The 144179-nt window shown below is 45.6% G+C and overlaps 3 protein-coding genes and 3 long non-coding RNA genes across 10 annotated transcripts; 2 read left to right on the forward strand and 4 right to left on the reverse strand.

The window, feature by feature from the left end:
- Positions 1-5590: 5590 nt before the first annotated feature.
- LOC115897000 lies at positions 5591-43611 on the reverse strand. The gene is made up of 3 exons (XR_004056962.1): positions 43252-43611; positions 41354-41463; positions 5591-6261 (listed from the first exon to the last, which is right to left on the reverse strand). It is a non-coding gene; the product is annotated as an uncharacterized LOC115897000 (long non-coding RNA).
- LOC115896999 lies at positions 43611-56690 on the forward strand. Of its 2 annotated transcripts, XR_004056959.1 has the most exons (6): positions 43611-44473; positions 44996-45559; positions 48586-48609; positions 49242-50564; positions 52054-52258; positions 56092-56690. It is a non-coding gene; the product is annotated as an uncharacterized LOC115896999 (long non-coding RNA). The 2 variants fall into 2 exon arrangements; XR_004056960.1 differs by lacking the exon at positions 48586-48609.
- Positions 50443-59326, reverse strand: LOC104670734. Its single transcript, XR_004056961.1, has 3 exons — positions 59237-59326; positions 57429-57566; positions 50443-50542 (listed from the first exon to the last, which is right to left on the reverse strand). It is a non-coding gene; the product is annotated as an uncharacterized LOC104670734 (long non-coding RNA).
- Positions 59327-63172: 3846 nt separating this feature from the next.
- Positions 63173-71451, reverse strand: LOC115896998 (T-complex protein 10A homolog). The gene is made up of 5 exons (XM_030929479.1): positions 71267-71451; positions 68514-68658; positions 66993-67208; positions 63812-63949; positions 63173-63403 (listed from the first exon to the last, which is right to left on the reverse strand). Exons 2-5 carry the CDS (start codon positions 68655-68657, stop codon positions 63185-63187), a joined length of 717 nt encoding a protein of 238 aa, XP_030785339.1. The 5' UTR covers position 68658; positions 71267-71451; the 3' UTR covers positions 63173-63184.
- An 18129-nt stretch (positions 71452-89580) lies between these two features.
- GPR31 (G protein-coupled receptor 31) lies at positions 89581-90540 on the forward strand. The gene has a single exon (XM_010356572.1). It carries the CDS (start codon positions 89581-89583, stop codon positions 90538-90540), a length of 960 nt encoding a protein of 319 aa, XP_010354874.1.
- Positions 90541-109568: 19028 nt separating this feature from the next.
- On the reverse strand, positions 109569-135876 carry CCR6 (C-C motif chemokine receptor 6). Of its 4 annotated transcripts, none has more exons than XM_030928594.1 (4): positions 135614-135876; positions 124026-124110; positions 111089-111193; positions 109569-110992 (listed from the first exon to the last, which is right to left on the reverse strand). In XM_030928594.1, the coding sequence occupies exons 3-4, from the start codon at positions 111095-111097 to the stop codon at positions 109877-109879; spliced, it is 1125 nt and encodes a 374-aa protein (XP_030784454.1). In that variant the 5' UTR covers positions 111098-111193; positions 124026-124110; positions 135614-135876; the 3' UTR covers positions 109569-109876. The 4 variants fall into 4 exon arrangements, with proteins under 4 accessions (XP_030784454.1, XP_030784455.1, XP_010354877.2 ...); XM_030928595.1 differs by having other exon boundaries at positions 124026-124130; XM_010356575.2 differs by lacking the exon at positions 124026-124110.
- Positions 135877-144179: the final 8303 nt, after the last annotated feature.

The raw sequence follows: 144179 nt of genomic DNA on the forward strand, positions 1-144179 counted from the left end.
GTGTGAGCAGGCTGGATTTGATGGGAATATTGAATATGGGCCTGAGCAAAGAAAGAGACCCTCTCATATTCTTTTATATTGTTTTATACTCGACACCTGTTTTAAGAAAAAACCAAGGAAGTAAAACCAAAGACAGGCAGCCCCGCGCCAGGCCCAAAACCAGGCCTGGGCCTGCCTGGCCTAAACCCAGCAGTTAAAAATCAACTCATAACTTAGAAACCCATGTTATTCATAGTTTCCAGACATTGTGTAGAAGAACACTGTGAAACTCCCTGCCCTGTTCTGTTTCTCTCTGACCACCGGTGCATGCAGCCCCTGTCACATACCCCCTGCTTGCTCAAATCAATCATGACACTTTCATGTGAAATCTTTAGTGTCGTGAGCCCTTAAAAGGGACAGAAACTGTGCACTTGGGGAGCTCGGATTTTAAGGCAGCAGCCTGCTGCTGCTCCCAGCTGAACAAAGCCCTTCCTTCTACAACTCGGTGTCTGAGAGGTTTTGTCTGCGGCTCGTCCTGCTACAGGCCCATGATGGAGAACTCACAATTACAAGAAAAACTCTTTTTGTAATGTAAATTTGCTCTGTGCCAAAGTTATACTGCAAGTAAATTGACATTATGTTTTCAGAGTTCAAAAATATAAACCAAACCGGACTCAGTCATCTCTCTCACCAGTATGTGAATGATAAACAAAGAAAGAACTGGTGTAACAAACAGTGACTCCACAGAAATCCAACGGTACTGTTTCCCAGGAAGTCTAAACCAAAAAGTGCCCGAGGCTGGTCCCAATCAGTGTAGAGGTTTATTTTGTCAAGTATCAGGATGTGCCTGGGAAAAAGGAACACAAAACTTCAGGAACATCTGAGATCTGTGCTTTTTCCTAAGAGCATTTTGGGGCTTCATTATTTAAAGAGGAAAAGTGGGCAGGAAGGGAAAGAGGGAGGGTAGGTCACGTTCTTGTGAGGCTTCGATTAGACTGACTGAATCCACATGTTGTGTGTGAAAAGGTGGGGATGGGGAACACTCAGTTATGTATTCATGCTCAGGAAGTCAGCACTTTACCTAAGGTGACCACAGAGCAGCTGCCTGTGCAGACACCTGGCCTTCTATCTGAGGCTTTCTGCTTAGGAACAAAAGGAAAAGCAGTTTCTTGCATGACTCAGCTTCCAGCCTTGCCTTTTCCTTTTGGCGTAGTGAACGGGTGCCTGAGATTTTGTTTTCCTTTCACAGAAGGAAGCTGATCCCTGCTGGTCTCACACAGAAAGGAGAAGAGCTACAGGGCTCAGGGTGGAATTTTCACCAAGTCCATTTGCAGAGGGTGTCCCTGCGGTGGGTCCAAGACAATGCCCCTGTGTTCTGCACACTGTCCCTACCCCGTCCAAAAAGGTGGGCCTTATGGCCATGTTGGTGGCCTCTGAGCACATCCTACGCCAGGTGAATTAGCCTGGGGAGATAGACAGCTCAAACTGACTACAATTCGATGTTAATTAACAGCTGATGAGCAGATAAGTCAAGATACTCAGCTCCTAAAAAATAAGAGACACAGCGCGAAGGCAGTGGGGAAACAGTGGTTTAGAAACAACTTCCGAACATCCGGGCTGGGGAGGGGTGGGGGACAGAGGAGAGGAGGACTAGAGAGCGAAGGCCAGGCATGCCCACCCTCTCCGCTAAGCCCTTTTCATGAGGTTTCTCTACACAGAGCTCATGCTGCCCCCTTGAGTAGATACTGATCATGGCTTTTGTGCCACTGGAAATACACAGCTCAATATCATTCATTAACTGAACACACCGGGTAAGAAAAACACAGGATATTGGGGATTCCTTGGGAAAACACAGTTTGCCTGTAGTGCCCACACACAGCCCCTTTCTGAGAAGGGCCATGGTCCAGTGTCCGGGGTGCAGACCCCAGTCTGGGACTCTGAGGGCGGTTGCCACAGGTGGGTGTGTTGACAAATCATGGCTGCTTGAGAACACTGGGAGATCTTGCTACAGAAGTCCGTGGGTCCTTGCCTTGGGAACACTGGACACAGCACACACAGCCCACCAACCCCAGACCCCTGGTGGTATCACGCTATAAGCACAGAACTCTTACTCGCCTTGTCATCCTTTCCATAATCCTCTCCAGTTCTCAGAACACATCATCAGCTTGATTTTCTCCTCCACTGAGCCAGCGTAAGCCAACCTGTTTCTTCCCACGCCATCTGGGCCTTTGGGCCCTGCCAGGTGGCAGCACTGCAGAGGGGCAGCACTGAGTGGGACACGTAGGTGTGTGGTTACCTGCCCGAGGGAGGGCGGCTGACCACCTGGGACACCATGCCCAGGCGCACTCCCTGCCACGCAGGCCGGCCCTGAACCATGGCGTTTAGGTCAAGGGGAGGGGCCGTGGCTGGCATTTGTCACACGTCTCCCTGTGTCTAATGTGCAGAATTCGGGAAATACTTCTGAAGGCAGGATTGCCATGAGCCCAGCTGTCCGCCAGTGTTCATCCCAGGGCCCAACCCCACCATGTGCTTCTTTACAGCTCATCATAAACCGGTCAGGACAAAAGGAGTTGCCCAGCCAAGGGGGGATGCGAGCCAGGGCCTAATGACTGGTGGCAAGCCGGGAATCACACTGGACTGCAGCCTGATTAGGCTTGTGGGACCGGAGGGGATGAGAGTTAGCCGGGGCGGTGGAAGCGGCTTCCCTGCCTCTGCTGTTGTCTCAGGTGGCAGTGTCTGGTGCTTGAGCTCCCATTCATGATTTTTTTTACAACCACTGTGGTGAGTTCTGGAGGGCCGCCTGGGGAAGCAGTTCAACCACGAGAACGGGCAGTCCAGAGGGCAGGTGGGACTTAGCTTACCTGATAAAGTTCTTCGTAGAAAATTCCTTTATAGAAGTATAGTTTTCCTTAAAAATTTTGTTCTTCTTAAATTAGATGTTCTTCTTAAAAATATAGAAATAGGCCAGGCGTGGTGGCTCAGGCCTGTAATTCCAGCACTTTGGGAGGCTGAGGCGGGTGGATCACAAGGTCAGGAGTTCAAGACCAGCCTGGCCAACATAGTGAAACCCTGACTCTACTAAAAATATAGAAAGCTTAGCCAAGCGTGGTGGGGCACTGTAGTCCAAGCTACTTGGGAGGCTGAGGCAGGAGAATCGCTTGAAGCCTGGAGGCAGAGGCTGTGGTGAGCTGAGATCGTGCCACTGCACTCCAGCCTGGGAGACAATGGGAGACTCCATCTCCAAAATAAAACAAAATACAGAAATAGTATATAGGTGCATCCAATAAAAAAAGGATACACGCCCCTTTCCTCCCAGAAATTTAATTATCTAGAGAAGAGTTTGATGTCTCTCTCTCTCTCCCTAGATATATATATATACACACACACACAGTGAGCCTATATTATATATATATATGCATGTCCATATATACATGTTTCTATTTATATTCATTTATACATATGCATATGTATACGATTTTTCATACATGCTATTTTTATTCAAAACTTAAGCAATAACCTTCAAAGCTTGTCTTTACAAGATGTTCTCAAGTACCTTTCCAGTCTGTCTTTCTACAGCTTTCCAGCAAATTCTTTCCAAAGACAGTGGAGAAGTTTCCAGCAGGAGCAACTGCTGAGAGACCCACACTGCACACACAGGCCTTGCCGCCCGCTGAGAGGGAAGAAGCGGCAGGATGCCTTCTCAAGGGACCACTGAAAAGATGCGTCATTGCACTGTAGCGGAAACAAACCAGGAAAATGCCTCAGTCTCACCTGCTGACACTCGCTGCGATTTTGGATAGCCCCTGGAGTGAAGGGACTACAAATACGTCACATCACCCAGGGTGGCATTATCTCGCTTGAGGACAAAGTTAAAATTGTATGGATGTTTGTGGTTGTGGGAGCAAAGGCACAAAATGATCTTTGGAGACTTTTGGACATAATTTCCTATCACTGTGTCTTTGTCTGTAGAGACAAAAATAATTGATAGAAAAGAATGCCTAGAAAATTTCAGTAGCATCAGCACTTTCTGCCCCTCATCCAGGCACAGGCGACAAAGAGGTACTTGGCGCTCAGCTGTCCAATCACAGCCCATCACAGCCCAGCTTCCTTGGCTCTCCAATCACAGCCGTACTTGGCCCTCAGCTGTCCAATCACAGGCTGGCTTCCCTGGCTCTCCAATCACAGTCGTACTTGGCTCTCAGCTGTCCAATCACAGCCCAGCTTCCTTGCCTGATCTCTGCACTTCGCTGGATCTTTTCCACCCAAAGAGCCACCTGCTCCAGTTTGCAGGGCTGGAGGAAACGGCTGCTGAGCTGCAGACCTGGATAGCGTGTCTACCTGCCTCATGCTCCCTCTCATCCCATCTGCTGCTCTAATTTTGGGATCGCACTTCTCTCCATGGGAATTTGAATTCTCTGTTTTGCTTAGTTGTTCACTGTCTGTTTCCTCCACTAGAACTAGGCTTCTGTGAGAATGGAGACCCCTGGCCCTTTTAACAGTGTGATACCCCAGTACCTTAGGAAGGATACCTGGCCCAGGGTAGACGGTCAACAAATAGTGTGATGACTTTAGAAGTGGATGCTGTATCCTAGGCTACAGAGGGCTCATGGGAAAGGAAAATGAACTTGGAAAATAAAAAGGATGTGTGTGTGTGTGTGTGCATGCTTGTGTGCATGTGTGTGTGTGCATGAGTGTGTGCATGTGTGAGTGTGTACCATGCACACGAGTGGTTCTGAACCAGGACCTCCATGATCTGCCTGACTGTGAGAGTGGGACAGGCCAGATTCTCTGCACTCGGGCTCACCTAGCATTACCGCCCTGACAGGGAGACTGGAAGGTGATCAATCACAGCGCTTCCACTCTCCTTCACTCTGGTGCAAAATGAGGGTGCCTTAGCCCAATCAGATGCTGTTGGTCAGGGGCCCTGCAGACCCTCGACGGTCTTGGCTGGCCAGTCAGGCCACTCAAATGTCCCAGGTGGAGACATGGCCTGAGAGAAAGACGCAGAATCCCAGGACATCACCAGTAGCTTCAACCGTGCCGTGGAGGCTGGGAGGATTCACAAATGGTGTGAGGATGGGAGTATTTCCTCCAGACTTGCTTTCCAGACCCCTCAGTGGGTCTGCCCTCTCTGATAAGTAATGGAAATCAGCTAAGGGTCTTGGCTGAGGACCTGACACAACCAACTTGCCCCAAAGCCTTTTCTCTGATTGGCTCTCTGGGTTCGCCTTGGGGAAGGAAGAAGCTGGAGTCCGGAATGCCCTGCTCAGCTCAGGAGGTGGCCTGTCTAGCCAGGGGAAGGCGGAGTGGTCAGCCCCTGCCAAGATTTTAGATGCTTTGGAACACTGGCTAAGAGAAAACACCTTCTGAAGCCATGGTTGTGCTAATACAAATTGTTCTTCTTTCTCCCATACACACACAGAGCTTGAGTACATTTATTTCCAAAGTGTGAAATTCCCTAGACAAGAACTCGTTCTACTCCCTATAGATACATTCTTCATCTTTATGCAGATAAAAAGGTATAAGATACATTTGAATTTATTTGGTATTGCTTTTATTAACAAATATTTCAGACGTAAATGTCAAGAAAATTGACATTAATTTGCTTACACGAGTAGGTTCCTTAAAAAAACAAACCATTGATTAGACTTCCCTTAATCTTTGACCTTTTAACCGGAAGTTTGCTGATTTAAAACGTGATTCTACAGCACGAAGACCGCATGGAGTCTGTGGTGAATTCAGCGGTAGCGAAACAGTGCCATCTAGTGGCTGGTGAAGTCTCGGTCCTCCAGAACGCGCGCGCTCTGAGCTTTGTATCACCCGGGGTATCTGTCATTTTAATGTCCAACGAATGACCTGCAGATTCGAGCAGATCTACAGAATCACCTCTTTTCTCAAGCTGATAGAGTCCAGATGTTAATTTTGAGGATTGAAATGGCTATTGACACCTTTTAAATCCTTTACACGTACACGTCTTTGGCCTTTGGCAGGTCAACCCTGGGCCAGGTCATGGCTCCAGTACACACACAGAGCTCATCATGCCAAAACCAGCTCTGAGAGCCAAGCCAGCTCTGGGTTTCTAGAGATTGCATTCTCTTACCTCAGGCAACTCCATGTCTGCAGGAATGTGTAGGCTGCGGGAAGGCAGGCTCAGGGGTCGGGTAAGATAAGAGCCTCGCTTTGCTTATGATGAGACCACTGGGCGATCACGTCTAAGACCTGCTCTGGTCACAGGAACACTGAGGGGTGCTGGGAGCTATCTCCTCTAAGAAGCATTTTATTCTGTTGCAGAGAAAAGGCAGAGAGTGAAATATTACTGGTCATTAAAAAAATCCCTTTGAACATAGATTAAAAGGAGGAACTGGGAGAAAAGGGGAGAAAAAGCAGATGAAGGCATGGTTTCAGAAATTCAATCCCAGCAGAAGTGCTGGAGGGACAGGGAGGGTGTGGCTCGGAAGGATGGAAACAGACTAGGGTTATTTGTGCACAATGGGAAGCTCCTCAGGAGACACAGGCTGTGGAGGGGGAGGGGAAGAGCAGCTTTTGGAAACAGCCCCCAGAGCCAGAGAGCGAGTCCTAGAGGATGGGGCTGGTGAGTTGAAGCAACCAAGGGAGAAAGACCAGCAGACAATGCAATAAAACATCATGAAGTTCTTCTAATATCAAAACACAGGTCATTCGTGGAAATTACAGACAGGCCAGAATTGAAGTAAAGTGTTGCCAAAAAATAAAAATAAGGTCCAAGTTGATTCATTGAAAACAAGGTTAGTGTGAAGAAGTCCACATTATCCTAATGTCTTTACATATTGCTCCAACTTGTATTTTCTCTGAAAGAATTTCTCTGAAATCTTAGTCTATTAACATTTTTTGGTATTAACATTTATTGGTGATAACATTTATTGGTGAAGCTCAACTGTGTATCTTGAAGTTCACATTTCTGCAATGTATCAGGGGCTATTCCAAGGGCTTTCAAAATTATCCAGGTCTTGAACTTTTGCAACCTTCCTTTTTAAAGAGGAAACAGGTTCAGTGAGTCATTGATCCACCTGAGATCACCTAGCCAAGAAATTACAGGATTAGGATGTGAACCCATGGAGCTCATCTGTTTCCATGCTCAGAATCCCTTTGCAAGACTGTGTGGCTCTTGTGTCTATGTAAGCATGATAGTCCATGTTTAGTCAATGTAAAAAGTTATTGTTTTCATAAAACTTCCATTTTCACTGGAATACTTTAAGTAATAAGAACTTTACCCCATTTATCATTGGCCATAATCTTCAGATGGTCTAGCAAGCTTCCCTGAGCAGTGTTGCCAGGACATTAGATTTACCTGTGAGATTTGCTTTGTAGATCCAAACTGGACAGAAATGGCTGACTTCACAGAACTTTGGAAACAATCTGCAAACATCAAGTTTACTTTCAATTGACTAAAAAAGTGATTTTTCTTGCTTATTAGCTATGATGTTTGGGGTAAGTTGCTTAAAGCTCTAGATTTGCTCTGATACAGTAGTCTCTAACCACACTGGCTATTTAAATTTAAATTTTAATTAACTAAAAGACAATGCATTTATGAACTCATTTCATCAGTTGCACTTGCCACATTTCAGAAACTCAATAGTCATGTGTGGTGAGTGGCTACCATACTGGACAACACTGCCCCAGACCAAAATACTAAATCATTTAACTTTTCTGAAGCTCAGTTTCCTGTTTTATAATGGGGCTAAGATTTATAATGATCATTATCCTAGCACTGTTGTTGGTAACATGAAATAATGCATGAAATACTTTGCAAATGGTAAAGAACTATCCTCATGTAAGTAGTTTTTTAATTATTGCAGTGTTGTGAAAACGTAGAGTCTTTGCAATACAAAGACTTTGGCCCCAGGATCCTGTATTCACATTAGTATTTTTTCAGAAGTTGAACTATGTATCTTGAAGTTGACATTTTTGCTTTGTTCTTTAAGACTGAAGGCCACATTCTGCACCACTGACAATTTCTGACAGTTTCTCGTACTGTGGAAGGTTCTATTCTATACACATATAAAAAGTGAAATTTATCACTTCACCATTTTGGACCATGTCTGTTAGAATTTAATAGGAAAAAAGCACAATTACCTAGAGGCTGGTAAGAGTCATGATCTTTTGCCCCATAGAAAGTGGATGTTGCGGATCACAGAGAAGGTGAATGAGTAGCAGCGCTCCCTTGTGCTTCATGGGGTCAGTGATAACCGAGTTCATTAACGAGTGACAGGTTTAATGACTAACACACCTCTAACATTTCACCTCTAGCTCAGATGAAAGAGAGAATGGGACTTCTTGGTCCTGACTGTTTTCCTGTGCCTCAATTGGTTTCTTTTAGGGAGCTACAAATGTACGTGTCCACTGATGACTGATGTTTTCAGACAGCACAATGGACAGAAGTCGAAAGAACATCCAGGCCAGGCGCAGTGGCTCACGCCTATAATCCCAGCACTTTGGGAGGCCAAGGCGGGCCAATCATGAGGTCAGAAGATTGAGACCATCCTGGCTAACATGGTGAAATCCTGTGTCTACTAAAAATACAAAAAATTAGCCAGGCGTGGTGCTGCGTCACTGTAGTCCCGCTACTTGGGAGTCTGAGGCAGGAGAATCGGTTGAACCCAAGAGGTGGAGATTGCAGTGAGCCGAGATCGAACCACTGCACTCCAGCCTAGGTGACAGAACAAGACACTGTCTCAAAAAAAAAAAAAAAATTTCCAGCTGTCCCTCCACTAACTGTCACATGGCAGGGTTACTTCCTAGCTGTACGAATGTGCCGTGGCTGTGTGAGATGCTCAGTGTTTGGGGAAGCAGGCACAGGCCTATGGGGTAAATGCGTTGAGTCTATAGGTTGGTACCTTTCAAGGGGACTCTCTATACTACATTTGCAACTTTTCTGTAAATCTAAAACTATTTCAAAATAAAAAGTGTATTTAAAAAGACAAAGCATTGCTCTCAGCCTGGCCTGTCTGCCTCCTCTTCCCAGGTGGCCCAGGGTTAAAGAGACCAGGTTGTGGCTCCTGTCCTCAAACACTGGGATGTGGATGAGAAGTCTAGCAATGTTGTTTGGTCAAAGAAGACCTTTTAGTGAGTGGGACATTGAAGAGAAGTCAGATTTTCTGAGTTTATCGGCCTGAAAACAGCCAAAAGGGCAAACGAGTATATTTATTTATTTATTTATTTTGAGACGGAGTTTCGCTCTGTCGCCCAGGCTGGAGTGCAGTGACGCGATCTCCGCTCACTGCAAGCTCCGCCTGCCGGGTTCACGCCATTCTCCTGCCCAGCACTTTGGGAGGCCGAGGCAGGCATATCACCTGAGGTCGGGAGTTTAAGACCAGCCTGACCAACATGGAGAAACTCCGTCTCTACTAAAAATACAAAATTAGCCAGATGTGGTGACAGCATGCTTGGAATCCCAGTGCTCAGGAGGCTGAGGCAGGAGAATCACTTGAACCCCAGAAGCAGAGGTTGCAGTAAGCTGAGATCGCGCCATTGTACTCCAGCCTGGGCAACAAGAGTGAAACTCTGTCTCAAAAAAAAAAAAAGAAAGAAAAAGAAAACATGTGGGACACGTACTTTCCTAATTAACGCCACTGAATAAAACCCAATGCAGTTTGCCTTCACCTTTCAGCCACCACTGCTTAATTTAAAGACTGATCATTACAGTCTCCCGCTTAGAAGTAAGTCAGAGGACTTTACCATTCAAGCCCCTCCTTCCTGGGGCAGAACTGAGGCTCTGTGGCTCACTGTCCCACTGGGCTCCAGTGATTCCCCCGGCCTCTGCAAAGGGAGCTCTGTGCCAGGCACTCCTCTCTGCTAATTCCCTCTGACAGCTAATGAAACATGGGTGCGGTTGCCACGGCAACGCTTCCTCACCAATGCACTGCTGTGAAGATGCATTCTGAAGATACAGAATATCTAGTCTAAAAATACTCTTTTGCGGCCAGGCACGGTGGCTCATGCCTGTAGTCCCAGCACTTTGGGAGGCCGAGGTGGGTGGATCACCAGGTCAGGAGATCGAGACCATCCTGGCTAACACAGCGAAACCCTGTCTCTACTAAAAATACAAGAAATTAGCCGAGAATGGTGGTGGGCGCCTGTAGTCCCAGCTACTCAGGAGGCTGAGGCAGGAGAATGGCGTGAACCTGGCAGGCGGAGCTTGCAGTGAGCGGAGATCACGTCACTGCACTCCAGCCTGGGCGACAGAGCGAGACTCCGTCTCAAAATAAATAAATAAATAAATAAATAAATAAATAAATAAACTCGTTTGCCCTTTTGGCTGTTTTCAGGCCGATAAACTCAGAAAATCTGACTTCTCTTCAATGTCCCACTCACTTAAAGGTCTTCTTTGACCAAACAACATTGCTAGACTTCTCATCCACATCCCAGTGTTTGAGGACAGGAGCCACAACCTGGTCTCTTTAACCCTGGGCCACCTGGGAAGAGGAGGCAGACAGGCCAGGCTGAGAGCAATGCTTTGTCATTTTAAATACACTTTATTTTGAAATAGTTTTAGATTCACAGAAAAGTTGCAAATGTAGTATAGAGAGTCCCCTTGAAAGGTACCAACCTATAGACCCAATGCATTTACCCCATAGGCCCTGTGCCTGCTTCCCCAAACACTGAGCATCTCACACAGCCACGGCACATTCGTACAGCTAGGAAGTAACCCTGCCATGTGACAGTTAGTGGAGGGACAGCCTTTACTCGGGTTCCTCCAGGTTTCCCACGAGTGTTCTTTTTTCTGTGCCAGGATCCTGTCGTGGACTCCCTGTTGGACTCAGTCATCGTGTCTTCTGGCTGCTGTGTGGCAGCTTTTCATTTTCCTTGTTTTTCATGACCTGGACCCTTTTGAAGAGCACGGTAGTTTGTAGGCTGTCCCTTAACTTTGGTTTGTTTGCTGTTTTCTCATGATTAGGCTGGGGCTGAGGGTTTGGGGAGGACCAATCCCCTGGTGAGGTGCTTCCCTGTCCCATCATATGGGGGACACAGAAGAGGGACAGGCCTCCTCACCAGCAATGTTAACCTTGATCCCGCGGGCACCGTGGTGCCAGCCACATCTCGCCACTGCAAACTCACTGCCTTCCCTTTCCACTTGCAGTTCTGTGGGAGCGAGTGCCCAGGGAGCCAGCAGTCAAGGAGACAGCAGCTAATCTCCACCCTGAGGAACGTCTGTGTGTACACTGTAATTCTTCCACAAAAAATACCTATCCCTTCTCCCCGATGTATTTACTTACTCAATCATTGAGCTACATCAGCATGGGCTTGTATATTTACTTTGCACTTTGGGTCACCATCCAACGCCACATTATTTCTTCTGTGGCCACTTCAAGCTCTTTCCCATTGGCTCTTGTGTCCTTCTGATGGGCCATAAACAGATAAAGACATGTGTATATGGATTTTCTTTCCAGTGTGTTCTTACTTTCTAGTACTAGAATGTATTCCACGCTTATCTTTTGTATTTTTCCCTTCCTAAGGGCAAGAATCAGCATTTCTCAGAGGAACCCACATTCGTTTTTTTGGAAAATTATATTAGAAGCCAAGATTTGATTGCGGGCTGTGCTCGTGGCTGCTGAGGTGCCATAGTCTCCAGGCCCTCAGGGATGGAGGGAGGAGACACCTGCCTGTGTTCTGCCTGTGTACACACATCTGTGTTCATGTCTTTCTCCAGCTGCTTTAGCATTGCAGTGCACATGAGTTCATACGGATGCCTGGCCCCATCCAGCACCACGGGGCTTATTCTGGCCCTCACTGCATAGCTGTTACTCCTTTCTCCGGCAGCCAGAAGCCTGGTTCCCACTAGGTATGACCACTTCCTTATGGGTTCAATCTTGTACACGAGTACAGTTATTTCAGGATTGTTGAAATACCGTTTTCGGTCTGCTTTCCTTTTTAAAAAATGTCTTTCCCTACTATGTCCTTAGCTGTGGGTAGTTTCATGCAATTCGAAACAATAATAAATGCATTGCTTTCTTTATGTTTGGATTAAAATAGGAACCAAATCTTGAGTAATTCTCTGAAAAACCCGACTTTAGTTATGACTGGCATTGGCCTCTCCTCCCCTAGACTGGGCTGATGTCATTCACACATGTGGCTTCCCCTTTCCTGAGTGGGGCGAATGGCTTCCCCCATTCCTCCTCCTCGTTTTCTCAAAGGCAGATCCAGTAGCATCGTTCCGGTCCTTGGTGTCTCCCTCTGTAGGCATGGACCCTGCTTCTGTGGGTAGAGCCATGTTAGGAGACAGGCAGGAGTGAGGGTGTCACCTCTGTGTGGGGTCACACCCGTCTTATTCGGCCTTCTCTGTGCTGTTGTGTGGCCGGCGGACAGCCCACTTTCCAGTCACCTTCTGGGTCCCAAGTCCTCCATGCTGGGGACCCTACTGTCTCCCAAACACATCTAGACAATTTTGAACACAAGTATGTGAGCTAGCAGACAGTCCAGCTCTTTCTCTCTTTGCTGTGGATCTCCCCTTTAGGGCCAGATTTTGGAACCAGACTCCAACAATGTAAAGTTCTTCATGTGACACATATGAGGCATTGAGGGCTCAGGAAGTTTAAGTTCATAAGCTCAGAGGGCTGAGCAGCATCTGTCTGCTTAGGAAGAAGCTGAGCTGGCCTTGAACCAACCAGAACTTGATGAAGGGAGATGAGTCCCTTTCTTGGAGGACAGCGATTTCTAATCATGGCAGCACAGTCTAAATTTCGTCTTTAAATCTTTGAAAGATACCAACCCATACTCCCAAAAAGTTAGCTTAAAATTAGAGTTGCCTGTATTACTAGCATATTTATAATCTGGATCCACTGGCTCTGGTTCTCTGACCTGCCTGGGGTGCAGCCGGGAGATTTTAGCCACAGAACGTGGCGTCATCTACCACTTGTACCACTTGTAGAAATACGATGGTGCACCCAGAGAAAAGAGGGCGGTGAACTCAGACAAAGTAGGACGGTGATCCCAGAGAAAATATGACAGTGAATTCAGAGCAAAGACAATGGTGCACACAGAGACAAGATGAGAGTGAATGCAGAAAAAAGAAAAAGAAAAAAAAAAAAAAAAACAGTGAACCAAGAGAAAAAAAAGAGAGAACCCAGAGAAAAGACAATGATGCACCCAGAGAAAAGATGACAGTGAATCCAGAGAAAAGGTGACAATGAACCCAGAGAAAAGATGACAGTGAAACTGATGACAGTGAACACTCAAAAAAGATGACAGTAAACCAAGAGAAAATACGATGGTGAACCCAGGGAAAAGACGACAGTGAACCAAGAGAAAAGATGATGGTGCACCCAAAGAAAATAAAACAGTAAACCCAGAGAAATGATGGTGCACCCAGAGAAAGATAACAGTGCACCCAGAGAAAATAAAACAGAGAACCGAGAGAAAATATGACATTGAATTCAGAGAAAAGATGATGCTGCACCCAGAGAAAAGACGACAGTGAATCCAGAAAAATAAACAAAAAAACTGTGAACAAAGAGAAAAGATGACAGTGAACCCAGAGAAAAGATGACGATGAACCCAGAGAAAAGACGACAGTGAAACTAAAGAAAAGATGACCCAAAGAAAATGTGATGGTGAACAGAGAGAAAAGATGACAATGACCCCAAAAAAAGATGACAGTGAATTACAAGAAACCATGACAGTGAACATGTAGAAAAGACAACAGTGAATCCAGAGAAAATAAAACAGTGACCCCAGAAAAAAAGGCGACAGAGAAACCAGAGAAAAGAGGATGGTGCACCCAGAGAAGTGACAACAACAAACCCAGAAAAAAATACAACAGAGAAACGTAGAGAAAGATGACAGTGCACCCAGAGAAAAGATGATGGTGAACCCAAAGAATATAAGACCGTGAACCCTGAGAAGGGACGATGGAGAAATCAGAGAAAAGATGACAGTGAACCCAAAGAAAAGACAACCGTGCACCCAGAGGAAATACGACAGTGAACTTAGAGAAAAGATAACAGGGCACCCAGAGAGAAGATGATGGTGAAAACAGAAAAAGACGACAGTGAAATCAGAGAAAAGACTACAATGAACCCAGAGAAAAGACGACAGTGAACCCAGAGAAAATATGACAGTGAACCCAGAGAAAAGACAACAGGGCATCGGGAGAAAAGATGATGGTGAAACCAGAGAAAAGACGACAATGAACCGAGGAAGAATATGACTTGAAAACAAAAGACAAGATAGTGAACCCACAGAAATAGTAAACACAGAGAACAGACAAGCGTGAACCCTGAGGAAAGAGGACAATGCACCCAGAGAAAAGACAATGGTGAAACCAGAGATAAGATGATGATTGACCCAGAGAAAAGACAATAGTGATCCTCCCACCCCAAAACAACAGAGAAATGCAGAGAAAGATGAAGGTGAACCGAGAGAAAAGATGACAGTGATGCCAGAGAAAAGACGACAGTGAACCCAGAGAACATACGACAGTGAACCAAAAGAAAAGATGATGGTGAATGCAGAGAAAAGGTGACAGTGAACTCAGAGAAAAGACAACGGTGCATCCAGAGAAAAAAAGGTACTGTACCCAGAAACAAGATGACACTTAAACCAGACAAAAGATGACAGTGAACCCAGAGAAAAGATGATGACGAACCCAGAGAAAAGACAATAGTGAACAAAGAGAAAAAACGACAGTGAACACAGGGAAAGATGGTAGTACACGAAGAGAAAATACAACAATGAACCCAGAGAAAAGACAATGGTGCACACACACACACAAAAACAAAAAACACACAAAAAACAATGAATCTAGGCAAAAGACAATGGCGCATGCAGAGAAAAGATGAGAGTGCACCCAGAAAAGAGATAACAGTGAACCCAGAGAAAAGATGACAGTGCACCCAGAAAGAGATGACAGTGAACATAGATAAAAGGTGATGGTGAATCCAAGGAAAATAAAACAATAAACCCAGAGTAAATATGACAGTGAATTCAGAGCAAAGATGATGTTGCACCCAAAGACGTGAGTGAATCCAGAAAAAAAAAAAAACAAAGGGACAGTGAGTGAAAAGACAACAGTGAACCCAGAGAAATGACGACAGTGAAACAAGAGAAAAGATGACGGTGAACCAAGAGAAAAGATGATGGTACACCCAAAGAAAATAAAATGTGAACCCAGAGAAAAGATGATAGTGAACCCAAAGATATGACAACAGTGAACCCACAAAAAAGATGACAGTTTACCCAAAGAAAAGACAACAATAACCCAGAAAAAGATGATAGTGGCCGGGCGCGGTGGCTCAAGCCTGTAATCCCAGCACTTTGGGAGGCCGAGGCGGGCGGATCACGAGGTCAGGAGATCGAGACCATCCTGGCTAACGCCCGGTGAAACCCCGTCTCTACTAAAAAAAATTAAAAAAAAAAATAAAAAAAGATGATAGTGATCACAGAGAAAAGAAGACAGTGAACCCAGAGAAAATAAAACAGAGATCCCATAGAAAATATTACATTGAATTCAGAGAAAAGATAATGGTGCACCTAGAGAAAAGATGACAGTGATATCAGAAGAAAAGAATAAAAAAGGTGAACAAAAGACAAAAGAAGACAGTGAACCCAGAGAAAAGAAAATGGTGCACCCAGAGAAAAAGATGACAGTGAATCCAGAGAAAAGATGACAATTAACCCAGAGAAAAGATGACAGTAAAAGTAAAGGAAAGATGACAGTGAACCTCCAACAAAGGTGTCAGTGACCCCAGAGAACATATGACAGTGAAACAAGAGAAAAGATGATGGTGAGTCCAAAGAAAAGATGATGGTGAACACAGTGAAAAGACAACAGTGCACCCAGAAAATAGATGACAATGAACCCAGAGAAATAGCAACAGTGATCCCAGAGAAAAGACGTCAGTGCATGCAGAGAAAAGATGATGGTGAACCCAAAAAAAAATACAGCAGTGAAACCAGAGAAAAGGTAACTGAGAACCCAGAGAAAAGATGATGTGCAACTTAAGACAACACAACGGTGAACAAAGAGAAAAGGTGACAGTAAACACAGATAAAAGACAATGTTGCAATCAGAGAAAAGACAACAGTGAACCCAGAGAAAAGACAACAGTGAACCCAGAGAAAAGACAACAGTGAATTACAAGAAAAGATGACAGTGAACATGTAGAAAAGACAACAGTGAATTACAAGAAAAGATGACAGTGAACATGTAGAAAAGACAACAGTGAATCCAGGGCGGGGGGGCGGGGAAGAAAACAGTGACCCCAGGAAAAAGACGACAGAAACCCCAGAGAGAAGAGGATGGTGCACCCAGGGAAATGATGGCAGTAAACCCAGAAAAAATACAACAAAGAAATGCAGAGAAAGATAACAGCGCACTCAGAGTAAAGATGATGGTGAACCCAGAGAATTATATAAGACAATGAACCCTGAGAAGGGACGATGGAGAAACCAGAGAAAAGAGTACAGTGAACTCAAAGAAAAGACAATGGTGCATCAGAGGAAATACAACAGTGAACCCAGAGAAAAGGCGACAGTGAACGCAGAGAAAGTACAACAGTGAACCTAGAGAAAAGATGACAAGGCACTCAAAAAACCATGATGGTGATACCAGAAAAAGACGACAGTGAAACCAGATAAAAGATGATGGTGTACACAGAGAAAACACGACAGTGAACCCAGAGAAAATAGGACAGTGAACCCAAAGAAAAGATGACAGGGGAACCAGAGAAAAGACGACAGTGAACCAAGAAAGAATATGACATGGAAACAAAAGAAAAGATAGTGAACCCACAGAAATAGTGAAACCAGAGAAAGACAAGAGTGAACCCTAAGAAAAGAGGAAAATGTACCCAGAGAAAAGAGAATGGTGAAACCAGAGGAAACATGATGGTTAACCCAGAAAAAAGATGACAGTGAAACCCCTGAAAAAATAACAGAGAAATGAAGAGAAAGATGATGGTGAACCGAGAAAAAAGATGGCAGTGATGCCAGAGAAAAGACAGCAGTGAACCCAGGGAAAAGATGACAGTGAACCCAGAGAAAATACGACAGTGAACCAAAAGAAAAGACAATGGTGAATGCAGAGAAAATATGACAGTGAATTCAGAGAAAAGACGACGGTGCATCCAGAGAAAAGAAGATAATGCACCCAGAAAAAAGATGACAGTTAAACCAGAAAAAAGACGACAGTGAACCCAGAGAAAAGACGATGGTGAACAGAGAGAAAAAACAACAGTGAACCCAGAAAAAGATGAGGGTACACGAAGAGAAAATACAACAGTGAACCCAGAGAAAAGTCGATGGTGAACCCAGAGATATGACGACACTGAACCCAGAGAAATGACGACAGTGAAGCCAGAGAAAAGACAACGGTGCACTCAGAGAAAAGACCACACAGTTCACCAAGAGAAAAAACGATAGTGAACCCACCAAAATGACGATAGTGAACCCAGAGAAAAGATGACAGTTTGCCCAGAGAAAAGACAATGGTGCACCCAAAGAAATAGAGAAAAGAACATGGTGCACCCAGTGAAAAGGCGACACTGCACACAGAGAAAAGACAACAGTGAACCCAGAGAAAAGATGACAATGCACCCAGAAACAGACGACAGTGAATGCAGAGAAAAGACAACAGTGATCCCAGAGAAAATAAAACTGTGAACCAAGAGTAAATATGACAGTGAATTCAGAGCAAAGACAATGATGCACCCAGAGAAAAGATGAGAGAGAATCCAGAAAAAAAAAAGTGAACAAAGAGAAAAGACGACAGTGAACCCAGAGAAAAGACGACGGTGCACACAGAGAAAAGATGACAGTGAATCCAGAGAAACGATGACAATGAAGCCAGAGAAAAGACAACAGTGAAACTATAATTGACAGTGAATCCCCACAAAAGACAACAGTGAACACAGAAAATGCAACAGTGAACCTAGTCAAAAGATGACAGTGAAACAAGAGAAAGGATGACAGTGAACCAAGAGAAAAGATGATGATACACCCAAAGAAAATATAACAGTGAACTCAGAGAAAAGAACATAGTGAACTGAGAGAAATGACAACAGTGAACCCAGAAAAAAGATGACAGTTTACCCAGAGAGAAGACAATGGTACACCCAAAGAAAAGATATCAGTGAACCCAGAGAAAAGACGATGGTGCATCCAGAGAAAAGATGACAATGAAACTAGAGAAAAGATAACAGTGAACCCAGAAAAAGACAACAGTAATCACAGAGAAAACATGACGGTGAACCCAGAGAAAATAAAACAGAGAAGCCAGAGAAAATATGACATTGAATTCAGAGAAAACACAATGGTACACCAAAAGAAGAGATGACAGTGAATCCAGAAACAACAACAACAAAAACAATGAACAAAGAGAAAAGATGACAGTGAACCCAGAGAAAAAAAGACAGTGCATCCAGAGAAAAGACGACTGTGAATCCAAAGAAAAGATGACGATGAACCCAAAGAAAAAACGACAGTTAACGCAAGAAAAAGACAGCAGTGAACCCAGAGAAAATATGATGGTGAAACCAGAGAAAAGATGACAGTGAACCCAAAGAAAAGATGACAGTGAATTACTAGAAAACATGACAGTGAGCACATAAAAAACAGTGAATCCAGAGAAAACAAAACAGTGACCCCAGAAAAAAGACGATAGAGAACCCAAAGAGGATGGTGAACCCAGAGAAATGACGACAGTAAACCAAGAAAAAACACAACACAAATGCAGAGAAAGATGAGAGTGCACTCAGAGAAAAGATGACGGTGAACCCTGAGAATGTAAGACCATGAACCCTGAGAAGGGATGATGGGGAAACCAGAAAAAAGATGACAGTGAACCAAAACAAAAGACAAGGGTGCACCCAAAGGAAATACAACAGTGAACCCAGAGAAAGTACAAGAGTGAACCTAGAGAAAAGATGATAGGGCAGCCAGAGAAAAGATGATGGTGAAACCAGGAAAAGATGACAGTTAAATCAGAGAAAAGAATACAATGAACTCAGAGAAAAGAGTTAAATCAGAAAAAAGAATACAGTGAACTCAGAGAAAAGACGATGGTGTACCCAGAGAAAAGATGACAGTGAACCTAGAGAAAAGATGACAGTGAACCTAGAGAAAATATGACAGTGAACCCAAAGAAAAGACGATGGGGCACCCAGAGAAAAGATGATGGTGAAACCAGAGAAAAGACGACAGTGAACCAAGAAAGAATATGACATGGAAAGAAAAGAAAAGATAGTGAACCCACAGAAATAGTGAACCCAGAGAAAAGACAAGAGTGAACTCTAAGAAAAGAGGACAATGCACACAGAGAAAAGACAATGGTGAAACCAGAGAAAAGATGAGGTTAACTCAGAGAAAAGACAATAGTGACTCCCCCACCCCAGAAAACAACAGAGAAATGCAGAGAAAGATGACGGTGAACCAAGAGAAAAGACAACAGTGATGCCAGAGAAAAGATGGCAGTGAATCCAGAGAAAAGATGACCGTGAACCTAGAGAAAAAACGACCGTGAACCCAGAGAACATATGACAGTGAACCCAGAGAATATACGACAGTGAGCCAAAAGAAAAGAAAAAGGTGAACGCAGAGAAAAGATGACAGTTAACTCAGAGAAAAGACGATGGTACATCTCGGGAAAAGAAGGCAGTGCACCCAGAAAAAAGATGACAGTTAAACCAGAGAAGAGATGGTGAACCTAGAGAAAAGATGACAGTGATGTAACATGACAGGGAACACGTAGAAAAGACAACAGTGAATCCAGAGAAAGTGAACAGTGACCCCAGAAAACAGATGATGGTAAACTCAGAGAAAAGAGGATGGTGCATCCAGACAAATGACGACAGTAAACCCAGAAAAAATACAACATAAGATGACAGTGAACCCTGAGAATATAAGACCATGAACCCTGAGAAGGGATGGTGGAGAAACCAGAGAAAAGATGACAATGAAACCAAAGAAAAGATGAAGGTGACCCAGAGGAAATACAACAGTGAACCCAGAGAAAATACAAGAGTGAACCTAGAGAAAAGATGACAGGGCACCCAGAGAAAACATGATGGTGAAACCAGAAAAAGACAACAGTGAACACAGAGAAAAGACGACAGTGAAACTAAAATTGACAGTGAACCCCCCAAAAAAGACGACAGAGAACCAGAGAAAATACGACGGTGAACCCAGAGGAAAGATGACAGTGAAACAAGAGAAAGGATGACAGTGAACCCAGAAAGAAAATGATGGTGCACCCAAAGAAAATACAACACTGAACCCAGAGAAAAGACGATGGTGCACCCAGAGAAAAGATGACAGTGAATCCAGAGAAAAGACAACAATAACCCAGAGAAAAGATGACAGTGCACCCAGAAAAACACGACAGTGATCACAGAGAAAAGACTACAGTGAACCCAGAGAAAGTAAAACAGAGAATACAGAGGAAATATGACATTCAATTCAGAGAAAAGACAATGGTGCACCCAGAGAAAACACACAATGAACACAGAGAAAAGACAACAATGAACTTACAGAAAAGAAAATGGTGAACCCAGAGAAAAGACGAGGGTAAAACCAGAGAAAATACAACAGAGAATCCAGAGAAAATATCACAGTGAACCCAGAGAAAATACAATGGTGAACCAAGAAAAAAAGATGAGAGTGAACCCAGACAAAATACTAAAATGAACCTGGGAAAATACTGCCGCGAACCGAGAGAAAAGATGAGAGTGAACACAGAGAAAAGACGACGGAGCACCCAGAGAAAAGACAATGGTGAACCCTGAGAAAAGATGACAGTAAACGCCCAAAAAACACAACAATGAACCCAGGGAAAATACGAAAGTAAACCAAGAAAAATACAACAGTGAACCCAGAGAAAAGACAACCGTGCACCCAAAGAAAAGATGATGGTGAACTCCCAGAAAAGAAGAAAGTGCACCCAGAGTAAAGACAACAGTAAAGCCAGAGAATAGTGAACTTAAAGAAAAGACGACAGTGAACCAGTGAAAAAAAAATCAGTGAATACAGGGAAAAGATGATGGTGAAATCAGAGGAAAGATGATAGTGCACCCAAAGAAAACATGACGGTTAACCCAGAGAAAAGACAATGGTGAACCCAGAGAAAAGACAACAGGGAAACCAGAGGAAAGACGACAGTGAACCCAGAGAAAAGACAACGGGGAACCCAGAGAAAAGATGACCGTGAACTTAGAGATAAAACAGTGGTGAAACGAGAGAAAAAAAGACGATGAACCCAGAGAAAATTCGAGAGTAACCCAGAAAGATGATGACAGTGAACACAGAGAAAAGATGACGGTGCACCCAAAGAAAAGATGACGGTGCACCCAAAGAAAAGATGATGGTGTGCCCAAAGAAAAGATGACGGTGCAGCCAAGGAAAGGATGAGAGTGAATCTAGAGAAAAGATGACGATGAAACCGAGGAGAAGACGACTGTAAACCAAAAGAAAAAAAAGCAGTGAACCCAGAGAAAAGACGATGGTGAACCCAGAGAAATGACGACTGTGAACCCAGAGAAAACAAGACAGTTTACCCAGAGAAAAGACAACAGTGTACCCAAAGAAAAAATGACACTGCTCCCAGAGAAAAGACGATGGTACACTCAGAGAAAAGACAACAGTGACTCCAGAGAAAAGATGACAGTGAATCCAGAGAAAAGAGGACAGGGCACCCAAAGAAAGACCACAGTGAACCCACAGGAAAGATGACGGTTAACCCACAGAAAATAAAACAGTGAACCCAGAGTAAATATGACAGAGAATTCAGAGAAAAGATGATGATGCACCCACAGAAAAGATGGCAGTGAACCCAGAGAAAATAGGACAATGAACCAAGAGAAATAACGACAGTTATGTAAGAGAAAAGACGCAAGTGAACCCAAAAAAAGGATGAGAGTGACCCCAGAGAAAAGATGGCAGTGACCCCAAAGAAAGGACAACAGCGCACGCAGAGAAAAGATGATGGTGAACCCAGAAAAAATACAACAGTGAAACCAGAGAAAAGATAACAGAGAAGCCAGAGAAAAGATGACAGTGCACCCAGAGATAATACAACAGTGAACAAAGAGAAAAGACGACAGTGAACCCAGAGAAAAGACAACATTGGACCCAGAGAAAAGATGATGGTGAACCCAGAAAATAATACAACAGAGAAACGCAGAGAAAGATGACAGTGCACTCAGAGAAAAGATGATGGTGAACCAAGAGAAAATAAGGTAGTGAACCCAGAGAAGGGATGATGGAGAAACCAGAGAAAAGATGACAGTGAACCCAAAGAAAGGATGACTGAACCCAGAGGAAAGACGATAGTGTAACCAGAGGAAATACATAAGTGAACCCAGAGAAAAGGCAACAGTGAACCTAGAGAAAATACAACAGTGAACCTAGAGAAAAGATGAGAGTATACCCAGAGAAAAGATAGTGAAATCAGAGAAAAGACTACAGTGAACCCACAGAAAAGATGATGTTCAACCCAGAGAAAAGATGACAGTGAACCCAGAGATAATACAATGGTGAACAAAGAGAAAAGATGACATTGACCCAGAAAAAAGACAACATTGGATCCAGAGAAAAGATGATGGTGGACCCAGAAAATAATACAACAGAGAAACGCAGAGAAAGATGACAGTGCACTCAGAGAAAAGACGATGGTGAACTAAGAGAAAATAAGGTAGTGAACCCAGAGAAGGGATGATGGAGAAACCAAAGAAAAGATGACAGTGAACCCAATGAAAGGATGACAGTGAATCCAACGAAAGGATGACAGTGAACCCAGAGGAAACACATAAGTGAACCCAGAGAAAAGGCATCAGTGAACCTAGAGAAAATACAACAGTGAACCTAGAGAAAAGATAAGAGTGTACCCAGAGAAAAGATAGTGAAATCAGAGAAAAGACTACAGTGAACCCACAGAAAAGATGATGTTCAACCCAGAGAAAAGATGACAGTGAACCCAGAGAAAATACAACATGGAATCAAAAGATGACAGTGCACCCAAAGAAAATACAACAGAGAACCCAGAGAAAAGACGATGGTGAAACCAGAGAAAACATGACAGTGAACCCAGAGAAAAGATGAAAATGAACCCAGAGAAAAGATGATAGTGAACCCCAAGAAAAGATGACAATGAACCCAGAGAAAATATGACAGGGAAAGAAGAAAAAAGATAGAGAACCCAGAGAAATAGTGAACCTAGAGAAAAGACAAGAGTGAACCCAAAGAAGAGGACAATGCACCCAAGAAAAGACAATGATCAAACTAGAGAAAAGATGATGGTGAACCCAGAGAAAAAATGACAGTGAACCCAGAGAAAATACAACATGGAATCAAGAAAAATGATGACAGTGCACCCAAAGAAAAGACAACAGGGAACCCAGAGAAAAGACGATGGTGTAACCAGAGAAAACATGACAGTGAACCCAGAGAAAAGATGAAAATGAACCCAGAGAAAAGATGATAGTGAACCCAGAGAAAAGATGAAAATGAACCCAGAGAAAATATGACAGGGAAAGAAGAAAAAAGATAGAGAACCCAGAGAAATAGTGAACCTAGAGAAAAGACAAGAGTGAACCCAGAGAAGAGGACAATGCGCCCAGAGAAAAGACAATGATCAAACTAGGGAAGGATGACGGTGAACCCAGAGAAAAAATGACAGTGAACCCAGAGAAAATACAGCAGTGAGCCCATAAAAACAAGATGATGAACGCAGAGAAAATACAATGAACCCAGAGAAAAAACGAGAGAACCCAGAGAAAAGATGAGAGTGAAGCCAGAAAAGAGATGACAGTGAACCCTGAGGAAAGACGTCAAAACAATACAATGATGAGCCCAGGGAAAATATAAAAGTAAATCCAGAAAAATATGACAGTGAACCCAGAGAGAAGATGACCGTACACTCAAAGAAGAGACGATGGCGAACTCAGAGAAAAGAAAAACGTGCACCCACAGAAAAGACAACAGTGAAGGAGAGAACAGTGAACTTAGAGAAAAGACAACAGTAAACCCGTTGAAAAAAATGATGGTGAAAAGACAACAGTGATCCCAGAGAAAAGATGACAGTGAACCCAGAGAAAAGACAATGGGGCATCCAGAGAAAATTCGAGAATGACCCAGAAAAAAGACGACAGTGAACCCAGAGAAAAGACGACCATGCACCCAGAGAAAATACAACAGAAGAAGCCACAGAAAAAACGATGGTGAACCCAGAGAAAATATGACAGTGAATCTATAGAAAAGAAGACGCTGCACCCAGAGAAAAGACATTGCACCCAGAGAAAAGATGACAGTGAACCCAGAGAAAAGATGACAGTGAACCCAGAGAAAAGACGACAGTGAACATAGAGAAAAGATGACGATGAACCCCAAGAAAAGACGACAGTGCACCCAGAAAAAGGATACCAGTGAACCCAGAAAAGACAACGTTGAACCGAAAGAAAAGATGATGATACTGCACCCAGAGAAAAGATGGTGCTGAACCCAGAGAAAATACTAAGGTGAACCCAGAGAATATATGAAAGTGAACCCAGAGAATAGAGGATGGTCCATTCAGAGAAAATATAAAAGTGAACCCAAAGAATTGACAACAATGAACCCAAAGAAAAGACAAGGGTGAACCCAGAGAAAAGATGACAGTGCACCCAGAGAAAAGATGACAGTGAACCCAGAGAAAAGATGATGGTGAACCCAGAGGAAAGACAATGGTGAACCCAGAGAAAATACGATGGTGACCCAGAGAAAAGATGACAGTGAACACAGAGAAAAAACGACGGCGCACCCAGAGAAAACACAACAGTGAATCCAGAGAAAAGGCAACAGAGAACATAGAGAAAAGACATCAGTGTACCAGAGAAAAGAGCATTGTGCACCCACAGAAAAGTCAACAGTGAATGCAGAGAAAAGATGACGGTGAATCCAGAGAAAAGAGGATGGTGAACCCAGAGAAAAGACGATGGTGAACCCAGAGAAATGATGAAGGTGAACTAAGAGAAAATTCTACAGTGAACCCAGAGAAAAGATGAAACTGAACCCAGAAAATAGAAGATGGTACACCCAGAGAATATATGACAGTGAACCCTGAGAATCGACAACGGTGAACCCAGAGAAAATACTACAGTGAATCCAGAGAAGAGATGACATTGAACCCAGAGAAAAGACGATGGTGAACCCAGAGAAGAAATGATAGTGCACCCAGACAAAAGACGATGGTCCACCCAGAGAAAAGATGACAGTGAACCCTGAGAAAAGAGGACGGTAAACTCAGAGAAAAAACGACGATGAAGCCAGAGAAGAGATGATAGTGCACCAAGACAAAAGATGATCATCCACCCAGAAAACAGATGACAGTGAACCCAAAGAAAATGCAAAGTGAACCCAGAGAAAAGAGAAGGTTAAACCCAAAGAAAATATAACAGTGAACCCAGAAAAAAGACGATGATAAACCCGGAAAAGAGATGACAGTGCACCCAGACGAAAGACAACTGTCAACCCAGAGAAAAGATGACAGGGAACCCAGAGAAAAGATGATGGTGAACCAAGGAAACAGATGACAGTGAACTCGGAGAATAGATGACAGTGAACCTAGACAAAATACAATAGGAAACTCAGAGAAAAGATGACAAGGAACCTGGGAAAAATACCACAGTGCAGCCGGAGAAAACATGACAGTGCACACACAGAAAAGACAACAGTGAACCAGCAAAAAAGACCTCCAGGAATCCAGAGGAAATACAACAGTGATCCCTGAGAAAAGACAAAAGTAATTCCAGAGAATAGAAGATGGTGCATACAGAGATAAGACGGCAGTGAACCCAGAGAAAATACAACAGTGAACCCAGAGAAAGGACAAAGGTGCAGCCAAAGACGATGGTGAACCCAGAGAAAAGATGACAGTGAACCCAGAGAAAATTCTACAGTAAATCCGGAGAAAAGATGAAAATGCACCCAGAGAATACAGCACGGTGCACCCAGAGAAAATATGACAGTGAACCCAGAGAATCGACAAAGGTGAACCCAGAGAAAAGACGACTGTGAACCCAGAGAAAAGACAATGGTGAACACAGAGAAAATATGACACTGACCCAGAGAAAACATGACAGTGAACCCAGAGAAAAGATGACTGTGTATCCAGAGAAAATAGAAGAGTGAACCCAGAGAAAAGACATCAGGGTACCCAGAGAAAATATCTTAGTGCATCCAGAGAAAAGATGGCACTGAACCCAGAGAAAAGACAACAGGAAACCCTGAGAAAAGATGACGGTGAACCCAGAGAAAAGATGACAGTGAACCCAGAGAAAAGATAAAACAGAACCCAGAGAAAAAATGATGGTGAACCCAGAGAAAAATCTACAGTGAACCGAGAGAAAAGATAAAACAGAACCCAGAGAATAGAGGACGGTGCATCCAGAGAAAATATGAGAGTGAAGCCAGAGAATCAACAACAGTGAACCCAGAGAAAACACTACAGTGAACCCAGTGAAAAGATGACAGTGAACCCAGAGAAAATAAAAGTGAATCCACAGAAAAGACGATGATGAACCCACAGAGACAACAACGGTGTATCCAGAGTAAATACGACAGTGAACTCAGTGAAAAGACTACAATGAACCCAGAGAAAAAACAACAGTGAACACAGAGAAAAGACGACAATTAACCTAGAGAAAAGACGACAGTGAATTCAGAGAAAAGATGACAGTGAATATAGAGAAAAGATGACAGTGCCCCCAGAAATGATGGGACAGTGCACCTAGAGAAAATATAACAGTGAACTCAGAGAAAAGACAACAGTGAACCCAGAGAAAAGACAACAGTGAACCTAGAGAAAAGATGACAGTGAACCCAGAGGAAAGATGACAGTGTACCTAGAAGAAAGATGACAGTGAACCCAGAAAAAATACAACAGAGAAATGCAGAGAAAGATAACAGTGTACCCAGAGAGAAGATGACTGTAAACTCAGAAAAAGTATTACAGTGAAACCAAAGAAGAGATGACAGTGAACCCACAGAAAAGACAATGTTGAATCCAGAGAAAATGACAGTGAACCCACAGAAAATACAGTGAACCCAGAGAAAAGACAACAGTGACGCCAGAAAAAGATAACGGCACACCCAGAGAAAAGATGACAGTGCACCTAAAGAGAAAACAACAGTAAACTTAGGAAAAAGACAACAGTAAACCCAAAGAAAATGCAACATTGAACCCAGAGAAAAGACAACAGTGAACTTAGAGAAAAGATGGGATGGTGAACCCAGAAGAAAGAAGATGGTGAACCCAGAGAAAACACAAGCGTGACACCAGAGAAAATATGACAGTGAACCAAGAAAAAAACAGTGAATCAAGAAAAAATACAACAGCAAACACAGGGAAAATACAACAGAGAAATGCAGAGAAAGATGAAAGTACACCCAGACAAAAGATGACAGTGAACCCACAGAAAAGATGAAGATGAACTTAGGGAAAATGTGAAAGTCAACAAAGAAAAAAGATGAGGGTAAACCAAGGAAAAAGACAACAGTGAACCCAGAAAAAAGATCACGGTGCACCGAGAGAAAAGACAACAGTAAACAAAGAAAATATACAACAGTGAACCCGGAGAAAAGACAATGGTGGACCAAGAGAAAACACGAAGGTGCATCCAGACAGAAGATGACATGAACCCAGAGAAATAATGACAGTGAAGCCAGAGAAGAAATGACAATGAATGAAGAGAAAATACAACAGTGAACCTAGAGAATAGAGAACAAAGAACCCAGAGATGAGAGGATGATGCACCCACAGAAAAGACGAAAATGAACCAAGAGAAAAGACAATGGTGAACACCAAGAAAATACAACAGTGCAACCAAAAAAAAGACAACGGTGCACAAAGAAACAAGACAACAGTGAAGAAAGAGAAAAGATGACAGTGAAGCCAGAGAACAGACAGTGAACCCAAAGAAATGACGATGGTGAACCTGAAGAAAAGATAACGGTGAACGCAGAGAAGAGAGGAGAGTGAACCTAGAGAAAATACAATAGTGAACTCACAGAAAAGATGACAGTGAACCCAGAGAAGAGAGTGCATCCAGAGAAAATACAACAGTGACCCCAGAAAAAAGATGATAGTGAACACAGAAGAAAGACGAAGGCGTACCCAAGAAAAAGACGACAGTGAACCCAGAAAAAAATACAACAGAGAGGCCGGGCGCGGTGGCTCAAGCCTGTAATCCCAGCACTTTGGGAGGCCGAGACGGGCGGATCACGAGGTCAGGAGATCGAGACCATCCTGGCTAACACGGTGAAACCCCGTCTCTACTAAAAATACAAAAACTAGCCGGGCGAAGTGGCGGGCGCCTGTAGTCCCAGCTACTCGGGAGGCTGAGGCAGGAGAATGGCGTAAACTCGGGAGGCGGAGCTTGCAGTGAGCTGAGATCTGGCCACTGCACTCCAGTCCGGGCGACAGAGCGAGACTCCGCCTCAAAAAAAAAAAAAAAAAAAAAAATACAACAGAGAAACACAAGAGAAAAGAAAACGGTGAACTCAGAGAAACTATGACAGTGTACCCAGAGAAAAGATGACAGTGAACCCAGAGAATAGACCATGTTAAAGCCAGAGAAAATACAACAGTGAACCCACAGAAAATACAGTGAACCCAGAGAAAAGATGACAGAGACCCCAGAGAACAGATGATGGTGCACCCAGAGAAAAGATGACAGTGCACCCAAAGAAAAAACAATAGTGAACCCAGAGAAAAGACAACAGTGAACACAGAAAAAATACAACAGTGAACCCAGAGAAAAGATAACAATGAAACCAAAAAAACACACAACAGTAAACCTGGAGAAAAGATGATAATGAACCGAGACATAAGACAAAAGTGCACCCAGAAGAAATACAACAGTGAACCCAGAAAAACAATGACAGTAAACCCATGGAAAATAAAACAGTGAACCAAGAGAAAAGATGATGGTGCACCCAGAGAAAAGATGACAGTGCGCCCATAGAAAAGATGATGATGAACCCAGATAAAAGATGATGGTGAACCCAGAGAAAAGACAACACTGACCCCAGTGAAAAGATGACTGCGCACACAGAGAAAAGACGACAGTGAACCCAGAAAAAATATGACAGTGAATCAAGAAATAAGATGATAATGAACCCAGAGAAACGATGACAGTACACCCAGAGTAAAGATGACTGTGAACTAAGAGAAAAGATGACACTGCACCCAGAGAAAAGATGACAGTGAATTCACAGAATATACGAAAGTGAACCCAGCAAAAAAGATGATGGTGAACACAGAGAAAAGACGATGGTACACCCAGAGTAAAGATGACAGTGAACACACAGAAAAGCTGACAGTGCACCGAGAGAAAAGATGACAGTGAACTGACAGAAAAGGTGACAATGAACTGAAAGAAAAGATGATGGTGAACCCGAGAAAAGATGACTGTGAACACCAAGAAAAGACAACAGTGAACCTAGAGAAAAGACGACAGTGAACCCAGAGAAAACACGATAGTGAACCCAGAGAAAAGACGACAGTGAACCCAGAGGAAAGATGACAGTGAACTCAGAGAAAAGACGACAGTGAACCCAGAAAAAATACAACAGAGAAATGCAGAAAAAGATGGCGGCACACCCAGAGAAAAGACAACAGTGAACTCAGAGAAAGTACGACAGTGACCAGAGAGAAAAGACAACGGTGAACCCAGAAAAAATACAACAGTGAACCCACAGAAAACAGAGTGAACCCAGAGAAAAGACAACAGTGATCCCAGAGAAAAGTTAACGGTGCACCCAGAAAAAAGATGACAGTGCACCCAAAGAGAAAACAATAGTGAACTTAGAAAAAAGAAGACCGTGAACCCAAAGAAAATACAACAGTGAACCCAGAGAAAAGACAACAGTGAACTTAGAGAAAAGACAATGGCGAACCCAGAGGAAAGATGGTGAACCCAGAGAAAACATGACAGAGAAACCAGAGAAATTATGACAGTGAATCAAGAAAAGACAACAGTGAATCAAGAGAAAATACAACAATGAACACAGAGAAAATAAACCGAGAAATGCCGAGAAAGATGACAGTGCACCCAAAGAAAAGAAGACAGTGAACCCAGAGAAAAGACAATGGTTAACTTAGAGAAAATGTAACAGTGAATGTAGCAAAAAGACGATGCTAAACCCAGGAAAAAGATGACAGTGAACCCAGAAAAAAGATGACGGTACACCGAGAGAAAACGTGATAGTGAACCCAGAAAATATACAACAGTGAACTCAGAGAAAAGATGATAGTGAATCAAGAGAAAACACGAAGATGCACGCAGAGAAAAGGCAACAGCAAACCCAGAGAAATGATGACAGTGCCACCAGAGATAAAATGACAATGAATGAAGAGAAAATATAACAATGAATCTAAAGAATAGAGAAAAAAGAACCCAGAGATGAGAGGATGGTGCACCCACAGAAAAGAAGAAAGTGAACCAAGAGAAAAGATGATGGTGAACCCAAAGAAAATACAACAGTGAACCCAAAGAAAAGACATGGTGCACAAAGAAAAAGATGACAGTGAAACCAGAGAAAAGATGACAGTGAAGCCAGAGAACAGACAGTGAACCCAGAGAAATGACAATGGTGAACCTGAAGAAAAGATAACGGTGAACGCAGAGAAGAGATGAGAGTGAACCTAGAGAAAATACTACAGTGAACTCACAGAAAAGATGACAGTGAACCCAGAGAAAAGACAACAGTGAACCCAGAGAAAAGAATACAGTGAATCCAAAAATTAAAGAGTGACCCCAGAGAAAAGATAACAGTGAACACAGAAAAAAGATGAAAGTACACCCAGAGAAAAGATGACAGTGAACCCAGAAAAAATACAAGAGAGAAACGCAGTGAAACATGATGATGCACCCAGAGAAAAGATGGCAGTGAACTCAGAGAAAGTAGGACAGTGATCCCAGAGAAAAGATGACAGTGAACCCAGAGAATAGACGATGGTGAAGCCAAAGAAAATATGACAGTGAATCCACAGAAAATACAGTGAACCCAGAGAAAAGACGATGGTGACCCCAGAGAAATCATGATGGTGCACCCAGAGAAAAGATGACAGTGTACTCGAGGAAAAAACAACAGTGAAACCAGAGAAAAGATGACAGTGAACAAATAGAAACTACAACAGTGAACCCAGTGAAAAGACAACAATGAATCCAAAGAAAATTCAACAGTGAACCCAGATAAAAGATAGTGAACCCAGACAAGAGACAAAAGTGCACACAAAGAATATACAACAGTGAACCCAGAAAAAAGACAACGTGAAGCCAGAGAGAAGATGATAGTGTACCAAGAGAAAAGATAATAGTGCACCGAGAGAAAAGAAAATGAACCTAGAAAAAAGATGAACGTGAACTCAAAGAAAAGATGATGATGAACCTAGAGAATAGACAACTGAGAACACAGAGAAAAGATGACAGTGAACCTAGAAAAAAGACGACAGTGAATATAGAAAAAACACAACAGTGCACCCAGAAAAAATACGACGGTGCGCCTAGAGAAAATACAACAGTGAACCCAGAGAAAAGATGACAGTGCCCCCAGAGAAAAGACAACAACAAACACAGAGAAAAGATGACAATGAATCCAGAGAAAAGATGACAGTAAACCAAGGGAAAAGATGACAGTAAACCAAGGGAAAAGATGACAGTAAACCAAGGGAAAAGATGACAGTAAACCAAGGGAAAAGATGACAGTAAACCAAGGGAAAAGAAGACAGTGAACCCAGAGAAGACAAGGCAGTGAATCCAGAGCAAATACAACAGTGACCCCAGAAAAAGGTGACAGTGAACCCAGAGGAAAGATGAGAGTGCTTTCAGAGAAAAACACAGTAAATTCAGAAAAAATACAACAGAGAAAGGCAGAGAAATATGACTGTGCCCCCAGAGAAAAGATGGCGGTGAACTCAGAGAAAGTATGACAGTGAACCCAGAGAAGAGGTGACAGTGAACCCAGAGAAAAGACAATGATGAACCCAGAGAAAATAAGACAGTGAACCCAGAGAAAAGACAACAGGACCCAGAGAAAAGAGGAGCATGTACCCAAAGAAAAGACAATGACCCCAGAGAAAAGATGACAGTGAACCCAGACAAAAGACAACGGTGAACCCAGAAAAAAGATGACAGTAACTCAAGAAAAAAGATGACAGTGAATCACTGAAAATACAAAAGTGACCCCAGATAAAAAACAACAGTGCACCCAGAGAAAAGATGATGGTGAACACAGAGAAAAGACAACAGTGAACCCACAAAAAAAGATGACAGTGACCCAATAAAAAAGATGACAGTGAATCCAGTGAAAATACAGAAGTGACCCCAGAGAAAAGATGAGAGTGCACCCAGAGAAAAGGTGATGGTGTATCCACAGAAAAGACAAAAAAGAACACAGAGAAAATACAACGTGAACCCAGAGAAAATATGACACTGAATTGAGAGAAAATACGACAGTGAACCCAGAGGAAACAGATGGTGAACCCAGAAAAAAGAAGACGTTGCTTTCAGAGAAAAGACAATGAGTGCGCTCAAAGAAAAGATGACAGTGAACCCAGAGAATATAAAACAGTGAACCCAGCGAAAAGACAATGGTAGACGAAGAGAAAACGTGAAGGTTCACCCAGAGAAAAGACAGCAGTGAACTAAGAGAAATCATGACAGTGAACTCAGAAAAAAGACAACAGTGAACCCAGAGAAAAGATGACAGTAAACCTAGAGAAAAGAAAACAGTGAGGCCAGAGAAAAGAAGAAGGTGAACCCAGAGAAAAGACAACAGTGAACCCAGAGAAAAGACGACAGTGAATGCAGAGAAAAGATGACAGCACATCTAGAAAAAATACGATGGCAGACCTAAAGAAAATACAACAGCAAACTCAGAAAAAAGATGACAGTGAACCTACAGAAAAGATGACAGTGAACTCAGAGATAAGATAACAGTGAACCCAGAGGAAAGATGACAGCAAACCCAGAGAAAAGACAACAAAGCACCCAGAAAAAAGATGACAGTGAACCCAGAAAACATACAACAGAGAAATGCAGAGAAAGATGATGGTGCACCCAGAGAATAGACAACGGTGAACTCAGAGAAAGTACAATAGAGAACCCAGAGAAGACAGTGAACCCAGAAAAAAGACAATGAAGAACCCAGAGAAAACACGACAGTGAACCCAGAGAAAATACAGTGAACCCAGAGAAAAGACAATGACCCCAGAGAAAAGACGATGGTGCACCAAGAAAAAAGATGACAGTGAAACCTAAAAAGAAAACAGTGAACTTAGCAAAAAGACGACAGTGAACACAGAGAAATTACAACACAGAAAAGATGACAGTGAACTTAGAAAAAAAGATGATGGTGAACACTGAGGAAAGAAGATGATGAACTCAGAGAAAACACAACAGTGAAACCAGAGAAAAGATGACAGTGAAACAGGAAAAGACAACAGTGAATCAAGATAAAATACAACAGTGAACACAGGGAAAATACAACAGAGAAATGCAGAGAAAGACGATGGTACACCCAGACAAAAGATATAACAGTGAACCCAGAGAAAGCGCGATGGTGAACTTAGAAAAAATTTGACAGTGAACATAGAAAAAAGACGATGGTAAGTCCAGGAAAAAGATAACAGTGAACCCAGAAAAAAGATGACAATGCACAGAGAGAAAAGACGACATTGAACCCAGAAAAAATACAACAGAGAAACGCAGAGAAACATAGTAGTGCACCCAGAGGAAAGACGACAGTGAACCCAGAGAAAAGATGACAGCGAACCAAGAGAAGAGATGATAGTGAAGCCAGAGAAAATACGACAGTGAACCCACAGAAAATACAGTGAATCCAGAGAAAAGATGACAGTGACGCCAGAGAAAAGATGATGGTGCACCCAAAGAAAAAACAACAGTGAACCCAGAGAAAAAATGACAGTAAACAGAGAAAATACAACAGTGAACCCAGAAAAAATACAACAATGAACCCAAAGAAAATATAACAGTGAACCCAGAGAAAAGACGATAGTGAACCTAGACAAAAGATGAAAGTGCACCCAGAAAAAATACAACAGTGAACCAAGAGAAAAGATGACCGTGCACCCAGAGAAAAGACAAGAGTGCACCCAAAGAAAAGACGACGGTGAACCCAGAGAAAAGACAATGGTGAACCCAGAGAAAAGACGACGGTGAACCCAGAGAAAAGACGACGGTGAACCCCGAGAAAAGACGACGGTGAACCCCGAGAAAAGACGACGGTGAACCCCGAGAAAAGACGACGGTGAACCCCGAGAAAAGACGACGGTGAACCCCGAGAAAAGACGACGGTGAACCCAGAGAAAAGACAATGGTGAACCCAGAGAAAAGACGACGGTGAACCCAGAGAAAAGACGACGGTGAACCCATAGAAAAGACAATGGTGAACCCAGAGAAAAGACGACGGTGAACCCAGAGAAAAGACGACGGTGAACCCAGAGAAAAGACGACGGTGAACCCAGAGAAAAGACGACGGTGAACCCCGAGAGAAGACGACGGTGAACCCCGAGAGAAGACGACGGTGAACCCCGAGAGAAGACGACGGTGAACCCAGAGAGAAGACGACGGTGAACCCAGAGAGAAGACGACGGTGAACCCCGAGAGAAGACGACGGTGAACCCAGAGAGAAGACGACGGTGAACCCAGAGAGAAGACGACGGTGAACCCAGAGAAAAGACGACGGTGAACCCAGAGAGAAGACGACGGTGAACCCAGAGAAAAGACGACGGTGAACCCAGAGAAAACACGACGGTGAACCCAGAGAAAACACAACGGTGAAAGCAGAAAAAAAGATGACAGTGACCCCAGAAAAAAGATGACAGTGAATCCAGTGAAAAAATAAACATGACGTCAGAGAAAAGATGACAGTGCAGATGGAGAAAAGATGACAGTCTATCCACTGAAAATACAACAGTGAACCAAGGGAAGATATGATAGTGAATCCAGAGAAAATATGACAGTGAACCCAGAGAAAACATGATAGTGAACACAGAAAAAAGGCAACAGCGCTTTCAGAGTAAAGACGACAGTGCAACCAGAGTAAAAACGACAGTGCACTAAGAGATGACAGTGAACTCAGATAAAAGAAAGTGAACCCAGAGAAAAGACAGCAGTGCATCCAGAGAAAAGATGACGATGGACCAAGAGAAAACACGAAGTTTCACCTAGAGAAAAGACAACAGTGAACCCAGAGAAAAGATTATATTTCACCCAGAGAAAAGATGACAGTGAACCTAGAGAAGAGACAACAGTAAACCCAGAGAAAAGATGATGGTGAACTCAGAGAAAAGATGACTGTGAACACAGAGAAAAGACAACCGTGAACCTAGAGAAAAGATGACAGTGAACATAGAGAAAAGATAACAGTGCACCCAGAAAAAAATATGATGGTGGACCTAGAGAAAATACAACAGTGAACCCAGAGAGAAGATGACAGTGAAACTAAAATTGACAGTGAACAGAGAAAGATGACGGTGCACCCAGAGAAAAGATGACGGTGAACTCAGGGAAAATAGAACAGTGAACTCAGAGAGATGTCAGTGAACCCAGAGAAAATACAACAGTGAACCCACAGAAAATAATACAGCGAATGCAGAGAAAAGACGACAGTGACCCCAGAGAAAAAATGATGGTGCACCCAGAGAAAATGAAAGTGCACCCAAAGAAATGACGATGGTGAATTCAGAGGAAAGACAATGGTGAAACCAGAGAAAAGACAACAGTGAACACAGAGAAAAGACAACCGTGCACCTAGAGAAAAGTCAACAGTGAACCCAGAGAATATACGACAGTGAACCCAGAGAAAAGATGACAGTGAACCAAAGAAAATACAACAGTGAATCCAGGGAAAATGCAACAGTGAACCCAGAGAAAAGATGACAGTGAACCCAGAGAAAGATGACAGTGAACCCAAAGAAAATACAATAGTGAACCCAGGGAAAAGACGACAGTGAACTCAAAGAAAATACAGTAGTGAGCCCAGGGAAAAGACGACTATGAACACAGAGAAAAGACAACAGTGAATGCAGAGAAAAGACAACAGTGGACCCAGAAAAACTATGACGGTATACCTAAAGAAAATATAAAAGTGAACACAGAGAAAAGATGACAGTGAACCCAGAGACAAGAGGACAGTGAACCCAGAGAAAAGACGACAGTGCACCCATAAGAAAGACAGTGAACACCGAAAAAATACAACAGAGAAATTTAGAGAAAGATGATGGTGCACCCAGATAAAAGACGACAGTGAACTCAGAGAAAGTAGAACAGTGAACCCAGACAAGAGGTGTCAGTGAACACAGAGAAAAGACAATAGTGAACCCAGATTAAATACGACAGTGAAGCCACAGAAAATACAGTGAACCCAGAGAAAACACGACAGTGATCCCAGAGAAAAGATGACACTGCACCCAAAGAAAGACAACACTGCACCCAAAGAAATGATGATGGTGAACCCAAAGAAACGATGACAGTGAACCCAAACAAAAGACAACGGTGAAACCAGAAAAAAGACAACAGTGAACACAGAGCAAAGAAGACCGTGCACCCAGAAAAAAGTGAACAGTGAACCCAGAGAAAATACAACAGTGAAACCAGAGAAAAGATGATGGTGAATCCAAAGAAAATATGGCAGCGAACCCAGAGAGAAAATTATAGTGCACCCAAAGAAAAGATCATGGTGCACCCAGAAAAAAGGGTGACAATGAACTGAAAGAAAAGATGATGGTGAACGCAGAGAAAAGACGACTGTGAACACAGAGGAAAGGCGACAGTGAACCCAGACAAAAGACAACAGTGAATACAGAAAAAATACAACAGAGAAATGCAGAGAAAGATGACAGTGCACCCAGAGAAAAGATGATGATGAACTCAGGAAAAGTAGAACAGTGAACCCAGAGAAGCAATTACAGTGAATCCAGACAAAAGACAATGGTGAACACACAGAAAATACGACAGTGATCCCACAGAAAATACAGTGAATGCAGAGAAAAGACGACAGTGACCCCACAGAAAAAATGACTGTGCACCCAGAAAACAATGAAAGTGGACCCAAAGAAATGACGACAGTGAATTTAGAGGAGAGACGACAGTGAACCCAGAGAAAAGACAATGGTAAAACCAGAGAAAAGACAACAGTGAACACAGAGAAAAGACAACCATGTACCCAGAGAAAAGTCGACAGTGAACCCAGAGAAAATACAACAGTGAACCCAGAGAAAAGATGACAGTGAACAAAAAAAAAAAAAAAACTATGACAATGAACCTAGAGAAAATACAACAGTGAACCCAGAGAAAAGACGACCATGAACACAAAGAAAAGACGACAGGGAACCCAGAGAAAAAATTAGAGGGCACCCAAAGAAAAGATGATAGTGCACCCAGAGGAAAAAAAGACAATGAACCTAGAGACAAAGCAACAGTAAACCCCCAAAAAAGATGACGGTGAACCCAGAGAAATGACGACTGTGAACACAGAGAAAAGACAGTAGTGAACCTAGAGGAAAAATGATAGTGCACCGAGAGATAGAAAAATGAACCTAGAGAAAACATGAAAGTGAACCCAAAGAAAAGATGATGGCGAATCCAGAGAAAAGACGACTGAGAACAGAGAAAAGACAACAGTGAACGTAGAGAAAAGATGACAGTGAACCCACAAAACATATGACAGTGCACATAGAGAAAATACAACAGTGAACCCAGAGAAAAGATGTCAATGAACCCAGAGAAAAGATGTCAGTGAACCCAGAGAAAAGACGAAGGTGAACCCTGAGAAAAAATGACAGTGCACCCAGAGAGATGACGATGGTGAATTCAGAGAAAATACGATAGTGAACCCACAGAAAATACAACAGTGAATCCAGAGAAAAGACAACAGTGAACCCAGAGAAAAGACAACAGTGAACCCAGAGAAAAGACAAAAGTGTACCCAGAGTAAAGGCCACAGTGAACCCAGAGAAAAGATGACAGTGAACCCAGAGGAAAGACACCGGTGAACCCAGAAAAAAGACAAAGGTGAACCCTGAGAAAAAGCAACAGTGCAACTAGAGAAAAGACGGTGGTGAATTCAGGGAAAATACAATTGTGAATCCACAGGAAATATGACAATGAACCCATAGAAAAAACAACAGTTGACCCAGAGAAAAGGCCACAGTGAACCCAGAGAAAAGATGAAAGTGCACCCAGAGAAAAGACGACAGTGAACCCAGAGAAAAGATGATAGTGAACCAAAAGAAATAACTACAGTGAACCCAGTGAAAAGACAATAGTGCATTCAGAGAAAGGACGATGGTGAACATAGAGAAAATTCAACAGTGAACCCAGAGAAAAGACAACAGTGAACCCAGAGAAAAGACAACAGTTCACATAGAGAAAAGATGACCGTGAACAGAGAAAAGACAACGTTGAACCTAGAGAAAACACAACAGTGCTCTTTGAGAAAAGATGACAGTCAACCCAGAGAAAAGATGAGAGTGAACACAGAGAAAAGACAACAGTGAACTGAGAGAAAAGATGACGATGAACACAGAGAAAAGATGACAGTGAACCCAGAGAAAATAGACAAAGAATCCAGAGAAAAGATGACAGTGCACCCAGAGACAATACAACAGTGAACCCAGAGAAAAGATGACAGTGAACCCAGAGAAAATACACCAGTGAATCCAGAGAAAATACAACAGTGCACCCAGAGAAAACATGACAGTAAACCCAGAGAAAAGATGATGGTGAACCCAGAGAAAACACGACGGTGATCCAAGAGAAAATACAGCAGTGAACCCAGAGAAAAGATGACTGCACCCAGAGAAACTATAACAGTGAACCCAGAGAAAATATGACAGTGGACCCAGAGAAAATACAGTGAACTCAGATAAAAGACAATGGTGCTCCCAGAGAAAAGATGACAGTGCACCCAGAGAAAATACAACAGTGAATCCAGAGAAAAGATGACGGTGCACCCAGAGAAAATACAACAGTGAACCCAGAGAAAAGACAACAGTGAATCCAGAGAAAAAATGACAGTGCACTCAGAGAAAATACAACAGTGAACCCAGAGAAAAGACGACATTTACCCAGAGAAAAGACGATGGTGCACCCAGAGAAAACATGAGAGTGAGCCCAGAGGAAAGATGACAGTGAATCCAGAGAAAATATAACAGTGAACCCAAAGAAAAGACAAGAGTGAACCCAGATAAAAGATGACAGTGAACCCAGAGGAATGACAATGAACCTAGAGAAAAGACAACAGTGAACCCAGAGAAAAGACAACAGTGAACCCAGAAAAAAGACAAAGGTGAACCTGAAAAAAACAGCAGTGCACCCACAGAAAAGATGATGTGAATTCAGAGAAAATACTACAGTGAACCCACAGAAAATACAACAGTGAACCCAGAGAAAAGACGATGGTGCACCCAGAGTAAAGACAGCAGGGCACCCAGAGAAAAGGCCACAGTGAACACAGAGAAAATATAACAGTGAACACAGAGAAAAGGCCACACTGAACCCAGAGAAAAGACGACGGTGAACCAAGAGAAAAGACTATAGTGAAATCAGACAACGGAGAGTGAACCCAGAGAAATGACAACAGTGAATACAGAGAAAAGGCCACAGTGAACCCAGAAAAAACACGATGGTGAACCCAGAGAAAAGACGATAGTGCACCCAGAGAAAAGACGACAGTGAAACCAGAGAAAAGATGATAGTGAATCAAGAGAAAAGACGATAGTGAATCAAGAGAAAAGACGACAGTGAACCCAGAGAAAAGATGACAGTGCATTTACAGAAAGAATGACAGTGAATGTAGAGAAAATTCAACAGTGAACATACAGAAAATTCGACAATAAACCCAGAGAAAAGATGACCATGAATCCACAGAAAAGACGACAGTGCACCCTAAGAAAAGACAACACTGAACCCAGAGAAAAGATGACAGTGCATTTAGAGAAAGGACGACAGTGAACATAGAGAAAATTGGACAGTGAACCCAGAGAAAAGATGACGGTGAACCCACAGAAAAGATGACGGTGAAACGAGAAAATACAGCAGTGAACCCAGAGAAAATATGACAGTGAACCCAGAGAAAAGACTACAGTGCACCCACAGAAAAGATGACGGTGAACCCAGAAGAAAGAAGCTGGTGAACCTGGAGAAAAGACAATGGTGCACCCAGAGAAAACAACAGTGAACCCAGAGAAAAGAGGACAGTGAACCCAGAGAAAAGACGACAGTGAACCCAGAGAAAAGACGACAGTGAACCCCGAGAAAAGATGACAGTTTACCCAGAGAAAAGATGACGGTGCACCCAGAGAAAACACGGCAGTGAACCCAAAGAAAAGACGACGATGAACCCAGAGAAAAGATGAAAATGCACCCAGAGGAAAGATGATGGTGAACCTAGAGAAAAAACAACAGTGAACCCAGAGAAAAGATGATGGTGAAGTCAGAGAAAAGACAACGGTGAATCCAGAGAAAATACAACAGTGATCCCAGGGAAAAGACAATAGTGAACCCAGAGAAAATACAACGGTGAACCCAGAGAAAAGATAACAGTGCACCCAGGGAAAAGACGACAGTGCACCCAGAGAAAAGGTGGCAGTGAATTCAGAGAAAGGACAATGGTGAACCTCAAGAAAAGATGACAGTGCATCCAGAGAAAACATAACAGTGAACCCAGAGAAAAAACATCAGTGACCCCAGAGAAAAGATGACAGTTCACCCAGAGAAAGGACAATGGTGAACCCAGAGAAAAGATGACAATGACCCCAGAGAAAAGATGACAGTTCACCCAGAGAAAGGACGACGGTGCACCCAGAGAAAATATGAGTGAACCCAGAGAAAAAACGACAATGAAGCCAGAAAAAATAAATCAGTGGCCCCAGAGAAAAGATGACGGTTCACCCAGAGAAAAAACAATGATGCACCCAGAGAAAATACAATAGTGAACCCAGAGAAAAGACAACAGTGAACCCAGAGAAAAGATGATAGTACACCCAAAGAAAAGATGACAGTGAACCCACAGAAAATACAACAGTGCACCCAGAGAAAAGACGACAGTGACCCAGAGAAAAGATGACGGTGCACCCAAAGAAAAGGCGACAGTGAACTCACAGAAAGCACAACAGTGAACCCAGAGAAAAGATGACAGTGCATCCAGAGAAAAGGTGACAGTGAACCCAGAGAAAAGACAGTCTGCCCTGAGAGAAGACGACAGTGGACCCTGAGAAAAGCCTTAGAAAGCTATCCAGGACACAATCCATCCAGGGATCAGATGCCCCACAGTTAGTGACATTTCTGCCACTGTTGGAATTTTCGTGTTCATTTGATATGTGATTTATGCAAAGATCTGGTTGTACCTGGAAGATGGGAAGAGTGAGGACCACAGTTCATTACCAATCCAAGGAAGTTTGCCTTCGTTCACTTACTGCTACATCCACACAGCTCACAGCATGGTGGCCCACAACGACTGAGGATGACAAGAGGAAGATAATGTAATTTTCGAATGTGGTTTTCCTGAAACCAAGTCAACTACAGCTGATACATTTTATTTCATTGGTTAATGTTTACATGGGAAAAATCAATATTATACTTTACGGAACTGTGTGTAATTGTTCCGTGTTTTTTGATACCTGTTTGACTTACCATGGGGTTGACACAATGAATTCATTGCACATTGTTCAAAAGGAACCAGGAAGTTTTTGTCAGCACCGTAATGTAAATTCCATTGCAGATGGTAACTGTAGATGGAAAAACTTTTGCTATAAAATGAAATGCTTCCCTAATCAGACATTTTGGTCAAGTAGCTTGACTCAGTACAGGTAGGGAGATATTTAAATATAAAATACAATGAAAGAAGTCTAAACACTTAGAATCTTTGTTTAAATCCTGAAAGTAACCAATAATCCATAATCAATGCAATATTGCTCTACCGGGTCCTTTTCACATTTATTTCATCATCTAGCTTTCCATATTGAATAAATTTACAGATTTAATTTCTATAACTTGAACCTGTGAAGCAATGAATATTTCTGCTGTTTAGTGTCTTGTGATGCAGAATTCTTGAAAACACTTATGTTTTATAAAATCAAGCTTTTAAGTGAAAAATGAAGAAATAAAGTTAAGCGTGCTATTTTTTTAAAAGAAGCTCTAGTGATCTATTGCATAGCATGGTAACGATAGTCAACATATTGTATTGTATATTTCAAAATTGCTAAAATAACAGATTTTCAATGTTTTCTTCACAAAAAAAAGATGTTTGTGCAGTAATAAGTTATTTAGCTGGATTCTATCATTTCACAATACAAACATGTATCAAAACTTCACATTGTACCTAATACATATATATAATTATTGTTGTTTGAAATTATTTTGAAAGAGACAAGATTGAGCTGCTGCGAATAGGAATGCAGAGTGGGCGGCACAACTGCAAAGACCAAGGGTCACTGTCAGGGTCAATACAGCAACCTCTAACCAGTGGCTGGGTGCACAGGGAGGCTGTGGGTACAGCTAACAAAGCCTATGACCTCAGCCAGGCGTGGGGATGTGCCTGGAATCCCAACTACTGGGGAGGCCGAGGCATGAGAATCACTTGAACCTGGGAGGTGGAGGTTGCAGTGAGCTGAGATCGTGCCACTGCACTCCAGCATGGGCCACAGAGTGAGAATCTGTCTTTAAAAAAAAAAAAAAAAAAGGGGGCCTATGACTTGACCTGCAAGGAGTTCAGAAAAAAAGACAAGAGAAAAAACATGTTCCAGGGGTTTCGACATGAGGCTGGAATGAACACTTTGTTCATTGCCTGTTTTCATGCAATATAAGAGTGAACCCAGAGAAAATTCTTTCCAGAAAAGATTTAAAGGACACAAGTAAGACTTAAATATCAGTTCAGCTCCTGCTTTATGGGGTTTGGCAAATCGAGTTAAGGGCCTTTTCCACAAATGCTCAGACATTCCAATGAGACCAAATCAAGCAACTGGAATCACTTGAAAACCACAGACCACATTCCATTCTCCCTCCGTTTTTTGAAATCGTCACTTCTTTATCACCAGCTGGGTTTTGATGACTCTTCAAATGTAAAGGTCAACCTCACAGAAATGGGAAAACCTGTGTTGTTAGGAAGGATGGTTTTGAGTGAGCATTTCAAGTTTTCGGGCAAGAATAGCCTCGGGCCATCTGTCAGGAAAAGCTGCCACATCTGGGCAGTGTCTCTCCTAGGGTGAAACGTGTGCATATTAAACTGAAGAAATAACGAACTCACCTAGAGTCTGGGACGAGACAGGTAATTTATAGGCACGGCATGTGCCTTCGGTGCCTGGGCTATGGAGGAAAGAACACAGACGGTCTTCCTGAGGCGGGGCAGACAAAACCGCTGAAAGTGAAGGAGAATTAAGGCAATATACTGTGGCCATTCAAAAAGCTTCACACTTCTCCTCCTAAGAAGATGGAACAGGCGTGCGTTTTTCTCCTTCCCGCAGGTGCAGCTGGAAACCTCGGGCCGTGCCCGTCGAACAAACGCAGGAAGACCAGGGGCGGAGAGAGGAAGCCCGGGGGAGCCGGGAGACCCTGACAACGACAGGGTCGGGGGGCGTTCCTGGGTTTTCTTTTTGACTTTTCCACCCCAAACTGGGTGTTCACGAGGACGCAGAGGAAGACAGCCCCCGCTGCTGTCTCCAGCCAGAGCACGGGGAGAGGCGCGGCTCCAGGAAACATTTCAAGGACCCTGGGAAATGGGTGATCTCTGAATGTGAAAAATCTTCAGGAGACTGGAAGTGTTTTGAAGTTGAAGGTTATGGTTCTTTCTCATTTTGTTTCAAAACAGGACCCCCATTTCCCTTAATGTAGGATTGGAGGAGACAACAAGAAGAGGAAAGGGGTGTCAAGGTCAGAGCCGCCTAGAAGGCGACAAGAAGCAGAAGCGCAGGCCTGCGAGACGCTCTTCAGAGTGACTTCGCTGTGGGCTGCGGATGGCAACAGAAGGAACTCGGCATCCACCGGCCACATTCCCCTCCCCGGAGCGGAGGACACAGCCCAGTTCCTTCAGGCAGTGGCTCCGGCCAGCTCCGCCCCACAGGGAAGGAGCGCGCAGCTGCCACACACCGCAGGCGGCGCTGACGGACTCGGCCTTCCCGGAGCGCAGGCGTCTGGGGGGCGCCGCCCTCGTCGCCGTCGGGAGCCCGGCAGGCCCGCGGCTTTCTGCCTGGTTCTCCCGCCTCTGCACGCCTCGCCTTCAGGACTCCGCCTCGCCTTCCTCTTTTCTGTGGGGAGACTCACGGGGCCGTCTGTCTGGACGATGTGTGCACATTTCTTACCACGATTCCTCTGCACACCAGGTCCCGGCACAGCTGAATTGTGCGGGCAGCGAAGGGGCCTCACGGGGACCGCTCAGCTCCCTGAGGGCGCAGCCCACCTGGTCCGGGGGCGAAGAATGAACTTCCGCGGTTTTTAATGACCCAGTTTGTGGCACGGCACATGTTGAAAAGGTAAATCTGGCCGCGTTACCTCAGAGATGGGCTGTGAGCTGCTTTGTGCCGCCAAATGACCTGTTTACCCAACAGCGCCCTCTGTAGCCCCGTGCTCAGAACGGGCTTTTTCATGATGCTCCTACATTGTGTTTACAGCCCTCTGTGAGGGGTTTGCACGCACAGGCCGACCTCGTTTTATTGTGCCTTGCTCTATTGTGCCTCGCAGATACTGCACTTGTTTTTACAAATTGAAAGTCTGTGGCAACTCCGTTGGGGCACATCAATGGGTCCCATTTTCAAACAGCTTGTGCTCACTTCCTATCTCTATGTCACATTTTGGTAATTCTTGTAATAGTTCGAATTTTTTCATTATAATTATGTCTGTCATGGTGATCTGTACCTAGTGAGCTTCGATTTTACTTTGTAATTGTTTTGGGGAACCAACAACCACACCCAGGTAAGACGGAAAACATCATAAATGTCACGTGTGTTCCACGTGCTCCACTGACCAGCTGCCCCCATCTCTCTCCCTCCCCTCAGGCCTCCCTATTCCCTGAGACACAATTGTGGAATTACACCATTAATAACCTACAACGGCCTCTAAGTGTTCAAGTGAAAGGAAGAGACACACATCTCTCACTTTAAATTGAAAGCTAGAGATGATTAAGCTTAGTGCGGAAGGCCTGTTCAAAGTTGAGACAGGCTGAAAGCAAGGCCTTTTGCACCCAGGAGTTAGCCCAGTTGTGAATGCAAAGAAAAACCTCTTAAAGGAAATTAAAAGTGCTGCTTCCGTGAACACGTGAATGACCAGAAAGTGAAACAGCCTTATTGCTGATACGAAGAAAGTTTGAGTGGTCTGGATACAAGATAAAACCAGCCACAACATTCCCTCAAGCCAAAGCCTACTCCAGAGTAAAGCCCCAACTCTCTCCAGTTCCACAAAGGCTAAGAGGAGTGAGAAAGCTACAGAAGAAAAGTTTCAAAGTGGCAGAGGTTGGCTCATGAGTTTTAAGGAAATAAACATGTCCATAACATAAAAGTGCAAGATGAAGCAACAAGTGCTGATGGAGAAGCTGCAGCAAGTTATCCAGAGACCTAGTGAAGGTAAGTGATGGAGGTGGCTACACCAAACCACAGATTGTCAGTGTAGATGAAACAGCCTTCTGTTAGAAGAAGATGCCATCCAGGACTTTCATAGCCAGAGAGGAGAAGTCAATGCCTGTCTTCAAAGCTTCAAAGGACAGGATGTCTGTTGTTAAGAGCTAATGCAGCTGGTGACTTAAACTTGTGGCCAATCTCACTTCCTATTCCAAAAATCCTAGGGGCCTTAAGAATTATGCTAAATCAGGAGGCCAAGGTGGGTGGATCAGCAGAAGTCGGGAGTTTGAGGCCAGCCTGACTAACATGGAGAAACCCCGTCTCTACTAAAAAAAAAAAAAAAAAAAAATACAAAAATTAGCCAGGCATGGGGGTACGTGCTTATAGTCCCACCTACTCAGGAGACTGAGGCAGTAGAATTGCTTGAACCCAGGAGGCAGAGGTTGTGATGAGATAAGATCGCGCCATTGCACTCGAGCCTGGGCAACAAGAGCGAAACTCCGTCTCGGAAAGAAAAAAAAAAAAGCATTATGGTAAATTTACTCTGTCTTTGCTCTATAAGTAGAACAACAAAGCCAGGATGGCAGCACATCTGTTTACAGAGTGGATTACTAAATATTTTGAGCCCACTGTTTAGACCTACTGCTCAGAAAAAAGACCGTTTTCAAAGTATTACTGTTCATTGGCAGTGCACCCAAGGGCTCTGATGGAGATGTGCAAGGAGAGTAATGTTGCCTTCATGCCTGCTTACACCACATCCATTCTGCAGCCCATGGATCAAGGAGTAATTTCAGCTTTCAAGTCTTGTTACTTAAGAAATACATCTCAAAAGGCTATAACTGCCATAGATAGTGATTCCTCTGATGGATCTGGGCAAAGTCAATTAAAAACCATCTAGAAAGCATTCACCATTCTAGATGCCATTAAAAACATTCATGATTCATGGGAGGAGAAACAATATCAACATTAACAGGAGTTTAGAAGAAGTTGATTTCATTCCTCATGGATGATTTTGAGGGGTTCAAGCCTTCAGTGCAGGAAGTAACTGCAGATGAGGTGGGAATAACAAGAGGACTAGAATTAGAAGTGGGACCTAAAAATGTGGCTGAATTGCTGCAATCTCAGTATAAAATTTGAACAGATTAGGAGCGGCTTCTTATGGTTGAGCAAAGAAAGTGGTTTCTTGAGATAGAATTGACTCCTGGTGAAGATGCTGTAAACATTATTGATATGACAACAAAGGATTTAGAATAGTCTGTAAACTTAGTTGATGAGGCAGTGGGTAGGGTTTGAGGGGACTGACTTCAATTTTAAAAGAAGTCATACTGTGGGTAAAATGTTATCAAACAGCATCACATGCTACAGAGAAACCTTTCATGAGAGGAAGATTCAATCAATGCAGTCAACTTCGTTGTGGTCTTATTTCAGATATTGCCACAGTCACCCCAACCTTCAGCAAACTCCACCCCGATCAGTCAGCAGCCATCAACACACAGGCAAAGCCCTCCACCAGCAAAACAATTATAACTCACTGAGGGCTCAGATGATCATTAACCCTTTTATAAACAGTATAGTATTTTTAAACTAACATATGTTCATGTTTTAGACATAATGCTATTATACACTTAATAGACTACAGTATAACATAAACCAAACTTTTATAGGCACTGGAAAAATAAAATATTTGTGTGACTTGCTCTGTTGCAAGGACAGAATAGGCAAGAGGGGCTGCACCTGATGGCCATGAAACTTGGGGCCCATGCTCTGAGAGGGCCTGTGCTCCTTAGGAAAACATGGAGCTCCACAGGACTCCACATACAGAGAGAGGAGGGCTGTATCCGAGACTCCCTTCAGGAGCAGCAACTGGGTGGAATGGACGGGACGACTCTGTCCTGGTCCCTTCTCATCCATCCCCACAGCATTCCTGAGCCGTGCAGGGGATAAAATGTCACCCACTTAGGGAAAAGGAAGTGGGGGACAGCTGAGGGTTTTTTCCAAGGTGACAGTAGACAGTGACCCAGATGGGTGTGACTCATCCCATCTTCCAGCTCTTTATACTCCGTCGTTGTTTTATGATTGTCTTAATGCTACCTTTTTGAACAAGTAAACATGCTTGGTACAATTTTCAAATAAACGTGTTTGCAAATAGTTGGATAGGGACTCCCCTCCTCAAAATTAATGTAATAAATCAGATTGTACATCTAATGAGAAGCCTTTAGGAGATTGTTAAGAACTAAAAGTAAATTCTGGCTTTTTGCAAATCAGTATGAAATGTTGTTTTAATAAGCTTGTACTGATTTACAATATTGCAGAATATATATTCCATGAAGGGCTTCCCGCCAAATGTGCACACTGAATTAATCTTATTTGGATGACAGATTTTGCACCGGTCACTACTGAAGAGTGTACTGCAGATGATATTTAATGAAAACTTCCAGTCAGGCAGGTGATCTGATGCCTGCACACGGCTTCCTGATAAAATTGCATGTTTGATTCTTCCCTGATCTCCCACAGATAAAGAGAAGTGCATTTTTTCAGTACAGCCATGTATCGTTTTATTTGCTTCAGTGACAATTTTTAGTATAAGCTGATTGAAAACAAAGCAATAGGCAAGTCCAAAGTGGCTTTTTAATAATGTATTTGTTTTGCCAGTTATGCCTGACAAACGGCCTCGCGTTGCTGTAGCATTCATCTGAAAACAAAAGGCCTCCATCCACTGTAATGTAGTAGAATTCTTTTTTTTCCTTCAAAGCCAAATAGCACATGGTTCATGAGTTACTGTAAATAGCATTACTAAATATTGAGGACTACGATGATGTGTGCACAATATTGTTTAAGGTTAAAACAATCCCTGGCACTAAAATATGGTATTGTATTTCATAAAAACATGAGTACATACTGGAAAAAATTAAATAACTGTGCATCTTCTGATAAGATTTTCAAGAAATTATCTCTTTCCAAAATCATATTTGGGGGCATCTACATTTCAGTGTAAAAATTAGATGAATGCCAGTCTGCTTTTATATTTCTAGGTGGCCTGCAAAACAACAAAAGAAGTAAGTAACTGGTTATCATTTTTATGTTGGAATTTTTAAAAATCTCGAGTTTCAGGAGGCGACATGCTCCCCAGGCAGCGACAGGCCATGATAACTGCACTATTGGAGCCCTGACCTGACTTGGATGCCACTTGAGTATCCTTGTAGTGACTAGAATTGTCTCCCTCTTGTCCCAGCGAGGACAGGAGTGTTGGTGAGCAGAGGTGAACTGGCCAGACTGAGCTTCTGTAATGCTGGAGGAATGAGCCGTGCCTGGGGTGGGCCACACAGGGAAGAGGGGCTCAGCACTTTGTGAATCAGCTGGTCCAAGGGCAGTTGTTCTGCAGAGACCTCCTGGATCCATCACAAGGCAGAAATGGCCCCTGTGATGATCAAAGAGGGTGCAGCCTTGCTGGGGGCACTGGAAATCATGATTTTGTGAGCCTCCTGTTCTCTGATGGGTGCTGCTCTAACTAAGTTTCCTAAATAGAGGAGAGAATGTCTTTTCCTTTGCAATTTCTAGATGACTTGGGTAGTCCTAAAGTTTTGGTGGCTCTCCAAGATCATTTAGGGCAGCTAATATGTTATTAGTTTTTGTCTGTTTTAGCAAAAAACTGCAATTGGCATTTCCCATGTGACACTGCATGTTGCAGGCTCATCTGCTTCTTGCCCAGGACGATGTTTCCAGCTTCATCTTTGATCTTAACCCTCCCGGAGATGTACTTGGTTTCCTGACAGCCGCTGCAATTCACAGTCTTTACGGTGCCATCTGGGTACTCCCTCCTCTTCAACTGGGTCATGTGGATTTCTTTCTGCCCATTGGTGAGCACAATGGTTTTGTCGCCATTCCCGGGAGAGGAGAAACACGTGGTAAGGTGGCCTGCACCAGGGCCGATGCTGCCAGCGTGGAGGCCAGTGGGCGGTGGGGGAGCACAAAATAATGCCCCCACCCAGGTCTGGAGCCCTCCTTCCAAATCTCGTTAGATGAGGGTGCAGAAGGCCACGGGCAGGGGCAGGAAAGGTGCACGGGGGGCTCAGGGAATTGACAGAAACTCAGTGTGGGTGAGAGAGGGCAGGTGGGGAGGGCCAGGAGGCAGGGCGGGAGGTCAGTCGCATCTGCTCAGCTGCAGGCTGAAGCCTGTGCTGACAGCTGGCTCTGATGGTGAGAGGGACAGCAGGGTTGACACAGGGAGTGACAGAGACACACGTTGAATCATTTCAGAAAAGATTCTGACTGCCATGAGGAAGCTATGGGAGTCTATTGTAATTGCCCAGGAGAGAAATGGTGAGGGGGGAGATGGCAGAACTCAGAGAAAGGGTGGAGGTGAGGCAGCGAGGAGACACAGCCCACAGCGCTTGGTGTTCACTTTGATATCAGGAAAGAAAGGGAAGGTCTAAACTTCCCACGCTTTCCCTCAGGCAGCTGGGTGGATCTTTACTTTCTGCACAAACCAGCATTGAAATTGCAGCTCTGATGATCTCTTCCTTGGTGTGCCTTAAATATTTGCTTGCATGTGTTCTGCAGTAGACTCGGGCTTCTAGACCACGTGGTCTGAGGTGAGCACTGAAGACTGGAGTGGTTTTTACGGTTATAATTCAAAGGCAGCTAACGTCGGTGAAGTCAATACCTGAAAGTCCATTTGAAACCCACAGTCTCTATAAAGGGATTCAAACCAAGGCCATAAGACAAAACTTCTGGAGTCAACGACATTATTTTCTATTTTTTTATACAAGCACTTAAATGTTTGCAAAAATCTAAATTAATATAAGGAAATTATTAAATACACAAACAAAAACTGGGGATGTTTCGGGTTCGCATTGTCTGACATTACTGACCTTTCCACCCTTACGATTGTCCCATCAGGAAATAAGGTCTCTTCCTGTCCATCCTTGAGATGTTTCACTGTCCCGTCGGGAAACACAATTTCTTTGGAGCCATCGGGGTAGAATTTTTCTGCAGAATGCAGGTTTTACGTGTATGTTACATTGAATCTGTTTAGAAACATGTTCTATCCAAGTAATCTATAAATATTCATGAGATTTATAGAGAGTATTTTCTAATCATCTGGCTTTATAACTAGGGTTGCCAGGTATAATACAAAATGGCCAGTGAAGTTTGAATTTTAGATAAATGATGAATAATTTATTTATATTATTATTTTTTTTTGAGACAGAAGCTCACTCTGTTGCCCAGGCTGGAGTGCAATGGCATGATCTCGGCTCACTACAACCTCTGCTTCCCCAGTTCAAGCAATTCTCCTGCCTGAGCCTCCTGAGTAGCTGGGATTACAGTCATGCGTCAGCAGGCATGGCTAATTTTTGTATTTTTAATAGAAACAGGGTTTCACCATGTTGGCCAGGCTGGTCTTGAACTCCCGAACTCAGGTGATCCACCTGCCTCGGCCTCCCAGGGTGCTGGGATTACAGACGTGAGCCACTGTGCCCAGCCAAATGATGAATAATTTTTAACATAAGTATATTTCAGATATTGCATGGAACATACTTTTATATCAAAGATTACTTGTTGTTGATCTGATATTTCAAATTCAGTGAGGGACTTGAATCTTTATTTGTTAAATCTGGCAACCCTACTTATAATAAGAGTTTAAGGACTTTAATACTATATGAAAATAAGAAGAAAAACTGTGTGAACATCTGAGAGCGCATTTACTGTGTTTCACTGTTTCAACCAGGATGTAAACAACATACACATCTGTCTTTGCAAATTCAGTAGATTTGTATTTGTAAACCCGGACACTTGTGTGTCACTCAGCTGCTTAAATATATTTGGTGGCGATCTGCTCTACTATGGGCTGAATGCTGTGCCCTCCCCAGATTCCTGTGTGGGAACCTAATCCCCAAAGCAATGGTGTTGGGAGATGAGGCCTTTGGGCAGTGATGCGGTCATGAGGGTGGAGCCCCATGCATGGGATTAGCACCTTTACTAAAGCGACCCCAGAGAGCTGTCTCGCCCCTTCCACCACGTGAGGCTGCAATGAGAAGATGCCGTCTGTGAACCAGGCAACAGCCCTCACCAGACAGTGCAGCTGCCGGCACCTTCATTATGGACTTCCAGCCCCCAACACCGTTGTTGGCAACCCAGCCAGTCTGTGGCATTTTGCTATGGCAGCCTGAACAGGATAAGGCACACTCCATAAAGAACCGATATTCAACATGCAGCATGTTTTGTACCTGCTCTGTCATTTTTTATTTACACTTGAACATCTTGCTCTAGGCAGAATGATTTCAGTCTCATTAAAACACAAAATTTAGATTCTCCCAACTTTGCTAAGTGATCTCTGGCTGAAATTTTCTTTTCCCTCCCATATGCTGTCTGACTCCCTGAGTCCCTGTGTTTGAGGTCAAAGGTCCATTATTAACCCCACAGTCAGTGCCCTCTGCTTCTGAATGCTTTTGACTCACTATGGTAAACATTCAACTTCACATTTTCATATTGATTTGCAGTTTTCAGCTGGATAATAAATTGTACGAAAGAGTCATAATTCACCCTCTACGGTATCCTCCAGGGATGATAACAGTGATTTTCACCTTGCACTGGAGACAGAACCCTTGACGCAGAGGAACTCGCTGTGGAGCCTGCTGAAATACTGCTCCACTGTGCCTATTTCATTATAGGAACAGGAATGTGATTACAGTGCCTGCATGTGGGGTACGTGCACAGCTGCTTGATGTGTTTATGAAAAAAGAAAAGCTGCCAAATTACACTTAATTGATGAGTTTCCATTTGTTCTTTTTTTCACTGAGACAGAGTCTCGCTGTGTCACCCAGGCTGCAGTGTAGTGGTGTGATCTCAGCTCACTGTAACCTCCACCTCCCAGGTTCAAGCGATTTTCCTGCCTCAGCCTCCCAATAGCTGGGATTACAGGCACACACCATCACACCTGGCTAATTTTTGTATTTTTAGTAGAGACAGGGTTTCACCATGTTAGCCAAGCTGGTCTCGAACTCCTGACCTCAAGTTATTTGCCTGCCTCAGCCTCCCAAAGTGCTGGGATTACAAGCGTGAACCACCACACATGGCCTCCGTTTGTTTTTTTTAACATCCATTTGCTTCTTTTTTAGTGTGTGTGTGTGTGTGTGTGTGTGTGTTTAGAGACAAGGCCTTGCTCTGTCACCCAGGCTGGAGTGCAGTGGTGTGATCATGGTTCACTGCAGCCTCAGACTCAGAGCTCAAGTGATCCTCCTGCCTCAGCCTCCCAAGCAGCTAGGACTATAACAGCATGCCACGATGCCCAGCTAATTTTTTATTTTTTGTAGGACCAGGGTCTTGTTATGTTTCCCAGGTGGTCTCTAACTCCTGGCCTCAAGAGACCCTCCCACTGTGGCCTCCCAAAGCACCAGGATAACTAGTGTGAGCCCACACACAAATATATTTAAGTGTGTGCCCAGCCCACAAAATATATTTAAGAAAAATGAATACAGTGAAGAACCTGACAACTGAGGAAAAATTCTACCCCTTAAAATAATTTTTAGCACAAAATTGTAAAAGATTGTTTTCCTGTTGTATATTAATGGAGCACCCTGGAGAAACTGGGGGCTCTTCTTTGTGTCCACAGCTGAGAGCAAATGAATTCACTCACTGCCTGGTCCATATCAATGCACGACTCTTGACTAAATGTATAAGAACCATGCATGTCACACACAATTGCACCTGTAAAATGGAAGGAGTGGAAACAATGGCACTTCTGCTTCACTCTGTTCTTGAAATGTCAGCCATAGGCAAAACTGTTGAACGTATGACAAATATATCCAAGAACAGTAACAGAACTTAGAATTCCTGCTGGAAAATGAACTGATCAGAGACCTTCTACATGGACCAGCTGAGAGTCAAAGTTTTAGGCCTTTTAAACAAAAATAAAATACAGACCTATAAATACTTTTCTTTTTCAAAAGACTGGTGCTAATATTAATCAATCGCTCAGCATGGCCTTTGCAAACTAGCAAGTGTAATTTTTCTTTGTCGAATGTTTGCTGGAGGTCACTCGAGAAAATAATTGCTCTAGTGCCCAATTTGCTGCTACATGCCCAGTGAGAGCCTAAATGACAGCTTGTGATGGCAAACATTCTAACAAGACACACAGCTGCGCTGGCTGAAATATTAGAAGAAAAAGAAAAAGGGTTGGGAGCCAGGAACTCATAGGACAGCCTAAGTCTCAGCAGCTTCAAGGGCCCATCTGGACGTCCGTTGTGTCACGGAGGAACAGATGACCCACAAAGGCCTTGATTCTGCCATGGCAGTGGGCAGATCAGACATCCCACCCACACATCCACTACAAATACTGAGGAATGCTCCAGCAAATCACAAAAATCCTGGGAAATGAATACCCAAGTTCATGGAAGGGGCCACAAATCCCAGAGGGTGCTGGAACGCAGACCCGAACCTGACCTGTGGCTGCCCTGGTGTCCTCTGCAGTCTCCAGGAGGTTTGGCCCTTAGTCGCTCTGCTGGGTTAGGACGAAGGGCTTTCTCTGGGAATTGGAACTGCGTCCATGCTAAAAGAGGACACTCTCTGAAGGTTAGAGCCCCAAGGAAAGAGGGAACTAGAAAATATCTCCCTGCCAGCAGATGGAGAGTATCAAGGAGTGTGGCTGTCTCTCTCTGAGCTCTTTCCAAAGAATGTGTCACTACAGGGTGACCCTCATTTACCATCAGCAATTGCAGTTCTGCTATCTGTACCTGGAACACCTTAAACTAAGAAGCTAATGTGAAGTGATCCCAGGCTGGTCATACCCTGGGACACCTGGCAGAAGCAAATACAAGCTTTCTGGATAGTATCTCCCAGACTGGGCCCCATAGGATTGCCAGCAACACAAGCTGCCAGCACAAACATAAAATAGGTGAAGGAACGCAACACCATGAGGAAGTACCAGCAGAGACCAGCCAGTGGCAGCCAGCACCATACGGAGCTCCGAGACAGCAAGCATCATGCTACTAGAAACAGATACAAGGCAAATGTTTGTAGAATATTTTAAAAATTAAAAATGAAAGAAATTTTTTTCTTTGATTGTGGATTTGAAAAAAATCAAATGGATTTGAAAAAGAGCAAATGAAATCAATATAATCTTAAAGCTAAGACCCTAAGACTCAGACCCCACAGCTCACAGACCAAGGGACTCCCATCAGCTCCAAACAACAGAAATGCTCCAGTCATCAACTATCCCCGGGTTGTGCCTCGAATTGTCATGTTAGTGTAAAATTTCCCATCATTGTGACCCCCTCTGGTGTCCAATAAACTGGGGAAAAAAGAGGGGAAGAGCTGCTTTGGAAGAGGACAGTCATCTAAGAGGGGAGGGGGAATTATTTAAAAATTAAGGATCCAGAACTAGAAAACCGTGGGAAGTACATGTTCATTTTGAAGTGGGACCACGGACAGGCATCCACTCTCTCCCGAGCTCTGGGACCCTGGCGGGTCACTGCATGTCTGCCATCTATCATGGCAAGAGCATCGCTGCCCATCAAAGAAAGGCTGAGAGAAGGCAGGAGAGAATAGGAGGGTGACTTATTTAGAAAAACCACAACACTGAAGTCGAAGGGACTATTTCTGTGCCATTATTTTAAAGGCATTTTTCTCACATGGGAAATTTGTCCAAATGTCAAAAGAAAGCCACAAATGCTCAATTTTGCATCATTCCAATAATGATCAAGTCCAAGCTCTGGCTCCTCGCTGGGGTCGGGGTTCCCTTTGGAGACCAGAGAGGTTTGAAGGGAACGGAGGTGCCCTCAGGAGACCGGGGGAGGTGCACACTCGCTGGCCTGCAGTGGCCATTCCCTCTGACCACGCAAAAGGTCGGAACACGAGGATGTCCTTCCAAGGCCTGTGCCAGGCCCTTTTCTCTCCCACTGACTCATCCTCACCTCACCAATTCTTAAATTGTCACACTCTGCCTCTCTACACCTGCACGTCTGGCTAAGAAACAGCTATTTCCTACTCCAAAGTGACAGAAACCCAGACCTCACAATGAAAGGCTGGGGCAGCCTATGAGATCAGTATCACAGATTCCTCCACTGGGCAGTGACATAACACAGGCCACCATCTGAAGGGGGTCATCCAAGCTCTCCTTGTTTGCATTTCCCTGCGAAAAAGGGAGCATGCGAGTTAGTTCAGGTCGGTGGAAGAGCACGTGATGGGCACACCACGCCTGTGTCCACACTCGGGACTTCTAGCATCCGCCCTCAGGAAGGGTCGAGAAGCTCAGCTGGGATAAAATCACAGAGCCACAAGTAGGCACCTCTCATTAAAGCAAGTAACACAAAAAACAGAGACACGCTCTGCAGTCTCTCAGAACTCCTGGACCCTGTGCCTCTAAATTTGTACCCAAAGCTTGGCTAACAACAGGGAAATTGATCATTCTAAAGAAGGAAATGTTTAGAATACAATTTGGTAATGTGTGGGTACTAAGAGGCTATTCTCAATGCACTACAAACCCTGCCCTAACCTCCCTTAGCTCACCTTATTTACAATCTGTTTTGTAAATTACCCAGGTTTTCTTCGGTGAGAATCAAGTTATACCCTGGATTATCGGGACAAAAGTGTTACCACCCTGGAGACCTTGCCTGGAAACCCTCCAGACTCCTCAACGTCTGTGTTTTCCATCTGTGACCCCTGGACACACAGAGACATGTAGTGGGAACCAGGGGGTCACAGCGTCTTCACAGCTCCTCAGCATCAAGTGGGCCCCCAGCTACTGTCATCTGCAGCTTTTCTTCCACAAACCCCTCATCGGCTTTTACCAGTGAAGATCGTCATGGTAGCAGCAGCTGTCAGCTGCTGAGTACTTGCTGTGTGCCGAGCAATACATGCATGGTATAACTTTGGTCCTTATAATAACCTACAGGGGGCTTTCCCAGCCTCAGAACTATTGACAGTTTGAGCAGGATAACTCTGTGGGGTTGGGGGGGGGCTGTCCTGGGCATTGGGATGTTTAACAACATCCCCAGGCCCCACTATCTAGATGCCAGTAGCACCCACACCACCCCCAGTTGTGACAACCAAATATGTCTCCAGACATTGCAAATGTCCTCAAGGCAGGGAGAATAATTGTCCTCAAGGCAGGGAGAATAATTGCCCCCAGTTGAGAAGCAGACCTAGGAATATTTTCTGATTTTTTTCAATGCAGAAATTGAGGCCTGATGAGATCAATTAATTGGCTGGTGTTGGCACAGCTGGTCTGGCAGAGCTGCGACTCGGCTGAGCCTGTGAACCCCAAGTCCATGCTTTCTGCTCCACCTGTGAGGTGGCTGCCGGGCACAGTTCCTCCTCCCGGCTGTAAAAACCATCTCCCTGGATCTCAGCTCCAGCTTGTACCAGGGATTAGCTCCTGACTCTAACTTTGTTGCAATACTAATGCTAGTTCTACAATCCATGCACATTTACTAAGTGTTTACCATTGTGTTTCTAGAGAGTTCTGCAGAAGAGACATTATTTAATGGACTACGTTACATAAGTTTCATAACCATCTGTTGAGTTAGGTCCTAATTATCAACCACATTTTGCAGAGGTTTAGAAAACCTGAAAACAATGACTGAACTCAGAGCCAGGAGGGGTGCTGGTGCACTTTTGTGTCACCATGCAGATCGGAGGGTCTTGACAACAGGGTCTCACTTGCCTGAGCGCACCGAGGAAGCAGGACAGCCAGGCTAATAGACAGACTCGCCCGACTCCACAGCCTGTGCTCTGCCCATTCCCTCCCACCCCATCCTGAACACACAGAGGAGATGGGGTATGGATGTGCAAAGTCATTCCTAATAACTGAGTTAGTTTTGATTTCTTTTAAAAAAAAAAGACAGTTTTTTTAAATAAAAAGATCCATTGTACACACCACTCTCTGATCGGGTTTGATCTTCACATCGCTGTTAGAAAACCGGATGATGGTCGTCTTGTTATCTGTGCTCGGCTCCTTCTGGCTGGTGTTGGGGAAGGTGGTGATGGCAAAACCTTTGCTCGGTGCCCGTCCTACCTTTATGGAAACACAAAAACTCCAAGATGAAAAATGATGTAAAGTCTGATTATTGTGGTTTCATTATTTTTCCTCTATTCAGAATTGTTATATGATTATTGCCTACATGGCATTCTCAACACCAGCTGTGATATTTCTCCCCAAATTGCACTAACTGAATAGATCAGTTCCAAATTCCCATCCCTGAATGTGGTTATCAGTAATGAATAAGTGCTACGATCTGTCCCACAAACATCCGTCTTTCATGAGCTCGTGTCACACAGTGGCCATCAGTCTCAATCATCCATGGCTGGTGACTTGGTGAGTTCAGAATCCTGGGCCATAGGAATTGTGGTAATTACTATGTAAAAATTACTCTTGGCACTTTTTCTTTCCTTTTCATCCCATTCTTCTGATCTATACGCTCCTACGGCCCATCCCAAAGATGTATTGATTTTCATTAACTATTAGCAAATATTATATAACCTCATATGCATAATGCTGGACGAGGAATGTAGAAAGAATATCTTTGTCTTCACATTGAAAATATTACTCATGTGAAAATTAGCAAAAGAAAATATCTGAGAGAAATAGTCTCAAGATCTGGGGAGTTAAGATAAGTGCATGTGAAAATTCCAAATGGCAAAATGTGTTTCTGTTATTTATATCACACTGTCACTCTTAACCATAGCTCAGAAATATAGGCGTCAATTCAGCTGAGAAAATACAAAGGGAATAAAAGCGAATGCTTGGCTGCTTAAACTGTCTTCAACCATCCAGCAAACAAACATTGACGGTGTGCGCCACCTGCTGGCCGGGACAGCAGCCTCCTGTTCAATGGGGTTTGAACCAAGATGATTCCATCTACTCCCAAACCAACTCGGTGAATGAAACAAGGATGTGTTCAGTTCTGTATTCGAAGATGAATTTTTAACCAACACTTAAAAATTCCAGCAACGTTTACAGAATCAATTCCTCTCAGAAGTAATACAGCACAAATAATTTTTAAAATGTTCCACATGGAAAGAATCATACAATCTATTTTGGAGTTTATATTATTAAAAGAAACAATGGCCGGGCGCGGTGGCTCAAGCCTCTAATCCCAGCACTTTGGGAGGCCGAGACGGGCGGATCACGAGGTCAGGAGATCGAGACCATCCTGGCTAACGTGGTGAAACCCCGTCTCTACTAAAAAATACAAAAAAAAAAACTAGCCGGGCAAGGTGGCGGCGCCTGTAGTCCCAGCTACTCCGGAGGCTGAGGCAGGAGAATGGCGTGAACCCAGGAGGCGGAGCTTGCAGTGAGCTGAGATCCGGCCACTGCACTCCAGCCTGGGCGACAGAGCGAGACTCCGTCTCAAAAAAAAAAAAAAAAAAAAAGAAACAAAACACAAAAAGGGAAAGAACTTTGGCATATCCAATGCAAGCCACACAAGAAGTGGATGCAAGATGAGTCACGAGAAGAAGAACGTGATGAAGACCTGGGAGGGAGGGTGGGGGAGCCTTGGATGTGGGGGCAGGCAGAGGTGGGTGACCGTTGGTTGTGGGGAGAAAGGAAGGATGGCGCTAGCAGAGGGCACCGTGTGTTACCTAGTTCTCGTGTCCTCACCTTTGCGGTTTCATGAGCTTGACTGATTGATTCCTCCATGCACTTAGCCAAGGAGGAACATCACTTATGTCTCATGGACCTACCTATGGAGACGGCAAGATCAGGTACTCAGATGATGTGGGTTTCCTTTCCCCTGACGAACCGCTACAGCCACTGCACTAAAGACAAAAGCATTTCAGGGAATTCAAACTGTTACTGCAAGTAGCATTCCCTGTTGCTCACTTGTCCAAATGCTTTATGCGCTTGCAAGACATAAATTCGCCTTCACTGAGGCAGAGTTCACTCAGCAAAGCAAGCATGAGGCTGACTTCCAGTTTCTAATAGGCCAACAAGAGGCACGAGATGAACCACCTGTTGAGCTGAAGAAGGAGCGATGATGTGCTGTCCCAAGCAGGACTGGGTCTCCTCGGAGCTCACAAAACACCGTGGCTGCAGCCGCAGCCGGTGCCTCTTCTGACCCCTTCCTGAGTCAATGCCGACCACCGCCACCTTGATGTGTCCTTCCGGAACTGAGCTCTCCTCAAGGGCTAAAATGTGGTGGCTGGAAGATACTTGAGGCTATACTTTTGGGGAATTTTTAAGTATTTAAAACAAATTTTCCTCCTGAAAAGTGTATTGCTTTATTTACTGGAAATAAACTGGCAGTCAACAATGCTAGAAATGTCTGGCCTCCAGGTCAGGACCCGTGGCCTGTCTGGAGGGAGCAGCATGCAGAGCTCCTGGAAATTGACTCGGGGAAACTGGACCACCGGCCGTCATCTGCCTTGCCATTTGGATGTCGTTTTTCTTCCTGTACTTCCTCCTTTTTCATCTTAGTGTCCATGGGCTGTGCTGTTTCTAGGGAAGGTGGTGGGTTTACAGGAAGATTCTGCAGAAAGAGCATAATCCTAGTCTCCCGTGGTCTCCATGAACACTGCAGTATGAGGCGGGAGAAATGCACCTCGCCCTGGCATTTTGCAGCCTCTGCCTGTAAGTTGGTGGGCGCGGCTGAGCCCCGGACAGTCAGCGCCAGGACTTTGGTGTTGACATAAAACAAAACCATGTTTTGTGTTTTATTAAAGTGCTTATCTCCTACTTGTATGTTTGCCCTGGGGTCAGGGTGGCCACAGTGACAACTGCCCCATTCAACACCTGATACAAACAGCACACAGAGACACCACCTGCGGTGGCTGCCACGCTTTCTAAATGCAGATCATTGGCCCTGAGGCTTCCAGGTGAACTCGTTAGCTGGATCCCCAAACAAAACAAAACCCTAAGAAAGATGTTCCTACTCGTCCCCCCACTGAAGATGTCAGAAAAGGCAGAACAGAATGTGGGCTTTTCACAGGAGAACAGAAAACAAGCGGGACCCGTGTTCTGAGACTTCCCCGCCAGGTGCCTACTTTTACATCATACGTAAGTTCACAGCCCAAATTTCCTGCCATAGAGAAAATAATTTCATTTTATAGACTTTTTTTTGTAAAATATAGCATGTTACAAGTGGACCACGAGCTAGGGCTTAGAAGTATGCTTGCTATTCTTGCCTTCGGGTCTATTAATGTCAACTGAGAACTGTAAACCAAAAAGATAAAAAATGAAATTTTGACATGGGGCACTCATAAGTCATGAAAAATATTAATCTTGTTTGACTATGTGCTAAATGCAACCAACTTAAAGCTTTAAAAAAAAGTCTCTGTTTGAAAAGCTGAACGTCAGGAAATAGACATTTGGAATCATCTTAATTTTCTGTTCTTGTTGAGAAGATGGGAAGATGCAACCGTCTCTTGACACCCGCTCCGAATCTCACTTCCCCAGGACGAAAAAGTCACCTTCTCAGGTCTCCCTGAGGGGAGCTGGGCCGGCCACCCTCGCAGAAGCCACTCAACTCACCTACCTGCAGCTCTTCAATGTTTGGGGAAGAACCGGTCAACTCGTCAGCTTGAACGTGGCTGAGAAATACACCTTCAGAACTCTCTAAGACTGATGAGCTTCCGTCTAAAATGCAAAAAGTTAAATTTAGAAGGACAGTGCATATACACTATGGAAATATCATTATCCTAATGCGATTGCTAAATCCAATTTAAGCGAACGGGTGAACAGGTTCTCTCTTGTTCATGAGATCACCATACACATGTCAGGTCAGTTCAACAACAGGCGATCCTGTAAGGAACATTACTTCTTTAATGAATACACTCAGTCAGTATTTCTTGGGCCTCACTCTCTTTCGAGTATTCTGACGGATCAGGTGATTCATGGATGGAAAGGCACTGCCTGAAGCTTCCCCCGGTCCTGCGGGAGGCAGACACAGGAGAGAAAAGTCATATTCCTGCATCATTGGCTTACGGGACCTATGAAGGGACAGGGCCGTGGTGAAGGAGCATCACAGGCTTCCAGGAGAGCCAGGGACCAGCGGCGGCTTCCCCAGGATGGCCTCACTGGCAGCTGAGATGATGCCTGGAGGTTGCAGAGGTGCCAGCAGGTGTGTGGGAGACAAGGCCTCCGGTTCTCCCCGGCACCAGCAAGTAAACTGAGGTCTTGTCCGGGGGCCTGAAGAGAAAGGGGCGGCAGGAACAAGGTGACCAGGCTGGTGCAGACCCGATGGGAAGGGCTTCCCTGCCCTGCAGAGGAGCGCAGAGGGCACTGTGAGGGCACACAGAGCTTGGGGTGGTCTGAAGCAGACAGATGGCACCAGCCTCACCTCTACGAAGCTCCCTGCAGAGGCCATGAGCAGCCTGGGGGACAGGAGGCCTGGGGAGCAGACCTGGGAGGAAAACAGTGTTGGGCTCTGCCCTGCAGGGCCACACAGGCCTGGGCCAAGGATGGGAAGGAGTCCAGGTGCCAGGCAGCCCAGGGAGAGTGGTGCCCACGGGGTTGGGCTGTGTTGTGCATAAGGACCACACCTGAGGCTTGCCCACTACAAGGCCTCTGTTTCTTTACCAAGATAGGTTCCTGCGGGGTTCTTGAAGCTGCTATGGTCATTTTCTGGCAGCAACGTGAGGAAGGAATTCTTTCCCGACTCTCCCAGGGGCACTCTTGGCTCCTCCTGCTGGGACCCCCTATGCAGAAAGCACCCACAGCTGCATGGACAGAGCTGGGGCTTGGGAAAGAGGCCAGGCAGGTGCCAGATGAGAGGGCACTCCATCAGGGTGGCAGCAATGCCATGCGCAGGCAAACGGAGAAAAGGGAACAAAGCCCCTGAGGCCACCCAGGCCCAGCCTTCTGCTAGGAGTGTGCTCAGAGAGAAGTGGCCAGTAGGATTCGGAACCTCTAGCCACAGCCCCTGGACACCAGCACGTGGGCTGTGTGTGGAGTGGCAGTTGGGGGTGCCGGCAAGACTCCCAGGTGAGGACCCAACAAGGGAATCAGGCAAAGGTGGCCAGAAATGAGGCAGCTCCATGAAGGACATGTCCTTGCTGTAGTAGGATGTTCTACTCACGCGTATCGACAAGAAAGTCCTGCATTTTACAGGAAGCATGGAAACAGGAGTCCCCGACCCTGCTCACCAGCTCCTCCAGCTGCTGCCATCTGCTCCTGCAGTGTAGCGGCCTGGGAAGCCTGCACTGGTGATTTTCTGCCACTGGAGATCTGCGGACTTCGGGAAGATGGGTGCATAACCTGGGGCAACGACAGTCAGAGGCCCCCCTTGTCACAAGGTCCCTGCAGCCGGCAATGCTTTGCGCCCAAAGGCTGGGAGCAGGAAGCCATCTTCAGCCATCCACAATTTTCAGCAAGAACCCAGGGCTCACCCAACAGCCCTGCACTCCACACTGCAAGGCAGGTCAATTCTTTTAAAGGCTCTGCAGAAATATACCAACTACAGAGCTCGGGAAAGCAATTGATTTTTCAAACCCAATTCAAGTTGTTCAGTTTTTTAGCATTAAAGACATGTGTGAAGAAATTCAAGGTTTTATCTATAGAAACATATTTAGGTTAATAAACAATGTTATTTATTTATTAATTTATATTAATACATAAATAAAAACATAATTAGGTTAATACTAGGTCTATTTTGAATAACAAATTGAGTACTCTTAATAGACCTAAGTGGAAGTTTATCTGAATCTGAATTTTCCATGTGGCCAGTGTAGAGTGACCCAGGTTTCCGAAGTCACCTTTCCATCTTCAGACACCCCCCGTCTTTCTGCACCGGGAGTCGGCCTTCCAGTGGGTGTCGGATTTCCGTCTTGATGTCTCCCGGGAGGACCTTTCTCTCTATCTTCCTGTGGTGGTGTTGTCCCCACATTAATTCTTTCTGTCTTTAAACTCATTGGCTGAAAATAAATGTGGGAATATTTTTGCATTAGTAACCACCATATTATTTTAAAATGTTAAGCAACACATGGGCCACGGTGTGTGGAGAGAGCACCACGCATGCCTCCATGGGTGGCATCCACGGAAACAAAGCCTCAAGTCCGCTTGGCCCCAGCCAGACGTTTGCTGCTGTGAGTGCTCAGAGGGAGGCCGCTGGGAGGACTTGGAATCTGCTCTGCAGCGGAAGTGCTGTGGGTTAGGATCTTGTTTGAAAGGCACGCACCCGGGTCCTTGGAAGAACACAGGACTCCAGGGAGCACCACGCTCGCCCAGGGAGGTGAGATTGTGTGGTGAGGAGCTGACGGGGTGTGTGTGTGTGCGTACAGAACCTCTGCTGCTCTTTAGAGATGATAAGCATGAAGGGTCACCTTTGGAGGAGTTAAGCTGTTAGATGACGATCTTTGTCCCAGGACAGTGGCACTCTGACTCTTGTGGCCAACATATTTGGGCATCGTCTCCTCATCAACTGACAGAGGTGAAATGTTTCCAAAAGCAGGTTCCCATGCCTAAAAGACAAAACGCAGGGAAAATGTTCACATTTTCGAAGGGAAAATAAATTCGAATTTTAATACAATCAAAAATAATTGGAATGTCCTAGAAAATATTAGGGTACAAGGTGGGGGAACTTGGACTGGGTTTTCCCCCTAACACGTTGATAAGAACAGAAACCCTCACTCAACGTTTGCGAAGGAACCTTTGTGGAGCCCATGATTGCTTTGTGTTTCTTGTCGTGGTTCCCTGTTTCAAAATGATCACAGGCTCCCAAAGGCCACAGAATAAACAACACCCAACATATCTTCCTTTAGACTCCTGTGTCTTCAACGGGGAATGTGGTAACGGAGGAGGAAAGTGTGATGCTCCTTCTACGGTTGTCTCTACAACTTGTCTAAGATTCGAAATGCAAATTCCCAATTTTCTCTGTTACCAGCAGACTGACCTGGAATAGCATCATCCTTCAGGTGGGAGGAGGTGTGTTCAGTCTGGAATGTTTAATTATTCCCTGCTCTCCCCTCTGAGGAGGAGGAGGGAGTGAGAAGGGGAGAGAGTTGCTATGAATGAACCCTTAACACCCGATCCAGAGTGGCTCACCCACACAGCCGTGCCCACGTTCCGTGGGTGCTTGTGCCTCAGCCTTTTAGATACTCAGTCCCGAAAACTGCAACTACACAGATACACCTACGCATATTTAAAGTGTGGAATTCATATATCCAGTCCTCTTTCTTCACATCAGGTCTGCTCTTATGAGCATAGATCCTCTTCTCATAAACAGCCCCATGGTGGCCAGTACGATGCACAGAATCAAAAACATTTGGAAATTCACCAAACTCTAATCTCAAAATAAGAGAAAGATAAATCTGCAGGGAGTGTGAAGACAGAATGAGACTTCATTGACTCTCGGGGTTATTGTCGTGGTAACATTTCGAACAACGTACAATGATGCAAATGGGGCAGTAGATACTATTTTTTAGGAAATGGCATACAGTATATGCAAGGAAAAAATCCCTGTGGGTCTTTTCGGGGTCTCCCCACAGAAGGCAGACAATCCCGCCAGTATTTGTGGCAATTTCCCCCTCTCTACCTCTAATGGAGGAATAACCTGACTGGCTTCCACTCTTCCTTCCACCGAAGGACTGGGCGCTTTGCTGTGCTGAGAGGCTAAACCCGCTTTCTTTCTGAGGCAACAGAAGCCATCTCCATGGAGAAAAAGCTCTCCCAGAGCTCCCGAAGAGTAGGAGTAACTTCCAAGATTTCCCATAATTTCTTGTAGAGGAATTTGTGGCTGTTCTTGCCATGCTGGGAGAACCGACCACAGAGCAGGCTCCTCTGGAATGTATTCTGTGGGTGCGTGTGTGTGTGTGTGTGTGTGTGTGTGTGTGTGTGTGTGTGTGTGTGTGTGTGTTGTAATCACTGTGCTGTATTGGAACTATTCTAAGTCCTGGAAGTACCGATTTAAAAGTTCACACCATAAGTGCAGATAGGAAATGTCAGTACTTTTCTTAACCCACTGAGAAATATCTCCACTTACATTTGGAGGGTGTTCACATGGTTCCATGTGTCGTTACTGTGTGTATAATTTTAATGATTCAAGCTGTTTAGACCCATGTGTGGGAAACAGAACCCAGACAAGGCAGTGGTAACACTGGCCACATTCACACTCTCTTAGGCTCGGTCTTTGAGCCACATGTGATCAAACTCGAAAGCTCAGTGTTCTATAAAGGCAGGCGGGTGCTGGGAGGCACTGACTACTTCAGCATGAGAATGCTGGTTCTTCCTTTGGGATAGAGCAGGGCAATGACATGGGACTGGGGCAGGAAAGTCCTGGGTAGAGAAGGGCAGGTCCCTGGCTAGGGCTCTACCCCCGGGCCTGTGCCCATGGACCTAGGCATTTCTGCTTTCGTGCCCAAATGTTGCATTTCCCAAGACCACTCTGGCCTGCCACACTCCCATCTTGTGTCTATAAAAACCCCAAGACCCTAGCGGGCAGAGACACAAGTGGCTGGCATCGAGAGGAATACATTGGCAGATGCCAGCAAGCCATTGACTGGCTGAATGACACTGAGATTGGTCAGGGCGGTCAGAGGAGAGCACAGCCGCTGGGCTGCCCAACTCCAGGTGAAAACCGCCTTCCCACCCCATCTCCATCCTGGCTCCCCCTTCTGCTGAGAGCTACCATCACCCAATAAAAAACCTTGCACCCATCCTCTAAGCCCACGTGTGATCTGTTTTTTTCAAGTACCCCAAGGCAAGAACCCGGGATACAGAAAGCCCTCTGTCCTAGTGATAGGGCAGAGGGTCTAATTGAGCTGATAAACATAAGCCACCTACAGACAGCTAAACTGAAAGAACACCCTGTAACACACGTCCACTCGGGCTTCAACTGTAAACACTCACCCCAAGACACTGCCATGGGTTCGGAGCTGCACAGCCTGGCGGTCTCTACGCTCCCCTAGAGGTTTGAGCAGTGGGACACTGAGGCAGCGAGCCACACCTGCATCGCACACCCTGCGACGAGGACAAGGGAACTTTTCCCATTTCAACAGGTCTCTATCGCATTCTACACAGCTGTCCTAGTGGATGAACAGAAGGACACCAGGCCCCTGAGCTGGCTCTGGAGTCAGTCTGGGTTCGAATCCCAGCTCTGCGTTCTCCAGCCCTTGACTGTGATGGAGTTAGTAATAATATCCATTTCATAGGGTCGTTGTAGAGAGTAAGACGGTAAAGCTCCCTACCTAGCCCATGTAAAGTCCACAGTAAGGGTCTGCTGCTGTTGTCCTGAGGCATCATGAGATGTCTTAGAATTCTAGACATGAGACACGCAGCATGGAGGCGGCTGTGCTTCTGTCTGCTGGAGCTCCAGCTGAGAGGTCTGATGTATCCAGTTCTTTAATCATTACTTATGGGAAATGGAGTTGATGGAAAGATAGGGAACCCACCACCACCTGGAGCATGAGTGATACCACGTTACCCAGCAATAAAGCCCACATCTTTACGGGGACGCTATTTTTACATAATGCAAACGACACAAAAACACAAATGCACTTTTGGTACCAGAGTGTGTGATTCTCGCCCTGTGTGTGGGCGTGCTGCTGATTTCTTCCTGGCTTTCCACTGCTGCCTCTGCAGACCTCTCAGCTCTTCTCGCAGCTCCAGGTTCTGCTTCCTCAAAGCATCTATATGATTCTGGAGTTTTCTGTGAACATCAGCCCACAGAGACTCCTGTCTCCGGAGCTTTTGGTGGAGTCTGGTGATCTGCTGCTGTAATGGCTGTTATTGGGAAGACAACAGCAGAAGACTTCTCAGATATCACAATGGGTGCATTTATCTGCAAAATACTCAAGCCCTCTCTGGTGTAAGACCAACGTCTCTCTGGACAAAAAGACACCCAATGAGATACACAGGACAACCGCAGTCTTTTTCCTTCTTTTCCTTTCTTTTTTTTTTTTTGAGGCAGGGTCTCACTCAGTCCCCCAGGCTGGAGGGCAGTGGCAGGATCTCGGCTCACTGACACTTCAACTTCATGAGCTCAAGTGATTCTCTCGCCTCAGCCTCCCTAATAGACGGGACTTACAGGCATGCGCCGCCACACTTGGCTAATTTTTGTATTTTTAGTAGACATGGGGTTTCAACATGTGGCCCAGCCTGGTCTCAAACTCCTGGGCTCAAGCGATCCACCTGCCTCGGCCTCCCGAAGTGCTGGGATTACAGGCATGAGCTACCATGCCTGGCTATAGCTTTAGTCTTATTCAGTAGTGTTTATCATGTGTTAGTCTACATGATATAACCAGATATAGATGTTCAGTGAGTTATGATTCTTTATTAAAACACTACTACGGCAATAAGAGGCTGGCATTCTTTTTCCTTCTTCTTTTTTTTTTTTTTTTTAAGACATGGTCCTGCTCTGTCAACCATGCTGGAGTGCAGTGGCATGATTTCAGCTTACTGCAAACTCCACGTCCCAGGTTCAAGCAATTCTTGTGCCTCAGCATCCTCAGTAGCTGGGATTACAGGTGCCCAGCACCACACCTGTCTAATTTTTGTATTTTTCTTAGAGATGAGGCTTTGCCATGTTGGCCAGGCTGGTCTTGACTGGACCATAGAACCTCCAGCCTGGTTCTGAGAATAAGTGGAATTGTGAGCCCTGCATTGTGTGGCCCTGACCACAGGGACCCGTGGCACTTTCGTGAGAGCAAGCACTGTCCACCAGGGTCCGGTGAGGAAGGTGGTTGCTGGGATGATGTGAGGCATGTCAACCTTCTGATTTTCGTTAATGAAGTTTTTAAAGCCTGGTGCCTTCTCCCAGATTAGAGGAGAAAAGCTGGAATGTTAATTTTCTTTAACTTTTTAATTTATTTTCTTTAATTCCCCATCCTGCCTCCCATCCAGTAAGAGAGAAGGTTGCAGAGGGGAAGAGAGCCACGTGCCCCTCGGAGAGGAAGTTCAGCATCCGTGTCCCGGAGTGGCTCATTCTTACAGGGGTCCGGCTAGGGAAAGTCCAATGACAGCCCTCAGGGACAGGAATCAGGGTCCTGCCTGGTGGGACTAACTCTGTCCCCACAGAGGTCAGCTCACCGGCATCTCCCCGGCGTTGCCATCCTCCCTGGGGACCTCGGCTGCCGCAGCTGTCTTCTCCATGGCAGTCCCAGCTCCCGGGCATGGGTCTTCTGGGTGGGTGCCCTCCGTGGGCTCCCCGGCCTCGAGCTGACCTTCCAGCATCCTGGTTGGGAAGGGAAGAGCTACGGCGACATCTGAATGCAGCCCCCCTTACCCACTCAGTGTGGGCTGAAGGCCCCAGCCTCAACCTAAGGGCAAGCAGGAACAACAGCTGCTCTTCTCCCCTGGGGTCCTGTGCACATTCCCAAGCCCGAAGCTGACCAGGTGGAAGGACACCACGGACGGAGGGACTGAGCCGTCCACACCTGGCTCTCCACCATCCTCCATGTAAAACACTTCAGTTCCTAGAAGATCAGCCTGACACCTAACACACTCTCACCATCCACAGACGGAGGGACTGAGCCGTCCACACCTGGCTCTCCACCATCCTCCATGGAAAACACTTCAGTTCCTAGAAGATCAGCCTGACACCTAACACACTCTCACCATCCACAGACGGAGGGACTGAGCCGTCCACACCTGGCTCTCCACCATCCTCCGTGGAAAACACTTCAGTTCCTAGAAGATCAGCCTGACACCTAACACACTCTCACCATCCACAGACGGAGGGACTGAGCCGTCCACACCTGGCTCTCCACCATCCTCCATGGAAAACCCTTCAGTTCCTAGAAGATCAGCCTGACACCTAACACACTCTCACCATCCACAGACGGAGGGACTGAGCCGTCCACACCTGGCTCTCCACCATCCTCCATGGAAAACACTTCAGTTCCTAGAAGATCAGCCTGACACCTAACACACTCTCACCATCCACAGACGGAGGGACTGAGCCGTCCACACCTGGCTCTCCATCATCCTCCATGGAAAACACTTCAGTTCCTAGAAGATCAGCCTGACACCTAACACACTCTCACCATCCACAGACGGAGGGACTGAGCCGTCCACACCTGGCTCTCCACCATCCTCCATGGAAAACACTTCAGTTCCTAGAAGATCAGCCTGACACCTAACACACTCTCACCATCCACAGACGGAGGGACTGAGCCGTCCACACCTGGCTCTCCATCATCCTCCATGGAAAACACTTCAGTTCCTAGAAGATCAGCCTGACACCTAACACACTCTCACCATCCACAGACGGAGGGACTGAGCCGTCCACACCTGGCTCTCCACCATCCTCCATGGAAAACACTTCAGTTCCTAGAAGATCAGCCTGACACCTAACACACTCTCACCATCCACAGACGGAGGGACTGAGCCGTCCACACCTGGCTCTCCACCATCCTCCGTGGAAAATGCTTTAGATCTTAGATCAGCCTGACACCTAATGCACTCTGGTCATCCAGAGAAGGGTGTGAGCGGGGTGTGAGCTGGTGTGAGTGGGATGCGAGTGGGGTGTGAGTGGGGTGTGAGTGGGTGTGAGTGAGATGTGAGTGGGATGTGAATGGGGTGTGAGTGGGATGTGAGTGGGATATGAGTGGGGTGTGAGCAAGTGTGAGGGGAAGTGTGAATGGTGTGAGCGGATGTGAGCAGGATGGTCTCGGGGTATGAGTGGGATGTGAGTGGAATGGTCACGGGTGTGAGTGGGATGCGAGTGGAATGGTCTCGGGTGTGAGTGGGATATGAGTGGGGTGTGAGCAAGTGTGAGGGGAATGTGAATGGTGTGAGCGGATGTGAGCAGGATGGTCTCGGGTATGAGTGGGATGTGAGTGGAATGGTCACGGGTGTGAGTGGGATGTGAGTGGGGTGTCAGGTGGGGGAGAGGTGTGGGATGGGGGATGGGCGAGGGGAATGGTCCGGGTGTGAGTGGGGCCGGTGGGAGTGGGAGTAGGGGGGGGTGAGCGGGTGTGAGTGGGATGTGAGTGCGGTGTGAGTGGGTGTGAGTGGGATATGAGTGGAATGGTCACGGGTGTGAGTGGGATGTGAGTGGGGTGTGAGCGGGTGTGAGTGGGATGTGAGTGCGGTGTGAGTGGGTGTGAGTGGGATATGAGTGGAATGGTCACGGGTGTGAGTGGGATGTGAGTGGATGGTCACGTGCGACCCTGAGGAAATTCTCAGCCCTTTAACCGGCACCACTGGATCAGCACCCACTGGAGGGCACAGACAGACCCACCACTGTGTTGGGTCTGAGTCTTGAACCATCAGGACGTCTTTTGTGAATTCATGGTGAAGATGCGGAAAGGAAACTCCTTTTTATAGGTACAGCATTTATGCCAGTTCTAGGAAGCTCACAGCAATCAGAAAACTAAAACAAAAGAGAAAACGCAAAGCTTCCTGCAAGCCTGCAGGGTCCTCTCTGAAAGCTGCTCCCACCCCTGCCGCACCCTCTCGGTTTTAGGAAGCGAGTGGCCCCCGACGAAACCCCTGCTGTTTATTCATAAACTTCTCACTGTATACAAACCTGAGAATGAACAGTTTAACCACAGTGATCGCAGAAATGCTGTTTAAAAGAGAGTCTCCTGATGGAAGCGAATCGAAGGTCAAGAGCAAGACCTGCCAGTAAGCGGATCCCTGGCCGTTCCCTCCCCGCGGGGATTGGGACAGTGTCTGCGGAAGTGGGCGGGGGTCCCCGGTCCTCACAGCCCTGAGAAAGCTCCTTCTTTCCCGCTCCTCCGAGGGGATACCCCAGTGTCCTCGGCCCCAAACTTGTGACCCCCTCAGTCTGGGGAAGACCCTTCCCTCAGCCCCAACACCAGACCTCGTCACCTCACCTGATCCCCGCCAGTCACTTCTGCCAGGACCGGATCATCTGGGCCGTGTCTCCACAGCTGTCCCCAAGTCCTCCTGCCTCATCTCCAGAGACCAGGGAGCAGCAGACGGTTCCAACGGACTTTCTGTCTTAAAGGGGCGTGAGCGTCTCACTCAGTGTCACCACTGGACCAGCTCAGATAATAATTAAACATCCCAAACCTGCAATTCGAACAAAGAAGCTCGTCAGTGGAGTCCATCCGTCCACAAAGGACATTGGAGAGAGTCAAACTGCTCCTTCTCATTGACAAAAACCATGTGTTTAATGTCAGGTCTTCAATACGCAACGTGTAGTAAGAGCTCATTTCTCTGAGCATACGTTCTTGAAGAAACATAAACTTTCTTTGGATATCAAACTATTTACTAGAAAAAAATTTTTATGAAGGGAAAATACTATATGTGAGTTTAAATAGAAGACAGGATTCAAATTTTCATCATTACACAAAATGCATCTCCATCTGAATTGTAGTGTGATTTTTGTGATAGAGAAGAGAATAAGGAGTAAGCGAGAGTCTACGTTCCTGTTAAGCCCTGGCCGTCCTTCTCATCCGCGTGCTGCCTGTGGAAAACACACCTGGGGCTCCCCTGAGCCTGCTCGTGCTGCGCGTCACCCGGATAGTTCTGCAAGCCACTGGCATGCAATAGGCAGTAAACACCGACGTCGTGAATGAACGAAGAAACTACCACACAGAGGAAACAGAGACACTTTTGTCCCTGCGCGTCATTCTAACTGTGGGAGTGTGGGTCCTGAGGTGTGTGAGGATTGTGTGTGTGTCCTGAGCTGTGTGAGCGGTTGTGTGTGTCCTGAGCTGTGTGAGCGGTTGTGTGTGGGTCTCTGAGGTGTGTGAGGTTATCTATGTGTCCTGAGGTGTGTGAGGTGTGTGTGTCCTGAGGTATGTGAGGGGTGTGTGTGTCCTGGGGTGTGTGTGTCCTGAGGTGTGTGATGGTTGTGTTAGTTTCTGTGCTCCTCTCAGGTGCTGCACTGGCTGGTCTCAAACTTCTGGACTCAAGCGATCCACCTACCTCAGCCTCTTAAAGTGCTGGGATTACACACTCTTTAAGCATGTTCTCTGTACAATATTTTGTAGAGGTTGAGAATAAGGAAAGACATTGCCCCTTTAAGCAAACTGGTAAGGCAACATACAAAAACTACTCAATCCACAGTAGTGAGTACTTCCATTAATTACATTCTAAGGTTTTTTGTTTAAAATGAATTGGGGGAGTACATTATGCTCTTCAGGGTAATGAACAGAGAAAAATGTCCAATGATTGCTAGCCATCCCGATAATGTATTTACTCTATGTTGTGTTGTTTTGTTTTTGCAGTAGGACCCAAGTGATTAGAAAGGATATCACATAGTCAGTGACCGGCTGAGACTGCGTGTGGACAGGGGAAGAAGCTAACTTACACCAAAAGGGACCTGGGGCCAGGAGACATTTCTTGATAAGCCCCTCAGCCAGGTAACATCAACCCATGGCTTCCAATACCAATCTGAAGAGGCCACAGAGGAGAGAGAATCCTGAGAAGGTTTTTCATATCTGAAAGTTCTTGTATTACAAGAAGTGGAAAGTTTTTTGATATGTGTGTGAAGGCCAAGATTGAGACACTGGTGCTGAGGGTGGGATGATACCACATTGAGGCTGGGAGTTTTACTTCTTTTAAATCTTCCTGTAGGTTTACCTCTGTGGAGCCCTACCACTTCTAAACCATAGTTACAAGGCCAATAAATACATAGAACAATGTTCCTACTGCTCGTGGGCCTCATGCTCTTCCTAATAGCTCTATCGGAACCCTTGATTGCACATGACCTTGTGTCCATATCATGCTACCTGATTATTCATCATTTTTCCTGGATCTGCTTGATGTGAAATGTGGATACAGCTATGTTTGAAGAAACATGTTATAGGAAAAGAAATTTCAACCTCAGAATCTGAGGATTTGTATAATTTGGTCTTTACACAAAAGAATTATGTAATTTTGGGCAAGTCCCTTAATACAGTATTTGAACTCAATTTTATTGCCCCTTCTAGGTCTAAACTCTCAGCTGTGAGTAGTAATTTGTGGCATGATGGTGAGGTGAAATGACAGAGGCTCATGGCACGTCATTGCAGAATATCCATTAGACTTTCACAAGTCACCGTCATGGATTTCAGGATCTGACTGCTTGTCATAATGGGAGACCTCAGGATCTGACTGCTCGTTACCATGTGAGACCTCAGGATCTGACTGTTCGTCATCACGGGAGATGTCAGGATCTGACTGCTCGTCTTCATGGGAGACGTCAGGATGTGACTGCTTGTCACCATGGGAGACGTCAGGATCTGACTGCTTGTCTTCATGGGAGACGTCAGGTACAGCTTAACAATTAGCTAAGGGGTTCATCTTACAGATACCTCTAATTACTGCTTTAGCTAAAAACCCCCATGAGGGACACAGGTTTACTCCATCATATGAACCCATGGTAAATATTCTGTGACCTGATACTTATCCAGTCAGAGCTCTGTTAGACATAACTAAATAGTTGCCAGAAAAATGAAAATAATACTCATAATATTAGTCTTACTAATAGAAATACTACAAAATCATGGGACTTTTGAGTCATCAGTGAAGGTAAAAGCTCAATGCAACATGTTTCTATTCTATTACTTGTTATTTTCTAATTCATTAACTGTAAACTAATCGACAATCTCCAGTGCTCAGCACTGTGCAGGCCATTGCAAGGCTTAAAGACGAGTATGAGATGTGGTCCCAGGTGCCTGAGCAGTCAAGACATAGTGAGAGAGACAAAGAGACTGCACTAGGACAATTAGCTCCTAGATATTAGTAGCATGGTGCTGAGCAGAGTATTTCACACAAGAGGGGACACCTTTCCAGGTCTTGAGCTGAGGCAGCTTTCTGTAGGATCAGAGAGAGAGAAGGGATATTTCCAAAGGAAGGTGGTCAACCAAAGCCCAGGAGGAAGCAGTGGGTGCCTCCTCACCTGTGCTTCCTCACCTGTGCCTCCTCACCTGTGCCTGCTCACCTGTGCCTGCTCACCTGCGCCTGCTCACCTGCGCCTCCTCACCTGTGCCTCCTCACCTGCGTCTCCTCACCTGTGCCTCCTCACCTGCACCTCCTCACCTGTACTTCCTCATCTGTGCCTCCTCACCTGTGCTTCCTCACCTGCACCTCCTCACCTGTACTTCCTCATCTGCGCCTCCTCACCTGTGCCTCTTCACCTGCGTCTCCTCACCTGTACCTCCTCACCTGTGCCTCCTCACCTGTGCCTCCTCACCTGCACCTCCTCACCTGTACCACCTCACCTGCACCTCCTCACCTGCACCCCCTCACCTGCACCTCCTCACCTGTGCCACTTCTCCTGCATCTCCTCATGTGCACCTCCTCACCTGTACTTCCTCATCTGTGCCTCCTCACCTGTACCTCCTCAACTGCACCTCCTCACCTGTGCCACCTCACCTGCATCTCCTCACCTGTGCCTCCTCACCTGCGCCTCCTCACCTGTGTTTCCTCACCTGCACCTCCTCACCTGTACTTCCTCATCTGCGCCTCCTCACCTGTGCCTCTTCACCTGCGTCTCCTCACCTGCGCCTCCTCACCTGTGCCTCCTCACCTGTGCCTCCTCACCTGTACCACCTCACCTGCACCTCCTCACCTGCACCCCCTCACCTGCACCTCCTCACCTGTGCCACTTCTCCTGCATCTCCTCATGTGCACCTCCTCACCTGTACTTCCTCATCTGTGCCTCCTCACCTGTACCTCCTCAACTGCACCTCCTCACCTGTGCCACCTCACCTGCATCTCCTCACCTGTGCCTCCTCACCTGTACCTCCTCACCTGTGCCACCTGACCTGCAAGAAAGAAAGAAAGAAAGAAAGAAAGAAAGAAAGAAAGAAAGAAAGAAGAAAGAAAGAAAGAAAGAAAGAAAGGAAGGAAGGAAGGAAGGAAGGAAGGAAGGAAGGAAGGAAGGAAGGAAGGAAGGAAGGAAGGAAGGAAAGAAGGGAAAGAAAGAAAGAGGAAGGAAATGAAGATGGGTGCAGAGAGGTTTGAGAAGGTCTCCACTTCTGCCTTAAGAGAGGAAGGGACCAGGAGTGGAGGAGCTCTCAGCCTCAGAAAAGGCAAGAAAGCAGAGCCCACTTCCAGCCTCTGGAACAAATGAGCCTGCCAAGGCCTGATCTGTAGCTCCACGAGACTCAGCCAGGATTCTGACACACAGAACTGTAAGAGAACATGTGATTGTTGTTTTAAACCACTAAGTTTCAGTACTTTGTTACTGCAGAAACTCTTTTTAAATGTACATTCCTAGGCCTTACCCACATAAATTCTGATTCAATAGTTCTGGGCTGAGAATATGAATTTGTAATAAGTGCACCAAGTTACTCTGACCAGGTGCCAAGAATGACACTTTAAGAAAACATGGCTGATGGTAAGCAACAGAAATATGAAGAAAGAGCCACCACTACTAACTGTAGGCCGACAGAAATGGAGGTTCCGGAAATCAGTGAGTCTCTGATGATGAAGGAGCACCTGGGCCAGGATGGGTCTCACGTTTCCAGCCAGAGAGGAAGGAGGAGGCTGAATGGCTGCACAGAGGAGAGGGCCGCAGAGGGGAGAGTCTCCTCTTGGTGGCACTGGGTCTGCAGCATGGCTGACCAGGTGCCCTAGTACAGGAAGCATCGGAAACTGTAGGCTCGAAGCTAAGCTACAAGCAGGATACTGAAGATACAGAGTCAGAGCTCACTGCACAAGTTTGATAATCGAGGGGAAGAAATTAGATCGGGTTATTGGAGTTACAAGGAGAGAGGGACAGGGCAAGGATCTGCCCACAGGGAACCATAGACCTGGAGGAGGAGAGAGGGCTGGCCAACAAAACAGCAGATAAGAAGAATCAGGGCCATGCGGGCCCTGAGGGCACCAGGCATTGCAGGAGAGTATTGTCCACAGCATCGGATGCAGCCGAGGATTCTAGGAAGATGCAAGGAGAAAAAAGACATGAATCAAGGGAATTTGATCAAAGTCAAAGCAATAAATCTCCACAGGGTTTGTTTTCTTCATCTATTAAGTGAGAGATTTCAGTTAATTTCTGAGACCTCATTTAGTTCCAAAAAGCTGTGATTCTATGATTTAATAGATCATTTGTAGTTAAGGATGACCATTGAGGAAAAAACACTGAAAATAATATATAGTAATTGTGCCTTATAATCTCCTCAATAAGAACAATTTCATAAATCAGATCATAACATTTTTCAAATGCACTGGAGAATGTCTAGTTTACTGTAGCCAAAATGTTGTATTTTAGGGCACAATATAAAATGCTCCCTTGACTCCCTCACCCCATGGAAGATCTCAGGTTGAGGGGCCCTGCTGGCCCCACATGAGGTCCTCTGTGAGCACCAGTTCCTTTTCTCCTCTCCTCTCCTCTGTCATAGTGAAGTTCTCTATTGTGGGAGTTGGCCATATTAGGGGCAGACTCTCCTCCCCCAGACATCACTCTCTGCCATCTGAGTATTAAGTCAGAGTCTCCTTCTCCTTGAGCCTCCCAAACTGTGGGGACTTACGTGCGAGTGTCATTTCAGTTCTTGTATGACTGTAGATAGTGAAAATGAATATTTGATTGATAAAATCTGATTGTCTTTAAAAATTGTCCTGACCTCCAAGCCCTGGGGCTCCTCCTGACCCCTGTGGGAACCACCACTTAACCATGCACGGGCCTGACTCATCAAGTGTCACAGCTTGGGGAAGAAACGCCAGCCGTGAGCCAGATAAACAAAAATGAGGGCCTGTCCCAAAAATGCAGGATCCAAGGGCCTCGAGCTGGATGGAAATCAGGCAACACCTCTCGGAATCCAGGCTCACAGGAAGTCAGTTTCAATTAGAATTTAAAACATCCCTCTTCATGCCACAACTCTTCAGGCCACTGACGAGGTGACAGGACCACACTTTGTACAGGATACAAACATATTCCCCACGGGTGGACAAAGTGACCCCATAGCCCGTCTACACCAAGGAGCTGCACCTGTGCCCTGAGTCGCTGCATGCAATTTTCTATTGTTGGAGAATCTACTTTAAGTTGTTCCTCAGCAAATTCTTCCAAAGTACTGTTTTCTTTCCTCAATTCCTGGCCTAGCAAGTGTAGAAAGAAAACAAAAGGAATGTAAAATGTTCTTGGTTGACTTTACACTTAATTATTTAAAAGCAAACAAAAAAAATTAAAATCAAACACATGCAAAAAATTCTTCTAGAGCCTTTCACACACAATTCCAGTAATTGAAATCTTTCATAAAGCAAAGCGAATGAAATAAACAAAGATGTGGCTGAATGGATATGCATTGTACTGTGCTTACGGTACTAAATTTTTCATGTTCTAAATATTTCAAATAACAATACAATAAGTTACATAAGATTACAGATTAAATGGAGGGGAAAAAGTCACAATGCAAATTATGTGTGCAGTAGCACCCAATTGGCTTCTTTATATAAAATACTAGGAGGAAATTTACTAAAATCTTAGCAAGAAGCTATCTCTAGGTAGTGGGATTACAAATGATTATTATTTTTTCTATGTCACTTTACACTTTCCCATGTTTTCTATAACAGAATACATTACCTTGATAACAAGAAACCAATTCTAAATTTTAAAATTAACTTACAGAATGGTGAGTTTAAACATGAGAAAGAACTGCTGTGGTGGAATCCTCAGCCCATGAGATCGAGTCCATAGGAATTGTGCCATGTGATGAATTATGTTCCTGTGGGAGCACACTCTCTGGGAAAGGGAAGCTATGAGTTATTTGCAATGTCAGACATCATTGCTGTGTTAGTCCATTCTCTGATTGCTATAAATAACTACCTGAAACTGGGTAATTTATAAAGAAAAGAGGTTTAATTGTCTCACAGTTCCACAGACTGCACAGGAAGCATGGCAGCAGGGAGGCCTCAGGAAACTTACAGTTATAGTGGAACGTGAAGGGGAAGCAGGCACAACTTACATGGCCAGAGCAGGAGGAAGAGAGAGAAAGGGGAGGGGCCACACACTTTCAATCAATTAGATCTCATGAGAACTCATTCACTATCACGAGGAGGGGGAGGGGCTACACACTTTCAAACAATTGGATCTCCTGAGAACTCACTATCACGAGAAAGGGGAGGGGACACACTTTTTCAAACAATTAGATCTCCTGAGAACTCACTCACTATCATGAGAACAGCACCAAAGGGGAAATCTGCCCCCATGATCCAATCACCTCCCACAGCCCCCTCCTCCAACATTGAGGATTACAATTCGACATGAGATTTGGGAGGGAACACAAATCCAAACCATATCATTGCTAACCCCCTGCTCACCTCTCTTCCAGGTTCTGAGTTCCTGAATGTATCCTCCGTCTGCAGGAGAGAGGGGGCTCTGGTCCTGACTTGGCTTCCTCCTTTCTTTGCTGGTGGAAGCTGGGTTTCGATGAGTAACTTCTTCTGGCACACTAAGGTCTACTCACAGCAAATGTAAAGTCCTGGAGGTCGATGGCCTTGATGACTGCCTTTCCTGACCTTGTACTGTTTCTAGAGTTTAATTTAATACAAAGCAAAACAATTTTGATGATGGCCTCTGGCTGAATGCTGGAACCCACCATGTGCAGGAATTCATGACTAAGTGACAGCAGGGGCACTTCCCTCATCACACATGATGCACAGGCCACCCAGCAAGGCACCTCATCTCCAGGTTGACAGTTCCTGGCTGACTCGGGTCTGCCACCTGGAAGAGCATCTGTAATTCTGTATTGTGGAACAGAAAACAATGTGCAGAATACATTCTTTAAAACAAGTACAATGCACGTGGAGGCACCTTTATCATATTCCACATTCTCAACTTTATTTGCTTTTTTCTTCTCTTCCATGGATCTTCCTATTTCTGCATCATGAGGACAGTGTTTTAATTTTTATAACCAAAGAGTACAATTTAGTATCTCATTTTAAATTATGGTGGTCCATACTTCTACTTCTTCTTCCAAAATACAATTACAGAAATTTCTTCAAGTTCTAAGAAAACACTGTGTCTTTCCCTTCCCCAGTATGTTCCCTATACCCATAGGAGTCCTTCAAATACTGCCTAAGTGTAGCAGGGTGAGCCACAGACAAAACTCCTCAGACACCGAGTTAAAGAAGAAAGGGGTTTATTCTTCCAGGGGCATCGGCAAGACTCCTGTCTCAAGAGCCAAGCTCCCTGAGTGGGCAATTCCTGTCCCTTTTAAGGGCTCACAACTCGAAGGGGGTGCGTGTGAGAGGGTCGTGATTGATCATAGACCAGTCAGCTTCCTGGTGTGAGTGGAGCAGGACTTGTCGTCCTGCTCAGAGTCCCTTTGCAGGGATTGTCCGGGCTCGGTTTTGCCTCCCAGGTTTCATTGGCTGCAAGTTTCACACGGCTGTGGTGGATCCAGGCTGGGATTCCTTCTACCTTTACAACCATGGGTGTGCTCAGGATGATGGTCTGAGGTCCTTTCCACCATGGCCACAAAGGGGCTACGTTCCAGTCCATGATCCACACGCCATCACCTGGAGAGAAAGGGTGAACTGGGGAGAATAAGCTAATGGGACACCTCTCATTTACCCAAGTTGAGATTGTTTGTGTAATTTTTCCTAAAGCCTGTAGCTGTCACTGTAATTCAATTTCACCTAACTCTCAGGGAGTGCCTGGAAGCTCCCGTAGTACAGGAGGAGGCCTATGATACAGTATTTCCTAAGGGGTGTATCCTGTTTTCTTAGAAGTAGTGCATCTAAATTTAAACAATACCATAGGAAGGGCCTATATCCACTTTAATCCTGTTTCCTGACATACTTTCCCTAAACTATTTTTGACAGGCCGCTCCACCTTTCCAGAACTCTGAGGTCGGTAGGCAGCACGTAGCTTCCAAGTGATTCCTAATGCCTCTGCTGTCTTCCGTACCAAGTCAGCCACAAACGCTGGCCCGTTATCTGAGTCGATTCGTAAGGGCAGTCCAACCCTAGCAATAAGATCTCGGAGAAGCTCACAGGTTACCTCGTAGGCCTTTTCAGTTCGTGTTGGATAAGCCTCCACCCACCCAGAGTAAGTACACACAAGAACCAGCACATACTTGTTACCTCTACATTTCAGCATTTCTGGGAAATTCACCTGAAGATCCTCAAAAGGAGCCACTCCATACGCTTGTATGCCAGGCAGAACAGTGGGGCCTTGCCTCGCATTGTGTTGTCGGCAAGTAACCCACCGTTGTGCTACTGCTTTGGCAAGGGCTGGCAAGTGTGAGACATAGAAGTACCGGCCTAACAATTTTTCAAGTGATTCTTGACCCAGATGAGTGGTTTCATGCACGGCCAATACGATTGTGGCTCCCAGCAACTGCAGCACAGCTACCCTCCCATCTGGCAGTCTGATCCATCCTCCTTTTATTACTTGCCCCCTTCTGCATGGAAGAAGTCTTTTTCTTCCTTAGAATAGGTAGGTACCAGGTCAGGTGTTTGAGGGACTAAGTGGGCTACTACCGATGCCTGGTAAGGGATAGATGCTGCTTTTCCAGCTTCTGAATCAGCTCGCGAGTTTCCTAAGGCCACTGAGGTGGAGGCTCGCTGGTGTCCCCTGCAGTGCATGACTGCCACCCTCTGAGGTTTCCACACTGCGTCTAATAATTGTAGAATTTCTTGTTGATATTTTATGTTCTCTCCCACAGAGTTTAACAGACCCTTTTCCTTATATAATGCTCCATGCACTTGGAGGGTTAGAAAGGCATATCGAGAGTCAGTGTAGATGTTTACAGTCTCTTCACTGAGTTCTAGAGCCCGAGTTAAAGCAATGAGCTCAGCCTTCTGGGCTGAAGTGCCCTGTGGCAACGGTTTGGCTTTAATGACAGCATCCAAAGTTACTGCTGCATATCCTGCACATCCTTCTCCTTGTGGGTTAATGAAGCTGCTCCCGTCCACGTATAACTCCTAGTCTACTGATGCCCATGGCTGGTCCCGAAGGTCAGGTCTGCTAGAATAGACTGAGTCCAACACCTCTACACAGTTATGCTCGACCGGGCTTTCTGATACTGGGAGCGGGGTGGCAGGATTTAGGGTGTGACAGACTTCAATCGTTATGCAGGAATTTTCACATAGCAAGCTTTGGTACTTGGTTAATCTAGCATTTGTTAAACAGTGATGTCCTTTGGTAGTCATCAAAGTTACCACAGCATGGGGGGTCTTTATATTCAGGTTTTACCTAAGGGTTAGTTTATCTGCTTCTTGTGCTAACAGGGCCGTTGCTGCTAGGGCCCTTACACCTGGGGGCCGGCCTTTGGAAACCCCGTCTAGTTGTTTTGAGAGATAGGCCACTGGCCTTGGCCAGGGCCCCACAGTCTGGGTTAAAACTCCAACTGCCATTTTTTCTCTTTCTGACACATAGAGTGTAAAGGGTTGTGTCAAATCTGGTAGTCCTAGGGCTGGGGCCAACATAAGTTTTTCCTTTAACTTACAAAAGGCTTGCTGTTGTAGAGGCCCCCATTCAAAAGGCTCCTGGCCACACACACCCCCTTTGTAACCCTATAGAAATGTTTGGCCTACTACTGCAAAGCTTGGAATCCATCATCTGCAAAGCTCCACAGCTCCTAGGAATTCCCTTACTTGGCTTCTGGTTTTAGCTTCTGGTAGGCTGCAGATGACCTGCTTTCTTTCTGACCCCAGGTTGTGATCCCCTTTCCTAATAGTGAATCCCAGGTAGCGTACCTGCTGTCTGCAGATCTGAGATTTCTTCTTGGACACCTTATACCCACAGTCCTCCAGGTGCCAAAGCAGGGCATCTGTCCCTTTTGTGCACCCAAATGCCATGTGGTGTCCCAGCAGAAGGTGTCCACGTACAGAAGCAAGAAGCAGCCTAGGTTTTTAGCAGGAAACTTTTGCAGGTCTTGAGCCAGGGCCTCCTGGAAAACAGTAGGGGAGTTCTTGGACCCTTGGGGAAGCCAGGTCCAAGTGTACTGAGTAGTAACACCTGACTCCAGATCTTCCCACTGAAAGGCAAACAGCTTCTGGCTCTCAGGAGCTACTCTGATGCTAAAGAAGGCATCTTTTAAGTCCAGACAGGTAAACCAGCAGTCCTCAGCTGGCAGCAGCCCTAACAATGTGTAAGAGTTAGGAACTGTTGGGCGCAGAGTCACTGTAGCTTGGTTGTCCAAGCGCAACTCCTGTACTGGTTGGTAGTCCTTGGTCCCTGGCTTAGGGACAGGCAGGAGGGGGATGTTCCATGGAGACTGGCAAGGAGCTATAATTCCATAGGCTTTCAAGTGCCTGAGATGAACCTGGATTCCTTTGAGAGCTTCTTTGGGAACCAGATACTGCTTTTGTCTAACTGGTTAGGCCCCAGGCTTAACTTCTATGAGTATGGGGGCTTGGTTGAAAGCCTGTCCTGGAGGATCATTCTCTACCCATACATAGGGCCATCGCTTAGCTAGAGGTGGTTTTATTTCTTGGCCTGACTCCATTAGAAAAGTCTTCATTCTTCTCCCTGGGGAACCGTAAGGGCGTTGATAACTCCTGTTCCCGGTAACTTTAGCTTTAAAGAGCCCTGTTTAGTAAAGGAGATGGTGGCTCTCAGCTTGCTAAGCAAGTCTCTTCCCAGCAAGAGCAAGGGACAGCCAGGCATGTACAAGAACTGGTGAACTATCTCATGTCCCCCTACCGAGCAGGTCCGAGGTAGACAGAAAGCCTGCTTGGTGGAAACTCCTGTTGCTCCAATTATACCAATGGTTTTCTTGGATAAGCGGCGACCGGGGTGGTCACTGCTGAATGTTCAGCACCAATATGGACCAAAAACTTAATGTCCTTGACCCCAGTTATAATCCTGACCATGGGCTCCTTGGAGGCACTTGAGCCTGGTCCCTTTCAGTCCAATAGCCTTTCAGCCAGATTGAACAAAGCTCCCTCATCTTTATCTGAGGTCTTTTGTTCTGAACCACCTTGGTTTTCCTTCAGTTGGGGACAATTATCTTTCCAATGTCCTATTTCCTTACAATAGATACATTGGTTACGTTGCGAGCATGGGCAATTAGACTGGGTATTCTTCCCTGAACCCCCCTTTCCCTCACCTTTTGGGGGAATTCCCTTAACTGCTGCTGCCTGTCCTCTTAACCACTGTGGGGGGTCTGAAACTAGCTGTAACCAAGAATCTATATATGGGAACTGATCTGGGTACCCTGACTTACAGGTTACCTTGTGCCATACCTTTGAGACAAGGGACCTGTCCAGGCTTCCTTCTGATGGCCAACCCACCTCTAATGCCAGCCAGCCAGTCTACCTCACACAAAGTTCTAAGTTTTCCTGGTGTCATGGTGACTCCACAGTCTCCCTTAAATCTCTTTTTGAAAATTTTCAACATAGTTCCAAGTGAGGTGGGCTTACTTTGTGCCTGACCCATGTTTCCTCGAGACAAAACACCACTGTCACACCACATGCACACCACAAAACAAAGAATGGGTAAAAAGGGCACACACACTTTTATAGTTTACACCAAACCAGAATCAAAACCAAAATCAGAGTATCAAGAAATCTAAGCCAGCTCAAAACCAAAACCAAAGTATCAGGCAATCCAAGTCAAGTCAAAAACAAAAACCAAAGTGCCAGTACAGGCAGGCTGTGGGTGATCAGGCCACACTTCCACTCAAATGGAGTAGGTAAGTTCCCAAGACCAGTCCCGTCAAGCAATTCAAACCAAGTCAAAACCAGAACCAAAACCAAATCCAAAGTACCGATAAAGACACGCCATGGGTGGTCAGGCCACGCTTCCACTCAAATGGAGTGAGCAAGTTCCCAAGACCAGTCCTGTCAAGCAATTTAAACCAAGTCAAAACCAAAACCAAATTCAAAGTGCCGATAAAGGCACACCATGGGTGATCAGGCCATGGTTCCACTCAAATGGAATGGGCAAGTTCTCAAGACTAGTCTTACCAAGTTTCAGATGTCCAGACTCCAAGTACCAGTTCCTTCCCAGTGTTCAGCCACTGCATTGATCCTCCACAGGGGCCTGCCACACACTGCTCTGGTGAGGCATCCCACTGGGGCAAATGCCTACCTAGGAGCACTCTCAGGATCCACATCGCTTGGGCTCGTCAGAGTCCCTCGCAGGGATGTTCCACAGGGCAGGCTTAAGCCACCTAAGGAACTGCCTCGACCATCCACCAATCACCTTGCTTCCCGAAATGTAGCAGGACAAGCCACAGACAAAACTCCTCAGACACCGAGTTAAAGAAGGAAGGGGTTTATTCGGCGGGGGGCATCGGCAAGACTCCTGTCCCAAGAGCCGAGCTCCCCGAGTGAGCAATTCCTGTCCCTTTTAAGGGCTCACAACTCTAAAGGGTGCATGTGAGAGGATTGTGATTGATTGAGCAAACAGGGGGTACATGACTGGGGGCTGCATGCACTGGTAATTAGATCAGAAAAAAACAGGATAGGGATTTTCACAGTGCACTTCTATACAATGTCTGTAATCTATAGATAACAGAACCGATTAGGTCAGGGGTCAATCTTTAACTACCAGGCCCAGGGTGTGGCACCGGGCTATCTGCCTGTGGATTTCATTTCTGCCTTTTAGTTTTTACTTCTTCTTTCTTTGGAGGCAGAAATTGGGCACAAGATGATATGAGGGGTGGTCTCCTGCCTTATGCCCAACTGGACATTCCCTGTCCAGAGCTTCCCCTTTCCCTCAGCCCCCTAGCTGACTTCTCTTCATTCTCCTCTCTCCATGACACCTCTCTCCATAACACCCACCCCCACTGCAGGTGCACCTTCTAGCTAATTGTATCATATTATTCTCTACAAGTCTGTTCCCACATTTGTCTTTCCCACTAGAACATAAGCCCCTTAAAGTCAGAGTGTACTATTGTCAGAGGTGTTTGATCCAGAGTAACTCCATCTTGAATAGGGGCTGGGGAAAATAAGTCTGAGACCTACTGGACAGCATTCCGAGATGGTTAGGCATTCTTAGTCATAGGATGGGATAGGAGGTCAGCACAAGATACAGGCTGCAAAGACCTTGCTAATAAACGGATGTGGTAAAGAAGCTGGCCAAAACCTACCAAAACCAAGATGGTAACAAAAGTGAGCTCTGCTCATCCTCACTATTCATCATACGCTCATCATAATGCATTAGCATGCTAAAAAGACACTCCCACCAGTGCCATGACAGTTTACAAATGCCATGGCAGTATCAGGAAGTTACCCCATCTAGTCTAAAAAGGGGAGGAATAATCGTGAATAATCCTCCCCTTTTTTAGCATATAATCAAGAAATAACCATAAAAATAGCCAACTAGCAGGCCTTGGGGCTCGTCTGCCTATGGAGTAGCCATTCTTTACTTTCTTAATAAACTTGCTCTCACTTTACTCTACGAATTCATCCTGAATACTTTCCTGCACTAGGTCCAAGAACCTTTTGGGGTCTGGATCTGGACCCCTTTCTGGTAACACTGTAAGCATTTGTATCTTCAGTATAAAATGAGTAACATGCAATGTGTTCTAAATTTGTTGAGTAAATAAGAAAAGAGCTTAACTTTTCCCAAAAGGCAAAGTTAAAGAGGTCTGATCCTGGCCCTCAGTAGCCAGGAGGTCATCTCCCAGGCTTTAGGATGTCATGCCCAATGGAGATGTCTTTGTTTTCTTGGGGACCCTCAGCTAGACAGACAGTAATAATGTGGTTTAGGGTGGGGGCTTTGGTCTTGCAGCTTTGGCTCAGCCCCCAGAGCAGCTGGAGACTAAAGACAGCCTCACAGGTGGCCAGCTATGCCTGGGTGAGGGACTCCAGTAAAGACTCTGGATGAGGAGACCCAGGTGAGCTTCCCAGCGTGGCAGTGGTCTGGGCACTGTCATCCATCAATACCGAGAAAGTAACACTGTCCTGACTCACAGCAAAAGGACAATGGGAGCCCCATGCTTACAATTATCCTGGGCTCTGTTCCATGCACCTCTTCCCTTGGCTGATTTTAACCTGTGTCTTTTCACTGTTAAAAAAAGATATAACTAAGAATGTAACAGCTTCCTGTGAGTTCTGTGAGTTCTTCTAGAGAATTATCTAACCTGAGAGTGGTCTTGGGGATCCCCAAACTTTAAGTTATGTCAGGCAGAAGGTGGTCTTGTGGGAACTGTATTGTCTCCCTAGACCTCACAGCGGGCTAACTTCGCAATAAGTAGCAGGAGAATCTAAGTCTGAGTATTCATTCAGTCTTTATGAATAACCATCTCTCTGATTATTATAAGATATAACAGAAAAATTAGAAAGGAAAAATGCAGAGAATTAAATTTCTGTATCTGAGTCTGGTGGCACACACCTGTAGTCTTAACTACTCAGGAGGCTGAGGTAGGAGGATCCCTTGAGCCTAGGAGTTGGAGATTACAGTGAGCTATGATAGTGCCACTGCACTCCAGTCTGGGCAACAGAACAAGACCCTGTCTCTAAACAAACAAACAAACAAAAAACCCTTAAATGTATGTGTGGGTTTAAGCAATAATTCAGTTTTCATTTAAAGTTAGGCACACGTGTAAATAAAATATACACCATAAAAATTGAAATGAGCACAAAGAAGTTTCCTAAACAAGTAGAGTATTGAAGAAATAGTAGTAATGACTGAAAATAGTCTCTAGGGGTGATAAGGTTTAATAAATCAAAACCCCTAAGGGAGAAGCTCAAATATTATAACTTTAAAAGAGACGGTCTGAAAAACAATTCAGTGTCTTTCAGAAGTGAAGAAGATGAATCAAAATACTTTAAAAAGGTGCAGAAGTTTTTAAAAGGAAAATATGTAATTATTAATGTTCACATGCCAGTTGAGCCAAAATATTTATAATTTAGGAAGTTATTGGTATAAACTGAAATCTGAAATTAAGGAGTAGTTTTTAATGTCTGTTAAAGTTTTTAATGTGTTGCAAGAGATATATTTCAATCCATTTCTTTCCTGCATTTATGAAACTTTAAGCACTAAAGATTTGAATTTGCTGCCAGCTTTTCTGAGGGTAATTTTGTGCCTGACAACATTCGTCCAAATGAGACTAACCACACCACCCGCAGGTCAGTGCTGTGCTCCATCCTCTTGCTCCCCAAGAACCAAGTCATAATGAGCATGCAGCCAGAGATCCTCGTTCATAGAAGGTGTCACTGTGCAGAGACTAGTTGAGATATTTCCACAATTCCAGATGCTTGGAGGACTCTCCAAATTCACCTCCATAGAAAATGAAAAGGCATGAGGACTTGTATGACACAGAAATGGGATGATATGTGGGCTGGTAGTCTCATTTTTTAAAATACCAGAATAATGAAAGCAAGAAGAATGCAAGTCAAATTACCTCGATATCATACAAATTCACAGCCCTGTGTGACTTCAAAAGGAGTGAAGCATGACACGTTAGCCATAGGACTATAGGGAAGCTATGAACCCAGTTCTGGTTGAAATTTGGGCTGGGAGGGTCCTGGTCCCACCACTTACCTGCCTGTGACCTTGAGCAAATTACCTAATCTTACCATGCCTCCATTTCTTTATTCATAAAATAGAGCTTCACATTGTATCTACTTCATCTCACTATTGTTTGGTTCATTGAAATGACTTAGGCCAGCACTAACAATGATTGACATGCAATAAACATGCAGTATACTTTAGTAATAATAATTATTAAAGTCTTAAACTTGGATCTTATAACTGAAGGCATCAAAACACCATAGAACTGATATTTCATACAAAAGTGTTTTATCATGTTAGGAGATAATAAGAATAGTTTTTTTAAGCCTATGTCTCAGAGAGGCATTAATAAATATTCTAGTAAAAGCATCAAGCTCTCACAATGCCCAGACATGGCTCTAAGTGCTTTACCCATAACAGTACCTTGACTACTCAAAAGAACTCTGCAAGAAGGTGTTACCATCTTTACCTCTCAGGTGAAGAGCTTGGAGTACAGAGAAGTTAACTTGCTTTCCCAAAACCACACCACTAATAAGTGGAGAAACAAAAATTATAACTAAAGTGTACTTAACTCCAAAATTCAAATCAGGCTGAACAGAACCAAGATAAATTAGAGTCAACAGTGGGAGATGACCAACATAAATTAGGGTCAATGTGGGTAAGACTCACGATGAAGTAGGGTCACCAGTTGGTAAGGATCAAGATGAAGTAGGATCAAGAATGGTTAGGACAGAGATAAATTAGGATCATCAGTGGGTAAGGACCAAGATGCAGTAAGGTCAAAAGTGGGAAAAGATCAAGATGAAGTAGGGTCAACATTGAGTGAAGACCAAGATGAATTAGGGTCAATAGTGGGTAAGGACCAAGGTAAATTAGGTTCGACATTGGGTGAGAACCAAGCATAATAGGGTTATCGACGGATAAGGACTGAGATGTATTAGGGTCACCAGAGGGTAATGATGACTGCACACATTTATTCATCCAAGAAATACCTGTTGATAATGCTGTGTGCCAGGCATCGTCTGTCACTAGCGACACATGGAGATGTGGAGTATGTCCCTGGCTGACGAACCTAACTTTCTAGTGAACTCTATGCATCTTTACAAGCCATTGATTTCTCCATGCTTCCAGAGCCCACCCCAGGCCCCGCTGGTCCAGATCCCAATCCAAGTGGTATATTAGGTAGGAAAGACTCCAGCAGAGAAAATAAGATAAATTTGTATTTAACAAAATACAAGTACAAATGAAACCATCGACTATGGAATGAGCAGGTTGTCTCAATTCCCCTTTCAAGTAAATGGGGGGGACCACATCTGACCAGTGTGTAAAATCAAGTCCCATGCAGAAGGATTCCAGCAAGCGTCCTTTACGTAAGAAAAGGAAGAAGAAAATTTCCCCATGAAACATACTCAAAGTAGAGAACAATCTTTTTGATTCCATTGTTATTTTAATTGTATACAGACGTAGGGGTCTTTGCATAGTTAAACCTTTCCTTCTTTCATAACTGGATGCAAAGCCCTGGTCCCCCAGACGTCGCAGGACATTACTCCTCAGCTTTGCAGCCCGGTGATGTGAAGCGAAACACCATTTCCCCTTTTTTATGGCGGAAGAAAACAGAACACAACTGCAAGGGGCTTTTCCCTCCCCTGCTCATCCTCTTTCCCCAAATGAATTTTGGTTTGCTGTGGACCCTATTTGGCTAAGGAACTGTTCTTGATGGGGAAATGCAGATCTTATCTACTCTGTGGCAGGAAAAGGTCTTTTCTTTCATTTTGTAAGAAACAGCACAGAGTTCCTCCTGCATCTGCTCCAGCTGTGCCTGCAGCCCAGCACGGCCGGGTGATGCCATTCCCAAACTGCTCAGCCCCCAACACTGTGGTGGCCACAGCTGTGGGTGTCCTGCTGGGGCTGGAGTGCTGGCTGGGTCTGCTGGGCAATGCGGTGGCGCTGTGGACCTTCCTGTTCCGGGTCAGGGTGTGGAAGCCCTACGCTGTCTACCTGCTCAACCTGGCCCTGGCTGACCTGCTGTTGGCCGCGTGTCTGCCGTTCCTGGCCGTCTTCTACCTGAGCCTCCAGGCTTGGCATCTGGGCCACGTGGGCTGCTGGGCCCTGCGCTTCCTGCTGGACCTCAGCCGCGGCGTGGGGGTGGCCTTCCTGGCCGCTGTGGCCTTGGACCGGTACCTCCGTGTGGTCCACTGTCGGCTTAAGGTCAACCTGCTGTCTCCTCGGGCAGCCCTGGGGGTCTCGGGTCTCATCTGGCTCCTGATGGTCGCCCTCACCTGCCCAGGCTTGCTCATCTCTGAGGCCGCCCAGAACTCCACCAGGTGCCACAGTTTCTACCCCAGGGCAGACGGCTCCTTCAGCGTCATCTGGCAGGAAGCACTCTCCTGCCTTCAGTTTGTCCTCCCCTTTGGCCTCATCGTGTTCTGCAATGCAGGCATCATCAGAGCTCTCCAGAAAAGACTCCGGGAGCCTGAGAAACAGCCCAAGCTTCGGCAGGCCCAGGCACTGCTCACTGTGGTGGTGGTGCTGTTTACTCTATGCTTTCTGCCCTGCTTCCTGACCAGAGTCCTGATGCACATCTTCCAAAATCTGGGGAGCTGCGGGGCCCTGTGTGCAGTGGCTCATACCTCGGAAGTCATGGGCAGCCTCACCTACCTGCACAGTGTGCTCAACCCCGTGGTGTACTGCTTCTCCAGCCCCACCTTCAGGAGCTCCTATCGGAGGGTCTTCCACACCCTCCGAGGCAAAGGGCAGGCAGCAGAGCCCCCAGGTTTCCACCCCAGAGACTCCTATTCCTGAAAACAGCCAGCGTCCTCAACGCCCGTGTTTATGGAACTACCTGCGACCTAAATAATAATCACTTGTACTTCAGGATTCTGGAAGAAGAGGAAATCTTGAGACTGAAATACAAGGATCAGAGCACAAACATGGGCACGGTTGCTGCAGGTGTGGTCTCATACTTTGTGGACCGGAATGGTCCTCTGTGATTTTACCTTGTAGAGTGGCAAATCAAAATGAACAAGCCAGAACCTCCTCCTACCCAACTATGATGCAGATTCAGTTGCTGAACTGAAAAGTCGGGCAGCTACTGCATCTCTACACTTGAAGAAATGTAATTTGCTAAATCAGCGAAGGAAGAGAAGAAAGCCGGGTGCTGGCATCTTTCCAACTCTGCTTGGTCTCAGCAAGTCGCTTTCATTTACCGTGCTTCAGTTTTAAATGCAAAAAAAACTATGTTTTCTTCTCACCTGCTGTGCAGACTGGGGATGACCGACATCAGAAAGTGCCCTGGTTCTAAAAAGAGGCTCTGCTGTCTATAAGGTACTGTCGTCCATGCTAGGCTTTATTTGGAGCATAACAGTTTTGTTTTCACAAAATTTTGCTTCATTTTTCTAGATGATACATGATGTTAAGGAAAATGTAGTGAGTTCCCTAGTCTACTGTCAGAAACTTTTTCCTGATACGTTTCTGGAATTTGCCTCTAGAGCTGCTTTTTAAGTTTGAATGCCTAAAAGGCTTTTGAAATGTACTTTGCTTCCCCTGACGTGAAAAGGGGGTCACAGAACTTTATACCTCCTGGGAGAAGTGCACAATGTAAGATACCTCGTGGCGTTGGAAATGGCCATTTCCAACCCCACTGGCACAGCTGGTGGACAACGGTACACGGGACCTGCCAGGGCTCCATGGGCCACAGTGTGAAGGTGGGCAGGTGTCCAGCCCCAGCCCCTGGATGCCATTACAATGGCTGCATCTTTTCATCTCATTCCTTGTGAATTGTATTCCAAAACTGAGTCTCATGATGATGATAAAAGATTTCCAAAGTCACTTTCCTTGTTGCCTTATCTCTCATTCTCTGTTCAAAACTAGAAGCTTGCTTAGGACCAAAAAGCCGTCACCACCATGCCCAGAGGAGGTGGAAGGCCTGCCTTGTCACCGACATGGGCCTCATGAGCCTCCCTTCAGCCTCCCTGGAGCTGCACTCCTGTTATTCGTGTGCAGAAACTCTTCTTTATCTCCTAACACGATACAACACTTTTCTACTAAATATCAGTTCTATGGTGTTTTGATGCCTTCGATTATCCCACAGGGGTAGTCCCAAGCTTTCTGTCAAATGCGAGGTTAAAAATGATGGCTTTAGGCAACAGAAAATGGCAAATCTCCCATCTGCAGAGCTGACAGCTTGCCAGGGAGGCTCCTTATCAGAACCAAATTTGAAATGTGGGAGTGGGTTCCGCCTGTTCTAAGAAAAGATGTAAAAATCTGCCTAACAAAAGGAGTATAATTTGGAATTCTACCAGCATTGCTTTGCTACTGTCTGAAGTTTTATTTCCTCCTAAGTCAATAGAATTTCAAAGGGCTAAGAAAGGAACAGTGACCAGATAGTTGTGAGATGACTGAATAAAATTCTTTAAGGTGGACATGTTCTACCCTGTGCCTGTTTTCTTCCCTTGAAACAGAAAAGAAATATCTTCATTTTTCTTCCCCTGATCTTAACGCATATATAATTTCAAATGCTGCTTTGTAAAACCTAACATTTAACAGAATCATTTTTTATATCATAACAAATCCCCCATAAGCATTCTTTGAACGGTTACACAATAGTCTACACCATGGGTGTTTCTTAACTGTTTTTCTGCTGCTGGATGTTGAGATCCGTAACTCTCTGCACAGGTGGAATCCACGCAGTGAAGTGGCATGGTCCCCTGGCAGACGCCCTGTAGGAAAAGAGCCCCTGGCAGATGCCCTGTAGGAATAGACCCCCTGACAGACACCCTGTAGGAATAGACCCCCACAGGAGGGATACAGCCCACCCCTCCACTCACAGGAAAGGCTCTGCAGGCCAGCACTGTGTGCAGGGACTTCATGGGGCTACCAACTCTCTCAAACGTCGTGATCTATGCCTTTTTCCCTAGGGGTGCACTGTCTTTTCTCCAGCATGCCGCGACTTTCTGTATGTTCTGCCCTCACTGTGTGCATTTTTAGCCTGGGCGAAATCCCCCTGTCTCTGGGGAGGCCTCAGCTCCACACTGCTGTCTCTCGAATTCTTTCTGACATCGCCTGGGTGGAGCTGGCCGCCCTCCACTCTGCTCACAGGTGTGCCTGATGCAGTGCTGCAGGCCTGGGGGGTCCAGAGCTTTTAGGAGGCCCTGATACCTCGGCCAGCCCCAGGCATTCTGGTTCACTTGGCCTGGGGAGGAGCCTGGGCACTGGTAGGTCTGAAGTCCCCTCATTAATTCTATCCATGGGCAGCCAAGTCTGAGAGACTCGCCGGGTGAGTGGCTCAGGGCCTGGGCAACAACATCCTGCCCCATCACTTCTTAGCTCTGTGACCTGGGACAAATCACTTCACTAGTCTCAACTTTCCCCTTCTGTGAAATGGGGATAAAAATGTACCTTGTGGGATTATGGTGGGGATGAAGAAAAATAACACAAAACATTTAGCACAGAGCCTGGTATGTCATAAGCGTTCAGTAAATACTAATTTGCTGTTTTTCAGTGATCACACAATTCTATCTTCATTGCTTACTTCCCCAACCAGACTGTGGGGCCTTTGGGGACACAGTTTTCCCCTCTGTATTCTCAACACAGAACCTGGCATGGGAAGGGTGTTTTATGAACTGGAAGTTGACAAGTTCTGTGAAATCAAAGGTGGATTATCATTCTTCTTGTGTAGGAGATCCTTTTGGGATCTTCTGTGGTCGTCTGCTTCTCACATCTATGAAATGGGACTTTTCTTGTCCCTCAGGAGGCTGAGGATCACGCGAGTGGTCACCACCTCTGGGGATATTTCTCATGTGTCCAGCCCCATAGTATCAAAGGAGCATCCACAGCACTGCACACACATGGTGTTTCTTCTTCAAGGAGGTGAGATAGCAAGGGTCTTCTTCTTCTCCGGGTTATTGTCTCTGAATAAGGAAATGACTCAAAAGGGAAGTGTGGACAGACGGTGAGTGGCGAGTCTCAGGACCACGACTGTTTTGCCGCCAGTAGCAAGTTCCAGTTTCTTTTCTGCCGTGACTCACTTGTTGTGATGAGGCAGGGGCACCGTCATGTCTGAGAGCCATGCAAATCAGCACGGTCAGAATTCTGGCAGATCCAGGAAGGACCACTGGGAGCTTCAGTCTCCACCGGAGGGATGAATTTCTTCTCTGTACAGAGCCAGTGCTGTCAGCTGGGAAACTCCGCTAGTTGTTTCTCTTTCTAAAATCTACTGGGCAACAGCTAGAGAAAGCTCGTCCTCTGTCTTCTCATAATCATTTCTGCCAGTAATAAAATAAACGCTTTCGATTTACTTAAAGGTCAAGACAATAAAAGGACTCTGCATTTGCCTGTGGGCATGGCTGGGGACTGTGAAATGCGTTTCAAGACTCTCAGGGGCTTCCAGAACATTCCACTAAGTGCTTGTGAGGTCCTCAAATAATAGCCATCCTCACAATGCCTCTTTAGCATGTGTGGTAAAAGACACATAAAACGTACCATTCTCATCATTTTTAAGCACAATTCTTTGGCATTAAGTACATTCACATTGCTGTGCAACCACCACCACCAGCCACCTCCAGAACTCTCCTCAGCTGGTAAAACCAAAACTCTGCCCCATTATACAGCAACCCCAGACTTCCCTTTCCCTGGCCCCCGTCAACAACCACTCTACTTTTTCTCGCTGTGGATTTGACCACTCTATGTTCCTTCTATGACTGGAAACCTATAGGATTTTCCTTTTATGGCTATATTATTCTACTTAGCATAATATCCTCAAGGCTCACCCATGTGACAGCATATGCCAGAATTTCCTTTTTTTTTTTTTTTTTTTTTTTGAGGGATGAATAATATTCCACTGCTTGCATACACCACATTCTGCTTATCCACTCATCCATGGGTTACATCCACCTTTTGGTTGTTGTAAATAGTGCTGTTGTGAACACAGGTGTACAAACATCTCTTGGAGAACTACTTGAGTTCTTTTGCATATATACCCAGGAGTGGAATTTCTGAGTCATATGACAATTCAATGTTTGATGTTTTGAGGAACTGCCATATTGTTTTCCACAGCAGCTGCACTTTTTGCGTTCCCACCAACAGCACACAAGGGTTCCAGTTTCTTCACATCCTCACCAACACTTGTTCTTCTCCAGCTTGTTTGTCTATTTGTTTGTTTTTATAGTAGCTATCCTAATGGATGTGAAGTGGAGAAATGCTTCTTTGAAAATCAGGAAATGCTTAGTATCTTCAGAAACGAAGAAGAAATCTCTGTAGCTGGACTCTGGACACTACAACCAGGCCAATAATAAGGGTATAATGTGGCCACACCACACTCTAATCCATGAGATCACAGGCCATTTCCATTTTTAAGTCTCCTTTGTCACTGAAATCGCAAGTTAGAGGACAAGTGTATCCAGGAATTCTGTCAGCATGACCGTGATCAGCAGCAGAGGGTCCTCGTGGCAGCTCCATGTGCCATTGGATCGTCTCCTCTCATGCCCCCGAGCTCTGCAATTAGAATAGGAGCCTGAACCTCCCGTTCCATCACACAGCCAAAAAGCAGCAGCGATAAGACTCAAACTAAGGGCCTACAGGCCTTGAGTCCAGGAAACTGCAGCATCTCCGCTCATCTCATACTCCACATTTTGGTTTGCAAGTTCCCTGGACTGGAAGTTTGTAGGCCCTTAGTTTGGGTCTTGTCTCTGCTGCTCTGTAGCTGTGTGTTCTTGGGCACATCATCACGTGGTGTCTACTTTTTTTATCTGAAAAAATGAAGATAGTGACACCTTCTTCAAGGGACTGTGAAGACGGCTGAACAAACACATGAAAGTACCACTCAAAACCAACCATGAGGATTCAGCTGCCTGTAGGCCAGGCCCTGCCCAACATGCAGAGAAGAGATCAACGTTTCCCTCAGTGTAACTTAGAAGGCCACATTTTCCTCTCCACAAATGGCACAAGATTTTTCAATAAAAAGGGGACCCTTAAAAAATATTGTGTGGGTTGTTGTGAGAAAACAAAGGGACAGTGAAAACAGAAGAGCGAAAAATCTTCTCTTTTGTCTTCTTTGGGTAGGACCCTTTCACTTTCCTTCCCCCCAGCATTGCAGCAATGCTGCTGTTACACAGAGAGCCCAGCCCTCTTGTTTTCTTCTTTCTCTTCAGGTAATGCTCCCTTACTCCTTCACTCTCTGACATTTCAAAAGCCAGTTCATTTAATGACCTTCCTTTACGAGAATGTGACAGGCACTCCTATATGGCCCTGGCTGTTTTATCTTTGATTCCTCATAATCAGCCTGCTGTGATTTGAATGTCCCCTCCAAAACTCAAGGTGAAACTTAATTGTCATTCTAACAGTGCGGGAGGTGAGGCTTTAAGAAGTGATTAGGTCATGGGGCCCCACCCACATGAATGAATGGGTTCGTTATAGCAAGAATGAGCCCTTTGGGCTTTCTCTTTCACACACGCTTGCCCTTCTACTCTTCCATTGTGAGATAACATAGTAAGAAGGCCCTTGTGAGATGCAGCTGCTGATCCTGGACTTCCCAGCCTCCAGAACCATGAGTTAAATCAACCTCTATTCTTTGTAAATTACCCTGTCTGTAGTATTCAGTTACAGCAAGAGAAAACGGACTCATACACTGACACACCTTTCCATAAATCAGACACATGGTTTGAAAGTGTAGACAATCTATGTATGTCTGCTTCCATAAGCCAGCACAGCCAAAATGCAAAAGGCCCCAATGTTGTTGTATAATAAGTAGTGCTTGTTGACAAAACCTATGAGATAAGCAAGGAAGGTATCAATATCCTCATTTGTAGATCAGAAAACTGATATTCCAAGAGGCTCAGGAGCTTGGCCAAGCCTGCAAGGCCACTAAATGACAAAACCAAGATGCAGTCCTAGATCTCCTGGAACTGCTCCAGCACTCTTATGTTGTGGTCTCCTCTTGTCTTAGTCCCTTTGGGCTACTCTAACACAACACTGTAGACTGGGTAATTTATAAATAGCAGAAATGCATTGATTACAACTCTGGAGCCTGGGAAGTCCAAGATAAGGTGCCAGCAAATTCAGTGTCTGGTGAGGGCTGTTCTCAGCTTCAAGGATGGCACCATGTTGCTGTGCCCTCACACAGCTGGGATTGCAGGTGCACACCATCATGTCTGGCTAATTTTTGTGTTTTTAGTTGAGGCAGAGTTTCGCTATGCTGCCCAGGTTGATCTCAAACTCCTGGTCTCAAGTGATCCACCCACCTTGGCCTCCTGAAGTGCTGGGATTAGTTAGAGGCATGAGTCACCATGCCCAACCCTACCACCACAGGTTTTAACATGAATTTTGTGGGGAACACTAACCTTCAGACTATAGCCCCCATTTTTCTCCTCTTTGTCACCTTTGTCTTTGGGCTTATTTTCACTCACTTATATTTTGATTTTCTTTATATCCAGAGCTGTTCTGGCAAACTGACTCTCTGTAGAAAAAGGAAAGCAGTAGAAAAGTAGCATTTTCTAGTTTCCATTGTATATATACTCCCAGCATGGCTGATGTCAAGCTACCAGCAGTTTTAACAACTGGCTGTCCAAATTCCTAAATATTTCACAGCCGACTCTCCAGAACGTCACTTCATATGACCCCTTCTCTGCTGTGCCATCAGTCCCCAAGAGCTGTGTGTCTGCCACTCTTGACCTGCTGTCGCCCATGCAGAATAGAAGACTAGGAAAGAAATGAAATATATTAAAGGCATCCAAAGAAGAATTTCCTGCAGACCCCAATAGAAAAACGTCTACAAGGGTTGGCAAGGAGAACAGATGCTGAGCTTGGACTCAGGAAGGTGCTGGAAGCCGGTGGTCCTAGCCAGCATTTGACCCTGGCAACACGCTTGCTTGCTGTCAACTCAAATGCATCACCTGCACCTGGTGGAAACTTTCGGAAACATCTTGCCATGAAATCTCTTCTTAAAGGCCACCACACAGTCACCAAATCCAGGCACCCAGAAGAAACTCAGTGAAATGCTTCACAGCTTTATCATTTAGTAACTGAAGGATGACAAAGGCAAGGCCTTTGATTTCCAAAGAACTAAAACAAAGCAAGAGGCTGAGACAGATGATGCATGAAGCCAGACATCCTTGGATTAAAATTCCGGGTTCTCCATGTGTCAGTTGTAACTTACATTCTCCAGTAAGTCACATAACTACCTTGTTTCCATGTCTATAAAAGGGAGGTCATGCTAATCTGTACCCAGTAAGGTTCTTGGAAACATTGAATTGCTAAAGCAGCCTCCTTCAACATGAGCTCATGCCAAAGCTTGTTCTTGGAGATGCCCCACAGGAGAGTTCCATGATGAAGTATGTTTGGGAAACACTGAATTCTGTACCCTTAATGGATCAGACTCTGCCTTTTTGTAATGAGTGAATTAAACAGCTATGCATCTACTGATATGGGAAATTGAAATTATTTTGGGGGAATATTTTAAATGAAAAGAAAACTTAGACATGTAAGAGCAACCAAAAAGTGCTACAGAATTTCTCTTTTATAGATTTTATTCCAAAAGTATACAATAACATGGAACAGTTGTTTTGTTGTATTTAACATTCCAATAAAGGATAGCAGCATTAATATTGGGCCCAAACTACTTCTTGTTTCCTAAGTTAATATTTAGTAATATTATTTAATAATAATATTATTAATTTATTAATAATATTAATTTAATAAATTAATATTATTTAATAATTATTATTTAATAATAACTACTTAATATTGGGCCCAAACTACTTCTTGTTTCCAACTGAGTCCAACATGGTAGAAATTGTAGGAATTGGGGAAGAGGCTGGGTCTCCTCCATGGCTCATTAGCAGATGGTAACCAGTTTCCACCCTGCCCACCCTGACTTTCTTGCCTACACCCCATCTTCCCATGCAGGCCCCAGGATGCTCTTGTATGAATCATGATGATGTTTATGACATACTTACTCTAAGACAGGTATTTATTTATCTTAAACACAAATGGGATAAGTACTATCGTTAATGCCCATTTTACAGATAAGAAAACTGGGAATGTGAGGGTTGGAATAACTCACACAAACTCACACAACCAGCAAGGGACAAGACTAGGACTCAAATGCCAGATGTAGGCTCTAGGGGATGGCTCCGCCCTCTCTCCTATCTGCTGGTGAAACCTAGGGACTGCATTTCCCAGCAGCCACCTGCTTCCAAAAGTCATACAAAGACAAAAAAACTGAGTTTGCCAAGGAAATGAGTTGGGCGAAGACCACTAACTTTGTGTGTGTCAACCTCCTCCCCTGGGATGTGGCTGCCAACTCAGGCTGTGGCCGCTTGGAGCACATGAAGGAATCCTCTCTGTCAGCCCAGCTCAGCCCATAGAAAGGAGAACAAAATGCTCCCCACATCTTCATTCAAAAGGGACAGTTTGCTTAATGTGCCACTTTGAGTCAACAAGGGAATTGAGTCTTCCTTCTGTGACATTTCTGCTACCATTTTCACTTTACATCTCTAGCAGTTTCTGGAGACAAGCGTGGGATGGAAACCAGCCCCAGAGAGTTTCCCTTTGCTCCTAGATGCCAAGGCAGCCCTTCCAGGCAAGAGGCATCTCTGTCTACAGAGGGAGAAGGGGGAGGAGGAGGAAGCAGATGAGAGGGAAGGAGAGAAGACATCAGACCCAGACATGCGCCCTCTATTAGACCCAGAACACCTGCTTTGCCATCACAGACCTGGCAGCTAGGGTGGTGAGCAAGTTCCCAGGCTGGAGGCTGTGTATTGACCACTTAAATACCGTTCATCTCACAACCCTTTAACTGGCTGTCCAAGGCCTAAATTCAGCTGACCGACAAATTTTGATTGGCTCACAAATAATTTCAAAATGTGCACACTATATTTAGTCGAGTTGTTTTTGTTTTTCAAGTGAGTCTCTGCATTTTTAAAAGGCTAGATTTCAGCTCTTCTTGAACACCAGAAGATTTGCAAACCCTGAGCCCTCACTCCCGCTCTGTATTGGCTCGGCCGAGGAGCTGGCGCCCAGAGGTGGGGTGTGCTCACCCTTCTCCCATTCAGGTCCCTGCCTCATCCCTGCAGGCATGTATGTGTGTGGACCACACCTCACTGGGTTTCAAACATCATTTTAGTGTCCCTTCCTTGGGAAGTATGATGCTTAATTTCATCGGTGAACCTGGCTGGGCCATGGTGCCCGATGGTCAGACGCAAGTCTAGACGCTGCAGCGGGCGTTCACTGAGGCTGTGATGAGCACCTGTTCTCAGTTGACTCTGAGTAGAGCAGGTGACCCTCCACAATGCCTGTGGGCCTCATCCCATCCCTTGGCTTTAAGAGCAAAATCCACGGGTTCCTGGAGAAGGAATCCCGCCTCCATTCTGTGCTTGAGTTTCCCGCCTGCCAGCCCGCCCTACAGGTCTCAGACTCGCCCGCCTCAAGCTTGGGCACCAATGCCTTTAAATAAATCCCTTAATCTACATGCACCACTTGTGATCCTGCCTTCCTGGAGAGCCACGGCTGACAGTCAGGAATGTGCTGTGCAACCATAGGCAGCGATTTCGGGGATGGCTAGTGGTGCAGATTTTCAAAAGGTTTCCTTTTACCCCTTCATTTCCATTTTCACCACCTCCATATTCTCTCACCCACATGTGCTTTGTGCCTCTTACTTTCAGGCTTTCCTCTCCTCCCTCCCCGTGCTCCCACGCATCACACAGCACGGCGATCCCCAGACTCCCCTACTAAATCCTGCTGTGCTCTGTGGCCCCCAGAGCTGTGGCATGGCTCTGTTCTACACAAAACCAAACAGTTCTCATGCAACACCACACCAGTTGTATATTTGTATGGTGCTATTAAAAAATGAAAATTCACCAGATTTCCTATTGACCTCTGGACAGGGCTGAGAAACTCAAATTGCTCTATTAGCTATGTATTTATATTACACTTTCTTCATTCAGCAAGATAAAAGCAGCCAACTCTCGCCACAAACCTATCCCCACTTAACACATGCGTGAAATGAATCACCAATTCTGAGTGAAGTGCTTTTGCCATTTGAAACACATTAAAGATCTATTTAACAATAGTGATTATTTTTAACTTTTTTAAGTACTGGCAAAAGAAACCCACTTTAAACCTGAGCAGGCACTTGGGCCAGAATACACTGGACGTTCTAGAGCAGGAAACGTGTTGCCAGAACACAGCCCCTCTGTGCTGCTAGCAGAACCTGCCAGGAGGGTTTTGGTTTCTAATGCACACATGAGTGGCTAGGAGAATTCCTCCGGGAAAGGAAACACTTTCGTCTTTAATGACTCCTTCTTCTCATATTTACTAAAACTCTGAAGCCCTCATACATCTATTTTCAAAAGGCTCCAATCCAGTTCCATAATAAGGAGTCCACGGTGCCTGGAGCACACGTGTGATTGCATTATTTTACTTACAATTGCTCTGAAAGCAATTAGAGCTTTTATTGTATTCCAAAACATTTTGTATTTCAAAAAAATTCGAACACCAGAATCCTACAATTTTAAGAGTTTGCTGTCTAGAAAAATGCATTAGTTGTTTCTTTTGCCAATATGAAGGTTACAAATAAAAACCTGCTTAAAAAAAAAAAAAAAAAAAAACAAAGGAAGGAAACAAAGAATTAAAATGTAGGCAAAATGTACTGAAAACCAGTGACTTCATCATCGAATTGCTTGCTACGTAAGGAGTGTGTGGGCGGGGGAAGTGATGAAAATAGCTTCATTGGCAGACAGGGCAGAGGATACCCACCACCCTTCATGGGTGGCAGAGGGGTGGGGCTAGAAGATGACACAGACTGATCTGGAACCACCACAGGCGCAACACCCATTCATATCCAGACGGCAGATGGAGGGGGCCTACGGGGTACTGGTGGTGGGTAGGTGGGCGCCCTCCCCTCAGCCCAGCCCACCCTCACTGAGACCCTGTGGGGCCCCGGCTGCCCTCTGAACCATAGCAACTGTAACAGCCAGCAGGAGCCTCAGGGTAAGCGTGGTTGGCAGCCGGCTGGCCCAGCATCCCTTCTTTAGTTGCAAAATATTGACATGGTCTGAAAATCTCCAGGCGAGAGTCAAGGAAGCCAAACCTACCATTTAAAAGACAAGATCTATGTAATACCCAAAAAGAGGGTTACACATTTGCTTCCCCGAGAAATTCGGCATCAAAACAGACGCAGATAACAGCACATGTTGCTTTGACCCACCTCACACTCAACTTATTACTACTAACCATGGCTTAATAAATTCACTGCTTATTCCACAATGCAACCTCAAGACGTCTCAGCCGCCCTGTGACTCATCTTACCGAGACAAGCCTGTAACAGCAATATTGGTGCTGTAGGTTGGACTGAAGAGTTTACGGAGAAGAAAACATCTAAGTGACAATTATATGCCTGATGGACGAACTAGGGACTCAGAGTTGAAAAGCTATTCCCTGCCAAAGAATTCACTTTAGGGGCCTCCTATCATCCAAACAAAAATAAAGGTGATGTATTTGTAATCGCTCGAGGTGGTATTTACTTACAAAGCACATTGGAATCAGAAGTGCAGCCCAAACCAAGAAGTCAAGGACGGTTGGATGGACATGGCCCTTGAAGTGGTACTAACAGCCTTTTCTTTACCTGCATATTAACTGGACATGGGTCTTGAGCGCATGACTCTGCATGACACAATGCAGCCCTAACTTTGCTTCACCTCCATGGGAGACATAGACTACGGAAGGTAAGATGCACAGGACAAATCCATGAACAGGCAGATAGGCTAGTGTATGTGAAGCAAGGAGGCCAAGAAGAGGGTGCAGCATCGGCAGGAGGGTCCTCAAGTACAACCTTACAGGGTAAGCCCACCTGATCCATGCCAAGGGGCCAGAGATGAGTGCGACAGTGAGGACTGCATGGGGTCAGGCCTGGCAGGGTCCTTGAGGAAGGTCTAGAGTTGAGATGCACATGCTGGTGCCATCAGCCTGTGTGCCATCCTGAAGTCCAGGGGTGACAGGGTGGCCTGGGGAGAGCATGCAGGGAGAGGAGAAAGGGAAACCCAGCCTGGCATCAGGACCACCACTGCATGTCAGGGTCAAATAGAGTTGGAGGGGCCAAAGTGAGGCAGAGATGGAGCTGCCACCTGAGAGGGAGGAGAGCAAAGCCCACTGCCCAGGCCCTGGAGAGGGGCTCATGCTACCTGCAGGAGGTAGCTGAGAGGCGTCTGCTGCATTGGCTACGTAAGGCACAGGGCAGCCTTCTTGAAGACAGTTTGGTGGGATGGGGTCAGGGGCCAAACTTCAGGGGCTCCAGAGTGAATGGGAGCATTGGAAACAGGTAGAGGACCAGGAGAGAGGGCAGAATACAGAAGTGGGGTTCGGAGTTTGTGTCCATCTCACTTTCCTTTTTACTGTTAGATCGGAACAATCTTCCACTTGACCCACGGCAGGCCCAGGGCAGGGGTGTGGGCGTGCAGCACCGCTACCGGGAGTGGAGTTTAGGACAATCAACAGGCACCACAGGTGCATCCAAGCCCAGACCAGGTCGGCCTTTGCTGGGGAGGGTGACTTCTACCTTTGAAGCTGGCGACAAAGGATCGGGGGAGAGCCAATGCCCTGGGCCCTGGAACTGGCCACAGAAGATGGCAGAGCCCCTGCAATACCACATCTCCTGTGCAAAGCTTCCACCAAGGCCGATGGGCACACGTGAGTGGGGAAGAAGGGGGGCAGGTGGAAGGATCCTGGCCAGAGCCATGGAGAGTCAGGCCTGGGGACAGCTCAGAACGATGGCCCATGCCTCGGATGAGTAAATCATGAAACAAAATTCAATGTAGGTTGACTCAAACCCAATAGAAGTTCATTTCTTGCTCACACAGGAGCACCAGGATGTGGAGGGTCAATGTATTCAGGTTCTGCTGTTTCCAGCAGCTGCTTCCAAGATCTCCTGGGCATGCTCCATCCGGCCTTCAGGAGAAAGCCAGCAGGCGCACCTGTGAGTAGTTTTGAGCACCAGACCTGGAAATGATGCATTTCACCTGTGTTCAAGCATCTCCGGCCAGACCTCAGCTCCATGCCCCACAAATCCCCAGGGGCTGGGCAAGGTGACTCAGCCATGGGCCCAGGAGGCAAGGGTGGTGGGCAGCTGTCCATGCCACAAAATAGATGCTCTGTAGCTGGTTAGAGTGAGCGGCGAGCCGAGCAAACAGCTGATAGGAGAGATCGCAGGTCATGAACACTTCCCTGGTTGCACCCCCAGCCCCGCCACCAGCCACATTGTCTCTGTCACATTCCCTGGAGAAACGTGAGTGAGGAGGCCCAGGAGGCTGAGGGACAGGGCCAGCGTGCTGGTTCTCAGAGGGCACCCCTGGCCACGGCCTCTCATGCATTCGTGTGAGACAGAGTCAAGTCAGGTCTGCGGAGGACGAGAGAAAGAGGGGTCCTCAGAAGGCTTTTCCTAAGAAGAGACTGCCTCCAGGCAGAACCACCTCTCCCGCCCCACCCAGACACCTGGGGGCCCAAAGATAGCAAGGACAACCATGAAAGCCAGCTCGCCCAGGGCCACACGCACTCCTCTGCCGTCCTAGTGCACAATCAGAGGAAAACAGTCCTATGTGCCAGGATTCACCAAGCTGGAAAAGGGAGGTTGCCTGGAATGATTATTTACCTTTCTCCTTAATTTTGGACTTGTATAAAGAATTCTTGGTGAGTAGAGATTACATCATTTTATATATCTTCTTTTTATTAACTTAATATCCTAAAAGTCATTCTACATTATCTGCCATAAAAATATATAGAGGCTGTATTTCCTGATTTATACATATATCTATTCTGCTACGTATGTATTCACATAGCAAAAACATAAAATAAAATAAAATAAAAAGGAAAGAGCCAATCTACTATTGTGATTGTTAAAAGCAACAAAGAAAAAAATGAACAGCAGCAATAGTGCAGTGATATTTTTCTGAAGATTTTTCGCCACGGGTGCAAAAAGATAGTATAAGATTCTATTAATTTCACATACTTGTTATCCAAAATAAACTGTAGAGTTTCCCCACTCAGGAAGGTGAGTGTCTCCAGGAGCAGGTGCAGGCACTGGGAGGTGGCTCGTGCACCAGAGGGCAGCAGTTCCCCGTCCAGGGCAGGGGCACTCCTGGCCGGCTCAGGAGCTCGGCTCCTGGTGAAGCCAGGACTTTAGGAATCACGTTTGCTCCCCACTGGCGTGAAGTGCTAGCTCATCTATTTACATTCTAGGTTCAGAAAAGGGACCCCAAAAAGTCATGTGAAATCCAAGAATCCAGTTCTTTCAATGTTAGGCAGGGAAATGAAACCTTATTCGAATGTTAACACTAATTCCATTTAGATGGACCGGCCGCGGGCACTGTGGTAATTATTAGTGGGCTATAGGAGAAAAGGCCCCTGTGTACAGGGCGCATCCCAGGTGACCCCAGCCTCGTTGCACAGGGCCAGCCGTAACTCCTGAATGGCCTTGGCCTCGTAGGCTGCCTTGGCTACCTCTCATCTACCGCTGTGGAGATGCAGGCCCTCCCCTCTGGTTAAAGAGAAGAGTCCGGCTGCCTCCCCTCCATGAAAGTGCTTTTCTCAGTATCTCTACCCCTTCATACATGGTGTGTTTGTGATTACTGAGTGCACGTGGACACATGGCCACCCCCTGAAGAGCGTCCCAGACTTTCTTTCCCCTGGCTGTAACCATGTGACTAAGTGAAGGCTCCCATGCTGGGAGCAGAAATGATTTCCACAGCTTTCCAGTTGTGTCTTTAAGGCCACCTGCTTCCCCCATCCTGCTTCTTGTTGTCTAGAATGGAAATGGGCTGGAAGGAGGTACGGCAGCTCCCTTGGGTTAGGACAGCCTTGAGGTGAGGAGAACAGCACTCTGCCCGCCATCCCTGGCTGTCCACCTGGACTCTCGAGAGGAATCAGCCAAGAAGTAGAAAACATAAATCATTCCTGCCTTCTCTCTTATATGGATTTACCTAAATAAGGCACAGGAATATCATCATCATTTTTGCCTTTGCTCTTATATGGATTTACTTAAATAAGGCATCAGGAGTATCATCCATTGGCAAATGCAGTGCAAGGAAGAAGATTGCAGCTGTGCATACTGAGTCATAAGCATGAAATCCGGTCACGACAGACCACCCTGAGCTCCGCAAACACACCAGAGTGAGGGGCCTGCGTCCGAATGCTGCAGCCTCTTTATTCTGTGAAAACACAAGATTGTGAGTGCGTCAGGTTCTCAGAGCAGCCAGCAGAATGTAGCATGCAGACCACCCCAAGCTCTACAAACACGCCAGAGTGAGGACGGCCTTCATCCGAATGCTGCAGCCTCTTTATTCCGTGAAATCCCTGAGCACAAAGACCATGAGCACGTCAGGTTCTCCACAGAGCAGCCAGCAGAATGTAGAATGCATCAGGGCAGCTGTGCTCTGTGAGGCTGCAATGACTCAAATTGTCTAATGGTAAATGTAAAATGCCACCTCCTTCTGTGTCCTACAGGAGAATCTGCCCCAAGAATGAGATTAAGACAAGAGAGAGCCCCCCTGAAGTCATGAGTCTTGAATGCTCTGTTTATACAAGTAGGGGGCACAACAGGGCCTGGCCTCCCCCTGGACTATCACAGCTGCTTTCTGCTGTCACAGCTGAGATCACCATCCTCAGGTCCTTGAGAGGGGGATGTCTCTGCTTTGAATATGGAGGCCACTCAGACTTGGGGAAATTCCCCACTTCCCTACCAGAGAACTGGGAGGGGAGGAGATGCTACCCCTCAGGGCAGGGACCAGGGCAGGAGGTGAATCACTGGGATCAGATACTGAAACTTGCACCATGGGTGGGTGCTGGAGCTCAAGGCTGTGCACGGGTGGATGCTGGGGTTCAAGGCTGTGCACGGGTGGGTGCTGGAGCTCAAGGCTGTGCAGGTTAGATAGGCAGGCATTGTCTCACCGGGGACCACAGCCCTTCTCTGCTATCTCTCTGTGAGATCTGCACCTGAAAAGCTGAAATGGGAATGAATGTTTGGAACATAACTTATTGGAAAGGAGGAAACTATGTAGAAAGAAATTCTCACGTGTCTAGGTTAACTTTAATAGGAAAATATGCCCGACCTTCAGGGAAATAGATGTTAGGGGCTGAATGGTGTCCCGTTAAAATTCATATGTCAAAGTCCTAACCCTCGGTATCTCAGAAAGTGATAATATTTAGAGACAAGGATTTTAGACCAGTGATTAAGTTTTAAAGGGCCTTTGGGGTGGGCTATAATCCAGTCTGACTAGTGTCCTTATAAGAAGTTTCAGCTCACAGAGGAAAAGCCATTTGAGGCCTCAGGAGAAACCAACCCTGCCAACACCTTAACCAGCCTCTAAAAATGTGAGACATAAATGTGCTGTTCAAGCCACTCAGTCTGTGGTATTCTGTTAGGGCAACCCCAGCAAACCAACGTTCTAGCATACTTTAGCATATATACTGCATTCACGGAGACCACATTCTCTGTACGTATATCTCCAGAATGCCTGTCATTTGCACACATTACCACAAGTCTTAAAAGGATTTGAAAATACTGTGTTTTCCTGGCCTCATTTAAAATCCAGTCTGTCTGTCCTTAGAAGCAAATCATGTACAATTTGCAAGGTAGTACTTAAGAACCTAAACGTTGAGATTTACATACAGTAAGATCTCATGTATCTAGAAATAATTTAATACTGGGAGGTTCTAACACATTGCCACTATTAACAGACAATTCTGACAAGCGCAGAGAGCTGAATTCCCCACTAAACATATAGAATAATGTTTGCAGTGAGTGGAGAGGAGGACTAACGGCAGACAGTTAAGGTTCAGGAAGAGACGGCCAGAGCCTGAAAGCGAAACCATACAGGGAGAATCAATGGGAACCACTGAAGAACAGCTCCTTCTATCTTAATGTCTCCAAAGAGTGTCAAGTTACCATGGCACCTGTTCTGATGCCCAAGACAGCACGAAAAATGATGTTACCTAATGTACTATATTTAAGAAGAAATACAGTATGTGGTATATTTTAGAAACATTTTTATACATCATAGCTAAAATGTTTAAAACGTTATTCTTAAAGAAGTCAGTTTCATTTATCTGAACATTTAAATTATGCAGAGAAGGTCATTTCCCAGTTTTGGCAAATAAGCAAGATGTTTCTGGGCCAGTTTTCAAGCATGAATCATCTTCTTAGATCACATCAGTGCATTGATCACACCGAAAGAAGTGTCTGGGTAACAACCCCTCTGCTTTGCTTTCTAGAGTCAAACACTAACAGATTTGAAGGACATGAGAAAGCCTGAATACCAGTTTCTCTGGACAGTGGGCCCCTCACTCTGAACCTTGAAGCTGAAAGATAATTCCTACTTCATGTACAGAATGCATTTTTTATTTTGCAAAGCCAAAGCCATGCTTTAAAAATACAGACTTTGAATCTTAAGACATTATTTTGCATTTTAAAGAGAGATATAGTTAAAGCTTATGAGAACAATATAAAGTTTCAAATAACATCATTGTCAGGTTTAAACATATCGGTATTTTTGTAATTCATGACAGTATTTATTTTCCTTTTTTTTTGAGACAGAATCTCACTCTGTCACCCAGGCTGGAGTACAGTGGCATGATCTCAGCTCACTGCAACCTCTGCCTCCTGGGTTCAAGCAATTCTCCTGCCTCAGCCTCCCAAGTAGCTGGGATTATAGGCACCCACCACCACACCTGGCAAATTTTTTGTATTTTTAGTAGAGAGGGGGTTTCATCATGTTGGCCAGGCTGGTCTTGAACTCCTGACCTCAAGTGATCTGCCTGTCTTAGCTTCCCAAAATGCTGGGATTACAGGCATGAGCCACCGTGCCTAGCACATGACAGTACCTTCCTAACACGTGTTTGTATTTTTGTAACACAAGTTGATATTTTTCTAATGTTCATATATTTACATAGCCCTTTAAAACCAGCAGTTCCATGAATTTTCTATATCGTTGAAGAGAGTTGTTAAAATCTGATTCCATCACAAACTTCAGACCCCTTTAAAATCATTATCAGAAGCCAGCATAATTCCAGCTATCCCCTGGCTAATCTGCAGCTCCTTATAACAAAAGTCTTCAGCCACACATTACTCTTCAACCACATTAAAGAAATGGAACAAAACTTCTTTCTACATTGTCTCAGTACAGTTGCTTTCTTTAAAAAAAAAGTATTCTATTTATTTAAAAAATTAAAAACATCTAACATTTTAAACTGTACAATAAATCCCAACTTCATTACAATTCATTAATCAAATCTCTGTTGAGTCCATTTTGTTTGCTGGAACTCCTCCAGGCACTCAGAGCACAGCTGTGAGCAAGATTATTCTAGCTCCTGTCTTCATAGCACTCTCAGCCTAACGGACATTGAGAAAAGAGTCACTCATGACAGAGAACAGCTCCCAGGGAAATAAAAGCAAACTGACACTTTCCTAATGGCCCACTATAACCTGAGCGGCTTTATCCAGTTGGTGACAATTGTCACCAACACTTGTTCTGCCCTTGTCCCCATCTTCCCGAAGTGCTTCCAGGTTGTGAACACTTGAGCTTGTCTTTCCGCCTCCGTTTTACAGGGTCAGACTGTTGCCCGTATCAAAGGGAAATGAGAGAAAACACCAGCCGGCCAATCCTGCTGCTTATAACCAGCAACAGTAAACATTCTGATAGATAAAACGTTTAAACATTTGCCTAAAATGAGTGATGTGTGGGCTTCCGTTTGTTTTTTTCTGTTTTAGTTTTTCAAACCATGCCATCATTTTGTGTTGTGACCAAAAGACACTGTGATCTGTGACCACTTCATGAATATTTCTGAAAATGTTTACATTTGTCAACAATTCACTTGAATTCAGCATTTCCCAAAGGCTGTTTTGTGAAACGCGGGGCAGATATATACCCTAGAGCTACAGAACATTCCTCGTCAAGCGTGCTGGAAAATGCTGGCTATCAGAGACCACCCCACCTTGAAGAGATCACACAGCCCATGAGCATGTTCAGTTTCGCAGGAGAGACGCTTGCTTAATTTTGCTTAATTCCCACATTTTCCATGCATATTTGGCCATAGACTTTTTTTTGCGTAACATCTATGAGTATGTTTCACACATGCCTTAGGGAGACTCAGCTTCCCATCACATAGTGAAGGACGACGCATTGTCGTTATCTGCGGTCTCACTGGTCTGCCGAGAAATGTTTTCTGAGTACCTCCCGGCACAGGAGAAGCCCGAGGACTTGTACTTCCTTCTCACACACCACAGGTCCTTCATGATCTTCAGAAAGTAGTTTCTGAACTTCTGCCCAATAAAAGCATAGAGCACAGGGTTCAGGCAGCAGTGCAGGAAAGCCAGGACTTCTGTGACAGTTCTTGTATAGCCAAGTCGCTTTTCGTTCTGGCAGGATCGGTTCATATTACCCAAATTTGCAGCCGTCACAAGCAGGACCATGTTATGAGGAATCTGACAAGCCAGAAACACAAGCACCACTGCTATGATTACACGGATGGCTTTGTGCCTTTTAGAATTCTGAGCTTGCACCAAGGTTTTGACAATGAACATGTAACAAAATATCATGAACATCAAAGGGATAAAGAAACCGAAGAGTAGCTCAAGCCCCAACATCAGCAGCTTCCACCTGATGGGCTCCGAGACGGTCTGGTACTTGGGTTCACAGACATCGCTGCCTTGGATGGTGTATTTCTGGTTGAAGATAAAAGTTGAGCTGGAGATGATGACTGACACTCCCCACACAATAAGGCAGATGACTTTGCTGCGCAGCAGCGTTCTGTATCGGAGCCGGAACGACTTCGTGGCCTGTACAATGGCGATGTACCGGTCCATGCTAATGCAAGTCAGGAGCAGCATCCCGCAGTTAAAGTTGATGGCATAGATGCCTTTCATCAACTTGCACGTGGCATTGCTGAAAACCCACGCACCGGTGGCGTGACTCACTGCCCAGAATGGGAGAGTAAGAACAAAGAGGATGTCTGCAATGGCCATGTTCAACAGATAGACGTCTGTCATAGACCTGGCCTTCTTATAAAAAGCAAAAGTGATCACCACCAGAATATTCCCCAGGAGGCCAAAGACACAGATCAAGGAGTAGGCAATCGGTACAAATAGCCTGGCGAACTGCCTGACCTCCTTCAAGGAGCACAGTAACATTTCAGAATCAACTGAGTAATATGAAGTATTGACTGACACAAAATAATCTTCACTGGAGTCGAAAACATCGCTGAAATTCATTGATTCCTGGAAAGGAAACAAAGACAGAGTTAGCAGCAGTGCAATGTTCAAGTAGCCACAAAGAACCCAAATTATACTCCTTGCCAAAAATAAAGAGCTTACCCCGCTCATTGTGGGCAAAAAAATGCAGGCTGGATGTAGAAAAAGGAGGGTATGGTTCAGGCCCTTCAGCTCACAGGCAGTGGTAGCAGGAAAGTGGAATTGATTCTAGGAAGGAAAGAAGGCAGAAGGCACTACAGTTAACACAGGTATCCCTGGAGAGCCAGACACTTAAGTGACCAGCATTCCATCTCATATGAACAGAGTGTACAGCACACTATTTTACATACAAATATTTATTGAGAATAGGCATCAACAACCTCTTTCTGTAAAGGGCCAGAGAGTACATATTTTAGGCTTTGCAGGCCATTTGGTCTCTGTCACAGCTCCTCAAATCTGCCTTTGGAGCTTGAAAGCATCTACGATTACATAACTGAACTGGCCTCGCCGGGCTCGGTTGGCTAGAGGCTATAATTTGCCAACCCTTTATCTACAGTTTAAATAAGGTGCTCTCAGAAATCCACAAGTTTGATCTACACAAAAATCTTTATGCAAAATTTAAAAACATTCAACAAATAGAAGTGTGAATGTGCATAGAAAATGTATAATTCATAGTCCTGGGCTTTCAATCGTTCACAATATATGTCAGTGATGTTCACCCCAGTGGGCATCTGAGAATCTCCAGTAGAATTTAAAGTTTGACTATGAGTGCCGTTCTCAAGACACACTGAACAAGCTGCTCCAGCCTGGGAAGGTGCTGGAGAGGAATGCACCTGCTTCTCCACAGCCGCAGACCTTTCCAGTAGACATTCCAGGTCACAAGCATGAATCTGCTGTGGCAGAGGCATCCTAATTATCAGAAATCCAAGTGCCGGAGGAAAGGTGGAGGCTGGCACAGTTAGGAAAGGCTTCCTGGAGGAGGAGGCTCCAATCAGGGTCCTTGGAGAATGGCGAGGCTGGGGGCCAGTGATTGACAGAGAAGGGCCATGTCCTTCAGGTGACCAGCTCATCTCAGACCGAAGAGCAGTCCTGAGTCATGACCCCTTTATGTCTGTGAAACAGCTGAGCAACTAGCCTGGCCGAATCAACTGGATTGTTAGGGAACAATGGAGTATACGATGTGCTGGGAACAACAACAGTGGCAGTGCGTGGGTCCATATGGAGGATGCCACGTGCCGGCAATGCCAGCAGTGGCCGTGCATGGGTCCAGGTTGAAGAAGTTTAGCAGGAGACCAGGAAGAGCTGGAGCGGTTGTGGAGGGCCTGAGGACGAAGGGCTTTGAAATCCACCATTTGAAGCAAACTTAAAAAGAAAGAAAAACTCTTCGCCGTTCTCAGGCTCACTCCTGCTTTCCAGCACTGTCCCTCGTCCTGTTTATTAACACCCCCTGGACACCCCCCAGTAACATCTATGGCCTGAAATGCTCTGATATTAATGTTGGATGTGCTTCCCAGCCAATCGCCCATCTTCCTCCTCTTTTCCCTGCTCTCGCACCACGTGGGCCTGGCCACGCCAAGCAGGAGAAGCTAGGGAAGCACAGCCCAAGGTGCACAGGCGGAGAAGGTAGAACTCCCCTCCTCGCCCCCACACTGTACCATATCAGTCCTCACTTACGAGTCCACATGGATACTGACCTTTTGGAGAGGAAGCCCATGTAACACAAAGTTCACCCTAAATTATTTTCCAAACCTATTTCTTCCACAATTTTGATTCTCATTTCATTGTTTACTCCACCCCATTCCTTCCCTGGTGCCTGGAGTCACAACTCAGAGATCAATTCTTCACTGCCCCTCAGTCACTGCTTTGGACCTAAAAAGCTGGAGGAAGGCATGGAGTCACCTCTGCACTTTTGTAATCCCAAAAGGTATACAGTTGGGTGCTTTAGAGTATGCAGAAGAAGCATAATATAGACCCCTGTGTTGCAAAAGCACGTGAAGCGATAATCATATCAATCCCAAGAAGCACAGCAATCAGAACACCACTGCTAAACCTCAGCTTCCAGCCACAGTGGATTAACAGAGACCAAAGGCACCCCGCTGCATTAAACAACCAGAAAAACCTGCAAAATGTAACAACAATTTTCAGACCTTGGCACTGGGCATCACGAGATTATGGCTCCTGGCAGGAGGAAACCAAATACAGTGAGAAATGGTACACGTTCTTTCTAAGCTGCAGAGCATGGCAGGGGTGGAGGGCATGGGAGGTGAAATATACAATATGCAAAATAAAATACACCAATTGGAGTTAGCATTTGGATGTTAAAACTATATATATACACACATATATCATATATAATGTATGTAATAGTATCAATAATTATATATATAATTGTATCATAAAATGTAAAATAGTTATGGATCGATCTAACAAAATTTATGAGAGATTCATATGCTAAAAACTACAAAACATTGTTGGGAGAAATTGAATAAGACCTAAATTAATGGAGAAATTTATCATGTTCAATTTTCAATGACTCATTTCATGTTCAAATTTATCAATGATTCAATTTCAAGATATCATTTCTCCCCAAATCGATCTGTAGATACAACATAAACTAAATCAAAATTATGGTAGGGTTTTTTTTTAAGAAATTGACAGGCCAATTCCAAAATTTATATAGGAATTCAAGGAAATTAAAATAGTGAAAACAATATTTTGAAAAAGATAAAAAAATTGGAGGACTCACACTACCCAATCTCGAAGCTGACAAGGAAGCTACACTAAGTGTGACAGTGTTGGATTTCTGAAAGGACAGATACATAAATCGGTGGAACAGAACAGAGTCCAGACATAGACCCACATATAGATGGCAGACTGATTTTTAACTTAGGTGCCAAGGTAACTCCATGGGAAAAGAACAGTCTTCAATAACTGGTCCTGGAATGACATGAACAAAAAGTTGATCCTTACTGCTTATCTCACACCATTTGCAAAAGGTAACTCAAGTGAGTTATAAATCTAAATGTGAGCGCTAAAGCATAAAACATCTGGAAGGAAAAACGGGAGAAAATCTTTGTGAACCTGGAAAAAGAAATTTCTTATATAAATTGCAAACAGAATGAACTGTAAAAACATTGATAAATTGTACTTGATTGTACAAAATGTAAAGTTCCTGCTGTTTGAAAGACACTCAAGAAAATGAAAAAAATATATATTGAATACAAAAAAGTATTTTAAAACTTATGTCTGATAATAAGTTATATCCAGAATATACAAATAATTTTTACAACTCCCTATCAAAAACATAAACAAGTCAATAAGAAACAGGGGGAAATGTGAACAGGCAATTCACCAAAGAAAATACATGGATGGCAAATACACACACAAAAAAGACGCTCAATGCCATTAATCATAAGGAAAATGCAAATTAAAACCACAATGAAGGCTGGGCGCAGTGGCTCAGGACTGTAATCCCAGCAATTTGGGAGGCCGAGGTAGATGGACCACTTAAGTCCAGGAGTTCGAGACCAGTCTGGCCAACATGGTGAAACCCCATCTTTACTAAAAATACAAAAATTAGCCAGGTGTGATGGCATGCACCTGTAATCCCAGCTACTCAGGAGGCTGAGGCAGGAGAATCACTTGAACCCAGGAGGCAGAGGTTGCAGTGAGCTGAGATCACACCACTGCAGTCCAGCCTGGGTGACAGAGAGAGACTCCATCTGAAACACATACACACAGAGAGAGAGAGAGAGAGAGAGAGAGAGAGAGAGAGAGAGAGAGAGAGAGAGACAGAGAGAGATCCCATTTCACACCTACTGGAAGGACTGCGATTAAACAGGGGGCAGGAAGCTGGGAGAGGACATGGTGCATCTGGGGCTCTCACATTTTGTTGGTGGGACTGCAAGATCACACAGCCACTCCAAGGAGACAGTGGGGTCCTTTCTTGCACAGCTGAACATGCATCCACCATAGGAACCTGCAACCAACTCCTACATGTCTACCCAAGAGACATGGGAGGATTAACACTGGAACATTCCCAGCAGGTTTATTCTTAACCGTCCCAAACTGAAAAAGACCCAAATGTCTGTCAACTGGTGAGCAGATGACCAAGTTGAAGTGTATCCATACAATAGAATATACTACTCAACCATGAAAAGGAACGGGGGACTAATGCATGCTCCAGTGGGGGTGACTCAAAACCTTCGCTTGGTAACAAATCCAGACAGAAGAGACCATGCACTGCACCATTCAATCCCTAAAATTTCTAGAAAAGATAAAATAACAGTGGCAGGAATGAAATCAGGGATTGTCATCGGGACGGGAAGAAGGGATTGGCTGGGGTTGGGCGGCACAAGGGGCTTTTGTGGGGGCAGAAATGTCCTCTGTCCTGATTGTGGGGGTGGCACATGGCTGTGTGCCCTTGTCAAGACATGTTGAATTGTACCCTTCAATCGGTGACATTTATTGCATATAAATTAGCCTCAATAAAGTTAATTTAAAAATACCTGCATACTCTTCCATGCAAATGTGTTGGAACAGACCGTGCCATAAACAGTCAAAGCAAGGATCTGCTGCTGAGCACTGAGGGCTTATGGGAGGTTCTGGGGCAAGAAGAGCTTTTGGGGACTCCTTAAGGACTGAGGTGAGGACGGTGGGAAGGAGTGGGCAGTGTGGGTGGAAGGCAGGGGCTTGGGGACAGCAGGGGAGACCTGGAGAACAAGGGAGCAGGGGCTGTGGGAAGCAGCCGCTGGAGGTTGGACAGATGCCAGGCCAAGGCGGGGTCAGTGGCACAGGCTCCCAGGTGAGTGGGGCTGGGACGGGACAGGAGGGAGTGACCTCCCCATCACGTGGAGGCTGAGTTGATGATGACGGGAAGGGCAGCAGGGGCCAAAAAGAGAGGGACGACCCAGCACGCCATGCACTCAATACTCAACGGGGCCCCCATTTAAGGTAAATATTTGTTTAACGGCACCGTGACACACAGTATTTTCTGAATTTAAGTTTAACTCTGTTCAACAAATGTTTATGAACTGTCTACTGAGGAGAGGCATTGAAGCACAGAGATGAATCACACATACTTGAGCTTCAAAAGGTTGCCGGGTAAACAAATAATTACAAAACAGTGCCAGGCTAGAATAGAAAGCCAGCATGGGGAAGCCTGTGTGATGGAGCCCTGTCAGCAGAAGGAGTCGGGACGGGGCCCAGAGAGAGGGGATCCAGAGGGATAGGGGTCCCAGAAGGAGGGGTCCCAAAGGGAGGGGGTCCAGAGGGAAGGGGAGTCCTAGAGGGAGAGGTCCCAGAGGGAGGGAGTCAGAGGGAGGGTGGTCCCAGAGGGAGGAGTCCCGGAGGCCGGGGGACCCGGAGGGAGGGTCCCTGAGAGAAGGAGGCCCGGAGGGAGCCAGATACACAGACCACAGGGCAGGAAGTTCCCAGCAGAGATATGAGAAGCTGGCCTACTCTGTCCTGTTCATAAGGCACTACTTTAATTTCCTTTCATTTATTCTCATTTCAGAATAAGTCAATGAACCAAAATTTATAAATTCCGTATCTCTTAGGATGGTGTTATGCACCTGTTAGGTATAAACAATGTACAATTCTAGATAATGACAAATTTAATGTTACTGTGGTTAAGAATCAGGATTCTCAATGAAAAAGACGGTTGTCAAGTTTACTTGTATGCCAGCCACAGTCATTGGAAATGATTCGGCCTGTGCCTGCCCCAACCCACCGTTTTCACAGGAAAAATTGTGTGAATTGTTTTAAGGAAATTGTGTGGGTGACAGATCGGCATGGGTGTCACCTCAACATGTAAAGAATCCTGTTCACAACTTGCTCCATCGTCTCAAATCTCAGGCAGCAGTCACCAGCAGCTTGGAGAAACAGGCTGCAGATTTCCTATTAAGGAAACTTTGATGGTGAAGACAGTAAGAAATTTTTTTAGTAGATATTTATGTTCCTTCTTTAATGAACTGACAACAAGATACCCTGTTATCTACCAGTGGCAGATGAGAGATGCAGGGAAATGTGCTAAGTCCTGGTGAACCAGTGAACCCACCCTTGCAAAGCAGCCAACTGCAGCACGTCTCATGCTGTCTCTTTGAGGTTCAGCACTTCCTATCTCACACGTGGTCCCCATGATGACCATTCTCACCAGATCTCACTGTGATGTCATTAAATCACATGTAAAATACATTCAGCTCAACTGATTCTTAAAGTGTAATTTTCTTGTCTTTGGAATTTAGATATTTCCCAAACAAGTGGGCAGAGAAATACTTCTAGAGCTTCTGTAGGACATACTGTTCTTTGCAGGAGTTTCAGGGGCTCTAAGGAAAAGTCATCTAATGACACACTTTAGAAATGTCATTTGACTCAATTTGTTTTTGCAGTTGAGAGGCTTCTTTTCCAATATTCAGCTGCCTCAAGTAAAATGTCGATTATTGCTGTCCCAGTAACTCATTGGCACCCCCCATCTGAAGGTTAGCCTCTCACAGGACTTGTGAATCCTTTCGGGCCCCTGGGGTACCCTGCAGGGCACGTACACTACAGCATGACACCAAATGAGAGACTCATCATGTCACATCCCCTGAGTGTCTCCTTCACCAGGAAGGTATGCCTCGTTGGCTGAGCTTTATCACATCTTCTGAAAACAAGAGAAAGCAGAATTTCTTGATTCCTGTTTTGCACCTCTCTACTCTTTTTTTTTTTTTAATCATTTCAAAGATATTCAGAGAATGTTGCAGTGAAGTTGTCTGACTCCAGTGAATGGTGCCTGTGAAGTCCAGGAGCACAGAGCTGGAGCAAGGAAGCTCAAAACCCATTTGCAGAGAGAAAGAAGACGAATGCCTCCGACTGAGGTAAAATGCTGGGTGTTGTTGGTTCCCAGCAGGGTGCTGAGGGCATTCTAAGCCAGTGCAGGAGCGTCTGGTTTGGAAGTGGTGAGCCCTTGGGGGTCCGCGTGGGTTTGGTGATACTCAGTCTTCTCACACTGATTTCCAAGCCGTGGTGGTCACAGTCACTAAACTGCAGATCAGGGAGGTGTTACAGACATTGAACACTTACGATAAAATCTGAAACTTAGAAGCAATCAAGAAGAGGAACCATGATCCAGGTGCAAGTACAATTAGGTGGCATGCTAGGTGTCTGGACAATCGGCTCTGTGATACCACTTTGCTGGCAGGCTGGCACAAGGCCCTACTGACATTGCACTGATCTCAGCCTTCAGCTGTGTCCTGCCCATTGCTTCTATTGATGAGAGAAGCAAAAAGAGAAGAGGCAAGTTCATTAGGTCTAAAAACGTCAAGAAGCCTAAAAAGATAATTAATATATTGGATGACAGAATCAACATACAAATATTCTGGACAGAATCAAGCAATGGGTAAATCTAATGTGGTAAAATTCAGTAGGGAAAATAGAAGCTTCTCCACTTAGATTTACATAAGCAGGCTGGGTGCGTTGGCTCACACCTGTAATCCCAGCACTTTGGGAGGCCAAGGCAGGCGGATCACTTGAGGTCAGGAGTTTGAGACCAGCATGGCAAACATGGTGAAACCCTGTCTCTACCAAAAATATAAAAAAATAGCTAGGTGTGGTGGTGCACGCCTGTAATCCCAGCTACTCAGGAGGCTGAAGCAAGAGAATCACTTGAACCCGGGAGACGGAGTTGCAAAGAGCTGAGATCGTGCCACTGCACTCCAGCCTGAACGACAGAGCTAGACTCCTTATCAGAAATAAAAAATAAAAATACAAAAATAAATAAGCAACTACACAGATATAAAATGAAAATGCAGCAGCAGCAAAAGTCTTAAGAATTTTATTTGCTAGTAAGCTCACCAAGAGATTGGTGAATCAGTACTGTGTGGCCACAGACATGCAGCCAGCCGGAAAGCCAGCCAGCTCTGCTCATCTCTGGATACTCTCCTCCCTGGTCACTAAGGCTTTCCCACCCAATAATAGATACAGAGTGCGGAGGCTCCTAACACAGGGGACAGCACTTGTCGGCAGAATCATGGCCCCATGTCACGCTTGTGGTTAGCAGAATCATGGCCCCATGCCCAGGCCCTGACGCAGGCACCAGAACCTCTACATGTGTTGCCTTACACAGCAAAAGGGACTTTGCATGCAATGAAGCTAAAGATCTAAGGGCCTGGAGGTAGGCAGAGATCATGCTGGATTATCTCGTTGGACCCACTGCAATCATGAGTCCCTAGAGGTGAAGAGTCCTTCTCCCCGGAGATGGGAGAAGAAAAGATTCAGAGGTGAGAGTTGCAGACAGAAGAGGGGACCACAAGCTGAGCCATGTGGTTGCCCCGAGAAGCTAAAAAGGCCCTCTGCTGACAGCCAAGAGTGAATATGAGGATCTCAGTCCTACAGTCACAAAGCATTGAACTCTGCCCATGATTGGATTGGGCGAGGACCAGATCTCCTTGTAAACATGCAAATAGTACTTACTAGGGGAAAGAAGCCTGGGAGCCCCTATCTAAAAGTGCAGAATAGCTGGACACAGTGGCTCGCACCTGTAATCCCAGAACGTTGGGAGGCTGAGGTGGGTGGATCACTTGAGGCCAGGAGTTCGAGAACAGCTCAGCCAACATGGGATGCATCTCTCTGCCTAGTGTTTTTGTTCTTGAATCATTAGTAAAGTTTGACATTAGGTAAGATCTATAGATCCTATGGATGTCTGCTTCAAAGATTCAAATCCTTGCATTAACACAATCTCTGTGTTATTCTAATGCACACTTCAATTTAGGAACTGTTGTTTCTTGGAGAATTCAAGCATCCAGCATCTAAAAGTGAGTTCCAAGAGATGCTCTGGGTAGAAAGAAGGGAGGGAGACAGACAGGGGTGGGAAATGATTTCTCTGTAGCTGGTATATTAAGACATAAATAAGATGCTAACTACATCCTTCCCTGGTTTATTCCTATTAGAGCTTGTTTATCAATGGTCCTTCAGAGCCCTGCTGGAATAACTCAGTATTTCCCAAACATTCTCACTCACAGAACCTTTTCAGTTCCTGTTCTTTGGAAACACTTTGGGAAATGTTTGAGGCCAGGAGTTCCAAGCTGCAGTGTGCGATCATCATGTCTGTGAATGGCCAGGGTACTCCAGCCTGGGCAACACAGCAAGACCTCATCTCTTTTAAAAAAGGTGGTTTATTTATATGATGATATAAATCATATAATCTGACTATATAATCTATATTATCACATATGTATGATTATATAAACCATATAATCAATAAGTTGACTGTATTAGTCTGTTCTGACGCTGCTAATAAAGACATACTTGAGACTGAGTAACTTATAAAGGAAAGAGGTTTAATTGACTCACAGTTCAGCATGGCTGGGAAGGCCTCAGGAAACTGACAATCACATCAGAAGGGGACGCAAACACATCCTTCTTCACATGATGGCAGGAAGGAGAAGAATGAGCCCAGCAAAGGGGGAAGCCCCCTGTGAAACCATCAGATCTCATGAGAACTCACTATCACGAGAACAGGATACCACCCCGTGATTCAATTATCTCCACCTGGTCGCTCCCATGACACGTGGGGATTATGGGAACTGCAATTCAAGATGAGATGGATGGGGACACAGCCAAAGCATAACACTGACCTAGAGGACTCTTCGTTCATTCATCCAAAGACAGGTCTGAGCAGCTCCTAGGGGCCAATCCCTGTTCAAGGCAACAACAGAGGGAAACGAGAAGATGGCTACATGCACCCACCACCTGACTGCAGCAGCTCACAGGCCCCCCAGGGCTGGCATCACCTGACCCAGGGAATGTGGCAAAGGGTGCCACCAAGGCAAACACAGGAGGAATCGTTAGACAGTGTGCTGGTCCCCACAGCAGCCTCTGAGTTGAAGTGCCTCCATTCCCCTAGCAATTGCATGAAACAAAATCGTGCAGGCCTCACATCTGATTGATTCTCTTCTCATTGTGGACATATGTTAGACTTAGAAATAAACTTGTCTTAAAAGATATTTTAATGGCTTTTTCTCCCCTTACTTAGAGGCAAATAATGATAAGCTATACTTTAATAGGTATTTTGTATTTTAGGCTTGAAATCATATAAATAAACCACGTTTTTTTAGAGATGGAGTCTTGCTATGTTGCCCAGGCTATAGTGCAGTGACCATTCACAGGCACGATAATAGCACACTGCAGCCTCAAACTCCTGGCCTCTAGCTATCCTACCACCTCAGCCTCTAGAGTAGCTGGGACAACAAGCCACCACCCTGCTCATTTACATGAAATGCAAATGTACTAACATCTCATGAAGATTAAATATATGCACATGGTAAGTAATAACTTAGCCTCTGAATTTCAATTTTAACACTTCAAAGATCTTGTTATCACACATTTTTAAAAGTGTTACTTTAGGAAAAACTTAATTCCAGAATAATATTTCTAACATAGCATTTAAAAAGGTTACTTCAATTTTTATTGCAATAAAGTAATGTGGCTTCCTAGTACAATTTTTATTATGTATAATATGCAAGAGAGTATCTCAGAAAGCAATCATTAATTTATTAGTTCATTTAGAAATGAAAAGAATACCTAATTATACGTTCTGCTAAAAAGCAGAACCAGTGGAAAGAGGGAGGGGCCGCCCCCACCATAGGATTTAAGGCTGTGTTCAGTTCTCCAAACACAGCCACACTCATCTCCCCCTGGCCTTCCACAGTGCCTCTACCTTTTATGTTTTTGGACTTTGAGGGCATTGGGAGAGCTCTAATCACAGGCAAATGGCCCCAGAAGAGGTGGGTAGCCGCAGCCACACTCTCAGGGAGACCAGTACTGGGGCTGGCTCTGTGGTGGTAGCAAAGAGAGAGGGCCAGTGAGAGCTGTAGGGGGGGTGCTCCCCAACAGGAGCAGAGGTTGGGGGAACCAAGCAACAGACCGACTGCCATTGTTCATCCCTTTGGCCAACGACAGACTGTGCCCAAGAAAATTCAGTATGGGGAAAACGTTAGTAATAGTTATCAAAATATTACTGGTAATAAAAACTGTGTTAACTTATAATTTAAAAACATTTACTAACTAGCTTAACAATGTGCTAAAATTAAGTTGTCTGGCAGTTTTAAATTTGTGCTTACTTTCATAAAGAGTATTGGCCCTGCAAAACAAGGAGCAAGAACTAAATAAGAGTATGTGTGTATGTGTGCATATGTGTGTGTGTATGTGTGTGTGTATGTGTATATGCATGTGTGCATTTGTGCAGTGTGCATATGCCTGCATATATACATGTGTTTACATCATGTATGCATATATGCATGTGTGTATATAGATGTGTGCATGTGTGTATACAGGTGTATGTGTGTGTTTGCATGTGTGTGCATGGGCGTATATTGGTGCCTGCATGTATACATACATGTGTGTATACATGCATGTGTGTGCAGTATGTGTATAACTCTGTGTGTGAACATATGGATGTGAGTGTATGTATATATGCACGCATATGTGTATGTGTGTGTTTGTGTGTGTGTGTGCATATGCTGTAAATTAAGTTCTAGTTACCTGCTGGGCATTAAAATCACTGGTTTACAGCTGTTTATCGCTTTTAACCTCACAAAACCCTTTAAGGTAGACATCATACCCATTTTACAGATAGTGAGCCTGTAGCTTCTCTAGGACTGTGAGCACTGGTGAGACTTTCATTATTGTCTCTTACCCGCCTTTCTAATTCACTTTGCCACCAGCAGGTCTTAGTGAAATGCCACAGAATTCCCACAAGATCTTAAATAATGTATTTATTTTAAAACATCTTATTGATATCAGAGTTTCACAAACTATAATGGTAGGTGTTCAATACATGTATGTTCTCTAAGTTTATCTGAATCACGGGCACACCACATTTTATACTTTTTTAGATAAGCACCAGTGGAGCTGAAACTCTAGACTGGCTTCCTTCTGCTTTTGAATGAGGGTGGCTAAGCAGGAGACCAGGAGGTTTGATTTTTTTTTTTGTTTTCCCCCGGTAATTTGTTTATTAAGCTTCTGTGGGTTTTTTTTTTTTTCAGTTCCTTTTATTTATTTGGAAGTTTGCTTTTATGTTTTCTGTTTCATTTGTAGAAATTACATCTTTAAGCATTTAAAGAATAGCTTTAGTTATGGCCTTGCATTTTTGTTTTTCTTTGTAACGCTGATCTCTATTATATCTATGCCTTGCTGCTAAGTGGACTTTGGAGCTGATCTCCAGCTGGAGTGCAGTGGTGTGATCTCGGCTCACTGCAACCTCCGCCTCCCAAGTTCCAGTGATTCTCCTGCCTCAGCCTCCCGAGTAGCTGGGATTACAGGCACACGCCACAATGTCTGGCTAATTTTTGTATTTTTAGTAGAGACGGGGTTTCACCATGTTGGCCAGGCTGTTCTCAAACTGCTGACCTCAGGTGATCCACTCAGCTCGGCCTCCCAAAGTGCTGGGATTACAGGTGTGAGCCACTGCACCTAGCCTGGCTCCTTTTAATGTCACTGTGTATTATTTTCTGGTCATAAGATACTGGCTTCATAATCACAGTGGCATTGGCAGCCCTCATGAGAGCTTTGCAACTGAGACTTGTTGAAATTTCCACCTTTTCAGTTTCTCTTAACCACCCTCACAAACTCCTTCCTGCTCGATCTTAGGCTGCCTTGGCTGCCCACTCATCAGCCTTCATTGCATAAATGACTTACTGCCTCCAAAATATTTCTTAGCTTAATATTTTGTTTTCCAAAATCTTTTAGCGTATTAGATCAAGTAAAGAATCACATTCCTCTCCAGACTGATGCCCTGAGGATATCTCCTGTATGAGGAGCAAGTACCCAGATCATCACCCAAGCTCCTGTGCAGGGAGCGAGTATGAAATCCCTTACTATCCACTTAGAGGAAAAGTGGGCTTCCTAAAACCGCAAAGTCAATGCTTCCAGGAAAGGAGGTCTGCATCATTAAGCATAAACACGGCCAATATGCCAGCATTCTGGAAGATTAATGGGTAAAACAGTCCCATTCCTATCAGACTAGGGGATCAAAGAAGTTACATTTTTGAAAGAAAAGTTTCAGGGGCCTTGGCATGCTCACCTCACGCAGTACTCTGATCCACTCCCTTCAGCCTCACTCCGAGCCCCACAATCTGATGACTCCAGGTCCCCAATGTGATGACCATCTGTCAATAAGATGCAGCTTCTAGCGTTCATTAAGAAAAAAGCTGTGAGCTACTAGAATTGCCCAAAAGCAAGTTCTGGATTGCCACTTCCTATTGAAAAGTAACGCCTATTTGCCCAAATGCGAATGGTTAACCATGTATATCCTGTAGGGTATTGAGTAATCGTAGGATCCCTGAAATCAAAGTCCAACCCATGGTAAAGTGGTAAGAAAGAGGGAGGCGTTGTAGCTCCCCAGAGGAAGACAGCCTTTGTGTGGTTTTCAATTTGCAGCAATGAGTTTGTACCCAAACTTTCATACTCCTTTACCTGATTATCTCCTGGAAGCAAGGAGTGTCTGCAAGCCGACTGGGAAGATTCGGGAATGTTTGGAAGAGGCCGTGTGAGTTAAAGAGCTGGGTCGGGAGCACTTTTGTTTGGAGTCAGTCAGTCCTGGCTCCACCTCGAAAGCTGTGCAGCCACAGAAGGGCCACTGAGCCCCGGCAAGCCTCGGTTTCCTCTTTTAGAAGAAAGACCATGACAGCTCTAACCTCAGAAGGTTCCAAGAAATAGCCAGGCCCATCCACGGAAGCCCAGGAACAGCGCCTGGAGGAGAGGTGGTTCTCCATGCATATCAGCTATTATTACCAGATACTTTGAGACCAGCAGATGAGCCCCTCAATCAAAAGTGGGACACCTAATCTTCATGTGGCACAGAGACATAATCTCTGGGGGACAATGGGGGTCACTGCCCCGTCATTAGACATATCAAGAAAAACAGCTGACGACAGTCACTCAGAAATTTATTTTTAGATGCAAGTGATTAAAACAATAGAAAAGAACCCATGAATCATAAGGTTATTTACACCTGGGTTGTTGTGAACCACATCTCAGGAAATAACAAAAGTTTTACAGACTAGAGGTTCATGATCAATTCGCAGCCAGGCTGATGGACTCACACTTTCTCCACCTCCCAGTGCACTGTGCCTCCCCACCCCAGGCTGCCCATGAGGCCCCACTGCCTGCTGCCCAGATCTGCTCTGTCTTGACCACACCTTATCCAGGTCTCTCCTTCCTGCAGAGCCCTGAGCTCCACGTCCCCAAGCCTGAGCGAGCCTGAGAAGCTGGAGTGCACCCCTTGTCATCTCTCCGGAGAGCCAGCTGGACACAGCAGGACCTGTGTTCTGCTCATCCCCACTCACTGGCCATTTTCCTGGGCTTGTACAGGGTCTCCTCCAAAGACCCTGCTGGCCCCGGTGGCTCCTCCTTACTGGATAAAAGAAGGGCCTTTTCTATTTGAAGCACCTGCAGACCCATAGTCATGGGGTCCTCTTGCTTCCATCATCCCTTTCCCTGACTTACAACAATCCTTCCAAACAAAGCCTCTCCTGACTAAGTCCTGGCTGTTTTCCTCTAACAGAGCTCACAACTTCCTTCACCCTGGGTGACCTGTCCCTCCTCCATCTGAGAGGAGCCCAGGAGCGCTGTGCCCCAGTAGTTCACCCCAACCCGAAACCTGCTGATTATTGGATGGGGAACAAAGCAAGACCCTCCCCTCTGATCTTCCAACCCCTCCCCTGCTACCTCAGCTCCATCCCCTTCTCCTCACTTCCAGCATCTCCCCTGAGGCTTCTGCTTCCTGTAGAAGGGCTGCCCATAGGAGAAAGAAACAGGCTGCCAGGGAACACACCCCCACTGCGTTCTCAGGTGCCCTCTAACACTGCCCTTGGATGGTCTTGCTTAGTGTGAAGGTAAGAAAGTAAGCCCTTTTATAGATGATTAGCCCTGGCAATGCCTGCCTGGAAAGAAAAGAAAGAAAATGAAAAACAGATTGGACTTTGCAGGAGACCAAAAATGAACATTAGTTAAGCAGAAATGTAACGTGTTGAACAAAACTGCGTTGTGTGGCCACACAGAGGGTGAGGGACCCAGGAGGCCCAATGACACCCCCTTCCTTGCAGAGCAGAGAGATTCACTGCCACTATGGGGGCCCCTTCAGTTAGACTGCACAGAGGCAGGGATCTGGAGGTCTCTAAGAGCGGCCTCCTCCCTGCGACACCCTCCCTGCCCCAGAAAGGAAGGCAGTGGATGGAGATTGGGACCCTGCTGCTGACTGGCTCCCAGCCTGGACCAGTTGCCTTTTCTTTGAGAGCTGAGGCAGATGCACCACGTGTCACTGACGTCTGCAATGCTTCTCATGTCCTTTACCCCATATTCCTTCTGTAGTTCCAAGTCAAATCCAAATTATATGTCACCCTGAGAAAGCTGAGACCCATTTGGTTTTTATCTCTCTAAAAATGTCCCCATATTAAAGATCCTCTTAGATCTCACTCTTATTGAAACTTCCTCAAGTTTAAAATCACACTGTTCATTTGCATAGACACTGTGAGGCACATGAAAGGCGAGGAACGTGGTTTACAGTCACATGTTTCATAACGATAATTTTCCAGACAGAAAATTCCACAGCAACGTCAAAAGTTCATTCCGAACAAAAGCCAGGGACAGTTTGGTAAATTCAGATAATAGTCATAAGGAGTTGCTTTAAAACTCACATTGAGGCATTTCTAGGAAAGCCATCTGCCTCTGGCTACAACCCTACAGAGGACACTGTGTATGGTTCAGAATGGGTCACCATGATCATTTCTCCTTGTGATTGCCTTTAATTCACAAACAGGCCCTGCACACACTGGAGGCCACAGCACACACACTGGAGGCCATGGCACACCACGTTGTGGACATTGGTCATCTGGGTGTCAGTCATCTTTTGAAATTATCAGCAAAGTTGAAAAGACAGTAAATGCTTTGTTAACCCCTAAAGTAACACTCTATACAGACTTTGAGGAAGTCAATGTGGTGAGCTGGTTGGGAATTCTTGCTGAGATACCAGGCAACAGCAGTGTCCCACGTGCCAGCCACATGGGGGAGCCCCCCAGCCCAGTCGAGCCTTCAGATGACATGGCTCCCACCCATTCTCTGATGGTACCTACAGTGGGGGCCCCAACTGAGAAGCACTCAGCCGAGCCCAGTTGACCCCCAGAGCCACAAGACATTGTAAATAAATCACTGTTAAAACCACCGTGACTCAAGGTGGTGGCTAAGCAACAATGGATAAGCGGGGCAGCTTTCTACTCTCATTGTGTGCACAAAACTTCTGAAGTAATGAACATGTTTTTAAAATAAAAAAAAACAAATTAAAATAAAAGCCTCATTTGTTTGTTTTTAAAAACCCTCCCCAGGAAAGACTAGAGTGAGCACAGGTGCTGGGAGTGGAGGGACAGGAAGAAGAAATCTACAACAGTGACAGCGGGCAGGCAGCCACAGGCTCACACACATTGCAGATCACCGAGCCCAGCAGTGCTTGGATCTGTGTTATGTGGTTTGGATTTATATCTTTTTCTCAACAATAAAGTAAAAAAAGGCTACTTAACAAATTATGTCAGCAAATTATCTAGTAGGGACAAAAACACATTTTATAGGAGGAAGTACAAGCTGTGCTGACACCTTGAATTTTGGAGTTTACAAAGATGTCAAAAGGTGTATCCTTCAATGCTCACTGCATATGCTAATACATTCGGGCCTGGGGAGACACTCTGTGTTATTCTACCCCACAAAGTAGCTGACCTGAAAATTACTCTCCCAAATAGCCAGGAGAACACCTGTTATAAATTATTTTTCAGATACAAATCATTTTTTCACATAATTACTGCATGTAGCACACAAGGTACAGAAATAGTTAAAAGTGTGCCATTTACTTCCCACCTTTCAGGAGTTCATGTTGTTGGAAAGTTGAGGCCTAAATACATGACAATACAAGCAACATGTGATGCACAGAGAGTCTGTGTGTGATGGATCCGTGAAGAAATGCCACTGGGAGAGTCCAGTTCACAGGAGGGAGCACACAGGAGCCCCTTCAGCTCCAGCCTCCTGGACTTCAGGCTCTTTGTGAAGGGCTGGTACTCAACCAGGAAGGTGACTCGGATCTGACCAGGTAGGCAGGGGGAGGAAGGCAATTTGGGGACAAACAGCATGAGCCTGGGTGGGGAGGCAGAAAGGCACCAAGGTGGAGAGCAGTGAGGACAGGTGGGGGCACCAGCCCTCAGTGGGGAGCCAGGGAGGGTGACTGCAGGACCAGAATGCTGGCGACAATGCAAAGACACAGATGTCCGTGGGCCGTAGAGGGACGGGGAGCAAGTTTACAGTAGGGAGAAGAGCAGGGCACAGGGCAGGTTCACCCTCCTCCTGGCGGCAGCCCTGCCCAACATCACAGAGCAGGGAAGGGAGCCGGGACCACGGGCGTCCAACACGTGGGGCTGACCCTCGCCATTTCACCTGTTCGGTTTCATTAATCCTCCCTACAGGCCCAGGGGCCCTGAGCTTGTCATAGTCCTCCCTAAGTGACAGATGAGAAAACTGAAACTCGGAGGAGAAACACAGCTTCTTCAAGTTCATACGCCAATAAGTTGAGCAGCCAATCTCAAAGCCATGTCATCTGATCCGAAAGTTCATACCTTTCTGGGATACATGTGAAGAGAAAATGATTTGGGTAGATGTTTTGGAAAATATCAGTAAGGAACAAGCAGAAGGGGAATCCAAATGATGCCAAATTTTACATCGGGACAGATATGTGGAAATCAAACTGAAAACTTACTTTTTGTTTACTAATTTATTTCTACACAGAAGAACAGTTACAGAAACTGGTCTAAGAGGGAAGAAAACGGATGTCATTTGAAGTACCTGGAATGTGAAGAGATTGATGTCTCGTATAACTGAAAATTCTTGGAGATTCTTGACATGACTTTAGATTCATGTCAAGAATCGAAAGTCACTTTTCAGGTTAACCTCTAGATGTCTGTCTCCTAATCAATGCATAAGGATTTTAGATTTGTAAATGATTTATGCGAAGATCAAGGACAAAGTTTAAGCTTCACACGGCATTAGGTGCACAGTGACAGCTTTGTGACGATGATGATTGTGGTGGTGGTGGAGATGGGGGTGGAAGTTACCACTACTGTGTCATAAAGAGGGGCTTAGCAAGAGATGCAGGGACAGTCTCGCATGGAGAGGTTGTAATGAAACTCAGAGATGCAGATGCAACCGCTGGGAAGTTGGGCTCATGTTTACAAAGCAGAAGGACAGATTGAAGTCGGAAAAGAGACACTTCAGAAGCGGCCAGAGGATAGGTCCTAAAATATCAGTACAGTGTCTTTAAAGAAAAAAAAAAAAACCCTACAGAGTGAAGAATTTGAGGACTGAAAACTGACCTGTGTGTTTCATCACTACTGTTCTCAGTGCTCTTTGAGACAAAATCTCTTTAAGAATGTCCGAGTGAAAGCTTAACTAAAGGGTTTAAGAAGGAAGAATACATTGAAGGAATAGAGACCACAGGGGTGGAAAATGTTTAAGGACTGACAGGGAGACTCAAAAAAGAGAACAGAGGTATGGTGAGGAGCAAACACAGGTGAAACGTTATTTCGTTAACTGTGAAAACAAGCAGGTAACGCCTTCCATTTCCCTCAACCCAGATCTCTCCAACACTCTTCTGATGAAAGATGCAGCTGTGGTAGGCAGAGATGCAGAGGCAGTGGTGGGCAGGGATGCAGGGACTGTGGTGGGGAGGAATGTGGGGACGGTGGTGGGGAGGGATGCAGAGACTGGTGGGGAGGGATGAGGGGACTGTGGTGGGCAGAAATGCAGGGACTGTGGTAGGGAGGGATGTAGGGACTGTGGTGGGGAGGGATGTGGGGATGGTGGTAGGAAGGGATGCACAGACTGGTGGGGAGGGATGCGGGGACGGTGGTGGGGAGGGATGTGGCGACTGTGGTGGGGAGGGATGCAGGGACTGTGGTGGGTAGAAATTCAGGGACTGTGTTAGGGAGGGATGCAGAGACTGTGGTGGGGAGAGATCCAGGGACTGTGGCGAAGAGGGATGCGGGGACTGTGATGGGGAGGGATGCAGGGCCTGTGGTGGGCAGGGATAAAGAGGTTGTGGTGGGAGAGGGGATAAAGAGGCTGTGGTGGTCGGAGATGCAGCAGTATTCTCGGACACTTTCCATCTGAGCACCCAGAGCTCTGGTTTTCTAAGAAGGTTTTGTGCTCAGCCCTCGAGAACAGCGCAGAGGTGGACAGGAATCGGTGACGGATGATGGACAGCCCTCTGGCCACAGGAGGACAACAGAAGTCATCCTCCACCCACCACGGGAGGGTAGGGAACCCTCACCCATGGGACGGGTCAGCATCTCCTGCAGCATTATCCTCCTAGCTCTTCCTGTTGGACTCCCAGGATTAGGGGGCCAACCCTCCCAGTTTTCCAGAGACTTCCCGGAGAGTAGAAACGTCTGTGCTAAAATCAGGACAGTGCTGCCACAGCAGGAAGGCCAACTGCTCTGGGGCTAATAGAAGTGCAGGCGTCCAGGATTGGGAGGCGGTCGCCCTTCTCTTCTGCAATGGCTAGGATACCCCTGGGTGCCTCTCTGCTAACGGGTGGCATAGGCGTGAAGCCCGGACACCTGAGAAAGCAAGAGAGTCAGTGGAAATGAGGGGCGGCGTGGAGCGGGAGACCGCAGGAGCGGCTGCCGTTGGTGTGTGCAGGGTGCCTGCAGGGAGAAATAGCAGCTCTACTCTCAGTTGAAGCAAAAGAAAAACTCTGGCCAAAAGCCATGCAGGTGGGAGGAGGTGGCTTGGGCTGGGAGGAGGGAGGACACACTTCCCCGCATGGATCTGCTGCGCTGTGGGCTGAGACGAGGCCTCAGAGAAAGGCCCAGCTGCCTCTTGTGCCAAAGGAAAGGGTGTCAAGCCAGAAAGGTCAATTTGATCTAAAACAGAAAGCGTCCGGGGTGCTGGAGAGACAGAATTCCCAAGAGGGAGCGAGGACAGGCAGGCCCCTATGAAAGACTCCAGAGACTCTGGAGAGTTCAGGGAGGAGACGGCGGCATAAGAAAGCGCTCCGTCCTGCTCCAGGACAACCTCGGGAATGTTCTCCAGAGACAGAGCGAGGAGTTCAGCTTTGTCTCTCATGATCTCTTCTGGCAGTGGGACCCTGGAGCTTTTCAAGAAAGGAGACACAACAACAACGCCCATCCACGCCTGCTGGTGTGCTCCCTCCTGGTGGCAGCTACGGCTTCAGAAATGAATTCCACCTAACCAGTACTCATTCGCTTTATAATGCCTGAGGATCTTTGAACTAGGAGGACAATGGGGAGCTCTTCGGAGCACCCTCCTTGAAAAATTTTCTTTGAGGTCTCAAATCTAAACTTCCAACCCTGACCATGACATTCTAGATACAGCCTCAGTTTTGCAAAATTTTAGCAATAAAAGTGAGAAACTGACACAAGTATGAGAAGAGACATGAAAATCATAATGGTGTTTGTATAAAGAGGTAGAAATATAAGAAAGGTAATAATTACAAATTTCTCTTTGTGCTTTCATTTAATAACAAAATAAGTTGGTTGTATAATGAAACCGAATTTCTAAGGAATGCAAAAGGACTAATTACAGTGACTATTATGGATATCACTAATTTTCACCGCTGGAAAAATAACACCTTCTAGATGTTTCCAGATACACTATCGTCTGAGTGCTGCCGTAGTCACAATTTCTTTCTGTGTTAGTTTCCAGAACAGTGTACAATACTATTTTGCCTCAAGTGAGATATAGAAAATGGGGGAAAGACACTAGGTTTTTGGACAAGGCACCCTGCTTAAACACCAGGAGTGTGGAAAAAGACTTATTGTTGAAATAACAAGACTTTATGATTAGTGAAATAGCTCTCAGCAGCTCTAAAACCGACTTCCAGCAGAATCAGGTTTCCTCTGACTTACTTAAAAATCTCGCAATCGTATTCCACAAAGTTTTGTTCGACTGCCAGAAAGGACAGGTCCACTCACAGAATGAGGACCGCAGAAAGCCTCCTTTGCCATTCTGCAACATCTAGAGCGTGCTGGGCACTGGGGACTGGCTGGCGCACTCTCTGACCCGCCAGCCAACTCCTGGGTGGACCAGTGAGACCCCCACCCAGCGTCTGAGGAGTGGGCAGCACAGCCCCCGTTAGCCCGCCGCTGTCTTGGCGACGTATGTGGGAGGAGACAGATTCTTTACAGAACCTGAAAAGACTCATTCTGACAAAAAGATCAAAGGAAAATGACTGATTTTATTACATAGTCATTTAATTACACTCACAAGGCTGATTTTTCGATTTACTAAAACATCTGTTTGTGTACCAGAAAGAAATCTGAAAGCCACATTCTTTTTAAGTTGGGGACCTCCTATCGAATGATCTTGCCATTGGATAATCACACACATTTATGTATCTAAAGCCTCCTCCCTTGGATCTGTGAAGACATTCTCGCCTCCAGTCCTCACTGGACACAAATCTAAGGGCCGGGGCCTCCCCTGGGATTCACAGCGCTGCTCAGTGACCCAGATTCAGAGTGCTAATTTCCATTACTGTCTGCCGGGAACAGCCCCACTGACTTATAAACTGCTACAGAAATGAAAAAAGGTGACGTGTGCGCAGTGACATCAGAGCCACAGGCTGGTTACAGCCGCTGTCACAGCAAGCCTCGGCCAGGGAGCTCTGCACAGAGAAGAGGGCCCTGCTCATCTCCATGCCAGGGTTTGAAATTTAGGCCACTCAATGGCAGTAACCCCTCTGAAATATGAAGTGATGCCTCTGGACTGGGGTTTTCTATGCCTAGAGGAAGGATTTCCAAGTGCACTGTGCTAATGAATTGCTTCTCCTTGGGGTTCAAATGCAGGTTCTGATTGGGTAGACCAGGGCTGGGTCCTGCAGTCCTGTGATTCTGAACTCCTCTTGAGGTCTAGCACTGCTCAGAAGACCACCTCCCTCAGGACCAAGAGGGAGCTAGACCTTCTCAGCTAAGTCACGTGATTTATAACCCGTCAAACCTCCATCTCCACCAGCCCCTAGGATCTCAGGCAGCTGGTGTGGCAGGAGGTGGGGACGGCACAGGGAGGATGATGTCTTCATAACGTGAGCCTAATCAAGGGAAGGTGAGGAGGAAGAGACAGAAGCTGCCAGAGAGACCTCCCACACCCAGCTCTTGGTCTCTGGCGCGGGCTGCCGAAGGCCCTGCTTTGCATCTTTTTTTTTTGTAGATGGAGTCTCACTCTGTTGCCCAGGCTGGAGTGCAGTGGCACAATCTCAGCTCACTGCAAGCTCTGCCTCCCGGGTTCACGCCATTCTCCTGCCTCAGCCTCCCGAGTAGCTGGGACTACAGGCGCCTGCCACCATGCCCAGCTAGTTTTTTGTATTTTTAGTAGAGACGGGGTTTCACCATGTTAGCAAGGATGGTCTCAATCTCCTGACCTCGTGATCCGCCTGCCTCGGCCTCCCAAACGCCTGGGATTACAGGCTTGAGCCACCACGCCTGGCCCCTGCTTTGCATCTTGATCCTGTCTGCTGCAATGCGGTTGTCAGAGCCCAGAGCCGCGTCTGTCACGGTTGTGTGATCTGGCCCCTACCCAGGTCATGGCTGGCCAGTCCACCCCACCCCACCCTGACAACCTCTGCTCATAAGATCTCCTGTCTATTTTATCCTGGAACCTCTTCCTTGCCCTGCCCTTTCTCCTTTCTTTGTTCCATTTTCCCTTTCTTCATCTATCAATCTTCTCATTCTACCCCCCAAAATAGGAGCACTTTTAAAAGTAAAGAGGAATGCATGTCTTACCTAGATGCTCCCTCCTCTCTGACAGTCAACTGAACGCTGAAGGATGCACTGGCTGTTTACTGTATTTTACTCAGTAACACAGCAATGTCCAACCAACATTTTGGTCTTGGGGAAGCCTATTCCGAATTAACTTTCAACTGATCATTTTAAACATTTAAAACTTGGGACCTGATGGGTGAAAATATTGCTAAGACATATGATGAGATTCTGGCTGTCTCCAGGGGAGCTGGGCATTGTCCAACCCTGCCTGGGCCCCATTCGTGGAGCTGCTGGGGACGTGTGCTTTCTCATCTGCGGCAGCACACCAAGTTCCACGCTGAGATCCTTCCAATACTTGGAACTACAGTATCGGCTTCCACATTAAATGGGTTCATGTGAGGTCTACTGAGTTGCCCTCTCTGTGTTTTGGGGTTCTTCCAGCCCACCTCTTGACTGCACCTGGCCATCTGCCATTCCTCATCACTTCCAGCATGCCTGACTCCAGCAGGTGACATTCCCCCTGAATGTGCTGCTTCCAATAAGCTCCGGGCTGGGAAAGCAAACAGCCCCCCTTATCAGAACTGCGCCTAAAATAGGAGCCAGTGTATGTGAATGTGCACCTGAGGGTCTCCCCTGGGAGAAAAGCACACCAGGTTTGGGTACAGGCTTTGTGGTATCTATTTTGGGGCAGAGTCTCTTTGGGTTCATTTCCTCTTTCTCAGGCTGCCTTAGAGGTTGATCTTATGAGATAGGAGAGCTCCAGGTAAGTCAGGCCTTAGAGGTTTCAGATGTTTAATTAGGGAAGACATAATGCAAAATTAAAGCAAGTGCCTCTGAGATGGTCACACAAATGGAATCGCAATATTGTTAAATGACATAAATACATTCACCCACAACACAGTGAAACTGATTGTCATTCGTTTATCACTTTCACTTGGGAGACAATGGTATCACTAGAACTCCTTCTGATGCATTGCAGCATCAAGAATTCTCTTGAAGCAGACCCATCCATGTATCCAGGGACACACGTTCCAGACACATCTGTGCATTCCATGGAGCTGGCTCTGGGCTTGTCTGTGTCCCCCCCCACCTCACCCCTACCCCACCTTCGTCAACACGCTGTGGCTCTTTCCTCCTTCCTGGCCTGTCCTCCTCACCTGTGACGCTGCCTGCTGCCCTTGTTCATCCCAACCTCCCCGCACACAGCCAGCCCCTCCACCAAGCCTCGTTCATGTTAGATCCACCAGCACCCCCTGTTCTGCAGCAGCCACAGCCCCCACGGTGAGCTCAAAACCTAAGTTTGGGAGGCATGTTCCATTCTGGTTTGTGGGATCTGCATTTCTTCCTTATAGTTATGGTTCATAGAGATGACTGCTCTTTCAAAGGTGATTGTGGTCTATTAGATCATTTCCAATGTCTCTATACTTCTTTCTCTAGTGCTAGTCAAAAGTGACTTGCAGATGGTATGGAATGTCTTTGTGAGCTAGAAAGAACACAGACTAGGATCAGAAAAATCTGCCTCCCAACCCTCCATAGCCATCTTCTGGCTGTGTGACTTTACCTCCCTAACTCTTTAAAATAGCCCAACACCTACCTGCCAGGATTGTCTTCAGAATTACATAAAATAACACATACCGAAGTCTCTGGAATAGAGCATGTCACATAATAGACTCAACAAAGGTTAGCATCTCTTCTTTCTTTTTGGCATGACTAAAGTAGCCTAAATTAATAAATATTCACAATGCATGACTTGATAACATAAACTTTTGTAATACTCTATTACCTCCAAAGCATAAAACAATTATTGAGACAAAAGAAATACAGTATTTTCTAAATTTCAAGACAAAAGTAAAAAACTTACCAATAAAGAAGAAGCTGTCTGTTCCACAAACCAGCAGCCACAGTTTTTTCTCTTAAATGTCAGACTTTGAAAAGGTTGAGATTTCTGTTCACCAGCGTATACATGCGGGCCCTCTCTTACTGATGACCACAGAGTCCTGGGGACCTTCCTGTGCTCCCAGCCCAGCTCTCCTCTCCGGCCGCACTGCTGCCTCCTTCACCCATACACTGGGTGGTGTGCTGGGCTGCCCTCCTCACCACAAGTTTTATTCCTCAGCACACACTTCAGATCACAGAAAGAAGACAAATAAGGTGGAGGAAGGAAGATGGGTTGATGTAACTAGGTCACTTGGTAATTTCAATTTCATATGTAAATTTTTCTTTGTTTCAGAATTATTGATCTGTGGAATATTTCTTGATTCTTCTTGGAAATTACAAATTAATTCAAATGATTGTAAAGTTCTCTGAAAGGCTCTACAGGTTTCTTAAGATAATTTAAAAAACCTGAAAATACCATATGACATATGCTTTATGAGTAAAGACACAGTGAATAGAGAATCAGCATCTCACCAATATCCCACTGCAGGTCAGTGGCAGCCACAAAAGAAGGCATACCCCAAGCGTAAAGGAGAGTTTCCACCCTCAAAATACTCATGTTGTTTTGTTAGCCATTTTCTACAATCTGTGGCCTCATGTCACAACTTAACTGATTTGAGGACGCAGAAACCCCTGAGTTTCCATACTCCCAAGGCAACTGTCAGCCCTCCGTTTAAGAATAGCCTCGTAATTTGAGGGGAAATCTAGGTTACCTTCTCCACCTGGGTCTACCATAAACAAGCTATAAATCCCCTAAGGAAAGTCCAAAAATTGTCACTTGATAGGTAAAGCCAACGGCTTCTGCAGGGACAGAAGTGAGAGTCTACAACTCCAGTTCGTCCACCCCTCTCCTTCCTTTTTCAAATGATTATAAATCACTTTTCAAATGATTATAAATAGCATTGTTAATTAATGCATTTGTAATACAATTTAGAAAGTACTTATCGTGTTTATTATTTCGTTTAATCCTGACAAACAATTTTGGGAAAATGGACATTGTGACCTTCATTTTATAGATGGAAAGAAATCAGCACAAAACGCATTGAGTAATCTCCCAAGAAGGTGTGAGCCAGGAGTAGTGAATTCAGAAAATAAGCCGTAGGTCTTCCACGTCCTCTTTGTACTACGTGGCAGTTCAGTGATTCCTCCAGTAAACACTTCCTGATGCCCACTGTGTGCTGGGCACTGCTCCAGGCACAAGGGATACAGCAGTGACTGAAACAGGTAAAAGTCTTGGCCTCATGGGGTTTCCATTCTAGTCATGCAACACAGGTAATACCAAAAAAAAAAAAAAGAATGAAAAGATACATAGTATGGAAGTTGGCCAATACCATGGAGAAAAATCAAACAGGGAAGTGGGTGGGGATTGTTGAGCCTGTTGCAATTTCAATGAGGGTGAACAGGGGAGGTTTCACTGAGAATGTGGCATTTAAATGGAGCCCCAGAAGAGGGGAAGGAGTGAGCCACGTGTGTACCTGGAGGAAAAGCACCTTGGGTGAAGTCCTCAATGCAGAATTTACCTGACATGTTCAAAGCAATGAAGGAGCTCAGTGAGGGTGAGATGAGCCAGGGAGGGATGAGAGCTGCAGTCAGAGACTAGGGGCTGGTCGCAGGGCCTCACAGTCCGCTGCATGACTTTGCCTCCTCCAGAGGAGACAGGATGCTACTAGGACTTTGGAGCGACATTATCTGACTTCCATTCTAAGATCACTCTGGCAGCAGTGTTGAAAATGGATTCAAGGGATTTCAGGCAGAATTAGGAAGACATCTGGGTAAGATATGAGGGGAGTATTTTGGAAACAAAGTCAACAGGATTTACTGGCAGACTGGATGTGAGATTTGACAAAAGGACAAGCACAGAGGATGGGTCCAGGTGTCTGGCCTGGGCAGTAAAAGGTGCTCATTCAACACGATGGGAATATGAGGGGGAGGCGGGTCTGGGGTGGGAGGGTGTGTTCACAGGAAGTCGGTTAGGAAACTGAGACGGTAAAGCAGCCCCCAGAACATCCCGGTGCATACTCACAGGAGCCAAGACATGGAACCAACCGACGTGTGCATCGGCAGAGGAATGGGTAAGGAAAATGAGTTGTCTATACCTGTGGAATGTGACCCAGCCAGAAAGCAGAAGGAACTCCTGGCGTGCTCCGCAGGATGGGTGGAACTGGAGGACGTTACGCTAAGTTAAACAAGCCAGGAAGAGAAAATTAAACACCGCATGTTCTCACTCATGTGTGGAAGCTAAAAAAAAAAAAGTGGATTTCAAAGAAGCAAAGAGAGAACGGAGGATGCGAGAGGCTGGGAAGGGGAGGGGAAGAGGATAGGGAGGGTTTTGTGAAAGGACACAAGATCATAGCTAGACAGGAGGAATAAGTCCTTGTGTTCCGTGCCACTGCAGAATGATCAGAATTTATATCATACCACTTCAAATGGCTAGAAGGAGGATATTGAACTTTCCCAACATGAAGAAATGATAAGTGTTTGAGGTGATGAATATGCCAACCACCCTCCTCTAATCACTGTACATCACACCTATTGAAACATCACTATGTACACCAGAAATATGTACAATGATTATTTGTCGATTAGAAATAAAGACTAGGCTGGGCCTGGTGCCTCACGCCTGTAATCCCAGTACTTTGGGAGGCCAACGCAGGCAGATCACGAAGTCAGGAGAGCGAGACCATCCTGGCCAACATGGTGAAACCCCAGCTCTACTAAAAATACAAAAATTAGCCAGGTGTGTTGGCATGTGCCTTTAGCCCCAGCTACTCAGGAGGCTGAGGCAGGAGAATCGCTTGAACCTGGGAGGTGGAGTCTGCAATAAGCCGAGATTGTGCCACTGCACTCCAGTCTGAGTGACAGCCTCTGTGTCAAAAAACAAATAAATAAAATAAATAATAAACAAGAAGATTCCAGTGCAGTTATCCGGTGTGCTCAGTGAGAAATGGAATTGAGGGTGGAGCTCAGGCAGGAGGCATGCACTGAGAAGCCACCAGTTTGTAGATGGATGAGGTCACTGAGGCAACGAGAGCAGATGGCCAAGAGGAGCAGGCACCTCTAGATGGAGAGAACGTCCTGCTATGTCAATGCTGCTGACCACAAGCAGCACAAAACTGAAAACTGAACACTGTATGTAGCAACTTGGAGATCACTGTGGTCTTGGAGTAAGATCAAGCTTCAGAGCCCCCACCCGGCAGCCCTCAAGGACTTGGAGAATCCACAGGGTGGGCACATCTGGGCCCCGCCCCGCCTGGCACACACCTGGCAACCAGATGAGCTTCTCATGCTGCGTGGGGTCACACTCGATGGCGTGGAGGAGTGTGGGAGGATACCTGACTGGGAGAGGGATAAACACAGGAAAGAATGCAAACATTTATTCCAGAGAGGCTGTGTGAAGAGAAACAGACATGGGTCTCAGCTGGAGATGGCACTGGAGCAAAACATATTTTGTTTAAGATTGGGTCATATTGGTAAGAATGACCCCGTAAAGAGGAAAATGCTGACTGTGAAGGAAAGAGAAGGGAGAAGTGTCTGTCAAGTAGACAAAGGGGCAGCCACTCAGTGCACCCCCTGGAGAAGGGGCTGTGTCAGGGATGGGGCTGGTCTCCCCCGTGGCAGGTGAGGAGGCGGAGCCCGGGGGCACAGAGGCTGGGAGACAGGTGGGTGTGTTGGTGAGCGGCCATGGGAGCTCTCTTCTGATTGCTCCTATCTTCTCAGGGAAATAGGGAACCAAGGCATCCGCTGAGGGGGAAGATGGAAAAAGAGGCATCCTAGTTTTAAGAAAAAAGGAAAAGGAATAAATCAGTCATCCAGGAAGAGAGAGAAGCAAGGGGCTAGAGAATTCTAACTGCCCAGTCAGCAGCCATAAACTTAAAATGAAGCAGTCGCCACGATGTTCTCTGTCTCTTTTCAGACGCATTCAGTTATGTAGGTGCAGTAGCTGAGTAGGAGGAGAGGTGAATTCAACAAGGGCTGTGGTTTAGCCAACTGAGTAAGACAGAGAAGGGGCTGGGGACTGAGGGCGGGGTGATACACGTATTGCATTGCCTTCTAACCCTCCAAAGACTACCTAGTCCCCAGAACATTCTAGCGGTGGCCCAATGACAGATTAGTTAAAAGGCAGTGGGATGCTCCCCATCTGGTTTCAGACATGGGGTTTATCCAACCCAGGGGATTGTCTCTAACTTGGTTCCAAGGACTATGTCAGGATGGGATGTCATTGTCCTTGGTGTCAACTACAAATGTAAGAACACTGTTGATCAAAACCCTTGCTTCCTTTAAAAATGGATGGTGGTTTTTATCACCCATAATTTATTTAAATTTCCCATTATTTTTGTTAATTTTGCCCCTGCCACATCTCAGGAAAATTAATGATGAAATTTTATTAGATTGGTGCAAACATAATTGAGTTTTTTGCTATTAAAAGTAATGGCAAAAACAACAATTAGATTTGCACCAACCTAATACTATCATCTATGAATGCAGCACTTCATTCCTTTTCACCCTCACTTACTTTACTCACACACCAAGTCCATTCTAATACTCTGATATTTAGTCAGCAAGCCCACGTTCAGTATAGTCAGACCCCAAATAATAACTAGTGCTGCCAGTCTCTGCCTCTTTACAGAGTGCTATATTTGTGGAAAAGTGAAAATGCTAAGCAAAAACTAATAAGTTTCTTGGGTATCCTTGGGTGGTACAATAGATAAGAGAAGTAACTGTGGGCTTATCTGTTCCTTATTGATAAGGATTATCTGCTAATGGATGCTTTTGAATCTGCTAATGTAGGCCCACAGGTCAATCTAGGCTGGAGTTGGGGAGATATTACTGGCATAATATAATAACAGGAATTTAGAGGTAGAAATTTCTCATATTTAGTTTCAGGTTGTCCTGGCCTTTGCTACAACATAGCCATCCCTCCACCATCCCCACACATTAAGTAAAAGTCTATTGCATGATTGAGACATATGCTGGATGGGCTTTAGAGGAGTGAATTTCATAATCAGACACCTCGAGTGGGAAGAGGAGTGTGGCTTAGGGGCCATGAGTGATGCTAGAAACTGGGGAACAGCAGCACACAAGCAGCAGACACCAGATATCAGATATCCCCAAGCTCCAAGCTCCACACTAATGCGTGAGACCTCATTTCCCTAGAAATGTGTCTTTCCATGCTCCATATCCCAGTGGGTGCTTCTGAAGCTCTCCCAGTAAGTGTGAAGTTGGAGGGAGGTGTTCAGCTCTTCTTACACTGGCTCACTGGACTTTTTACCAACTGGGGTAATTTAGACATCTGTGTCCATGGAAAGGAAGACTGCTAGTCAAGGGGCAGCCTCTCAGACGTCACACTGGGCACTACAGTGATGCTTTCATTGCTGAGAAAACAGGATTAGAAAGTTGTGTTGTTTTGAAAAGACACACGTGGATCAGAGGGTGGGAAATAAATCCTCCAGTCGCAAAGGGGCCTGTGTTCTTGGAGTTGTTCCTGCAGATCCAGGCATCCAGAATTGAAATTCCTTACTATTAAGGAGAAGGCTGAACTCTGTCAAGTCTTCCTTGGATTTTTTTTTTTTTTTTTTTTTTAGAGACAGGGTCTCACCTTGTTGTCCAGGTTGGTCTTGAACTCCTGAGTTCAAGTGATACTTCTGGGATTTCAGGTGTGAGCCACTGCACCCAGCCCTTCTTTGGATTTTTAAGCAACATATTTGATTATCTTATTCAAACCATTTACTGGATGACTTGAAAAGATGCCAGCTTTCTGTGGGTCTGAGGACAAGATGAGAATTCCCAGAGTGGCCCAGGCCAGATAACCCTACTCCCAGGCTCCGAAGACCAGAGGTTCTGTGAGCCCCAAGTGGCTTCGGTGGATCAGGATCCCCGGAATGAGGCTGTGGGGCACTAGGGGGAAACTTCAAAAGTAGACTAAGGAGGCCCCAATTGGGAAACCACAGAGCAGGTCCCTGGATCTGAGGGTCAAGCTCTTGTTGGTATTTATAGCCTGTCCACTGAAGACCAAACATGCATGAGCTGAGTTGCCGATCTTGCACAGCGTGACCAAGGTATTACATGACCCATGTGGTCTTAAAGTTGGGTACACTTAACCCCACTTCATCATCAATTAGGCAGCACATTCAGGCCTGGACCTGAGCAGGCCTGGAAGCATTGGTAAGTTGCATACACAGTTTGCTCACATTTCCAGCATGTTTAGCTCTATCTCAACCCAAGCCCATGGCTCCTTGGGCATTTTCTGTGCAAATTGATGAGGATGAGAAGACTTGGCCTCATAGAGCTCACAGTTCACTGTGCTGGCCCGAGTTGGAAGTGGACACGTGGACCAGTTCAGAGCATTCTGCAATAGAGGAGAAAGATCACCTCGGGGAGGATGAGCACACATGATGGTTGGTCTGCCAGGGCCTCCCGTGAGAACCTCAGTTCATACCTGCTCAGGGTCAGTGGCTTCACCAGAGAGATGCTCAGGATGGGGAACGAGTGTCAGGGAGGTTGGAGAAGGGTGTGTGTGGATGGACTGCTGCTCTTCAAATGGGCCCAGCACAAAAAAATCATCCCATGCAATGTCCTCCAGGAGAGGCCCACTGCAAAATCACTGGAACAGCAGACTCTGCTCTGACCGTGCCAGCCGGCCCTTATTGCCAGCCATGCCATTGGGCAAGGCAGGGGACTCAGCCATGATCGGGCTTCCCTTCACCAACATTGATGAACACCTTTGCTCAACTTGCCGAACCTGAGCCCCCACTGTGGTACTGCAACGTGGGAAACACCAGACAGCTGCCTGGAGTCAGGTCGATTACATGGGCTTCTTCCAGCATGGAAGGGCAGATCTCTGCTCTCACTACAATAGACCCTTGATTCTGAGTTCGGATTTGCTTTTCCTGCCTGTTGTACCTCTGCTCATCTCAGCAGAGTCCCTGAATGCCATGATGACTGTGATGATATCCCATTGAATGTAGCTTCCAAGAAATCCAGCTCCCTGTGAATGGGGCAAAGCTGTGTGGTGATAGCCAACAGGCTTATCCCATCCTCACCAAATCCAAGTGACTGGCATTAAAGAATGTTGGAATCAACTATGGAAGACTTATTTATAGGATTAACTGGGGCACAGCACCTTGAAATTTTATGATGCAGTCTGTATCACGTACAAATGCTCCAAGTCAATATCCATGGCTAAAATTCATGGTTCCAGGAACCAAAAGAGGGTAACTCTTCATGAAATTGCATCTGCTAAAACATCCTCAAAATTGCTGTATCCCATTCCTGAATCTCCGAGGTCTCCAAGGCTTTAGTTCCCAAGGCAGAGTCCTTCCACCTGGAACACCAGCATGCTTCCAACAAGTCTGGAGCTGAGGCTGCCACTGAGGTGCTGACTAAGGCTGCCCACGCTGCTCTGCAAAGGTCCCGTGGAGGGTCACTCTGCAGGCTGAGGGACGTGCCCTTGGCTGCCCTGGAGAAAATCGGGTTTCTCTACAAAGTGGAGCCAGAAGCAATATGAGTAGACATTTTGGTGGGGAAGATCCCTGGAGGCGCTCCCGTGTGCAATGGAAAAGGTGACTGGAAGATGATCAGAACAGAATTACTACGAGCTAAATGTGTCCCTCACCCAAAGGATGTCAAGGGCCTGACCCCCAGTATCTGTCCCAGATGATCAGGTTAAAATGAGGTCATGAGTGTAGTCCTAATATCCAACAGGACCGGTATCCTTGAAAGAAAATAAAATTTGGATACAGATACACAAACGCATATTTGGGGAAATCAGCGAGCTGCAAGCCTAGGAGAAGGGCCTGGAACAGATCCTTGCCTCGTGGCCTTAGCAGGAACAAGCCCTGCTGACATCTGGACCTCAGAGGCCTGGCCTCCAAAACTGAGATAATAAATGTCGGCTGCCTGAGCTGCCCAATCTGGGGTACACCGTTATGGCATTTGTCTGTTCCGACCGCCATAACAAAGTACCTTTGACCATGTGGCTTACGAACAGCAGTTCAGCCTTCACAGTTCTGGGGCCTGGAAGTCCGAGATCAAGGTGCTGCAGATTGGGTGTTGGGTGAGGGCCACTTCCTGGTTTATAGATAGCACCTTCTCCCTGTGTCCGCACATGGCGGAAGGGATGAGCCGACTCTCTTGAGCCTCTTTTATAAAGGCCCCAATCCCATTCATGAGGCTCTGCCCAGATGACCTAATCACCGCCTGCACTTTCCACTTTCTAATACCATCACCTTGGGGGTGAGGGCTACAACATAAGAATTTTGGGGAACACATTCAGCCCACAGCACTCACACAGACAGGACTTAGAGAACCAGAGAATGAAAGTTTGGCTCTCCACCCAGTAAAGAACCTTGACCTCCTGAGAGCCTGGTTGAGGGCAAGGGAAACAGAAACTCATCTACAACCACAGACACTTAGAGATACCCCACACTTCCTTGTTGGGAGTCAGAGCGCAGGTGTACCAGCCCTGAGTGTCCAAGCACAGCTCCTGTTTGGCA

The sequence above is a fragment of the Rhinopithecus roxellana genome, chromosome 4 (genome assembly GCF_007565055.1).
Source record: "Rhinopithecus roxellana isolate Shanxi Qingling chromosome 4, ASM756505v1, whole genome shotgun sequence".
Taxonomy (NCBI): domain Eukaryota; kingdom Metazoa; phylum Chordata; class Mammalia; order Primates; family Cercopithecidae; genus Rhinopithecus; species Rhinopithecus roxellana.

What these genes read in the sequence shown, in the direction of transcription:
- LOC115896998 (XM_030929479.1), bottom strand. Translation starts at nt 68,657, where the DNA reads ATGCTGGAAGGTCAGCTCGAGGCCGGGGAGCCCACGGAGGGCACCCAC. An exon ending in GGCGAGAATCACACACTCTG is followed by an intron (nt 63,950 to 66,992) that starts GTACCAAAAGTG and finishes TTTGTCTTTTAG; the next exon opens with GCATGGGAACCTGCTTTTGG. An exon ending in ACAGCTTAACTCCTCCAAAG is followed by an intron (nt 63,404 to 63,811) that starts GTGACCCTTCAT and finishes ATTTATTTTCAG; the next exon opens with CCAATGAGTTTAAAGACAGA.
- GPR31 (XM_010356572.1), top strand. Translation starts at nt 89,581, where the DNA reads ATGCCATTCCCAAACTGCTCAGCCCCCAACACTGTGGTGGCCACAGCT.